Source organism: Phyllopteryx taeniolatus, chromosome 2 (assembly GCF_024500385.1).
Source record: "Phyllopteryx taeniolatus isolate TA_2022b chromosome 2, UOR_Ptae_1.2, whole genome shotgun sequence".
Lineage (NCBI taxonomy): Eukaryota > Metazoa > Chordata > Actinopteri > Syngnathiformes > Syngnathidae > Phyllopteryx > Phyllopteryx taeniolatus.
In genome coordinates, this window is record NC_084503.1 from 7,302,362 (window position 1) to 7,438,764 (window position 136,403).

Here is a 136,403-nt window from a genome sequence, read left to right on the forward strand (position 1 = left end):
CGACACGAGTGCGTCGACGACCTGCTGAAGAGGACCGACGTGGGAGGAGCATATCAAAGTGGTGCAAATGAAGCAAACGCACGTTCAGTGTGTATAAAGCCACAACTACACACACCGACACACACACACACACACACACACACACACCTATCGTTACACCTACTGGCTGACTTCAATATTGAGCCCACCTACACAGTTTCCTGATTCATTTGATATGCTGCTCCTGGAGAGCTGTGTTGAGAGCAGAGTGGGCTACAGAGGCAGTGTGAATGGTATGTTTAAGGGTTTGTGTATGTGTGTGTGTGTGTGTGTGTGCGTGTGTAAGTGGGTGGGTGTGTGTGTGTGTCTGAGAGATATACATCAGCTACACAAGTACATTTCATTGGAACAGTACTGCCACCCTATCGAAGTAGTCAGCAGTTACAGGTAAAGTAAGCAGTTACGGGGAAAAAAACAGTTCTTGTCATATATTCTACTGTATGTTAAAACTCTGCATGTCCAAACAGTAAAATATTTTTTAAATGATCTTTTGAAAACTCATCCCTTTCCGGCCTCATATAATGCCTCTAATTTCATTTTCATTATTAATTTAGAACGTCTCAGTGACTGAGAGAATTGTCCAATTAGACACCGTACAGAATGGAGGCGTGGCCCGGGAGTGTATAGGTCATTTTCGCGTGTCGGCGCATTTATGCCAGAAGGAAGATCTGGGAACAGTGGCGGACACGGAGGCTTTCGGTGGCAATCCCTTGCCAACAACTGGGTCTTCTAATACAAGGAAACACAGGCAGAGTGAAGAGACCAGAAAGGCTAAACAGAATCTGATAGAGAAAGAAACAAAACTAGGATACACATTGGACCTCGTATTCAAGGCATCAACTCAGACTCCCTGAGGAACTTGATGAACACAGGAGCAAAGTGGCTTTAATTCTGCTTGTCGGGTCAACTACTTCTACTTTTCTTTGTTTCTCTTTTTTTATACCTCTAACAGCCATCCATCCATCCATTTTCTTAGCCACTTCTCCTCACTAGGGTCGCGGGCGTGCTGGAGCCTATCCCAGCTATCTTTGGGCAGGAGGCGGGGTACACCCTGAACTGGTTGCCAGCCAATCGCAGGGCACATATAGTGCCTCATATAGAGGAAGGCGGATGTAACAGGACAGCATGCGGACGTAAAGGGGGAAGGGTGCGCATGAAGGAGGACGCTAGAGGCACGCCCCCAGTAGGTATATAGCGCCTGTATGTGCATTGTGCAAAAGAACATCGGTTTGGCTAAGGACCCCGAAAAATGGCACCTATGAAGAGACACGCTTACGAAGCACAGTTTAAACTGCAAGCTATCAGTTATGCGGAGGAACATGGGAATCGAGCAGCCGCGAGAGAATTCAAGATCAACGAATCCATGGTTCGCAAGTGGAGGAAGCAGGAAAACGAGCTTCGCCAAGTCAAGAAGACGAAGCTGAGTTTCCGCGGAAACAAGGCGAGGTGGCCCGAGTTAGAAGACCAACTCAAGCAATGGATTAATGAGCAAAGAACAGCCGGGAGAAGCGTCTCTACAGTCACCATTCGACTGAGTGCAATAACTCGGAGCTTGCCATCATTCCGGGAGGCTTGACGAACCGCTGGACATCGGTGTAAACAGGGCGTTCAAAGTGAAGTTGCGAGCGGCGTGGTAGCGGTGGATGACAGATGGCGAACACAGTTTTACTAAGACTAGGAGGCAGCACCGGGCGAGTTACGCCACAATTTGTGAATGGATTGTGGATGCTTGGGTTAACGTGTCCGCTTGCACTGTTGTTCGAGCTTTCGTAAAAGCCGGCATCATTTCTGAGGAGCCGAAGATGAGGATGGCTTTTGATGGATTTGTGGATGACGATTGATAAAAAAAATCACGTGAGTACATTGTTAAATACTTCAATAAAGTACAACCGAACTCGGTTTTGCTCCCGCTGCCTTTTTAAAAACATTGTTTTAGCGCGCAAGCATGCTACCGTATGTTTTAAGCTAGCGTATGTTTTAGCATGCCTGCGCCCAATAATACGGTGTGCCTTATGTGTGTGTTAAATACAGAAATAGACCCCGTAACTGAAACTGCACATTTTAATACGGTGCGCCTAATGGTTGTGAAAATACTGTAGTTCTATTTTTAATTGACTGCATTGCCCAAAAATATAACTTCGAACCAATAGCTTTAGTGTTATACAGCCGTGGTCTTGTGCGGCACGAAGTAGCCAAAATAGCATTGCTCGCTAAGAGTGTTGCCACAGTTACCTTGAAAAAGTAACTTACTTTACTGATTACTTCAGCTTAAAAATAACTTAGTTACTTTACTGATTACTTGATTTAAAAAGTAACAAAGATAAAAAAAAAGTAACCTTTTAGTTAGTGTCAGCAGCTGCCAAGTGGCAGGAATATCACTTATCCACAGTACAAAAAAAAAAGCATTAGCTTAACCGTACTCATTACATGGTAATATACGCCACACAAGTTACAGAATGATCTCATCAACATGAACCAATAACTTAAATATTAGTGTAGTTGAAGCCACATTAAATGAGCAACTTAGTGCAGACTTGACATGCCAACACAGTACAGTAAGTATCTAAACGTAAATAAGCACACCATTCTCAGTAGACTTCTCTAAGACTCTTAACTGATAGATAGATGGATGCCGATGGATACCGATTGTCCATGAAGGCAACTGTGTGTGTGTGTGTGCGTGCGTTTGTGCGTGCGTGCGTGTACATAAATGTGAAACTGAGTGACACACACACAAACACACACGCACACACGCACACACACGGTGGTGGAGAAGCACTTGCTACGTGACGTGCAGCGCGTTAAACCAGCTCACAGTCCGGACTCTAGACGAAGTTGAAAGTTCTCGCTTTTCCATCCATCCATCCATCCATCCATTTTCTGAGCCGCTTCTCCTCACTAGGGTTGCGGGCGTGCTGGAGCCTATCCCAGCTGTCATCGGGCAGGAGGCGGGGTACACCCTGAACTGGTTGCCAGCCAATCGCAGGGCACATAGGAACAAACAACCATTCGCACTCACAGTCATGCCTACGGGCAATTTAGAGTCTCCAATTCATGCATGTTTTTGGGATGTGGGAGGAAACCGGAGTACCCGGAGAAAACCCACGCAGGCACGGGGAGAACATGCAAACTCCACACAGGCGGGGCCGGGGATTGAACCCGGGTCCTCAGAACTGTGAGGCTGATGCTCTAACCAGTCGCCCACCGTGCCGCAGTTCTCGCTTTTCATTGTAAATATTAATTAAGCTATTGTAAGTCCTTCAGTGAGTCAGTCCTTACCTCCATGACAGATTTATGACTGCGCACTTCGGTATGAATAATTAACCCAGAATGCATTGCACGTTTAACACGCCAGTAAAACTGAATCAAATACACTTTTTACTAAGCAAAATAACAAGAATAGTGTGGCGACAGTGAAATCGTGCATTTCTTTGCACTTTTATGGTATTGCACCGTCACTGTGTATAGTGTAACAAACAATCGCTTTCTTCTATTTGTTGAAATACGTAAAGAGCGGTCTCAGTTAAGCAGTCAACTGGACTTCTCTTTGTCGAATCACCAGCCACAAATTTGTACTTGGTGAGAGATATTGATGATTCAAAAGTAACTATTTGTCATGGCCTGTCCCCTGCAGTTCCTCTTTTGGAACTTGGGTGGCGGGTTGTGCCTCCCCCCTCTCTCTCCAGCAATCAGCACCCACTCGCCTGTGCACCTGTTCCCAATAAGCACTCATCACTGCCTGCACACCTGTGCCCAATCAGCACTCATCACTTCCTGCATTTAAGCCTGCCAGATACAGGAAATCAGCGCCAGAGTATTGACGTTCATCCGTGGTACACACGCCAACTCTCGTGTAAGTTACTCGACTTCCCGCAATCATACCCCATTGTGTTCTTCACCGTCTCCGGTGCTCCTTCCATGTCTCCTGCCGCCAAGCTTTTCCACCTGCCCACGCCTCCGCTTCCTACACCTTCCCTGTTCCAACGGACCACCCTCGGATATCATACCTGCTGAGCAACTACTTAATAAACCATTCTCATCAACCTTCTCCACCTCCGCCTGTTTTTGGGTCCAGTCCTACATTATACGATTACCAGTCGTGACAGAATACTCTGGCCAACATGTACCCAGCAACCATGGAGGCGTTGGGGAAAGCGCTCGCCCTCCAAGGCTCCCACATTGACAGACAAGACGAAGCTTTCCATGGAATTATGAACTCCTTACACACCCTCTCCCAGAAAGTATCTCTCATATCCTCCCAGATGCACTGCAAAAGCCCTCCTGTGCATATTCCTTCCGAGCCCACAGACTCCAACCAACCCCTCTTCCCAATCAAAGAGCCTCAAGTCCCTCCTCCCGAACCCTACTCGGGGGACCTTGGTTCATGTGGCCAATTTCTTTTAAATTGCGCCCTTGTTTTTGATCTACAATCGTTGACTTATCCTTTAGATAAATCCAAAGTAGCATTCATTGCCAACCTCCTATGTGGAAGAGGTGTGAAATGGGCGACCGCTCTCTGGCATAATTCCTCCTCAGTACTTGCTTCTTTCGACTCCTTTTCGGCTGAACTTAAAAAAGAATTCGACCACCCCGTCAAGGGCAGGGAAGCCACTCGTCCTTGCTCTTACTCAGGGCTTTAGTTCCGTGGCTTCATATTCCATTGAATTTAGAAGTCGAGCGGGTGAGTGCGGGTGGGATGATACTGCGTGAAGAGGTATTTTTATTAAGGGACTGTCAAAACAGCTCAAAGACGAGCTCGCAGCCAGGGACGAGCCCACATCACTTGAAGAATTAATTTTGCTGTCTATTAGACTGGGCAATCGCCTACGGGAAAGAACAAGAGAAAGAGTGTTAGCGCCCTTGGCGGGCACAGAGCCGCTCGCGATTCAGCCGTATCCTGAACTCCCGGCTGCTTCCGCACCATCCCCTACTGCATTAGAGGAACCCATGCCACTCTGCAAGACCAAACTAGACCCTCATGAACGTCAGCGCCGTTTCAACCAATGTTTATGTATTTATTGTGGACACCCAGGTCATTTCATCACCACCTGCTCTATAAAACCAAAATACCGGGCTCACCACGACCCGAGACCGCCATGGTGAGCCAAACCAACACCTCTCCTATCTCTTCCTCTCGTATGACCGTTCCCTCGGCCGTGATCACAATACCCCTGTCACAAAATCAGAATCATCTTTATTTGCCAGGTATGTCAAAAAAACACAAGGAATAAGTCTCCGGTAGTTGGAACCCCTGTAGTACGACAACAGACAGTCAATTGACAGAGAGTACTTTTGAGACATAAAGACATAAAACACAGTCACTGAGCAATAAAAGGCTACCAGTAATGTGGTGATGCCGGTACAATTTTTTGACAATTATGCAAAAAGATGCCGAGTCCTCCAGCAATTAGAGCAGTTTGAAATGACTAATAGAACAATAGTCCGGTGCAATGACCATTGCGCAAAGGTTGCCGAGACGTCAAGAAATGTGTGACTAGTTTAAAGTGACGAGTAGTGCGAATATTGCAGCGTGGCGAGACTATTACAGTGAGTGCATGAGTAATGTATAATTGGCCCGACAGAGATGTGACAACAAACTCAAGACAAAATTGGCATCATGTTGCAATGGGGTTGTAAGTTTGTTGTCACAACATGTAACAATAAAGCATGTGAAGGTTGTATAAACTAATAGTAGTAACATTTTGGTATATATGAAACATACATTTCCCAACTCAATATATATAAATCTAAAGTACAAAAAACACTGTAGAAATTGTATTTGAAATCATGGCTAAAAAATTAGGAATTGTGAAAAAAAAAATGCGTACATGATGATAATTGTCCATCCATCCATCCATTTTCTACCGCTTATCTGAGGTCAGGTCGTGGGGGCAGTAGCTTTAGCAGGGACGCCCAGACTCTCCCCAGCCAATTCATCCAGCTCTTCCGGGGGGATCCCGAGGCATTCCCAGGCCAGCTGAAGGATGTAGTCTCTCCAGCGTGTCCTGGGTCGTCCCCGGGGTCTCCTCCCGGTGGGACGTGCCCGGAACATCTCACCAGGAAGGCGTCCGGGAGGCATCCGAATCAGATGCCCCAGCCACCTCTCGATGTGGAGGAACAGCGGCTCTACTCTGAGATCCTCCCGGATGACCGAGCTTCTCACCCTATCTCTAAGGGAGAGACACCCTGTGGAGGAAACTTATTTCGGCCGCTTGTATCCGGGACCTTGTTCTTTCGGTCATGACCCACAGCTCGTGACCATAGGTGAGGGTAGGAACGTAGATCGACCGGTAAATCGAGAGCTTTGCCTTTCGACTTAGCTCCTTCTTTACCACAATGGATCGATTCAAAGTCTGCATCACTGCAGACGCTGCACCAATCCGCCGTTCCATTCTTCCCTCACTCGTGAACAAGACCCCAAGATACTTGAACTCCTCCACTTGGGGCAGGATCTCATCCCCGACCTAGAGAGGGCACTCCACCCTTTTCCGACTGAGGACCATGGTCTCAAATTTGGAGGTGCTGATTTTCATCCCAGCCGCTTCACACTCAGCTGCGAACCGCTCCAGTGAGATCACGGCTTAATGAAACCAACAAAACCATATTGTCTGCAAAAGCAGAGATGCAATATTAAGGCCACCAAACCGGACCCCTCTACGCCTCGGCTGCGCCTTGAAATTCTGTCCATAAAAGTTATACACAGAATCGGTGACAAAGGGCAGTCTTGGCGGAGTTCAACCCTCTCTGGAAACGAGTCTGACTTACTCCCGGATATGCGGACCAAACTCTGACTACGGTCGTACAGGGACCGAACAAACCGTATCAGAGGGTTCGGTACCCCATACTCCTGAAGCACCCCCTACAGGACGCCCCAAGGGACACGGTCGAACGCCTTCTCCAAGTCCACAAAACACATGTAGACTGGTTGGGTGAACGCCCATGCACCCTCGAGGACCCTGCCGAGGATGAAGAGCTGGTCCACTGTTCCACGGCCAGGACAATAACCACACTGCTCCTCCTGAATCTGAGATTCGACTTCCTGACGGACCCTCCTCTCCAGTACCCCTGAATAGACCTTACCAGGGAGGCTGAGGAGTGTGATCCTCCTGTAGTTGGAACACACCACCACCCCAGTCTGCCAATCCAGAGGCACTGTCCCCGATGTCCACGCGATGTTGCAGAGGCGTGTCAACCAGGACAGCCCCACAACAATCAGAGCCTTTAGGAACTCTGGGCGAACCTCATCCACCCCCAGGGCCTTGCCACCGAGGAGCTTTTTAACCACCTCGGTGACCTCAACCCCAGAGATAGGAGAGCCCGCCTCAGAGAACCCAGACTCCGCTTCCTCATGGGAAGGCGTGTCGGTAGAATTGAGGAGTTCTTCGAAGTATTCTCCCCACCGAGTCACAATGTCCCGAGTTGACGTCAGCAGCGCCCCATCCCCACTATACACAGTGTTGATGGTGCACTGCTTCCCCCTCCTGAGACGCCGGATGGTGGACCAGAATTTCCTCGAAGCTGTACAGAAGTCTTTCTCCATGGCCTCACCGAACTCCTCCCATACTCGAGTTTGTGCTTCAGCGACCACCAAAGCTGCATTCCGCTTGGCTTCCATCAGCTGCCTCAGGAGTCCCACAGGCCAAAAAGGCCCGCTAGGACTCCTTCTTCAGCTTGACAGCATCCCTCACCGTTGGTGTCCACCAATGGGTTCAGGGATTGCCGCCACGACAGGCACCGACCGGTCGGCTGAACATGGTCCACTCAGACTCGATGTCCCCCACCTCCCCCGGAACATGAGCAAAGTTCTGTCGGAGGTGGGAGTTGAAACTCCTTCTGACGGGATTCTGCCAGACGTTCCCAGCAGACCCTCACAATACAGGTGACATTCCAGAGCCAGCTTCTGTTACCGGGGATCGGATCTCCAAGGTCCCTGCCTTTGGCCACCGCCCAGCTCGCACTGCACCCGACCCCTATGGCCCCTTCCACAGATGGTGAACCCATGGGAAGGGGGACCCACGTTACCCTTTCTGGCTGTGCCTGGCCGGGCCCCATGGGTGCAGGCCCGACCACCAGGCGCTCGCCTTCGAGCCCCACCTCCAAGCCTGGCTCCAGAGGGGGACCCCGGTGACCCGCGTCCGGTCAAGGGAAACCTAGATCCATTTATTGTTTTCATCATAGGGGTCTTTTAGCCGTGCTTTTTCTGGTCCCTCACCGAGGACCTGTTTGCCATGGGTGACCCTACCAGGGGCGTGAAGCCCCAGACAACTTTGCTCCTAGGATCATTGGGACACACAAACCCCTCCACCACGATAAGGTGATGGCTTCCAGGAGGGGATGATGAAAATTGTCTGGAATGCTAATCCCCAGCTAAAACTTCATACCAAATGGAAAATGTTTTCCATCCATCCATTGTCTGTACCGCTTTATCCTCACAAGGGTCGCGGGCGTGCTGGAGTGCAAAATTTTTTATTATAACATTTGTGTATGAACTGTAGTTTAGTCAACAACAACACATTTACATAAATGAACTATATTAAATGTATGTACCTGATTTTAGTACCCTAGCCACTGGCCACATGCTTAAAAAAAAATGGGGTGTTGGCTCAAATTTTAAAAAGAAAAGATGTAACTATTTCCACAGATATTTTGAAGGTATTTGATTTCAGCTACTGTTGAGTATATGCCACAGGACCTATCTAGCTCAGTAGAGATAAATATACAAATATCAGTGTAAATTGCCACTTAATTTTAAATTGAACAAACACCTCGTTTTACAGTGTGGGGAGTGAGACGCGGTTAGGTGACGGTGTGGAAATGTTTTTCTTTTTAAATGCTTTTACCTCACTTTTAACTCACATCGAGTTACCTTGTGTATGAAATGCGCTGTATACATTAATTTGCTTTGCTTTTCTTTGCTAAACCACATGAAATCCTTACTCGCATTCACTAAAAAAAGGGTTGCATTTTGTTCGCAGTCTCAAACCCCGGATTAAAGACAGCCGCCTTATTATCACCAGGTTACAATCTGTCTGCAAATTCATTTATTTTACATTAATAAGTCCATTAAATTACATTTTTGTACACGATATACCATTATAAATGAGAAAAAAACTCCATTTTTTAGTTGGAAAAGCAGTGTTTTCCTGTTGAAAATGTAATTTCAGCACGCGATTGAATTGTCAGGAAAACATTTGGCCTGGTGCCTGACTTAGTTGCCAACCCCAAGTTTAGGCATTGCCCTTTTCCTGTGGCTCATCCACTTCTCTAATTAGTTTTTTTTTGTGTGTTCTCTACGTATTTAGCTATATTAATGTCAACCATTTGTCGACATCGCTTTTTGTTGCTTGCTCATTATTGTATTTCACATGTGTCGTGCTCCCTTAGTTCAATTAAATTGTCTTTCTATTGAAAAACATTTTGCGTCTGTTTTAGGCTCCAAAATGCGGTATGTAACCGCAACAGTTTTGTGGCCCTCTTTTCAGCTGTCACAGTGTTCTTGTCATCTGCTGTTTTTTTCCCTCTTCTTTGTGTTTGTTGTTTGTTACTTAGTACACTAGTGGTACATTTCTTCTTCAGGGCAATCCAAATTGTTGATGATTTTCCATCTTCGCTCGACTCTACAATGGCTAGATTTTCTACTCATGGATAACTGTTGTTTTCAGGTTGGGTACACCTCTAACTAGTAGTCTTCACATAAAAACCCCAAATCTAAAACTGAGTTTTGACATTTGATATTCATTGTTTTCATAATTGATGTAAGTGGACACACCCAGGAAAGAAAAACAGTGAATATTTTTTTACTTTTCTCAGGTTCCAATAATTTTTCTTATGGGGAAAATGGGTGAGTTACAATCTGATCTTTTCTCTTATTCATGAATTGTTGTGTCAAAGCAGAAAAGCAAATGTATTTACAGTATATAGCGCATTTCATACACAAGGTAACTCAATGTGCTTTACATGATCAAAACCAAATGTCTATTACAAGGTATACCAGTGATTTCCTCAGAACATTCCAAATGGTTGTAATGGCTCTTGCCGATGTGTGCGCAATGGCTCTAATTGAGTTTGAATCTTTACTCACCTTTACAATAGTGTTTATTTTTCACCTATAAACTTGTAAATGTCAGCCCAAATCTGAAACAAGAGCGTAGATGTTCAGCACTATATTTACTGTATGAACAAGCAGACACTTGCGAAACAAAACATACCTGTCAGATACTTTTGCTCGCATGAAAAAATGTTAGGTTGAAACAAAAGGTACCTGTGTTTTGATCAAAGTGTAAATAAAGCTGTAATGTTGAGCTCTTGTCTCATGCTGTATTCGTCTACAAACATTGAGTTTAGCTTCCCCCCTCCATGTGAATTGTTGAAACCTTAACCGCAACCAGAATTCATCACACATAACAAGGGTGAAATTCAACAGACAGCGAACATAATAATGAAATGAATCATTCCCCGCAGAAGTAAAGTTGGACTTTTACTGTGTTTGTCTTAAGGACACATTTGTACTCATTGTAGGTTTTTGTAAAAGTGGAAATAAACATAAAATACACGGAATTACAATATGCAACTTGCGTAAGTTCTGTTATGTTTACATTGGCATTACCTAGTTATCATACTTGGCTAACACAGCACTTTAGCTAGCTAGTCTAAACTGTGAAAGAGCTAGTCGAAACTTTCAAATTTCCCCTACGTCCCCTCCTCTGCGGGGCGGTGAGTAGTGGGAGAACAATCCAACGCTTGGTGAAGTCTGTTTCACGATGATAATAAGATCCTACCTTGAATGATAGAAACAAAACCATGAACACATTGCCGCCGAAACATCACACTCCTTTGATGCGGCAGCTATATCGTGGTAGTTATGACAAGCTATTTTAACAGTTAGACTGGATAGGTTGGAGAATATCTGTAATTCAATTTTGGCTAGTCAAACAGAACATTGCAGATACCCCCAACTACATTTTTCTTATCCACAATTGTCAATTCAGATATCTGCAGCCTTATTTCGCATGGAACAAATGACATCACTTTTGTCACTCATGTGTATGGCTACAATTCAGTTGTAGATACAAGCCAGGTTTTGTCTACCCGCGTAGGTGTTCATTTGGTGCTGAGGAGTTGTGCTCTGGGGTTCTGTACTCATGTTCTGGCTCCTCTGTTATGAAGCCGACGCCATAAGGAATCCTGGTTTTCAGTGAAATGAGGCGGAAAGCTTGCTTTTCAACGGTCATGAACCACAGGTTGTAAAACGGGTTTTGAGAGAGTTGCAGGAAGACACCAGGCTATATAAAGTAATCCCAACAGCCTCAGTGGAAGAGTAAATTAAGGTGTTCCACATTTCAAAAAGAAAATGGGGCCATTATTGAGGAATGAGTTATCTGAAAGGAATCAAGCTGCACACACTGCATATAGTAGACACTAGGAGTGTTATAACTATATTGCTGAGATATTTTATGTGTATTATTGTATTTGTACTACAAAATGTGCTTAATTGTTTTGTGTCTCACTTTACAATGTAAAAAAACAAAATCTATCTGATCACATAGTAATTGAGGGCAGAGAAGAAATGCTATGCTGTGGATGGAGGAAGTGAGGTGGATCACCTTCATACATTAAAGCTTTTTCAATTGTGTTTCATTAAAAATATAATTCCCTACCCCAGCTGTCATCGGGCAGGAGGCGGGGTACACCCTGAACTGGTTGCCAGCCAATTGCAGGGCACGTACAAACAAACAACCATTCACACTCACAGTCACACCTACGGGCAATTTAGAGTCTCCAATTAATGCATGTTTTTGGGATGTGGGATCCTTTTGGGCACTTTTTTCAGTCCGAAGTTTTTTTTTTTTTTGGGGCCAACTCCGACAAATATTTTTGCCCCACACAGAGGACACGGACGGGCACTTAGCCTAAAATAGGAGCACTTCTCCTCCGCCCCTGTGTTCACTGATTAGTAAAAACAAAAACAAAAATTCTCATACTGGATATAACTGGCAAACTAACTCGTGACATTATAATTAGAAAGTTATTAGCATGAACGTGACATTTCATTCATTATTAGCCCCATTTAGCAATAAGTAGCTTTGATAAAAGCTATAACTATCAATACTCCACACTGTAGTATAGAGGCAATGTCCGGTGAATTTATATCCTTTGTTGTTCTGAGTTCCCAAGAGGAGAGCACGGCTATTGGTGACCCCGGCAGACTAAAAAACCCTGGCCGAATACATCTGTGGGTAGCAGACGAGGAGGTACGCAATACACTGTATCACAAGATTTGTACACGCATTTACACACAAACATTGACACACAAACATTGTCCTGGTTGACACGCCTCTGCAACATCGCGTGCACATAAGGGACAGTGCCTCTGGATTGGCAGACTGGGGTGGTGGTCCCCCTTTTTAAGAAGGCGTACCGGAGGGTGTGTTCTAACTACAAGGGGATCACACTCCTCAGCCTTCCTGGTAAGGTCTATTCAGGGGTGCTGGAGAGGAGGATCCGTCGGGAAGTCAAAGCTCAGATTCAGGAGGACCAGTGTGGTTTTCCTCCTGGCCGTGGAACAGTGGACCAGCTGTACACCCTTGCCAGGGCCCCTCGAGGGTGAGTGGGAGTTCGCTCAACCAGTCTACATGTATTTTGTGGACTTGGAGAAATTGATTGACCATGCCCCTCGGGGAGTCCTGGAGGGTGGGGGGGTTTCGTGCTTTGGGAGGAAGGGGTACCGAACCCCCTGATACGGGCTTTTCAGTCCCTGTACAACCAGTGTCAGAGTTTGTTCCGCATTGCTGGCAGTAAGTTGGACTCGTTTCCAGTGAGGGTTAGACTCCGTCAAGGCTGCCCTTTGTCACCGATTCTGTTCATAACTTTTATTGACAGAATTCTTAGGCGCAGCCGAGGCATAGAGGGGATCCGGTTTGGTGGCCTCAGTATTGCATCTCTGCTTTTTGCAGACAATGTGGTTCTGTTGGTTTCATTAAGCCGTGATCTCCAACTCTCACTGGAGCGGTTCGCAGCTGAGTGTGAAGCGGCTGGGATGAAAATCAGCACCTCCAAATTTGAGACCATGGTCCTCAGTCGGAAAAAGGTGGAGTGCCTTCTCCAGGTCGGGGATGAGATCCTGCCCCAAGTGGAGAAATTCAAGTATCTTGGGGTCTTGTTCATGAGTGAGTGAAGAATGAAACGGGAGATCGGCAGGCGGATCGTTGCAGCGTCACCCATGGTCACGGGCTGTGGGTTGTGACCGAAAGGACAAGATCCAGGATGCAAGCGGCCGAAATAAGTGTCCTCTGCATGGTGTCTGGGCTCTCCCTTAGAGATAGAATTTGCAGGTTCACTCCGTTTTTGCGTGGGTTTTCTCCGGGTACTCCCACATCCCAAAAACATGCATGGTAGGTTAAGTGAAGACTCTGAATTGCCCGTAGGTGTGAATGTGAGTGCGGTTGGTTGTTTGTTTATATGTGCCCTGCGATTGGCTGGCGACCAGTTCAGGGTGTACCCCACCTCTCGCCCAAAATTCGCCCCTGTGAACTTCCAGAGCTTCCACCTTCCCCCCTGTTTCTATTAACACTTCACAGAGATACATGCACCATACACGAGCACAACATGGCTACTGCTGAAGAGAGCAAACATTTCCTAAGAAAGGAATAGTATCGTCAGTGGTTTGGCACTGGTTTGGGTTTGCAGCAACAGACAAGAAACAAATGACTGCATGCTGCAAAGTTTGTCTAAAGCCTGTTGCAAAAAAAGTCATATGTGTATGTGTATATATATATACAGTGATCCTTCGTTTTTCGCGGTTAATGGGGACCAGAAACCCCAGCGAAAGGTGAAACCCCCCCAGGAATTTTCGTGAATATGTATGTGGGTCTACCTGTGTGCTTAGCATCATTGTCTTGTTGGAAGGTGAACCTCCAGCCCAGTCTGAGGTTCTGAGCACTCTGGAGAAGGTTTTTGTCCAAAATATACCTGTACCGCATTCATCTTTTCTTCGATTGCAACCAGTCTTTCTGTCCCTGCAGCTGAAAAACACCCCCACAGCATGATGCTGCCACCACCATGCTTCACTGATGGGACTGTATTGGACAGCTGATGAGCAGTGCCTGGTTTTCCCCACACATGCCACTTGCAGCTCTGGAGCTCAGGCACAGTGATCTTTGGGTTCTTCTTTACCTCTCTCACCAAGGATCTTCTCCCCCAATTGCTCAGTTTGGCCAGACGGCTAGCTCTAGGAAGGGTTCTGGTTGTCCCAAACATCTCCCATTTAGGGATTATGGAGGCCACAGTGCTCTTAGGAACCTTAAGTGCAGCAGAAACTTTTTGTAACCTTGGCCAGATCTGTGCCTTGCCGCAATTCTGTCTCTGAGCTCTTCAGGCAGTTTCTTTGACCTCATGATTCCCATTTGCTCTGACATGCACTGTGAGCTGTACGGTCTTATAGACAGGGGTGTGGCTTTCCTAATTAAGTCCAATCAGTATAATCAAACACAGCTGGTAGAACAGGTGTAGAACCATTTTAAGGATGATCAGAAGAAATGGACAGCACCCGAGTTAAATATATGAGTGTCACAGCAAAGGGTCTGAATACTTATGGTTGTGTGGTATTTCAGTTTTTCTTTTTTAATAAATCAGCAAAAATCTCAACATTTACGTTTTTTTTACCGTCAATATTGGGTGCTGTGTGGACATTTATGAGGAAAAAAATTAACTTAAATGATTTTAACAAATGGCTGCAATATAACAAAGAGTGAAAATTTTAAGGGGGTCTGAAAACTTTCCCTGCCGACCGTGTATATATATATATATATATATATATATATATATATTCAGCTTTACACAATCAGGATTTTTGTGGCCGATCACCGAGTTTAAAAAAACGATAGCAATCACAGATCCGATCACAAGATGGAGCAATGTGTCTATTTAAATGACTTGTTCATTTACTGTATATGCTTGCAAGCGCTTCGGCCACTGGCTCTTTTTCTTTTTTTCTTCAAACCAACCTGTCGGTACCCTTGCTCAGCCTACCTAAATTTTGTTCTACACAACGTGAGTACAACTTGCTGATTACAAAGTACAAATTGCTGTATAATTGGGCTTATACTAACGATCACTGAAATTCACGGAAGTGTGCTAACTTATCTCTTATAAGTGTGTCACTTATCTCAACAAAGAGGATGGATGTGGACTGTGGAAACGGTAATGGACCATCCAGCAGTTAACCCTGGAATTTACTGGGAGCAAAGCCCAAAGTTATGGGACAACATCTAAAAAGGAGGACACAACACCAGCAGATTATCGAACAATCCGGTTTGCTTGCCTTGCGGGCTGCTTCAACCACGAGTGAGCGGCCGTGGACGATCGCTACAGCGAAGGGCAAGAAAAAAAGGGCGCGAGTCAATGCAAAACATTGACAATAGATTTCAGCCACTTTTACAAGACCCTGGCCAAGAATGCTCATCCTCCACCACACCTGAACGGTATGAAACTAAATCATACAAGAACAAAATGGCACCATTGGTGATGGAGCTGTTAAGGATGTAAACGTTTTTGCAGTGAGAAGAACACCAAAGTACTGTGTTTTACCAATGACATGGTGTCTGATATCTCCCAAAAAAAATCCTGGAGATCACTAATCAGCACCCAACTGTGAAATCTGTCATTATACACACAGGGGCCCTGGATGTTGTCAAGCAGCAATCAGAGGTACTGAAGCGAGATTTCATTGATCTCCGAACAAAAGTGCAATGTTTGGATGCTGAGGTTTTTATTAGTGGACCTCTCCCACTTGTACGATTTGGATATTCACGTTTATCTAGGCTCAGTCAATTAAATAAGTGGCTCAAAGAAGTGTGTACTGGACAACCCGTGAGTTTCATTGACAATTTCTGCATTTTTTGGGGAGCGCAGACATCTTTACAAGGCAGATGGTTTCTGTCTAAATAGACAAGGGATTAAGTTATTGGCAGCCAACATTTTTTACTGTGTACGTCATTCAGCGGCCCAAAAAGAAAACACTGGCCTTGGTGACACAGCTGAAGGACAAAAATATGCAGTTGTTCCCAAACAATCGAAGGAACAGGAGATAAGGCGACTCAAGGTGCGGACGGATTCATCAGCATCACCCAAACAATCAGAGAAGCGCATGACAAATAAGATGAGCCAGCATGTTGAATCTCCCACTTTTGGATACTTTCACCTGTAAAATCTCAAATGTCATGAATGCTGTTGCTCCTATTAAAACTCAGACAATCTTGAGGCGACCTAGAACACTGTGGAGGAGCACAATAATGGTAAAGACCTCTAAATCGAAGTGTAGGAAAGCAGAACGTAAAGTGGAGAAAAACTAAACTCCAAATTGACTATGACCTCTACAGACAAAGTCTTTGTAATTTTAACCAAGAGTTAGTCAGGGCTAGACAGCAACACTTTTCTGAAATCATCAACTTCAACAATACTCGCACTTTGTTTGCTGTGGTTGACAAGCTCACAACCCCCCTAAATCTGATAGCTCCAGAACTCCTAACAGCTGATAAACGCAATGAATTTGCTTGTTATTTTAGTGAAAAAATACAATCCATCAGGTTAAATATTAGCACAAATCAGCAAAATTATAAAATGATACTACGTCTGAAGCCGCCCAGGAAAAACTCCATTACCATGTCAGAATTTGATACAGTTGACCAAAAAACTGTAGAGAAAAATGGTTCAGCAGCTGAAACCATCAATGAGCTGTCTTGATTTAATACCAGCTGACTTTTTCAAAGCTATTATGAAGTCTGTGCTAGCTGATTTGCAGCAAATAATCAATTACTCACTTCAGTCAGGCGAGTTTCCTCAAGCTCTTGAAGTAGCTGCCATTAAGCCTCTGCTAAAAAATAGAACACTGGACGCTTCCATGTTAGCAAGCTATAGACCCATCTCAAATGTCCCTTTCATAGCCAAGATTGTTGAGAAAGTTATTTTTAATCAACTCAGCAATATCTTGAACTTAAATGGACTTTCTGACAAATTTCAATCAGGTTTCAGAACTCATCACAGTACAGAATCTGCTCTTATCAAAGTGCTAAATGATATAAGGTTCAATACTGACTCAGGAAAGGTGTCAATTCTGGTCTTGTTGGACCTCAGTGTGGCTTTAGATACGGTAGATCATAATATACTGCTGAACAGGTTGGAAACGTGGGTAGAACTAAATGGAACAGTCCTTAAATGGTCCAGGTCCTACCTGGAGGAAAGGAGTTATTTTGTAACAATTGGAGCTGTTCAATCTCATCGAATGGCTATGACCTAAGGGGTACGGCCGTCAAGGCTCAGTTCTTGGACCCCTCCTGTTCAGCAAGTATATGCTACCCTTGGGTCAAATTCTTCAGAACTGTAATTTGGACTATCATAGTTATGCAGATGACACACAGTTATATCTAGCAGTGTCTCCAGATGACTACAGTGCAATTGCGGTGTTGTGTCACTGTCTAAAACAGATAAATAACTGGATGAGCCAAAATTTTCTTCAATTAAACCCCAATAAAACTGTGATAATTGTTTTTGGCAATAATGAGAAGAGGGCTGCTGTTCGTAAATACTTGGAGTCACTCTCTTTAAAAACAAAGACCATGTCGGAAACCTTGGTGTTCGGATAGATTCTGACCTGACTTTTCAACAATCATATCAAATTAATTGCTAAAACTGCCTTCTACCATCTGAAGAACATATCCAGAGTGAAGGCTTGCATGTGTCAAGCAGACCAGGAGAAGCTCATCCATGCTTTTTTCTGAAGTAGACTTGACTATTGTAATGGTCTTCTGACTGGACTCCCTAAAAAGAGCATTAAACAGCTGAAGCTCATTCAGAATGCTGCAGCTCGGTTGTCTGACCAGAACAAAGAGGTCAGCGCATATTACTCCAATTCTAAAATCTTTCCACTGGCTTCCAGTCAGCTTTAGAATAGATTTTAAAGTTCTGCTACTGGTCTATAAGTCACTAAACGGTTTAGGTCCTGAATACATGAATGAAATGCTAATGGAATATGAACCCAGTAGGGCTCTGAGATCGACAGACTCAGGTCAAATAGTGGAGCACAGAGTCCAAAGCAAACGTGGTGAAGCAGCATTTAGCTATTATGCTGCACACAAATGGAATAAGTTGCCAACAGAAGTGACGTCAACCCCAAATGTGCATGCTTTTAAGTCCAGGTTAAAAACTCTTCCTTTTCCCCATGCTTTTTAAAACATTTCCACTTTAAATTGTATTTCTTGCACTGTACGCTGTTTTAATTGTATTTTTTTCTCTTTATTTTAAATGTTTATAAGCTGTTTTCTTTTTTCTTTGTTTTTGAATGCTTTTCATCATGTAAAGCACATTGCGTTACCTTGTGTATGAAATGTGCTATATAAATACATTTGCTTTGCTGCTTTGCTTTTTGGATAGGTAATTCAGAGGATGAGCCTTTAGAGCATGCTAGTGATACAGTGAGATCAATAATATATGACATGCTCATGACGGCATCATTAATTGATCATTTGTGACGTTAGAGTTACATAACAAACATTAATAATACATGTGCCATATGACCATCAAACTGGTAGGCTTGGTATTCTTCCCCTTTGGACAGCTAAAAAAATAATAATAAAAAAAGCATCCACAGGAATGTAAGGAATTTTATTTAGCTCTTTTAAAATTTTACATATGAAAAAATATTCACCTTTCATTGTGCATTCTGCGCAGGGTATGGTTTTAGAATCATCAAATTAGGTTCTACAGACAACAGCTCATTGATTCAGGTTCAACCATCAATTGCCACAGACATCAGTAATAAAATCACTTTTCGCCATCTGCGATATAAAACACACCAAAAAACGAGCTGAAGCTTTTCTTCACTGTTCAGTAACGCATTTGGTCACCATAGGGGTCTCTTGTTGTTGATGACGGAACCTTCAAAAGGGACAAATTCTCGTTGATCCATCAGCTTCAAGTTATCGCTAATTAAGTTAGTCCAGACCTTCTGTCTTTTGTTTGTTGTATCCAGTGGGGGGCTAGATGGTTGAGCTAGTTTGGGCAGCCATTTTTCCTTTCAAGGAGGTTTTGGAGTTCTGTCCTTTTTTGGGAGTTGGTGATATTCATTACACCACGCTGCCTGCACCGAAGTCGGGCGATTATACCAGTACACCATCAGTGACTGAAGTATTATCCATGTAGTAAATTGTATTGTTGTAGGTTTGTCAAAGAAACTGGTAGTGAGCCGTGTGACCCTGCAAAGAGGTGAGTGTGGCTATTGTTTATGCCCTTCGGAGCCCATAGCACTGGGTTTAGTCGCTGAGGGAACCGAGCGCTAGTTGCGGTAGTCGCGGCGGGAGAAGTCCGGTAGGGTACTTACGCGAGAGGGCTCCCCTCACAGAGTTGGATGAGTCAAGTTGTTGGAGTATAGTCCACTGGTTATTGTTATTTGGCCTTCCAGTGTTGTCCTGTGAGTCTGGCGAGGCTGGCAGCTGTGAGAGCTAGCGGTAGGAGCTAGATTCCATAACAACGCAGTGTAACAATCCAAGAAAGGTAAGTTTCCTGTGCAAAATGTTTAAAAGGTAGCCAACTGGAGACCACATTGTGATGGAAATTATGCGGAAAAAGCAGATAAATAGGAAAATATGGATCAGATAAGAAAAGAAAAGATATGATAACAGATAGCAATATGACGGCACCAGCGAGACTGCTGTGATTCTCTACGAGCAGGGAAAATTGTTATTATGTATACATTTGTAACATTCAACATTGTTTCATTGTGTTCTGTTCTTCCTGACTACACAGAATGGACGATTAAAGCATTGACTTGCTTGCTTTTGTTTACTGACTTCTATCGAGTACGTTACACAACGGCTCACTCATAACGCATACGTCGTGTCACACACGTCACTTCCTATCGAGTGTTCCCTCACGCTAACCGGCAACAGAAATTCAGACTAACAATACTATTGTTACATCTTTTCTTTTTTCTTTTGAAGCTTTCTTGACATAGAGTTGTACTGTACACATAAGAATACAAACCTCACTGCAAACCAAAACTAATTTGATCAAAATCAATTTTCCTTGCGTAACTTGTAATGTAAACACAAATACTGCATCAAAATACAATCATTATTTTTCAACAATTCCAAACATCTACTTTCTTCTATCCAAATCAAATAGACATGGTATACAAAATCATCTTATCATCGTTTGGTTTTGAATCAAAATGCAATTACAGCTTCAGTAGATCACAGTACTGTATAGCTATATCTTTTACATACAAACAGAATATGCATTGACATAATTTTCCTTGTATTTCTTTATTTATTCCTTGAACAAGTTTCCAAATCCGCCTGTTCTCACTGTCTGTAATAGTTCAAATAGCTAGGCCGAAACACCCGATGACCTGATCTGGTGACGACTTTAGGTCGGTCCTCAGTGTGGCCATGCTGGGCTATGGCCGCACTTGGTGTGGTCCACTGAGTCCCTCTGCGAGACGGCGTGGCTGCTGCTAAATAATCTTTGCCATGGAATGGGACCAAGTCCGTTCCTACCTTTACTCAGGGTCCGTATTCTATGTCATGAAGATATAGTCTCCTTCTGTTGCCTGGAGTGCATTGATCTTTTTTTTTTTTTTTTGCTGATTCATCCCTGACCAATAGACACAGTCCCTTACTCGCCTTAGACATCCTTCTATATCGAGATGAGAAGAGTGCATGTGGCAGTGAATATCTTCTCGGAGTGCATCAGGAATCACTCCTGTCTATCTTCTGAAAACAATTCCATCCTGATGACTTAACTTTTCCTCACGAGTGGAAGTGTTTTATATCTGTCGGGATCTCTTTTGCGTTCTCTGGCCACCCTTTTTTGGATCACAGTTTTCAGCTGTTGTAACTTTGTGTCATCCTTCTCCAGGGTCATTCCTTCTCCTGTAATCAATACATCATCAGCAATGATGTATGCTCCAGGTAAGTATGAGTTTCCTTTGGAAGGGCTCTGGTGCTAGGCTTATTCACATTGGCATCCTGAGTCAATGGAAGCGTCCAACTGGGGTTGTGAATGGTTTTTAAATACCCCTTCTGCTTATTTTTTTAAATTATTTTAATTATTCTGATGTTTATTAAAAATGCAGCCAGACAGAAAATGGTTTTAATGGTTTTAAGGGACAGTGCGGACAAGGGGAAAATGGGTGTGAACCACAGCAGGCCAATAGACAGTCTAGATATTTCACAAGTAATGTTACAAAAGTCAAATTGTGTTCTTATTTGCGGATGGGGGAGGAACTACAACGAACCAATAGAACAAGAGAGAGGACAGAAAAAAAGGGGAGGACAGGACGGGATGTGGGTAATGAGCAAGGCAGTGCTACTGGTGAGTTGTGCGATGGGATGCTTTTTATAGTGTCTAAACACCTGAATGAACCTGTGAGTTGATATCTTAATATAACCTGTGTTATTATTAGTGGTCCCAGCAAAAGCAATTAAAGCCTATAATGTGTCTATGGGACTTATTACTGTACGGACACCATATCACATGCATGTTAGTTAACTGGTGTACAGAGTTGCTGAGCCGGCACATTAAGGAAGGGTGGGCCTGGGCCCGGCCCCCTCCACCTTCAAGGGTGGGCCAAGCCAGCGTGCCCATCCCATGGGGGACCCACCCAAGTGGACGCCACCCACTCCCTATGACCCAGGGCGGTCCCCTAGCCCAACCGATGCACCCCAACCAGTCCCAAAAGGAGGGGAATGGGTACCGGACCACCGCCCACAAAGAGGAGTGGCAGCCCCTCCAGCCGACTTGACTTCTCCTCTAGTTTATTTATTTATTAGTCGAAATCCGCGTTTCCTTGCAAGTTCTGGCAGGATGTCATCGATTGTTGGGAGTGGAAACTGGCTCCTTTTTCATGCACGATTTAATGGTTTAGGGTCTATGCAGATCCTCACATTCCCGGCAAGTTTTCTCAATGAAACCATACTACTAATCCAATCTGTACTCCATTCCACTGGCGCAATGATCTCTCTTCTTACTAGATCATTGAGTTCCTCCTTGAGAGGTGTCATCATTGCAACTGGCACTATGCGTTTTGGCAGTTTTACTGATGGTACACTATTGTCTATTTCAACCGTGTATTCTCCCTCCATACAGCTCACAAAACATCCTGAAATTATTATTATTATTTTTTTGTTATCATTACCTTAGTCATCTTTTTTCACAATGTTCCTCCTTTGTTACAGTTCTTTTGGTACATTGCTGTCCACAGTCATGATGATCTCATATTGTATTTTAATCAGCCTCATGTCTTCACTGGCCTTTCTTCCTCGGATTGGAATGCTACAATCCTGTCCACAACTTCAAACAACAGTCGGTACAATGTATTATTCCTGGGGTTCCTTATTGGCGGCACGGTTTTCTCCGAGCACAGTCTCATTTAATTTAGGATTACAATGTTTGCCAACTTTTTCATCATCTCCTTCACAGTAGTCGTCGCAGAGATGTTATCAATTAACAACGTGTTCAGCTGTTCGGGCCCTGTATGACCAGTGTCGGAGTTTGGTCCACATTGCTGGCAGTAAGTCGGATTTGTTTCCGGTGAGGGTTTGGACTCTGCCTCTGCCAAGGCTACCCTTTGTCACCGATTCTGTTCATAACTTTTAGGGATATAATTTCTAGGCGCAGCCAAGGCTTAGAGGGGGTCCGGTTTGGTGGCCTCAGTATTGCATCTCCGCTCCTTGCATATGATGTGGTTCGGTTAGCTTCATCAAGTCGTGATGTCCAACTCTCACTTGAGCGATTCGCAGCTGAGTGTGAAGCGGTTGAGATGAAAATCAGCACCTCCAAATCTGAGACCATCGTCCTCAGTTGTAAAAGGGTGGAGTGCACTATCCAGGTCATGGCTGAAATCCAGCCCCAAGTGGAGGAGTTCAAGTAGCTTCTTTTTCTTTTTCATGAGTGAGGGAATAATGGAATGGGGGATCAACAGGCAAATCAGTGCAGCGTCTGGAGTGATGCGGACCTTGTATCGGTCCGTTTTGGTGAAGGAGGAGCTAAGCCGAAAGGCCAAGCTCTCAATTTACCGGACGAACTACGTTCCTACCCTCACCTATGGTCACGAGCTGTGGGTCGTGACTGAAAGAACAAGATCCCGGATACAAGCGGCCGAAATGAGTTTCCTCCGCAGGGTGTCCGTGCTCTCCCTTAGAGATAGGGTGAGAAGCTCGGTCATCCGCGAGGGGCTCAGAGTAGAACCACTGCTCCTACACATTGAGAGGAGCCAGATGAGGTGGCTAGGGCATCTGATTAGGATGCCTCCTGGACGCCTGCCTGGCGAGGTGTTCCGGGTACGTCCCACCGGGAGGAGACCCAGGGACGACCCAGGACACGTTGGAAAGACTATGTCTCTCAGCTGGCCTGGGAACGCATCGGGATAACCCTGGAAGAGCTGAATGAAGTGGCTGGAGAAAGGGAAGTCCGGGCTTCCCTGCTAAAGTTACTGCCCCCGTGACCCGATCTCGGATAAGCGGAACAAAATGGATGGATGGATGGATGACCGATGACTAAACAAGGACCATCTCATTATTTATTTTATGGTTATGTCATGTTAAAGAAAAATAAAGTTGTGCTTCCCCTTTTCTGTTTGGCATTTTGACACAATAGTCTCAAACAATTTTACATATTTTAATTGAACAAATATTAACAACCGAACCCTTTTTGAGATTATGCTTGTTCAAAACCTTTGTTTTGTTTCATAATGGCATTTCACATACATTTGCAAATGTAATAATTGCTCCCAGTGGGAACTTCCCATTGGGAAGTACAAACAAAAATGACACTGATCGTTCCATTTTAAGCACCGTTTGTTCCCAATGTTTTCTTCCTTTATTGTTCATTTTCTGATCTTTCCCCATCTGTCAGCTTACATGCTGAGTCTCTTTCTCTCTCCCCTGCTACATTTGGACTCATCTCTGTCTGGGCTGTGCGTAATCAGTGATTACGGCCTGAGATGCAGATTTGATTGGCTGAAGGGGGTGGCTGAACTCACATATGATTGGTGGGTATGGTTCATCACTGTCGTGAAACCCGTAAAATGTTGCGGCGCCCCGTGTTCTTTTTTGGCTTTGGCGTGGGTTTGCTTCTGGGTCCGGACGTGGACCGCTGTCCGCCAGTTAGTGACCGCTGTGTCGCCACAATCGAGCAAGTCGGAGGGAGATCTTTAGCTCCTTAGTTGCTAGCGTGCTTAGTGCTAGCGTGCACGGGCTCGCGAACTTGATAAATAGTTCACTTTCCCTAAAGTGTTCCAGGTGTGCGCATCTATGGAGCCGAAGCCGTTCTGCCAGCGGCTCACTGCGCTGTGAGCGGTGTGCCGGGTGTCACCACAACAATGGCAAAAAAGTAATTCTAATTATTGTCTCCATTGTATTGATGGAATGATAGCCTGCCCTACTCTGCCTCTGATTGGCTCGCACCAAGACAGGACTCATACTTTTAGTTGATGATGATTCGCTGAAGCACTTCAGCAACACACACACATGCTAATGCTGTGCGTCTGTGGACGCAGATTCACCATGCTCATTTTAGTGCATCTTAGACGCGGCATGCACATCAAACGAGATCCCTGGTGAAGTCTTAAACAATTTTACATATTTTATTTTCACAAAACCTAACAACTGAATCGTTTTAGAGGTTATGTTTGTTCAAAACGTCTTTCATAATGGCGTTTTTTCTCTTGAACTCAACTTCCATGCCTTGTCTCTCTCATTTCCATGACTAGTACTACCAGCTAAGTCATGTCTTTTTTCCCCACTTCATCTGGATATGATTTAGTCAAAAATGGGGATGGAGTATGCTAACCTATACTGAGCCAAGAAATACTTTTCCTTTTCGCTTGACTCCCTTTGGCAAACAAGAGCCTTCTAGTTTTGTGGAGGAAAAATGAGTGAACTGAGCAATGAAGGATGGTGGAATTGAAAGTCACAATCTAAGACTCAAGGTTAAGGTGGAATTACTTTTTTTGTTTCAATTGCTTTTAGGGAGCAATGGCAATCTATACAGTAAATTGAGAGATGTGATGACATACAGGGTAAGAATGAAAATAGGGTAAAATGGTGGGAACAGGGAAAAAAATGGTTGGGACAGAAAACATCTGGTTGTGATTATCATGGAACTGTGTCTTGTATGCTTCTCTCCCACATTACAGGGCTTTGCTTTAATGGACTGAGAGAGCTACCGCAGGTAAGCGCTGCCAGGAAAAAGGATGATGATGGTAGCTGATTGCTTTGAACAAAGGTAGCCGGGCCAGCTGCAGAGGGTTTACTGTAGGAGGGTAACATACTTGTATAGGGCAACCTCAAAATAAACAGGAATGAGCGAGTGGACCTTCATCTAGAGCGTCGACTTGTTTCTATTGGTAGACATCATTACTCCTGTCCCTCTTTTGTGGCACACTGCAAGTGGTGCTAAATATGAACATTAACCTCACTCAAACAAAATGATCGCACAGCACATATAGGTAAAACCCATCCACAACAAACAATTACTACAGCTATTTACAAAATGCAGCTAAGCGTGCTGGGAAGTCCAATGTCAACTTCTTCCGACACGACGCACCTAAGCGTCCATGACACAGTCTTGCAAGCGATGGAGAATTGCCGGTGCCGTCAAGCCCGCTTCTGAGGCTTCCTGGCTGGGTCTGGCGATGCCTAATTGTCCCAGAGCTGGCCCTCCAGTGTGACCTCCCTTTTCCGGTGGTGTGAAGGGTCGATTTGGAGCTAACTGATCTCTGTGGAAGACCACCGCCCGGATCCTTCTCTGCAGCCACACTCTGTACACACACCATCTAAGAACTTTTTTCTACGATAGTGCAAGATCCTCTCCTCTGCAGCAGTCCCATGGGTTCTGTTGCCTGTCTCATTCTAAGTAGGTCACTGGGTCCAGTCCATTCAACAACAAAACAAGTGCCCTTACAGCAGTAAATGTGAGAAGATAGGTCCGCAATTATTAGCGGTGTCTCCCCAGAGAGCAGCTGAGTCTGTGCCAAATCCGCCCTCGAGTCACCAGATCCTCATAGCAATCAGGGCTGCTGTGGGCCAGACCATCAAACCGACAGTCGAAGTGATTGGTTAGGGGCTGATCTGGGGGGGGGTCCGCAGACATCACACCAGCGAACAAATACAATTTGGACACACGCGGGACTCTAGCTCATTTAACAGGTAACCAAAGGCCGGTAGGAGGCATCATACAGCGTCAAGAAGCGGCAAATACTAAAATGAAGTGCTTCATTTCACACAATGCTTGGGATATAAAAAGTCATCAACATGTTTTATGGTTAACTTTCATCCGGAGTAGCGTTTGGGCTCCGTTATCTAAAATGTTGGGCGTACGTTTTAGCATTGCTTTTGTATGCTATTGCTAAAGTACACAACACAAATTAAATAATGACATCTATGTCCAGCTAATAGATCTCTATTGTGACCCACCCATGCGGTATCAGTCTGGATGTGTTGTAGTGTTTACCAACATCCCTCTCTCTACAAGCAAGCACGGTGTTGCTGTTTCTAAATTGTGCACAAGATTTTTTTTTCGTCTGATAATACGTGCACGTATTATTAGAAGGCCGTAAGGCGTTTTCCCCCTCTTTGCATTATAAATACAAAGGTGATGCAAAGGTGAGGAAATAAAATGGGACTGTTAACAATCTTGCCATACAGTGTTCAGCACACAACGGCTGCCTGTTGACATGAGACATAAAATAAATACAAGAATATATCAGAAATAATATTAGGCTATATGACCACGAACACGGGTCCATACAGGAGGAGAAGGAATGTCCCGTTAGTCTGACAAAGGAGAAGGAATGTTTCACAACAGTGCCTCTCCTTGCATTACAGCACCTCCTAACGGTCTAACAATGAACAGCAGCAGAATAAATCATGACAAGGGCCTCGACTGATAGGGATTTCTTGACATTTCGTGTCATTCCAGGTGCCAATCAGATACTGATACATAAGTACAGATCTTTGATGATGGTTGACTTAATAAAATGCTTGTATCAATGTTAAGTCTACTGCACCCCCCCCTCAAAAAAACACTGTATATGTGGGGGATTTTACTTGAATTGCTGCTCTTTGCTACTATTCAGTTACACTCCATGGCTCTCTTTCAACATATAGTCTTTTTTGTTTCTTGATGGATCAGAAATTGGTTGTCGAAGCAGTGTTTTCCAACCTTTATTGAGCCAATCTTACATTCGACAAAAATCTCCCAAACAAAAATGTCCAAAAAAAAATAAAATAAAAACAGGTTCAACATGTGTTTTTCTGCCATCTTAGAGCATTTAATTGTTCTGCCTGTCACAACGTGCCGCAAGCATAGGAAGATGACCAAAGATGAACATAGCACAAAAATAAGGACATTTGTGTTTGGTAGATTATTTCTTTGTTGTAACAATGCTTCATGCCGATAAATCTTCTACTGTTGAAAAGCATGTTTATTACCCTTTTTAATGGTGCCACATTTGTAAGTAATATGCATTTGGGGGATGAGCTGCAAAGTGTGTGGGTTTCGCACCATGACAAATATGTCACATCGTCTCTACCAATTCCAAACATCTTATTTTGACTCTTGCTTGCGAATTGCTGGGTTGGATGATTGTTTAAATAAAACTATTGGAAATGTAACAATGTGTTCATTTACTTCATTTATGGTAGCACGGTGGACGGCTGGTTAGCACATCTGCCTCACAGTTCTGAGGCCCGTGGTTCGAATCTGGTCTCACCTGTGTGGATTTTGCATGTTGTCCCCGTGCCTGCACGAGTTTTCTCCAGGTACTCCAGTTTCCTCCCATATCCCAAAAACATGCACGGTAGGTTAATTGAGGACTCTAAATCGTCCGTAGGTGTGAATATGAGTGCGAATGGTTGTTTGTTTATATGTGCTCTGCGATTGGCTGGTGACCACTTCAGGGTGTACCCTGCCTTTCACCCAGAGATGGCTGGGATGGGCTCCGACACGCCCCCAACCCTAGTGAGGATACGCGGTACGGAAAATGGCTGGATGGATTTGTTACTTATTTATTTCCTGTCAGGCACCACACGTGCTTGACAGGAAGCAAGTCTTAGCCTCAAGTCAATAGCCAAAGCTAACGAAGGTAGATGCGACAGTGGAAACATGGAATGGCGGCGAAGAGCAAGGAGTGAAGCTTAATGGCCAGATTATTCTGTCCAATAGTTCGCCGACAACAGCTGTGTGCTAATGAGAGCTTGCACCAACACATGACACTTAACGGCATTGTGTCATTGTTGTTATGTCGTAACACTTCCCAGAATACGGCGTGTGACAAAAAATAGATATCGTATTTGTATACTATAACGTGTTTACTTATCTCTATGGTATAAATAACCAAAAATGTATTCACATGAAAACGGTCAGTGATGTGAAAAGGTTTTGGGACAGGTGCCTTTATAGAAAAAATATATTTATTTTATTTATGTATTTATTTATTTCAAGAAGCCCCTTGGGATCCATCATCTCATTTTCAAAGGTGTCCTTCAAACACGTGGTTGTAATCACCACTATACAAAATAATAATTAAAGGTAAATCAAAATCATAATAGACAACCAGGCAGCACGGGGGATGACTGGTTAGCGCAGCTGCCTCACAGTTCTGAGGTCCTGGATTAAAATCCGGCCTCCCTGTGTGGAGTTTGCATGTTCTCCCCGTCCCTGTGTGGGTTTTCTCCAGGTACTCCGGTTTCCTCCCACATTCCAAAAACATGCATGGTAGGTTAATTGAAGACTAAATTGTCCGTAGGTGTGAATGTGAGTGCGAATGGTTGCTCGTCCATGTTTTTATCTCATGGAGGCTTGACTATTGTAATGGTCTTCTAACTGGACTCCCCCAAAACAGCGTTAAACAGCTGCAGCTCTGACCAGAACAAAGAGATCGGAACATATTACTCCAGTTCTGAAGCCTCGATACAGGCTCCCGGTCAGCTTCAGAATAGCTTTCTGTTTTCAGAAAAGACAACCCCCTGAGAACCAGCCGTTCTGATGATTTTGACCAACTTTACAAGGCTATACAGAATATTGTGCTCTATGATTATAATCATACCAAATCTACCAAATTAAGGGATGAACTCTCTTATTTCAGCAGGGAGAAAAAGCTAGATCTTAACCTTTACCATTCTTATCAATGTACAGTAAAACAGAGGTTGGTTTTTTGTTTTTTGGTTGCATCGTATATTTTTTTGCTTTTTGTCACATCTCGGACATCTGCAAATCTTTTCATTGTATAACCTGCATAAAACAATATTTAGAACCCCGGTCCTCAGAACTGTTGTTAGGTCATTACATTATTATTTTTAACCTGTATGCGTGCATGTTTCTGTGTCCTTGTGGACAAATGGCAGGAGTAGTTGATTTTAATCCATTTAAATCACTTTAAATTTCATTTTTTGTATGGAAAGCACTGTATAAATACATTTTGAGTGGTTGATTTAAACAGCTCGTATGGGCCACACATCCGGTTGAACGAGACGCTATATACTGGACGTGGGAAGTGGAAAGAAAAGCAGTGGACTCCTTCAGAGGAACTAAGCCCAGTCACTGGTTCAGGTACTGTATGTTGATGACCCATGGGTTAAGATCAAAGCCTGTTAAGTAGATTTGTTTCGTTAACTGTTGACAGAAACATCTGTTTCAACACAATATACACAACCAACCACGGCACCATTTACGAAAATGTGATAAACCTAAGCAAAGTTGATCATTCAGTCCTATGGTGCGCCCAACGCCAAACCGCAGGACACGTAATATCATTTTCATTTTCCTTTATTAAATCGCACTGTCCATTATATTACCATAGTTTCAACTTTTTTTTTAATCCAGTAAACGTTTGACTTTTCATGTACTGTACTACTAGTATTTCTTTCAAGGAGAATTCAGTCCTATTTAACTTTGAAGTACAATACATCTGCATTTAATCTGTAAGAACTCTTTTGTTTTGAAACATTGAGGTCAATTTTTGTACTAACTTTTTACGTGCAGTGCATTGAAATTCAATATTTTGCTTCAGTGCTGTCTTGTATTTCCATACATTTAAACGCAGTGTTAATGTTAAAATAGCCTGCCAGAGGGCATCAGGACCACAGAGTCTGTTGATGCTTTTAAAAGGAGCCTCAATACTTTCTTATTTGATTTAGTTTTGAAATGATTTCGTAATTATTTTTGTAGTTTGTCTTCTTCTTCTTTTCCTTTGGGCTTGTCCCGTTCGGGATCGCGACAGCGCGCCATCCTTGTTCCATGTAAGCCTATCTCCTGCATCCACCGGCTGCTTTTCATGTCTTCCCTCAGGACATCCATCAGCCACTACAGTCTGCCATATTTTGTCGCTTCCACTGACTGCCATGTAGACTTATTGATTCACTGAAGTGATGCAAAATAAAATTATACCGAAATGAATGTGTATGTTTGAGGTAAAATGACCAATAGGCCCCTTTTTCCTCTTTACGGATTATTCTAAGTTGAGAGCACTAAAAGCCTGAAACACAATATAAAGTGGACCTCAAATTTATTTTCAATTGGATTGCTCTCTCACAGGGATTTGTGACAACCGATGCTGAACAAATACACAACTAGCAGCCTTCGACTGTAAAAACAGCAGCCTTTTACAATTTATTCTTTCAAAATATGTTTTTGTTGTAAGAGTATCAGAGTGTATATATAAGGCATACAAAATGACCTTTGACATGCATAAAATTGCATTTCGCACGAAATTCTATATCCATATCAGAGGGTAAAGGCACACTGGTCAAGTTTTGGCTTTATCTTGCAAATTACTTCCAGAAGGAGCGACGTCTGGCTTCTCCAAAGATTGAGTTGCTCGTTTTAAAGCTTTTCCATATAAGGCATGTGAGGGGACTTCCCTGATGAATCACTCCATTCACATTGGCAGCTTTTTATCTGAAATTTTACATCATCGCTGTGCTCGGCGTCAGAAGTGCTCCACTGAGTCCAGTCATCGAGTTGACAATTAAATAAAGGACATCTGTCCAGCCTCCACTGTCTCATTTTAGCTCCATAATCCTTCTGCCTCTCATGATTAAAACATTACTGGAGCAAAGTATCATAAAACGCATTACACCATTTGGGAAACTAAATTACCAAGAATACAGAAATAAGCAGTTGGACACTTCATCAAAAACTAATTAGGAGTTGTATAAAAATAAGATGCAAGTAAATAGAACATTCAGTTTCTATTCTAAATTATTTCACAATACATTACTAATTCTGCTGCAGTGCAAGAAGTGTTTACTTTTTTTTCTTCTCATATGGCTATTCAGGTAAAATACAAATTGCTCCCGATAAGATGCAGTACACCACTGCGCACTGTACAGAAAGTATAACACAATAAAACAATGTTACATGAAGTGAGAGTGGTCTAAATTGTTGTTTATGGCCATTTCAACTTGGCCTAAATGAAGTGTGATTAAAAGGAAACATACTGTTTGTGCACTTTTTATAAATTGTCCACAGCCCCTAAAACGCATAGCTGGACTTTCATTAGGGTAAAGTGAGGCACAGTTGGAGACTATTGTTTTGGGTTTGTTTTTAATTGTCATGGTCTAACAATTAATTTTCAGTCAAATTTGTCTTCGAGCGTGAATAGAAAAATTAAGTTTGTATAATTTTTTTTTCAGAGATACACATTTGCATATTTGAAAACTGGTATTTTGTACATTTATGTTCATTGCAAAAAAGTCTCCAGCGTCCTTCTCTCTTTTTAAGAAAATACTGCGCCTGAGGAAGAACAACCAATCAGACAGCAGGCGTGACTGACAAGATGTCAATCATTTGCCTTACACTCATGTTGCACAGTTGTAGCAGGTCACTGACACAGCTTTGCGCTGAACTTTTACCTTGGGCTTCAGGAGCTCTTTTGAAACAATGGTGGAATAACCACCGAGTGGAAATAAAACAAATCCCTATCTCTTGTTTGCTGACAACTGGGCATAAACTATTAGATGCAGGGACAATGCAAACTAGAACTAGTAGACATTCCAACAGCTTCTTCCCTCTTGCAATCAACTTCTTAAACAGCTAACTTATGAGTCCATTACAACAAGCTGGCAATTTTTTGACTTGAGTTGGTTGTCACATTCCTGTGGGGCCAATGATGTATTACTCGTGCACTCGCTGTAGTTGTCTCGCCGTGCTGCACTATTTGCATATACTGGCCACTCATGCCAGAGTAGCATCTGCTCCATTTGCACACTGATTGAGGAGTATCTGCAACATTTGCACAATCGACATTGTCCCAGATGATCGCACTACTCGTCACTTTAAACCGCATACACTCCTTGAAGTCTCGGTGCCCTTTGCGAAATGGTCATTGCACCGGACTATTGCGATATTAGCCATTCGAACTGCTCTAAGTGCTAGAGGACTCTGCATCTTTTTGCACAATTGTTGTTTGTTGTTGTTTTTTGTCAATGTCTTTATGTCTCCAAAGTGTTCTGTAAATTGACTGTCTGTTGTACTAGAGCGGCTCCAACTATGGGTTAGTCCTTGTGTGTTTTGGACATACTTGGCAAATAAAGATGATTCTGATTCTGACAAGGGACCTTGGCAGCTGAGGAGCCAGAATTGTGGAATGGAATGTTGAATTAGCGATATTTCTGCTCGACTGGTTAGTTTTTAAAAAAATTTTAATTGATTGTATATTCCAAAAAATAGAACTTTACACCGATAACATTTAGTGTTATGGTAACACTCTTCTATGACTAAGTCATGCTAACATCGTAGCAGCCGTGGCTAACGTCGGCTGGTTTCCAGTGCTAATGCTAGCTTAGTGTTGCTAGTGCTACTATTTTGTTGAAGCTGGACAGGATTCTCTGTGACTATTTATCACAATTCTGATTTTCAGAATCACATGCCTTTATGAATGGCCATTCCCCCTGAGAGCCATGCTCATGAACAATCAGGGAAGGGTGCGGATTTAGCCAGAGACTCAAGGGCTGGGAGTGATAAGTGAAGCGATGCTACATTAAAGTCTTGCTAAACTGCAAACTACCTCTTTAAGCATGTACAGGAAGATGGCTCCGTTAATCTATCATGTTTATCATGGACCAAAGAAAACACAAAATATTGCAATGAGTGAACCAATTGAAACCAGATTCCCCCCCCAAAAAAAAAAATGCTGTAAATACCTCAATTTGGTTTTGAAAAAATGGATTACCACACCCAGATTATTCATTTTGAAGCCAAATTCCTCTTGCATGCATACTCTACCATGACTGTTACTGAAAATGCAATATCATCTGACTCAGGGAAAAACAACAACAACACTAACAACAAACAACAACAGCCAAAAGCTTTGAGCTTAACTAATACTCGCACAACCCAAAGCAGAGTTGGGACTGGCCCTTTAAGTGTTCAGAATGTCACAGATTGGCCAGATGTTGAAATGCATTTAGGTTTTTCTGCTGGGGCGGGTTTGCTTTAGTGGAAGGTCCAGATCAGTAGCTTGACCACAGCCTCACACGCACACACACGCACGCACACACACGCACGCACACACACACACACACACACACACACACACACTCCGAGAAGAGACAACATGAGTACAGTTTCAGAATCTTTGGTTGGAAGTAGCAGATCCTTGTCTGTAGCCAAGAGACACAAGAGTGTCAGGAAGAATTCCAGGAGGATTTATTCAGCCTACCAGGATCATGATCACAGGTGAGCGAACACCTAATTGTCCGCCCACCGATGAGTACACAATTCCACATATAACTAATCTAGCCACGAAGAATACAAGTTGTTTCCTCTGAGCTAAATGTAATCATATACTGTAAACGATCCTGGCATGCTCTGTACTCTGTGGATTTATCTTCTTATTTGTGACCACTGTAATAGACTCCTTTAGTGTGCGATCTCTCCAAATAATAACTGAATTATAATAAGCAATAACTACAGTATAGCGCACATAAAATGGAAATATTACTCCACTGAATAATGATGAAAAAAAGTGGCATTCAGTTTAATATATAAAGAGCTATATTCGTAAATGAGATAAACGCAAAACAAGAAGTACACACTATTAAAGTGTGCAGGTATATACCCTATTTTGTTTTGCTTAAACATGTTCAGACTGAACCAGTTAATGGTTTTTAAATGGTCTTTTTTGAATCAGAATAATCAAAAGGGATTTTAACAACATGCTCTCTCATTCGTCTGGGAAATGTGAAAATATGTGAAATGAAAATCAAAATCAAAATCACTCAAACAAATAGCTCAAGCTACCGCCCACAAGTAACAATTATCTGTATATATATATATATATATATATATATATATATACACACACACACACACATAATACATACACACACATATTATATATATATATATATATATATATATATATATATAGTGTTAAACCATAAACGGAAATTATTCAAACATATGACACATGCAATCATGCTTGAATATATGGGTCAATTTCATGCAATTTGATCAATAACAGTAAAGGCATTGCCCACAGAATTTACTTTTGAAAATCAATGAATTTGACTGATATGAGCATTGGAATTATTGGCCGTTTTTATCATCAAAAAGTCATAATTGTTTCTCATAAAAGCATATTCTTAATTCATATTTTCAAACTTTTAAAAGCGAAACTGTCTTCACCGTTAGGTGTCCATCATGAAGTTTCATGATTTGCAACATGCTGAAGACGCTAATGACATATTTGGATATACAGGATTGGATTGTTCTCGCACTGCTCAATATGCCTTTTCCATGAAAGCTAATAACGCAAATGCATGTTAGCGTCTTCAGAGTGCCTTTTTGTTTCTTTGACAAATGGTCCTTCTTTGTCACTCAAGCTAGTATAGATAGTATCATCGTGTTGTTGCAATACACATGAGGGATCTTGGAGTAAAAGTGTCAGGATGAGGCAGCCATTTTCTATTCACACAATAGCATCCATCCATCCGTGTTCTGAGCCGCTTCTCCTCACGCGGGTCGCGGGCGTGCTGGAGTCGTCGGGCAGGAAGCGGGGTACACCCTGAACCGGTTGCCAGCCAATCGCAGGGCACATAGAAACAAACAACCATTCGCACTCACAGTCACACCTACGGGCAATTTAGAGTCTCCAATGAATGCATGTTTTTTTTGGGGGATGTGGGAGGAAACCGGAGTGGCCGGAGAAAACCCACGCAGGCACGGGGGGAACATGCAAACTCCACACAGGCGGGGCCGGGGATTGAACCCGGGTCCTCAGAACTGCGAGGCTGACGCTCTAACCGGTCGTGCGCCGTGCCGCCTCACACAATAGCACGCAACAAAATAAAAGGTGTTATTTCTGAGCTATGAATGAATATGTTTCAATTTGCGAATGTGTCGGATCTATTGCATGTCTTTACTGCTATTCTGATTGTATGAGACGAGAGTAAAATGGGTTTAATGAGTCGTTCGGATCATTTAAGCACAATTTTTATGAAGCTGTTTGTCTCTACCATAATGCTCTTTTGTCTTTACTGTTATGCAAGAAGTGTATTTCAGTGGGCCACCACCATTTGCTCTATCAATAAGGCTCGCATTTACCACGAATGGCAAAAAATTTTTAATCGTCAATAACTTTGAAAATATGACTTCAAGTGTGGTTGTTTCAGCATGGCAGACATCTACCCCATATACAAACAATTGAAAAAATGTTGTTGTTTTTTTAAACCATCATTGGTCAAATTGTATCAAAATGACCCGTAAAGTATATGCTCATTTTGGGTCCCAACCATAACTGAGGACCATACCCAAATTGTTTCAACAAGGTTTTGATTGGTCTAGATCTTCTAACTTTCTATCTAAAGGCCTTAATGTGATATTTTGGGTGGATTGTTAACAAATTATAAAGGAGGAAAACTATTGGGTATAACTCCACTTCATCTTATTCTGCAGTTCCTCTGATGAAGAAGACAAAGCAGATGAACGGGTGGACAGTGATGATCCAGAGGAGATGTTTCAGAACATTCAGTATCAGAAGGAGATCATTGCCAACATTCGGACAAGACCCTGGCCAATGAGACGCAAGCTCAAAGTCTTGAAGTATATCTTCTTTAATAAATGTTTGGGATTAAGCCCACCTCTCTTTTTTTACAGTTAACATCAGTATTTTTGAAGTACAGCTTGTTCTTCTTCTTCTTATCATTATTAATATTATTGGTTAATTTATAGATGTACTGTGTGTATATATATATATATATATATATATAGTTATTCATACAAAAAGATTAGCAGTAATACATAACATAATTCACTGTTGACTTTCTATTACAATGTTGCTCATGCTTTTTTTGTTTTTGAAGACGAAAATATTATTTACCAGTCTAAATCAAAATATGTCAGTAATTTGTATAGCACCACTACCTCAAAAGGCATCAATTGGCCTGGCCATTTGTATTCACTTTGTTGACAATGGAAATACTATTTGCATTTTGTCTCAAATTATAATTGTTGCTATTCAATTTATATTGAAAAGTCCACAATTTAACCGAAAGAACAATACAGTTTGTGTGCGATTTAGCACAACCAACTATTTGTGGCTGTCTGCCCTCTTTGAAAATGGATAAATGTCAAATAAGTGCCCTTCAAATGTATGTAGTAATTAAGTGATAAGGCTTAAGACACAAGTAAAAACTGTTACACTTAAGATAAGATAGAGAAGTTCTCAGATGTGCTGAGTATGTGCCATTGAGAGGAGGTTTTATATGGGCAGTTAGTTATGACTGCGGAAGTTTATTACCCCCATCAAGTATGGGAAGCAATTCTGCATTTTTACAACCCTTTAATCTCAGGCTGAATGTGTGGGATCACTCCCGCTGCAATAATAGCTCATATATTATTCCACAAGTCCCAGATTTAAGCCCCATTTAAGCCCCAGTGTTTTTGAAGCACATTGCCTTTAAGAAGCGCTCTTAACATTGCCGCACAGCCCTCATCATATGTCCCATAGTATATGATATAATATATATATATATATATATATATATATGATCAATATCTGGCTCAGAGCCAAGCCTATTGAATTGAAGTACAAATTGAAATGAATCAGTTCCAATTTTATACGGTACATGGCCAGTGATTTCAAATGATATGATTGAGGAAGACCTTACAAATGAATTTTGAATGTAACATAACAACATAACACCAGGTATGCTACTTACTAAAAAAAATGCCAGTTGCCAGAATGATGGGTAGTCGGTGTCATTTCTTTTTCTTTCTTTATACACACATTTCATCTGGCCCCTGTACAGATCATTCCGATGTCTGACACGGTGGGCATTTATTTGAATTCTTGCGAGAATTCGGATCTGCGGCGCACACAAGCCTATGGCAAAAAGTTTTTACATTGAACAACTAACTATGAATTGCAGATACTCTATGTGCTATGTGAATCACTGATATCTGCACCGGAATTGGAGAGATCTACAATTTGATTCAGACTATTTATAGTTTCAGCTGAAGATATCCTTAATTCACTTCGATTCAAGATATCATAACTCAGAGGTGTGGGGTGGGGGTGTGGGGTTATTGGGGACTGTCACTACTACGAAGAAATTGTTTTTATATGCTGTAGAGCTTTTCTAGCTCTGTAGAGGTGCAAATAAACTACAATTATACTTTCATGAGAGAGGGTTAATGAAGATAATTTCAAATCAAAATGGTTTCCTCCACACTCTGTGTGATTTGTGAACATATCACATTAATGATCCTCAAGTAACTGCTTTAAAAAGCTTACTGCAGATTGCTCTTGCTTTTGTTCGGAATGTGGAGCTGCGATTTGGCTGCTGTTCGGTGAAGGGGCACACATCTCGTGGGATACAAAAATCCTTAACTATTTGTCTTATCACCGTTGACAGAAAGCTTCTCAATAACTATAATATATAAAAACATATAATTGATTGATTTTAGCATGTTTGAATAAAGTTGAAGAATTCTTACATCCTTCGACTTTCAAGAACGTTTTGACAACCCCTGTCTTAAATAAGATTTAACTAGGAAAAAGGAGATAGATATCGCAAACTGAGCACCTGCTTTCTGTAAATACAATATCTAACTATCTGTGCACGTCTCTGCCAATGTGAAAAAGTGCAATTTACAGTGGCAGTGTATTGATTTGAGAATTATGTCTAATGTATCTTATTTGTATTCTACCTATGCGTAGGACATACCCAAAACGTAATGCACTGTTTCTCTCAGGGAACTTATATATGGTACATCATATTGACTATATACAATTACTGCCAAAAATATCTAGGTGCTGTGATGGCAAAATATAACATTTGCAGTATAAATGCATTTAATCACTTAATCATCCTACAGAAGGAACTTGAATTTACACTCTGAGAAAAAGTTTCATGATGGAAGGGATGCCACTTTGAAAACCATAACCACAGAACTAGCATATCATTGCTCAATCATATTGTATCATGTTTTATAGAAATACATGTGTAAGAACATAGAGCAGTTACACGTACAGGACCTCATAAATTATTCCTTCTATTGTTTTTTAAATACAGCATTTGAAGTTTACAAATGTTTCATGACCATTGTGTTGGATTTCCTAGGCATGCCAGAGAGATAGTACTGAAGTATGAGGGACGCCTGACAAGAACCAGAGGCTATCAAACAGCAGGGGCAGATGTATGTATACAACATTAAAATCACACTCGTACGATTGAATGTAGTGTATTAAAACCATGTCGTTTTTGATTTGGTATAATGAAAGACTGTAATTTAGGATTAAAAAAACAAAACAAAACATCCCTGAAAGTTGGACCCGATACTGTATATGGTAGAAAGGGGACCGATTGTTGGAATACGACTGAGATAGGGAACTCGGGAAGGGACACAGATGCTGTCAACTCGTTAATTGGAGGTTGTGTAAATCAGGGGTAGCGACGTCAACAAACTGTTTTCTGTTGGAAAAGTATAAGAGGATCCAGAAAAAGAGCTGAAGTGGCGAGACCGAGGTGTTCAGATAAGCGGTTGAGGATGGATGCTGGATGATGGTTTTGAAAGCAGCAGAGCTATCAAGAACAATGAAGATAATTACATCCGGAGGAGGTCGTTTGTGATTTGGATCAGGGCTGTATGTGCCTCGGTTAGATTTATAGCCAGGTTGAAAGGGTCTACCGTAGAACACACACGGGGGAAATTATATATTTTTCAAAAGGCAGCTTGGTAGCTGAAGCATTAACTACCCTTGCTTTATAAATACTGTAAGACCATTACTCCAAAGTCCAAGCCGCCACGATCTTGCTTCAAAGATGAAAAAAAAAAAGATGACGTTTACATGACAACAATGTTTTGGAGCGTGTTGATTTAAAAAAAAAAAAAATAATAATAATAATAAAATAAAATAAAATAAAATTGGGGGATAACAGTGTTAATTGTCAAATGTTTCTTCATGACACAGACCCTGGATATTTTTTTTCCCCTGTCTGTACTTCTGTACTCAATGAACCAACCGCTCGATGATATTTCCTTTAAGAAAAACAGGGGATTTTGTGGCTGATCCTGACACCAGTTATGTACATTATTTATGTTACCTTTATATTTCATTTCTAATGCTGTCACCATTCATCTCTGTTTAATCTAAATGTGTCTGGGAAGAGCAACTTAAGTAAACACCAGCCGAATATTTGCTGAGAGAGGCTTTTTCAATAATTACCACTCTGCTGCAATATAATCTGATGAGCGCAGCCATAATAATTAAAAAAGGAAGATTACCTCTGCCCGTTTCAGAATTTCTTGATCTACTTTAACTGTTTCTGTTTTATTCAGATACATTTGGGCATAAGGAAGCTATGTTGTGCAATGCAGTCAGAGTAGATTTAGTGCCTGTTGTTATTGCGCTGTTTAATTACAGTGTTAAGGCTGCTCAGGCACCATTAGAATAAATTGTCTTTACCATGCAGTCTGATGAGGAATAATTCATTTGCAGGTTGGCTTCTGGTTGATTGAAAACTCAGCATTGCCTGTGATGTCACCGTCAATCATAATTTCCAATTTAGGCAGTCATATGTACTGTAGATTACAGTCCAGCCAGGTCATCTTGAATAACGCTTCACAGTTGCGTTTTAACACAGCTGTCGAAAATTGAAATAAAAAGCAGCCATTGTTCACGCTAGTCATGTTTACCATCTTCTCATGTGGTTCCAGTGAGTGTAGTAACAAAAGGAGCAAGAGCACGCTACTACTAATAGTACTACTGTTGTGCTCAAGACCACACTATCTGAGACCAAGACTTGCTAGAGACCAGAACTCACAGAGACCAAGACAAGACCAATGCTGTGTTTCCATAATCAGTCACTTACGCCATTTTGTAGTGGTGTCCGAATGCTGAGTGATCAAATTCAGAACACTATATAGTGCACTAAAAATGTCCTACAAAGTATAGCAAAAAGTAGTGACCAACCGATGGACACTCATCGAGTTGTGGTAGACCATAATGGATTGCGTCTTTAGAGAAGAAGTTGAAGAATGGCGGGACTAGATGTGTCGCAGAGGGAGTGAATTTTTCATATACTGTGAACTTTTCAACAAAGCTTTGATTGTTGCCATTTTTATAGCAATATACAATAACAGTACATTTTAATAATGAGCAGCAATCTTTTTATTTATTTTTTTTTACCCACTGCAACAGCCAACATTTGCGACAGCTGTAACGTCATGAGCAGAGTGCTGCGGTGTCCGACAGCTGTGATGAAGGAGCTCCCGTATAGTCCATTATATAGTGCATCCCTATATAAAATGATGTGGCGGGCCAGATCTGGCCCCCGGGCCTTGAGTTTGACACCTGATGTAGATGGCCATATGACTAAAAGCTATTATAAGGAAGCAGTTGTTGTCTCTAACCCTATTTTGTCGTCCTGCAGATGCTGAAGAAAATGTCCCGAGTGTTTTATAACATTGTGGTTGTGTTTATTCCTTGGGAAGTGAGGATTAAGAAAATTGAAAGTAAGTCTTTTGTCACTTTTTGGTTTATATATATATATATATATATAGAGAGAGAGAGAGAGAGAGAGAGATTATCAAACAAATGTAACTATCAGACAAATATAAGTGAACTTAAAATGCAATTTTCAAATGAAGGTTTTTATTATTAAGGGAGAAAAAAAATCCAAACCTGTGTGAAAAAGTGATGGCCCCCAAAACCGAAGAGATGAAATCAAGCAATTTTCTATGACTGGCAATGAGTCCGCATATCAGGAAAAAAAAGATTCAGTTACCTGGTCTTGTGTGAAAAAGCAATGGCCCCCTAAACCTAATAACTGGTTGGGCCATCCTCAGCAGCAACAACTGAAATCAAACGTTTTGTAGAACTGGCAATGAGTCTTTCACATCTCCGTGGAGATATTTTGACCCACTCTTCCTTGCAGAATTGTTTGAATTCAGCAAAAATGGAGGGTTTTCTAGGGTGGACGGCCTTTTTAAGGTCATGCCACTGCATTTCAATCAGAATCAAGTCTGGAATTTGAGTAGCACACTCGATAAACTTCATTTTGTTTCTATAAGCCATTCAGAAGTTGACTTGCTAGTGTGTTTTGGATCGTTATCCTGCTGCAGAACCCAAATGCGCTTCAGCTTGAGGTCACAAACTGATGGCTGAACATTCTCCTTTAGGATTTTCTGTTAAAGAGCCAAATTCATGGTTCCATCAATAACAGCAAGGTGTCCAGGTCCTGAAGGAGAAAAGGCTCCCAAGACTATCACACTACCACCACCATGTTTGACAGTTGGTATGATGTTATTTTTCTGAAATGCAGATGTGACGAGACACACACCTTCCAAAAATCATCTCGTCAGTCCATATAATATGCTCCCAAATGTCTTGGAATCATTCAGCCTTTTTTTTGTGTGTGCAAAAGTAAGATGAGCCTTGATGTTCTTTTTGGTCAGCAGTGGTTTTGGCCTTGGAACTCTGCCATGGATGCCATTTTTGCCCAGTCTCTTCCTTATTGTTGTGTCATGAACACTGACCTTAACTGAAGCAAGAGAGGTCTGCAGTTCTTTGGAAGCTGTCCTGAGTTCCTTTGTGGCCTCCTGGATGAGTCTTTACTGTTCTCTCGGGGTAATATTTGTAGGCCAGCCACTCCTGGGAAGGTTCACCACAGTTCCATATTTTCTCCCTTTGAGGATAATGGCTCTTCCTGTGGTTCGCTGGAATCCTAAAGCTTCAGAAATGGCTTTTCTAACCCGTTCCAGACTGATCAATGTCAATTACTTTTTTTCTTGACTGGTTTTATATTTGTTTCGATGGTGTCATTTTGTTTCAGCTTTTTCATATTTTTTCTCTGACTTCATTTTGTCGGGACAGATTCTGTTTAAGTGATTTCTTGATCCCCTCCTTACCTTATCATGGTGGAGAGGTTTGTGTGTCTCAATTATCCTAGGTTGTCTGGGGCTTCATGCTCCTGATAGGGTCACCCATGGCAAACAGGTCCGAGGAGAGGGACCAGACAAAGCATGGCTCCAAAGACCCCTATGATGTTGAAAAATACTGGAAGACGTTTTCCCTTACCCGGACGCGAGTCACCGGGACCCCCCTCTGGAACCAGGCCTGGCGATGGGGCTCGATGGCGAGTGCCTGGTGGCCGGGCTTGCACCCATGGGGCCCGGCCGGGCACAGCCAGAAAGGGTAACGTGGGTCCCTCTTCCCATGGGATCACCACCTGTGGGAGGGGCCATTGGGGTAGGGTGCAGTGTGAGCTGGGCGGTGGCCGAAGGCAGGGACCTTGGCAATCCGATCCCCGGCTACAGAAGCTGGCTCTAGGGATGTAGAATGTTACGCTCTGGCAGGGAAGGAGACCGAGCTGATGTGTGAGGTCGAGAGGTTCTGACTAGATATAGTCGGGCTCGCCTCCACACACAGCTTGGGCTCTGGCACCAGTCCTCTTGAGAGGGGTTGGACTCTTTTCCACTCTGGCGGTGCCCACGGTGAGAGGCGCCGAGCAGGTGTGGGTATACTTGATGCCCCCCGGCTCAGCGCCTGTACATTGGGGTTCAACCCAGTGGACGAGAGGGTAGCTTTCTCCGCCTTCGGGTGGGGGGACGGGTCCTGACTGTTGTTTGTGCCCATACACCAAACAGCAGTTCAGAGTACCCACCCTTATTAGAGTCCTTAGAGGGGGTGCTGAAGAGCACTCCCGCTGGGGACTCCATCGTTCTGCTGGGGGTACTTCAATGCTCACATGGGCAATGACAGAGAGGCCTGGAAGGGCGTGATTGGGAGGAACGGCCACCCCCGATCACAACCCGAGCGGTGTTCTGTTATTGGACTTCTGTGCTCATCACGGATTGTCCATAACGACCACCATGTTCAAGCATAAGGGTGTCCACACATGCACTTAGCACTAGGACATCCTAGGTCGCAGTTCAATGATCGACTTTGTGGTCGTGCCATTGGACTTGCGACACTCGGGTGATAAGAGGGGCGGAGCTGTCAACTATCCCCATCTGGTGGTGAGTTGGCTCCGATGGTGGGGGAAGATGCTGGTCTGACCTGGCAAGCCCAGACGTATTGTGAGGGTCTGCTGGGAACGTCTGGCAGAATCCCCTGTCAGAAGGAGTTTCAACTCCCACCTCCGGCAGAACTTCACCCACGTTCCTTGGGAGGTGGAGGACATTAAGTTCGAGTGGACCATGTTCTGCGCCTCCATTGCTGAGATGCCTTACCGGAGCTGTGGCCGTAAGGAGGTCAGTGCCTGTCGTGGCGGCAACCCCTGAACCCGTTGGTGGACACCAGTGGTGAGGGATACCGTCAAGCTGAAGAAGGAGTCCTATTGGGCATTTTTGGCCTGCGGGACTGCAAAGGTAGGTGATGGGTACTCTCTGGCCAAGCGGAATGCAGGTTTGGTGGTTGCTGAGGCAAAAACCTGGCCGTGGGAGGAGTTCGGTGAGGCCATGGAGAGCCACTACTGGACGGCTTCGAGGAAATTCTGGTCCACCATCCGGTGTCTCAGGAGGAGTACACCATTCATACTGTGTAAAGTGGGGATAGGGCGCTGCTGACCTCGACTCGGGACGTTGTGAGTCGGTGGGAAGAATACGTCGAAGAGGTCACTGAGGTGGTCAAAAAGCTCCTCAGTGGGAATGCAGGGATGGAAGAGATTTGCCCAGAGTTCCGAAAGGCTCTGGATGTTGTAGGGCTGTTCCAACTACAGGGGGATCACACTCCTCATCCTCCCTGGTAATGTCTATTCAGGGGTGCTGGAGAGGAGGGTCCGTCGGGAAGTCGAATCTCAGATTCAGGAGGAGCAGTGTGGTTTTTGTCCTGGCCGTGGAACAGTGGACTAGCTCTAATCCTTCGGCAGGGTCCTCGGGGATGCATGGACGTTCGCCCAAGCAGTCTACATTTGCTTTGTGGACTTGGAGAAGGCGTTCAACCGTGTCCCTCGGGAAGTCCTATGGGGGTACTTCAGGAGCCTGGGGTACCGAACCCCCTTATATGGGCTGTTCGGTCCCTGTACGACCAGTGTCAGAGTTTGGTCCGCATTGCTGTCAAATTCCTTTCCAGTGAGGGTTGGACTCCGATTGTGTTCATATATAACTTTTATGGACAGAATTTCTAGGCGCAGCCGAGGAGGAGAGTATTACATCTCTGCTTTTTCCAGATGATGTGGTTCTGTTGGCTTCATCAAGCTGTGATCTCCATGTCTCGCTGGAGCGGCTCACGGCCGAGTGTGAAGCGGTCTGGATGAAAATCAGCACCTCCAAATCTGAGCCCATGGTCCTCATTTGGAAAAGGGAGAAGTGCCCTCTCCAGGTCGGGATGAGATCCTGCCCCAAGTGGAGGAGTTCAACTATCTTGGGTTCTTGTTCACGAGAACAGAACAAGGCGTTTGCAGTGATGTGGACTTTGTATCGGTCTGTTGTGGTGAAGAGGGAGCTAAGCCGAAAGGCGAAGCTCTCAATTTACCGGTTGATCTACATTCCTACCCTCACCTATGGTCACGACCCACAGCTCGCGACCAAAAGAACAAGATCTCGGGTACAAGCAGCCGTTTCCTCCGCAGGGTGTCCGGGCTCTCCCTTCGAGATAGGGTGAGAATCTCGGTCATCCAGGAGGTGCTCAGAGTAGAGCCGCTGCTCCTCTACATTGAGAGGAGCCAGCATAAATGAAATCGCCATTTTAAAACATCATTTTAAGTTCACTCGGGTTATGATAATTACATTTGCTGATGATCTTAAAACAAAGTGCAAAAATACAAGAATTTGAGAAGGGGGCCAATACATTTTCACGGCACTGTATACAGCGGCTGAAATAAGTATTTAACACGTCACCATTTTTCCCACTAAATAAATTCCCAAAGGTGCTATTTACATGAATATTTCACCAGATGTTGGGAACAACCCAAGTAATCCATACATAAAAAGAAAGTAGAACAAATAAGATTAGAATAATTAAGTTATGTGAAATGAAAGTATTGAACACGCCAACTGGTATTTATTTAATCAGAATCATCTTTATTTGTCAAGTAATGTCAAAAGCGCACGAGGAATTTGTCACCGGGTAGTTGGAGCCACTCTAGTACGACAACAGTTCATTGACAGATAATACTTTTGAGACATAAAGACATTGAAAAAACAGTCACTGAGCAATAAAAGGTTGCTAGTAATCTGGTAATGCCGGTCCAATTTATTTTGTGTTTTTTTGGTTTTTGTTTAGTTGTTTTGTTACAATTGTGCAAAAAGATGCAGAACCCTCTAGCAATTAGAGCAGTTTGAATGACTAATAGAGCAATAGTCCGGTGCAATGACCATTGTGCAAATGGTGCAGAGACTTCAAGAAATGTATGCATTTTAAATTGACTAGTAGTGCGATAATCTGGGACAATGTCGATTGTGCAAATGTTCTAGATACTACTCAGTCGATTGTGCAAATGGTGCAGATGCTACTCTGGCATGAGTGGCCAGTATTGGTCAACAACAGATATGCAAATAGTGCAGCGTGGCGAGACGAACTACAGTGAGTGCACGAGTAATGTATAATTGACCCGACAGAAATGTGACAACAAACTGAAGACCAAAAAATTGGCAGCATGTTGCAATGGAGTTGTAGGTTAGCTGTTTAAGAAGTTGATGTCAAGGGGGAAGAAGTTGTTGGAATGTCTGCTAGTTTTAGTTTGCATTGTTCGGTAGCAGCTACCTGTTCCCACTTCGATATGCATCCTCTTTTGCCTGACGAAGTTGCTTAAGTTTGGCAGTGAACCACGGTTTGTTGTTATTGAATGTGCAAAATGACTTTGCTGGTACACACACCTCTTCACAGAAACTGATATAGGATGTGACAGTGTCCGTATATTCATCCAGGCTGCAAGCTGAATTTTCAAAGACACGGCAGTCTTTGGAGTCTAGACAGCTTTGAAGTTCTATCTTTGGGCCACGTTTTCATTGTTTTGACCGTAGGCTGCGCGCATTTAAGTTCTTGCCTGGATGTTTTATGTATGTATGTAAGTGAATTAAGCAGTGATCAAACGAGCCCAGGGCTGCACGAGGTATGGCACTGTATGTGTTATTTAGCGTAGGACAGTCAATGTACTGCTTGTATTTATGGAGTTTGTGGTTGAGTTTAGCTTTGTTAAAGTCCCCGAGAACAATGAGGGGTGAGTCTGGGTGTTTTTTTTCAATTTCGTTTACTTGTTCAGTGAGTGTTATCAGTGCGGCATTCGTGTTAGCTTGAGGCGGAATGTAAAAAAGAAGCGAACTCACGAGGCAAGTAGAATGGCTCACTTAGTTTAATTGTTTTTTTTTAAATGCTTTTAATCGTGTAAAGTACATCGAGTTACCTTGTGTATGAAATGCGCTATATAAATAAATTTACTTTGCTTTGCTTTGCTTACGACTCTAAATGCGGGCTGCAGTGTGTGCTGAGCTCCGTGATGTCCGTACACCGTTTTTCATTGATATAGAAGCATATGCCGCCGCCTTTTGTTTTCCCCGATAATTCCATGATGCGGTCTGCCCAGTGAAGATGGAAGCATAACTGCGGCTTCGGGGACGCGTTCACAAAGGGAAGGCTCCGTAAAGCACAGCGCGCCGGAACGTCTGAAGTCATCACTGGTCTTTATCAGAAGATGAAGCTTTGCCATTTTGTTGGGTAGGGAGTGTAGATTCTCGAGGTGGATGGACGGAAACGCCAATCTGTATCCTCTCTTGTGGATGCTGGCTCGCTTCCCTCTGTGGCGTCCCCTCCGTCTCCATGCGCCATAGACCGCAGCCTCCCCCCGGTGAGTAACTCGGGGAAAAAATTTAGCGGATTTGCGAAAGTTGGCGAAAGAAAGTCGACTCCCTGAGGTTGAGCAAGTCTTCCCTTGTGTAAATGAGTCGTGTAATGTCACCAAAGACGAACGGAAAACACAAAAACATAGACAATACGAGAGAGCAAGTAACCAAGGCGTCCACACGGGTAGGCACCATCTCAATCATGGACTACACTTAATACTATATATATATATATATATATATATATATATATATATATATACACATACTAGTATATACTATATATACTATACTTAATACTTTGTACAAAAGCCTTTGTTTGCAATGACAGCTTCAAGATGCCTCCTGTATGGAAAAACTAGCCGCATGAATTGCTCTGGTGTGATTTTGGCCCATTCCTCCACACAAGCAGTCTTCAAATCTTGAAGGTTCCATGGGCTTCTTTTATGGACATTGAGTTTCAGTTCTTTCCATAGATTTTCGATTGGATTCAAGCCAGGTGATTGGCTGGGCCATTCTCGCAGCTTCATTTTCTTTTTTTTTTTTTAGGTTGAAACCAATTGCGAGTTTCCTTGGCAGTATGTTTTGGATCATTATCCTTTTTTTTTTTTGTCCTGTTCGGCTGTTAGGTCGAGCAGAATGGAAAATCTGTATCACTTTTATGCCGGAACAGTTTTACTGTGTCACAGTGGCGTTTTTATGCTTCCGCTGTGGTATTATAATTGAGATTTACTGAGAATCAGGCTTGATCAGTCGACCAGAACAAAGTTTATAGAAGGGAGAGAGCAACAAAGACAAAAGACAAAGCACAAATTGTAAACAGGATGAGAGAAGTAAATCATAACATTATCTACAACAATGAAACATTAAATATGAGTGTTGCATGGGGCTGTAGTCCTACACCCTGTGAGGGAAGGACAGGACAAGATAGAACAGGACAAGGACAGGAGAAGAAGCATGCAGGACAAGGGTTGTGAACCCGACTGTACAACTGAAGTGTGGTGGCATTAATTATGTGAATTATAAAAGTCTACAGGAGTATAAGTGCGGGGATACAGAAGCGATTTGCATATTCAGGAGTTATTTGTCGCAGTAAGTGCGTGACCCCACACCCAGTGAAACAGTCCTAGGGGTGTGTGTCTGCGGATACATGCAAGTGAATTGATACCGTTTTACATGCGCAAAGACTGACAGAAGTGTCCTGTAATTGCTGTGGCCGCACCGCGGCGGCTGAGCACCCCACCCAATCAATCGAAGGCCGGGATCAGGCACAGGGGTCCAGCCGAGAGCAGCCCGGCGTGCAGACATGCTGAAACCCGATCCGACACCCACACCCTCCCGATCCCATACCAGTCACCCAGGAACCCTTTGATATGTGTATGTGCCTAGATGTGTTTAGTGAGAAAAATATATACAGTGAATGGTGTGAGTGTGTGCTAAGTGAGTGATTAAGAGGCATGGCTCCTGCAGGTCAGGCCCATTAGGCCGGACAACCACTGACGAAGAAGGCCATCCCACCCAGACCCGCAGCACCAACCCCGGGCCCCCCTCCCCCACAACCCCGCCAGCACCCACTACCCGCCCCTGAGCGTGGGAGATGGTCCTCCCCCAAACCAGGCAGGGAAAAGAACCCCACAGCAGGCCCCACAACCCGCAGGGGACCGCCCGGCTCCCCCACGGGAAGAGGAAGAGGCAACCGCTACGGGACGCAAGGAACGGAGAGAAGAGGAGGAAGCAGGCCCAGGGAGCGACGGGTCCCCACCGCCCCCACCAGCAGCCGGAGCGGGGGACCCAGGCGGGTGCCAGCCGGCACCGCCCAGCACCCACGGAACGTGGGCGAGTCACAATCACACCACCATTACACCCCAGGAGGTCGCCACAGTGGTTCACCCCCACCCCCGAGATCAGTAAGGAGTGAAAAAAAAGTCCCGCCCCCAAAGATTCCGGAACAGCAAACACAGGGACAAGAGGAGAAGATCCCCACAGCATGCCTGTGTCTAAAATGTGTGAAAATAAAAAATAAAAAATAAAACGAAATAAATAGAATAATAATAAAACAACAACCTCGACAACAAAGAATATAGAATTCCATTGTTTACTTTCACACTTATGAAAATCGTCTTGCTATTGTCAAATGTCAAATGGCAACCTACTCAGGCAAAGGAATCAAGAGTCTAGATTTAGCATGTTGAGGAAAGGTGACCAGCTATCTACGTATATCTGTAATTAATTTTTTCGTTCTGCTGATATTTCTTCCAACACAATATATTCTATGATGAGATTTAGCCACTGATTGATGTTAATAGCTTGTTTGTTTTTCCAGTTTTTCCAATAGAATTGTTTTCTACGCGGTAGCTAACGCGACAAGTAATGATTGTGAATATTTATTAGGGAGGTCAATTATGCCTAAGTCGTCAATTATGCAGTTTAAAATATACGAGAGTTTTTGTATAACCCAAGACCAAAAGCATTGAATTGGTGTACATTCCCATATAGCATGAAAATAGGTGTCTGGGGTAATTTTGGTGCATTGCACGCATATATTAGATGGAGAGAAGCCCATTTTATGCATAGTGTACTGAGTAAAATCTGTTCTATGAAGCACTTTATATTGTGTAAGCTGTCGATTTGTGTTTTTTTGTCATTCTAATCGTATTGTTACAAATCTGTATCCAGTAGCTACGGTCAGCAGACATGGAGAGGTCTTCTTCCCATTTGGTGATTGGTAAGTGCATTGATTTAGTACATGAAATTAATTTATAAACTTTTGAGAGATTTCTTTTACTTTGCGGGAGAAGCTTCATTATTTGCTTGACAAACTCCGGCAGGTCGAGGGTGCTCTGGAGTGTTGGTATTCTTTTTTTTATTGCTGCTTTTAATTTATTGTATTGAAGAGAGTTTCCGGCCGTTATTTGGAATTCTTGGAACAGTTCATCACCTGTCCTAAAAACATTACTGTTAAATAGTGGTTGTAGGTGGTTAATTCCATGTTGTTCCCATGTACTAAAATGAAGGGGTATATTATTAATTTTGAAATCTGGATTATGCCAGATTGGGGAGATCACCTTCTTTTCCTTTCGGTTTGTCCCTTTAGTGGCCGCCACAGCGTGTCATCCTTCTCCTGCATCCTCCTCTCGAACAACAACTGCCCTCATGTCTTCCCTCACGAAATCCATCAACCTTCTCTTTGGTCTTCCTCTAGCTCTCTTGCCTGGCAGCTCCATCCTCATCATCCTTCTCCCAATATACTCACTCTCTCTCCTCTGGACGTGTCCAAACCATTGAAGTCTGCTCTCAATAACTTTGTCTCCAAAACATCGAACCTTGGCTGTCCCTCTGATGAGCTCATTTCTAATTTTATCCAACCTGGTCACTCCGAGAGCGAACCTCAACATCTTCATTTCCGCCACCTCCAGCTCTGCTTCCTGTTGTCTCTTCAGTGCCACTGTCTCTAATCCGTACATCGAGGCTGGCATCACCACAGTTTTATAAACTTTGCCTTTCATCCTAGCAGAGATTCTTCTGTCACATAACACACCTGACACCTTCCTCCACCCGTTCCAACCTGCTTGGACCCGTTTCTTCACTTCCTGACCACACTCAGCATTACTCTAGAGGGTTGACCCCAAGTATTTAAAGTCTTCCACCCTTGCTATCTCTTCTCCCTGTAGACTCACTCTTACCCCACCACCCCTCTCATTCATGCACATGCACATATATTCTGTTTTACTTCGGCTAATCTTCATTCCTCTGCTTTCCAGTGCATGCCTCCATCTTTCTAACTGTTCCTCCACCTGCTCCCTGCTTTCACTGCAGATGGCAATGTCATCTGCAAAGATTGGGGAGAGCATACTGGGAGCTAATTGAGATCCTGTCAATTCTAAACTTTGCCACCAAGCCGTTAAGGTGGATGCGATTATTGGATTCGTGAAACATTTATGGCGTTTAAAACTAGTAGAAATAGTTTTGGTAGTTTTATGTTGTTGCAGTCTGTTTGTTCCAATTCTAGCGAAGAATCACACTCCTCACTGTGGTGCAACCATTTGATGAGGTATTGTAATTGGTTAGCTAAATAATAGTGTTTAAAGTTGGGAGCATTTAGGCCTCCCTCCTGTTTACTTTTCTGAAGAGTGGATCGACTTATTCTATTTTTCTTATTTTTTGAATAAAAATTTATTACAGCAGAATCTAAGGTTTGAAACCATTTCAATGTGGGTTTAAATTGAATCATTGAAAATAAATAATTTATTTGAAGTAAGGTTTTCATTTTTATTGTAGCTATTCTTCTCAGTAATGATATAGGCAAGTTATTCCAGCGTCTTAAATCAGCTGAGATTTCTTCCAGAAGTGGTGTGCAATTTAGATTGGTTAGCTCTGTGAGTTTTGACGAAATATTGATACCTAAATACTTCATGTTTCCTATCGGAATAGGGTACTCTGGGATTTGATCTGCAGGAGTCCATGAGTTTGCTGTTATTGGGAGTATTGTTGCTTTTGTCCAGTTAATAGAGAAGTCCGATATTTGTGAAAATGTTTTAATGAGATTGAAGAGTGTCTGAAGAGAATACTTGGGTTCCTGTAAGTAAAGAAGAATATCATCAGCATATAGATTGATTTTGTGTTCTGTCACGAGTGAGCAGATACCTTTAATATTAGCATCCTGACGTATAGCGGCAGCAAGAGGTTCGATAAATATTGCAAATAGCATTGGTGAGAGTGGACATCCTTGTCTGGTTCCTCTTTGTAATGTAAAACTTTGTGAAGTGATCCTATTTGTGGTGACTGTCGCTTTCGGCGAATTGTGTAATGTCGCGAGCCAATGTCGAAATGAACTGCAAACAGCAAAGCCGAGTTAACTTTATCGAGAGCTTTTTCTGCGTCCAGTGACATGATAATTGCGTTTAGATTTTTACGCTGTGACATGCTTATTAAATTCAACAGACGTCTGACATTATTTGTGGAACTTCTACCTTTAATGAAGCCTGTCTGGTCATAGTGGGTTATCGACGGGAGTACCTTTTCAAGGCTCGCTGCGAGGGCTTTCGAGATAATCTTGATATCTACATTAATCAGTGATAAAGGCCGATAATTCGCCGGGAGAGTGGGGTCTTTACCTGGCTTTAGTAATTACTTAATTGAAGCTATGTTCATATGGCTACTAATTCTACCTTTGTCCTTTATCTCATTGACTGTTCTGGAAAATAGAGGCGCTGGTATTGGCCAAATATGTTTAATGAATTCAACAGGGATTCCGGCCGGGCCAGGCGCCCGTCCCGGTTGCATATTTTTTAATGCGTTAAGCAAATCTGTGATGGTTAAAGGAACATCAAGGCTGTCTTTAATTTGTGTATTTAATTGAGGGATGTTTAGATCTTTCTTTTTGATCCGAGTTGTTCGAAGAGGCGTATAAGCTGCTATAAAAATTTTACAAAATTTCATTTATTTCTAGTGGTGACTGTGTACAGCTGACGTTTGAATCTTGAATGGCTGTAATTAATGATTTTTCTTTATTGCGCTGAAGCACGGAATTTTCCCGATTTATTATTGTACTCAAAGTTAGTGTATCTTAACTGTTGTTGTAGAAAATCTGTTCTTTTTGATAAGATAACATCTAACTGATGTTTTGCCTATTGAAGTCGGTTTCTAAGCGTATCTATCGGATTCATTGCATCTTTCCCTGTGAGGTGTTTTATTTTTTCCTCAATTCCATTTTCCAATTTTTGTTCTTGTTTTTACTTATACGATGAATATGATATGATTCGACCTCTCAAAACAGCTTTCCCAGTTTCCCACAGCGGAGATGGGGTTATGGTTGGGGAGTGGTTAAATTTCAGAAACTCTTCCCATTCCTTCCTCACAAAAGAATCAAAAACTGGGTCCTTCAATAGGGATATGTTGGAGCGCCATGTTGGTGGGGTTCCCAAATTTGATTCAACTTTTAGATTGAGAGAAATCGGTGCATGATCGCTGATGATGATTCAACGTATTTTGGGAGTAATTCTTTGAGCTGCCGAATTGTTTGAAAGAAAGAAATCTATTCTTGAGAAAGAGCGGCGAACTGATGAGAAAAATGTGTATTCTCTTATTGTACGGTTTTTCAGCCTCCATATGTCAACGAGACCAAAGTCATTCATATACTGCTCTAGTATATTGGAGCATTGTGGCTGATAACTATTTTTGAGATTTGAGCGATCTATTAGGGGATTTAGCATTAGGTTAAAATCACCTCCCATAATAATTGTAGAAGTGCCTGACAAGTTTAACAAATGTGAAAAGAGCATGTGGAAAAAAGGCTGGATCGTCTTTATTTGGAGCGTAAACGTTGACAATTGTATAAAGCTTGTTAAATATTGTAGCCAGTATAATTATATATCGGCCTTCTGGATCTGCTTGAAGCGCAGTATTATCTAATCTTAGCTCACTCACTTGTTGTTGCGTGAAGTCCAAGCTCTTGCTGAGTTCGGTGATCTCCTGGTGAAGCAAATCAAGTGCAATTGACAATTACTTGTCGATTGAAAAGAGGACACTTGTCTAATCAAGCAAATCCTCAGTTGAGGTGGAAGAATCGCCTTTTTTCCGCTTCAGCGGTAGTTCGACGCATTGGCTCAGATCCTCCATGGCAAGACGAGCTGGTGTTGACGTAGCTGCAGGGATAGCAAGTGGCTCTCTGTAAGTTACCGCTGCTCGCAAAGCTGGCGAAGGAAAAAAGAAAACAATTATCTTGTATAGCTGTTTCTTTTTTTTTTTTTTTTCAAGACTGCAAAGGGCGCCGTCATGTTTTTCGTCTTCGGAAATCACGCAATCTCTCGCGTTGTCACAGCATGCTCCCGCCAAGCCGTGCCTTTCATTATCCTGATGAAATGTCCACCTACAAACAAACAACCATTCGCACTCAAATTCACACCTACCGGCAATTTAGAGTTGTCGATTAACCTACTATGCATGTTTTTGGGATGTGGGAGGAAACCGGAGTACCCGTAGAAAACACACGCAGGCACGGAGAGAACATGCAAACTCCACACAGGCGGGGCCTCGGATTGAACCCCGGGGATTGAACTGTGAGGCAGACGCTCTAACCAGTCGCCCACCGTGCCGTTTACCAGTACCATTTGCTGAAAAGCAGCCCAACACCATCATGTTCCCACTTCCGAACTTCACTGTTGGTATGGTGTTCTTAGGGTAATGTGCAGTGACATTTCTCCTCCAAACATGGTGTGCATTATGGCATCCAAACAGTTCAATTTTGCTTCAATGCGCGAAGCCTACGGTGAAAACATTGAAGTGGACCAATGAAGCAAAGACAGAACTGCACAGACAAGAGTGTCTTTGAAAATTAAACTGGCAGCCTGGATGAACATACGGACACTGTTACATCCCATGTCACTTTCTGTGAAGAGGTGTGTGTACCAACAAAGTCATGTTCCACGTTCAATAACAACAATCTTCAATAGATCTCTGGAACTGTGCGAAGTACCCTCCCGTTTCAAACGCTCCACCATCATCCCAGTCCCCAAGAAACCTGCAATATCAGGTCTGAATGACGACAAGCCTGTCGCCCTGAGATCTGTAGTCTTGAAGTCCTTTGAACGCCTCGTGCTGGACCATCTCAAGAGTGTCACAGGTCCCCTGCTGGACCCCTTGCAGTTTGCCTACCGAGTAAACAGGTCTGTGGATGACGCAGTCAACATGGGACTGCACTTCATCCTAGAACACCTCGACGGCGCTGGGACCTACGCGAGGATCCTGTTCCTGGACTTCAGCTCTGCGTTCAACACTATCATCCCCAAACTCCTTTCCTCCAAGCTTCTCCAGCTCAGCGTCTCGCCTGCCACCTGCCAGTGCTGCTCGTCTCTCTTCTGCTCCTCTCTCTCTACATGGACTGCACCTCAACACACCCGGCTGTCAAACTCCTGAAGTTTGCAGACGACGCCAAAGTCATCGGCCTCATCAAAGGCGATGAGTCTGTGTGTCGACAGGAAGTGGCGCAGCTCGAGCTGTGGTGCGGCCGACACAACCTGGAACTGAACACGCTCAAGACTGTAGAGATAATCATGGACTTCAGGAGGCATCCTTTGCCACAGCTGCCCTGTGTCAACCATCAAGACCTTCAAGTTCAAAACTGCTGAAAATATTGTCAGTTCCCCCCCTACCCACCCTTGAGAACTTGCATGCTGCCAGAACTAAGACAAGAGCATGGGCAACTCTTCTAATTATTCTTTGCACTGATCTGTCAGAAATCTTGCGAGGAGCACCTGATCGAGGCAAATCTACGGTGGTATGATTGGCTTTCCACTTAGGTATTATGGCCCCAACCGTGCTCACTGGAACATTCATAAGCTTAGATATGCACCTGTAACCAATGCCATCGTTATGTTTTGCAACAATTAGTTTGCGATGGTCTTGAGACAGCTCTCTGCTCTTACCCATCATGAGATGTGTCTTGACTCAGACCTTGGCAATGAGACCTTTTTGTAGGCCATCAATTAGGACTCAACCAGCTGATATTCATTTGCACTGGATTGCAAGGGGCTGGATTGCTTTTTGATTATTGATAGATTTTAGGTGTTGTCTTGGCTTTCCATGCCTTCATGTGTTCAATACTTTTACCCTGTGTCATTTCGTATTATTACATGCAACTTAATTTCTGATCTTATCTGTTCTACGTTCTTTGCATGTATGGATTACTTGGGTTTTCCCCAACATCTGGTGAAAATTTCATGTCAACAGCATCTTTAGAAAGTGATTTTGTGAGGAAAATGGTGACGTGTTAAATACTTATTTCAGCTGCTGTGTGTGTGTGTGTGTGTGTGTGTGTGTGTGTATATATAATGTTCAAGAAATTCACTCTTTATATCCTTTATATTTTTTGACGGTATGGATTTTGATGTTTGTTGCATAAAATTCTGATATAAATGTCTCCTCTGTGGTGAGGTCATTTTGGGTCGGGCGTCGCCTCCTACTTCATATTCCTTCGGTGGTTATTTGGGATCAACATTGTCCTCACCATTATGACTGGAGCATTCATAGTGTTACCAGAGGTCAGTATTATGTGCATATACATACATGAATACATTTCACAAATCTTTTTTTGATTCGCTACAATATTTGAGGCCATCAATGGTTATGGAGCGAATGCCACTTCCTCAGTATTTGTATGTTATTTTAACAGTACATACATGTCCAGGTACATTACCAACTCTATTAGCATATTTTCTACTCGATCTAATACTATACCTATACCAGGCCGCAACAAAGGAGTGAGATGCATGTGGGACCATTGCAAACTGAGATACATTCACAAAAATGATGAATACAACAGCAAGCCCTAAATTTGTTCCTCCAGCTGAAATGTAGTGTGTGTGTGCATACCCCAAACAAATCGGTCTTCATCAAACGTGTGGGCGCCTGTCACATGCGCAACGCTAATATGTGTTGATCAATCCCACCTGTTCTAAACTTGCACGCTCACGCACGCAAAGTGTCATTTCCATTAAGAAAGGCCTACAATTGACCATACTGTATATAGTAGCAACAATCCCTTTAAGGACACATCAATCCCAGTCATTGGTAAGACACATTTTTGAAATCATCCAGCATTTTCTCTAAACTGTAATTACAAAACCCAATATTCAAGCTACATTCGCAAAACCAAATGTTGTCAAATCAGACCCCGCGTCAATCAAAATGAAAAAGACCACTGAACAGTCATTACACATAACATTGAAAACAGGAAAACACAATGATTGGTAATGTTTATTGTTCACCATAGGAATGCATTTTGTAAAACAAAACAAAAATCATGTTTAGCAAAGAAAAGAAAAGAAAAAAGTACTAGGCCTACACATGTAATGGAGAAAGGGATGTATTGAAACATATTTTTCTGTACAGCACGGTATATAGTCATACTGTAAACATGTACATAATGAAAAAAGCAATTACCTGTTCTCTTGTCTGAATCTTAAGACTATGGTGAACACTGAATCTGCACTCGCTGCATTCCCGCTTTCCTCATCGTCAAACTGTGGAGAAGAACATGATGGTCTCCGACAGTTGTATTTCATCTGAAATACCTTCGGCAATTGTCAGTTGCCTTAGACCTCCTCCCCAGGGACGTGCACAGACATTTTGGGGGGCAGGGGCTCAAGTGAGAAAAAGGGCACACCTTGCAATTTATTCATAAATAAATAATAGGACATCTCTGACTTACTTATTCATTTCAGTACTCTTATGCTCACATAATTGTTGAATACTTCACAGATTTCTAATATATATATATATGGTGAAGTAATTGTTTTTAAATATAACATCAAATGGGTTTATATTTGTACAAAACAATTCATTATTGAATTAATTTCATTATTAAAATAAATGCTACTCTTAATGAAACCTAATCTTCATACAAAAATGAAAAATATTGTTCTCTCCATAGGTAAGTAGACAAACCTATATCCTCGAACAGCAATTAGGCCGATATATTGTTGTAGCAGTTAGATTATGAGGTACTGTTTGTAAATTGGCTCACGCTGAGAATAACACCATTTCGTCACATTTAGCGTCAAACAGTGTATAGAAAAACTAGTGTGAATTTTCGAGTTACTTTTCTGCACATTTAGAACAATATTTGTCAACTTGTACAGTTAACTCCAAATATTAAATGTTCATCCAAAATCTTAAATCTAAATGTTAAATACTGTATATCAAAATCTTAAATATACCCTAAATCCATCCATCCATTTTCAGAGCCGCTTCTCCTCACGAGGGTCGCGGGCGTGCTGGAGTCCATCCCAGTTATCGTCGAGCAGGAGGCGGGGTACACCCTGAACTGGTCGCCAGCCAATCGCAGGGCACCTACAAACAAACAACCATTCACACCTACGGGCAATTTAGAGTTGTCAATCAACCTACCATGCATGTTTTGGGGATGTGGGAGGAAACCGGAGTGCCCGGAGAAAACTGTACTGTAAATGTTGAATGTAAATTTGAATACTAAATCATCTTAAATATATATCTCAATATAAATCTTAAATATATATATATATATATAGACTTTAAATATAAATATTAAATGTAAATATAAATATTAATTTAAATGTTAAATATATACCTTAATATAAATATTAAATGCAAATGTTAAACATTATATCGAAGAACCAACCAGAGACAGGTGCTTCGTACTGGCCTGCCTGCCTGCCTGCCTCAGAGTGCTTGCTTGCTGGCCGCGAAAAAGCCGAAATCAACCCTGGAGATGGACTTGGATAAATAAGTAGCAAAGGAGATTCTTCCCTCCCTGCACTCTCGGCTTCAGCGACGGCCACACGAATGGCTGCTTCCTGCTTCTGTTGTCCAGTGCTAAAGGTGGACAACGATGGATGTCAGATGACCAGACCAGGGCTGTGTTAGCTAGCCAGCTTGTTTGTTCGTTTGCTTGTGAAAGGAGGCCGAGGTTCCACTCAACGAGGATTTACAGCACTGAGACGTCCAAACCAACACGGGTTATACCTTTGCCCACTGTACAGAATGGACCTTGCTTAAAGTGACCTTTTAAACTAAAAGAAAACTTTCCGGAGGGAGAAGCAGCAGCTTCCAGCTGCACTCAGTCATAAGCCATTGCAGGACAGTGCCGAGGCGGCACTTCGTAAAAGTGACACTAAACACACAAAGTACTCGTCAAATAATGTTTCCCTAACTGGTTTATTATTTCAGGTAGTGATCATCTATGTTCAAGGGTCCATTTCCCTGTGTAAGTTTTTTTTTTTTTTTTTTTAATAAAATTTTTTTTCCACTACAAAACACAGCTTTTTGGAGGGGTATTTCAGTTTCTTGGCAATGTGGATTTGCATATTAGCTAAATATTTAGATCAACCCAAAACATTTAGATTTGACTTTTAACATTTAGATTTAATATTTATATTTACATATATATTCTACATTTAGAGTTCAAATTTATATTTACTTTTAAGATTTATATTGAAATATTTATTTTGATTTAAGATTAATATTTAGATAAATATTGAACATGTAGATTTAGTATTTGTATTTAAATATACATTCAAGATTTAGATTTAGATATATAACGTATTTAGCATTTAAATTTGAGGTTTAGGTGTAACATTTAATATTTGGTGTTAACTATTTAAGTTAAATATAGTTCTAATTGTGCAGAAAAGTGACTAAAATTTTTTTTTTTTTAATTTGAAACACTGTTTGAAGCTAAAAGTAAAAAAACTGCTGTTATTTTCAGCGTGAGCCGCTTTACAAACCCCATATTCGGGTCAGTGCATTCCACTCTCCTGCTTATTTTGTAAATTTTCGTGGAAAAAAAAAAACTGACGAGACATTGAAAATCACTGCAAACAATTTGAGAAAATGCAACTTTTGCAAAGGTCTTGAACCTTTTTTTATTCATTTATTTTTACAAACTTTCTTTGTGTCACAATCGAGTTTTTTGGTAGTGTCGGAGACGAGGCAAAACGGGAAAGACCCAAGTGCAGGGAAGCAGGAAGGCAAGACAGGAGTGCAGGAGTCTGGAAAAAGACATTTTAATTTCCAAAACAAAAAGGTAAACAAGGATCATGGAGGGAAATGCTGAATTAACAAAGTCCAAAAATCCAACGACAAAGTAACAAAGGAACACTAGGGTACAGAACTCACCACGACAAGATGAGACCAGGAAACATGACGTGAGACAACAGACTACAATCGACAATGAACCAACAAGCACTGAAAAAAAAACGGAGCTAAAAACAAGCAAACTGACGAGACAACGAGGAACACCTGAACAAGACGAGTGCCTGGAAGGAGCTGATAGGTTGGCACAAGGTAGAGGAGGGCTGACGAGAACAGGGGGTGACCGCAACCAAATGAGCACAAGACATGACAAAACTAAATAACCTAAACAAAAACACAGACCAAAACAACAAAAACGTTTCCAAAACAGGGTGAGTGGAAGGGGGGCTGGAGGCAGGTTTGGGCTCCACCAATCAGGGCCAGTCTGGTGGCCGTCCAGGACACTAGATGTGCGGTGCTTGGCTGAGCCATTTAGGGGCTCGGCCAGGACGCCGACCACAAGGGCTTCTAACAGGCTGTTCAGGCGGCGGGCCATGATGCCGGACCCAAAAGCAAAGCAAGGGCCAGGCATGAGGTTTGGCTGGCAGGCGCTGGATGAACCCTGCCAGAGCAAGGACGGGTGCCGGCCACTGGACGTGTGGCGCCGGAGCAAACAGGTGGCGGTCACTGGACGAGCGCCACTGGACGAGCATTGCCAGAGCAAGTTTGGGTGGCGGCCGCACAATGTACGCCGCTGGAGCCTGCAGTTGCCGGGAAGCAAGAACGGGAACCTGCTGCAGCCGCCGGGGAGCAGGAACGGGTGCCTGCGGCTGCAACGCCGGAGCAAGGTTGGGTGACGGCCACACAGTGTATGCCGCTAGAGCCTGCAGCTGCCGGGACCAGGAACAGGTGCCTGCTGCAGCCGCCGGGGAACAGGCATAGGGTCTGCATTCGCTCTTTCAGCCTGCCGCCGTAGAGGTTTGGCAACACAGGAAACAAGAGGGGCAGAGTGCAAAGGAACTAGGGAAGGTGAACTAGGAAACACGAGTGGTACGAGAAGAGGTGATAAAATAGGCATGGAATGAGGTGACTTGGGGGCAGGTTTGGATGGATGTGACTTGGTCGGAGGCATGGAACGAGGTGTGGAAATGGGTGACAAATTACGTGGCTTAGAAACGGGAGCTTAATGACGAACCTTGACCTTTACTTGGGTGCCTCCGTTGGCCACCACACGGAGGTCCCTTATCGATGGCCAAACAGGTGCCCAAGTAAAGGGCAAGGTTCAGTGCGAACTGATTTGGGCTTGGACTAGCAGGGATCGGAAAAGGGAAAACGTGACAAAAATTGACTGGGACGCAAAAAACTAGTGAAAGAAATCTAAATTGGTGTCAGAGTCAGAACTGGAAAAGAGGTTAATTAAATCGGGTCCATCTTCACAATCCCAAAAATCAGAATCTAAAAAACATGGAGGTAAAAATGGTAGGACAGTGTCAATGACAAGGACTTGAAGAGACAGATGAAAACGACAGCGAGGGAAGAACGAAAGGGCTTACAGAAAAAAGGTAGGTCTGGTTGGCAGGCTGAGGGCGCTGGGAGGCAGACTGGCGGCGTCCAGGGCGATGCCGTGTGATTTTTGCTGGGTCCTTTTGTGGTTGGTTCATTCTGTCACAATCATTTTTTTTGGTGGTGTTGGAGACAAAACAAACACAAGGCAAACAAGGATCATGGAGGTCAGTAACCCAAAGTGCAACAATCTACAGTAAATACAAAGTAATAAAGGAACACTAGCCAACGAAGAACTCACCACTACAAGATTGGACAAAGAAACATGATGTGAGACAACAGACTACAAACGACATCGACAATGAACCAACATGCACTGAAAGAAACCAGGGAACTAAATACAAGGAAACTGACGAGACAACGAGGAACACCTGGACAACACACGAGTGGCTGGAGGGAGCTGGTAGGTTGACACAAGGTAGCGGGCTGATGAGAACAGGTGGAGACAATAACGAAACCAAACGAGCACACAAGACATGAACAACATGGGACACAGGAAAACATGAAACAAAACTAAGTATAATCTAAACTAAAACACCGACCATAACATTATGCTTTATAATTTTCTTTTTGTCTAAAATTTATATTAATAATAATACTAAAGATGAATATTTTCTTGTCTTCCCTTGTTGTCTTTCCTTTCTTCCTTACAGCAGCAACCTTCTGGGGGCCATGTCCCTGTTGATGTTTATCACTTCACTGTGATTTATTGGAATGTCTTTCTCAATAGCGAGAAGGAGATCAGAAAGCCTCTCTTCTGTGAATCGGCATTTCAGTGTGTTTTTCACCAGCAAGAGCTGAGAGAAGGACCACTCCACTATGGCTGTTGACACTTGGAAGTCCTCATCAACTCCACCCGTGTTGGAAAGATATCTTTTCCACTGTTGTCTCTCAATGTTTAGAACATATCCTTCATGGTGGACGTCTTTTGGAAAGAGGCATCAAAAAAGCTGAGGTCTGTTCTTCTGATCCTCTCCTCCATAGAAATCACACAGGGTGTGAATGGCCTCAAGAGAATCAGGCCCCATAGCATCTTTGCCTATCCAATTTTCAACCTTTGTCAAACTATGGAGCGTCCTCAGTATTTTACTGGACAGCGTCTTGCCATCTCCACGAAATTTCTTTTTGTAGTTACTGAGAAAGAGCGTATATGAATTAACAATACACCTTCACACTTTACTAGTCTTCAACAGACTGGAAGGAGTGGCTCTCTGTGGCTGCATTAGTACAGTGTAGATAATTTGCAGGTGCCCTCCTCTGCCTTTGATGTCCTGGAGGGACTGTGGGGATCCTGATTCCAGAAGGTTCTGCCTTTGCAGTGGCACTCAACAGTTTTTCAAATTGTTCTTCTGTCCCGAGCTTGATCAAGATGTCCATCACTCCTTCAACAACAGTATATTCTGTTGACAAATCAATGTTGCAGTTATGTAGCGCATCAGAGGCAAGTGCAGTGACCTCAAAAACTGGAGAGGCTACCTCAAGGCAAAAAAACCCAACTCAAACGCTATGGCTTTACGGTACATCCTGGCATCTCCAACAGCATTATCTGGTTGGGATGGTCATCTATCAACACATTTTCACATAACTGTCATTAAACTTGAGATCAAAAGCTTTGTGGTGGGCAGGATCTGTTGGGTATCTTAAGGAAGCAATTTTTGATAGGATGTCTTCTACACTATTCACATTTTCCTCAACCTCACCCTCTTCAATGAATTGCTTTTCACCTCCAGTGGCTTCTTCTTCCTCAACAATGACAGTATTTTCATAATCATCTTTGGTCTCTGTGCTAGCTGTTACCCGTGAAGCCTTCTCTTGGCCCTCATTTGTTGCTCTCTCAGTTTCTTTTAGATCTCGTATTACACAAGAGCTGCTGTGGTTTTGGAGTAGCCATGCATTGAGAGATTCGCTACTCTTTGCTACCTCCTGAGCCTCCTTCTTCTTCCTTTTCTGGATGTGTTCTTTTTCTTGGCATTGTGCTGCAGACAGGATAGAAATGAATTGTTTTCTTACTTTTGAGCTATTATAACTATGCAACAGAAAACACAGTTTTCTGAATATATCAATGATCCATTAATAAAATAATTAGCATTATTTTACAGCTCTCATTATTACCACTACAATTCTCTCTCCGCACCTTGGCATAGTCATTGACGGTGACATGAACTTTCAGTGTACCTTTCAGATTTGAAGGAGGGCTGTCTTTCTGTATCAGCTTTGATACATTTATATCAACAACATAATAGTAGAAGTAGAATAAATAGCTTTAAGTTGAGGAACCTACAATCAAAATGTTTCCACAGCTGATTAAGACATGACTCTTCAGGTAAAAATTGTGTTTTCATGTTCAAGTCATTTTGAGATTAAATATTATGGATCATGGATCCAGCCGTGCTGCGGTAGAAGGGAGAGGGGAGGGTGTGAGGATTCTGACCGAGCGCATTGGGCGGCATCTCCTGACGAGCAGTTTGGAGTTTTCTTTTTTTAATTTAGATTTATTTGGCCGGCACGGTGGACGACTGGTTAGCACATCTGCCTCACAGTTCTGGGGACCGGGGTTCAAATGCCTAAACCCCTTCCATCCATTGCTCCATATTTTGAACCGCTTATCCTCACTAGGCTCACGCTTGTGCTGGCGCCTATCCCAGCTGACTTTAGATGAGAGGCGAGGTACACCCTGAACTGGTTGCCAGCCAATCACAGAGCATAAATAGACAAACAATGATTCACACACACATTGACACCTACGGACAAATTTAGTCTTCAATTAACCTACCATGCATGTTTTGGGGATGTGGGAGGAAACTGGAGTACCTGGACAAAACCTACGCAGGCTCAGGGAGAACATGTAAACTCCACACAGGAACGGCAGATTTGAACCCGGGACCTCAGAACTGTGAGGCGGATGTGCTAACCAGTCACTACCGTGCCGCCCAATGCCCTGCCCTAAACACATCTATTTAAAAACTGTAAGTGACCTGACAATCAGAATCTGCACAAATTTAATTTACAACTCCAATTCCAATGAAGTTGGGACGTTGTGTTAAAGATAAATAAAAACAGAATAGAATGATTTGCACATCATGTTCAACCTATATTTCATTGAATACACTACAAAGAAAAGATATTGAATGTTCAAACTGATAAACTTTATTGTTTTTAGCAAATAATCATTAACTTAGAATTTTATGGCTGCAACACGTTCCAAAAAAGCTGGGACAGGTGTCAAAAAAGACTGAGACCTGTTTGGAACATCCCACAGGTGAACAGGCTAATTGGGAACAGGTGGGTGCCATGATTGGGTATAAAAGGAGCTTCCCTGAATTGTTCAGTCATTTATAAGCAAAGATGGGGCGAGGTTCACCTCTTTGTGAACAAGTGCGTGAGAAAATAGTCGAACAGTTTAAGGACAATGTTCCTCAATGTACAATTGCAAGGAATATAGGGATTTCATCATTTGCGGTCCATAATATCATCAAAAGGTTCAGAGAATCTGGAGAAATCACTTCAAGGCCGAAAACCAACATTGAACGCCCGTGACCTTCGATCCCTCAGCCGGCACTGCATCAAAAACCGACATCAATTTGTAAAGGATATCACCACATGGGCTCAGGAACACTTCAGAGAACCAATGTCAGTAAATACAGTTCGGCGCTACATCCGTAAGTGCAACTTGAAACTCTACTATGCAAAGCAAAAGCAATTTATCAACAACACCCAGAAACGCCGCCGGCTTCTCTGGGCCCGAGCTCATCTAAAATGGACTGACGCAAAGTGAAAAAGTGTTCTGTGGTCTGACGAGTCCACATTTCAAATTCTTTTGGAAATTGTGGACGTCGTGTGGCGCATTATCAGAATCAGAATCAGAATCATCTTTATTTGCCAAGTGAAGCGTAAAATATGACAACGGAGACCCCGGACTGTTGAACAGCTGAAGCTGTACATCAAGCAAGAATGGGAAAAAAAATCCACCTACAAAGCTTCACCAATTAGTGTCCTCAGTTGCCAAAGGTTTATTGAATTTTAAAAGAAAAGGTGATGTAACACAGTGGTAAACATGACCCTGTCCCAGCTTTTGTGGAACGTGTTGCAGCCATAAAATTCTAAGTTAATGATTATTTGGTAAAAAAAAAAAATAAAGTTTATCACTTTGAACATTAAATATCTTGAATATAGTGTATTCAATTAAATATAGGTTGAACATGATTTGCAAATCATTGAATTGTTTTTATTTGTTCAACACAACATCCCAACTTAATTGCAATTGGGGTTGTAGTTCCTTTTATGCTAATGACATGCTTTAATAAGAAAAGTACAAAGATGTGACCTCTGTTGAAGAACCAAGGGGGTCATTGTCACTTTCATTATTGCTGTCTCTGTATTTTGATGTGTTCTAAATCTTGACTGAAAATCTTTAAATAAATAACTGTTTTGTAGAACGTATTACAGTTGTCTGGCAACTGCTTTTTCGAGAGCCTTCAACAGAAATGGAAGCTAGATATTGATCAATAAGTGCCTAAGACGTCATTTATTTATTTTCATGATGAGGTTTGGCCTGTTATGAAGACGTATTGATCAAGTTAGATACAATAAGTGGCACAGTTCCAAGCAGCTGTAGACAGTTACTGTACTGTATGTGCACAGACATTATTGTGGGCAGGCGCTCAAGGCCAAAAAAAGGCACCCATCGCCAAAATTATTGATCCAATTGAGAATAGTAGTATATATTTAACATGTATTTATTTCTGATAGCACAACCAACACAGTCAATATTAAAATCAAAGGAGGTGACAAGAAGCTACAATGGATAAAAAAGTACTGTGTCCCTGTTAAATTGCCAAGTTTTTTTACATACAAAAATGACTCCAAGAGAAATCTTTTATCCTGTACAAGTAAATTGGGAAAGAAAATAATCTTTTAGAGAGGGAAACTAAAAACAAACAACTGAGATAATGTGGTTGCACAAGTGTGCACACCCTTTTATAACTGGGATATGGGACTGGATATGTATGTTTGAATCACATTCAAACTCGTTAAATGAGAGTCAGCAGACACCTGCCACCATTTAAAGTGCCTCTGCTTAACCCAAAATAAAGTCCAAATGTTCTAGTAGGCTTTTCATTTTTTGTAGTCACATCTTACAGCACAAGCCATGGTCTGCAGAGAGCTCCCCCAGGATCAGAGACCTCAATGTTCGAAGGTATCAGTCGGGAGAAGGATCAAAAGAATTTCCAAGTGTACCATGGAACACATTGAAGACAGTCACCATCATGGAGAAAATATGGCTCTACCAAGAACTGGAAGACTAAATTACTGAAAAGATGAGAAGTAAACTGGTCAGGGAGGCTGCCAAGTATGCAAGTACTGTCTGTTTAGTACATGCGACAACCATCTCCTGTCTTCTTCATATTTCTAGGCTATGGGGTAGGGTGGAAGCTTTATTCTACAAACTAAAACATCGAAGCCTACATTTTGCAAAACACACTTAAAATCTCTTGACACGTGGTTGAAAATGTGTTATTGTCCAAAAAAGTTTAATTGCAAAAGGTTTGGCGCAAACTAAAGGTTGAACCGATTAGTTGATGCATCGATTTTACCACTGCGCAATGGTGATTATAGCTATAGCTAATTCAATTACTCGCCAAGCACGTGTTCTCGCATTAACAACACGGACGCTTAGCATGCGGTGGGTCTGTGCAGCAAACAAGCACTGTGCCTCAAGCGCGTAGAAATATTTAACTAAAAATTAATTCACCAAACGCCCTCCTTGAGCAGAAAAAAGGCAGACAATATCCTGTAGCCTCTGCTTTGACGATAAAGTGAAGACGAGCGGTGGTCGAGCGATGTCTTCATCATGAACATTTTGGCAGTAACTACACGAAAAACAAAACATACAGCGAGTGTTTCACTCAAGCCTTCATCCTGCAGACACATTCCTGTACGCCCTTTCTCCTTCCAGTCTCCCCACCCCCACTCGCACTCCTCCAATCACAAATCACAATCAGACACCTTCACCTTCACTGCCTCACACAGTTGGCGCTTAGAGAACTATAGTAAGAATCCACATAAGATCAGAACACATTATTCCAGTTCTTAAGTCTCTTCACTGCCTCCCAATCACCTTTAAGGCTTGATTTGAAGAGCTCTTTTCCAAAACAAGATGAAAGACAAACTTTAAAAAGATACAGTGGGTGCGGAATGTCTTCAGACCTGGATTTGGGGATCATCTGCCATTCCTCCTTGCAGATCCTCTCCAGTTCTGTCAGGTTGGATGGTGAACGTTGGTGGGCAGCCATTTTCAGGTCTTTCCAGAGATGCTCAATTGGGTTTAAGTCAGGGCTCTGGCTAGGCCATTCAAAGAGTCACAGAGTTGTTCTGAAGCCACTCCTTCGGTATTTTACCTGTGTGCTTAGGATCATTGCCTTTTTTGAAGGTGAACCTTCGACCCAGTCTGAGGTTCTGAGCACTCTGGAGAAGGTTTTCGTCCAGGATATCCCTGTACTTGGCCGCATTTATCTTTACCTTTGATTGCAACCAGTCTCCCTGTCCCTGCAGCTGAAAAACACCACCATGCTTCACTGTTGGGACTGTATTGGACAGGTGATGAGCAGTGCCTGGTTTTCTCCACACATGCCACTTAGAATTAAGGCCAACAATTTCTATCTTGGTCTCATCAGACCAGAGAATCTTATTTCTCACCATGTTGGAGTCCTTCAGGTGTTTTTTTTTTTTTTTTAGCAAACTCCATGCAGGCTTTTATGTGTCTTGCACTGAGGAGAGGCTTCCGTCGCGCCACTCTGCCATAAAGCCCCGACTGGTGGAGGGCTGCAGTGATGTTTGACCTTCTAGAACTTTCTCCCATCTCCCGACTGCATCTCTGGAACTCAGCCTCAGTGATCTTTGGTCTTCTTTACCTCTCTCACCAAGGCTCTTCTCCCCCAATTTCTCAGTTTGGCCGGACGACCAGTTCTAGGAAGGGTTCTGATCATACCAAACGTATTCCATTTCAGGATTATGGAGGCCACTGTGCTCATAGGACCCTTAAGTGCAGCAGAATTTTTTTTAAAACCTTGGCCAGATCTGTGCCTTGCCACAATTCTGTCTCTGAGCTCTTCAGGCAGTTCCTTTGATCTCATGATTCTCATTTGCTCTGACATGCACTGTGAGCTGTAAGGTCTAGACAGGGGAGTGGCTTTCCTAATCAAGTCCAATCAGTATAATCAAACACAGCTGGACTCCAATGAAGGTGTACAACCATTTTAAGGAAGAAATGTACAGCACCCGGGTTAAATATATGAGTGTCACAGCAAAGGGTCTGAATACTTATGGCTGTGTGATATTTCAGTTTTTCTTTTTTAATAAATCAGCAGAAATTTCAACAATTACGTTTTTTTTCTGTCAATATGCGGTGCTGTGCGTACATTAATGAGGGGAAAATGAACTTAAATGATTTTAACAAATGGCTGCAATATAGCGGCACGGTGGCCGACTGGTTAGAGCGTCAGCCTCACAGTTCTGAGGTGCGGGGTTCAATCCCCGTCCCCGCCTGTGTGGAGTTTGCATGTTCTCCCCGTGCCTGTGTGGGTTTTCTCCGGGCAATCCGGTTTCCTCCCACATCCCAAAAACATGCATTAATTAATAACTCTAAATTGCCCGTAGGCATGACTGTGAGTGTGAATGGTTGTTTGTTTCAATGTGCCCTGCGATTGGCTGGCAACCAGTTCAGGGTTAACCCCGGCTCCTGCCCGATGACAGCTGGGATAGGCTCCAGCACGCCCGCGACCCTAGTGAGGAGAAGCGGCTCAGATAATGGATGGATGGATGGATGGCTGCAATATAAAAAAAAGTGAAAAATTTAAGGGGGTCTGAAAATCTTTCGTGCCCACTGTATCTCTTGCCGTGCCATTCATTGTACGACTCTTATTATTTTTTTGTCGAACAGACTGAGCCAATGGATTATTTGAGCAGGATGAACTTGTTTTGTAAAATTATCTGAACTAATACATGTATTTTTTCTCAAATAATAAAAACAGATTTAGAGCTTTTGGAAAATAGTTCTTCCTCTTGATGTTAATCTCATACACAGCTGCTTTTATCAACATATATCAGATAGATATCTAATATGTTTTGGATTCAATACTTAGTCGTATCTGTTTGAGGAAAGCATAATACCAATCTAGTGTTAGTAGATTACAATTTAGCCTACTGAATTAGAAACGTCTTCAGAGATAGCATAGAAAAACAAAGGGCAGCATGAATTTATGATCACTGACATACAGACACGAGCAATTTCCCCACACGAGTAATCCTCTCTGTGATTCCCCAGTGCCACACTTTTGCTGCTCTGTTGGTTGGGACAAAATGTCCTCTGCGTCCACACTCTTGTCCGAGCTCTGCATTGAGCATTAAACATCATGATTGCTCTGTCAGTTTATCAGTGTCTCTCCCTCTTTTCTGTAAATGATGCAGCCAAGGAGAGAAATGCAAGCTAAATGGTGGCCAACAGCTATGATTGCGACAAAATGCTGGTGTTAAATTATTGTTATTGAAATATTATAAGTTATGCACTGTTGGGGGCGGGGGGGGGGGGGGGGGGGGAATAAAATACTTGCTCTGATCGAGAATACCTGAAATCAATACTTAAAGTGGTGGTGATGCAACTGGGTGCTAACACAAACTTGTGAAAACATTTTTATTTTCATAATATAATCCTGGAGCCTATCCCAGCTGTCATCGGGCAGGAGGCGGGGTACACCCTGAACTGGTTGCCAGCCAATCGCAGGGCACATACAAACAAACAACCATTCGCACTCACAGTCACACCTACGGGCAATTTAGAGTCTCCAATTCATGCATGTTTTTGGGATGTGGGAGGAAACCGGAGTGGCCGGAGAAAACCCACGCAGGCACGGGGAGAACATGCAAACTCCACACAGGCAGGGCCAGGTCCTCAGAACTGTGAGGCTGACGCTCTAACCAGTCGGTCACCGTGCCGCTCATAATATAATTGCAAGTTAAACCCTTTTACACCACAGTTCATTCTACATTCTTGAGTTTATATTCAATGTTTTTATTTCTGGCATTATCCTGAAAATCTATTGACTGTTTTTATGTGTCTGTGCTAGCTGCTTGCTGGAGCCCCGTTTGGAACCACAAGGAGTAAAACTATTCCCAAAGAGCACCTGGCTTCTGCTCAGGACCTGGACACCATATGGTCCCTTGGGGCAAGATTTTTCTCTCTTTTGATTTTTAATCAATAGCTTAATAGCACATTACATATAGATAGAATGCACAATTAATAAAGCATTATTTAGTGTGTCCCTGACCTGTACATGAAGTCTAATTTAACCCACCCTTGTAATTCTATATGACAAATTGTTACTCTATCATATTATCTGTGTGTGTGCGTGTGTGTTTGTGTGTGTTTTTAATGCTCCGCAGGGTTATCTACAGTACTCGGTGTTATTTTATGGCTATTACGGGAGGGTAAGGAAAATCGGCAGTGCGGGATACCGGTTGCCCCTTGCCTACTTCTTGGTTGGGATGGCTGTCTTTGCCTACAGTTTCATCATTCTGTTAAGAAAGTAATTGTAATATTTCTTGTTATTATGTTGTTATGTTTTAATAGCATTTTGTAATCTGAATAAAAAAACTATGCTCTCAGTTGATGTAATTTAAAGTAGGTAAGCAAGTTAAACAAATAAAAACTGAATTGGCAATGTAAAAATTTATATAAACCATGCAATGTTGAAGTAGTTACAACGGAGCCTCCAAATTCAACCGTAATGTTCTAGAAAAATGGGATGTGGGAGGAAACCCGAGTGCCCGGAGAAAACCCACGCAGGCACGGGGAGAACATGCAAACTCCACACAGGCGGGGACGGGGATTGAACCCCAGTCCTCAGAACTGTGAGGTAAACGCTCTAACCAGTCGTCTACCGTTCTGCCTACATTCTAGCAATATTATATAAATATAAACCGTCACTCGGTTACAGCTCCTGCAAACACCTTGCTGTTTGCTCTCCATTACGAGTATGTCAGGTCTCTCAAACGATCAGTGTTATTGGTTTTATTTTAGTGTTTAATTTCTCTTTATACATGTATGACAGACTTAAATATTGTCTGTTCTCAACTCAATTTCCAGAGCACTTTTACAGCAAAAATACAATTGCAGCTGTATAAAGTGCTGTACGTAATAAAGATTGAACAAAAAACATAATAACAATCCATCCATCCATTGTCTTCCGCTTATCTGAGGTCGGGTCGCAGGGGAAGCAGCCTCAGCAGGGAAGCCCAGACTTCCCTCAGCCACTTCCTGTAGCTCTTCCGAGGGGATCCCGAGGCTTTCCCAGGCAAGCCGAGAGACATAGTCTCTCCAGCGTATCCTGGGTCTTCCCCGGGGTCTCCTCCCGGTGGGATGTGCCCGGAACACCTCACCAGGGAGGTGTCCTGGAGGCATCCTGAACAGATGCCCGAGCCACCTCATCTGGCTCCTCTCAATGCGGAGGAGTAGCGGCTCGACTCTGAGCGCCTCCCGGATGACCGAGGTTCTCGACTTATCTCTAAGGGAAAGCCTGGACACCCTGCGGAGGAAACTAATTTCGGCCGCTTGTATCAGGGATCTTGTTCTTTCAGTCACAGCCCACAGCTCGTGACCATAGGTGAGGTTAGGAGCGTAGATCGACCGGTAAATTCTTTACCACAACGGATCGATACAAAGTCCGCATCACTGCAGACGCTGCACCGATCCGCCGGTCGATCTCCCGTTCCATTCTTCCCTCACTCGTGAACAAGACCCCAAGATATTTGAACTCCTCCACTTGGGGAAGGATCTCATCCCTGACCGAGAGAGGGCACTCCACCCTTTTCCGACTAAGGACCATGGTCTCAGATTTAGAGGTGCTGATTCTCATACCAGCCGCTTCACACTCGGCTGCGAACCACTCCAGTGAGAGTCGGGGATCACGGCCTGATGAAGCCAACAGAACCATATCATCTGTAAAAAGCAGAGATGCAATACTGAGGCCACCAAACCGGACCCCCTCTACGCCTCGGCTGCGCCTAGAAATTCTGTCCATAAAACTAATGAACAGAATCGGTGACAAAGGGCAGCCTTGGCGGAGTCCAACCCTTACCGGAAACGTGTCTGACTTACTGCCGGCAATGCAGACCAAACTCTGACACCGGTCGTATAGGGATGAACAGTCCGTATCAAAGGGTTCGGTACCCCATAGTCCCGAAGCACCCCCCATAGGACTCCCCGAGGGACACGGTCGAACGCCTTCTTCAAGTCCACAAAACGCATGTAGACTGGTTGGGCGAACTCCCATGCACCCTCGAGGATCCTGGAGCTGGTCCACTGTTCCGCGGCAGGGAACCAGGATAGCCCTACAACATCGAGAGCCTTGAGGAACTGCGGGCGAAACTCATCCACCCACGGGGCCTTGCAATTGAGGAGCTTTTTAACCACCTCGGTGACCTCAACCCCAGAGATAGAAGAGCCCGCTTCATATACCCCAGACTCTGTTTCCTCATGGGAAGGCGTGTCGGCGGAATTGAGGTGGTCTTCGAAGTATTCTCCCCACTGATTCACAACGTCCCAAGTCTAGTTCAGCAGCGCCCCAACCCCACTATACATACGTTGATGGTGCACTGATTCCCCCTCCTGAGACGCCGGATGGTGGACCAGAATTTCCTCGAAGCTGTCCGGAAGCCATTCTCTATGGCCTCACCGAACTCCTCCCACGCCCGGGTTCGAGGATTGCCGCCATGACAGGCACCGACTACCTTACGGCCACAGCTCTGGTCGGCCGCCTCGGCAATAGAGGCGCGGAAAATGGTCCCAGGATGTGGGAGAAGTTCTGCCAGAGGTGGAAGTTGAAACTCCTTCTGAGAGCGGATTCTGTTAGACATTCCCAGCAGACCCTCATAATACGTTTGGGCCTCCCACGTCGGACCGACATCTTGCACAGAAGTCCAATAATAGAACACCACTCGGGTTTTGATCGGGGGGGCCGTTCCTCCCAATCATGACCTTCCAGGTCTCACTGTCATTGCCCACATGAGCATTGAAGTCCCCCAGCAGAACGACGGAGTCCCCAGTGGGAGCGCTCTCCAGCACCCCCTCTAAGGACTCCAAAAAGGGTGGGTACTCTGAACTGCTGTTTAGTGCATAGGCACAGATAACAGTCAGGACCCGTCCCCCCACCCGAAGGCGGAGGGAGGCTACTCTCTCGTCCACCGGGGTGAACCCCAACGTACAGGCGCCGAGCCGGTGAGCAATAAGTATACCCACACCTGCTCGCCGCCTCTCACCGTGGGCAACTCCAGAGTGGAAAAGAGTCCAACCCCTCTCAAGAGGCCTGGTACCAAAGCCCAAGCCGTGTGTAGAGGCGAGCCCAACTATATCTAGTCTGAACTTCTCAACCTCACACACCAGCTCGGGCTCCTTCTCTGCCGGAGAGGTGAAATTCCAAGTCCCTTGAGCCAGCTTCTGGAGCCGGGGATCAGATCGCCAAGGTCCCTGCCTTCAGCCACCACCCAGCTCACACTGCACCCGACCCCTATGGCCCCTCCCACAGGTGGTGAGCCCATGGGAAGGGGGACCCATGTTACCCTTTCGGGCTGTGGCCGGCCGGGCCCCATGGGTGCAGGCCAAGCCACCAGGCGCTCGCCTTCGAGCCACACCTCCAGGCCTGGCTCCAGAGACCCCGGTGACCCGCGCCCGGGCAAGGGAAACCTGGATCCATATATTTTGTTCGTCATAGGAGTTTTGGGAGCCGTGCTTTGTCTGATCCCTCACCTTGGACCTGTTTGCCATGGGTGACCCTACCAGGGACGTGAAGCCGCAGACAACTTAGCTCCTTGGATCATTGGGACACACAAACCCCTCCACCACGATAAGGTGACGGTTCAAGGAGAGGAACAACAACAACAACATTATGAAATATTCTTTTTTAATTATAATATACTAATTGAAAAACTCCTGCAGCACCTCTGCTGTGTATTCAACCAAACTGTCACAGTCCAAGTTGTATTCAGTCAGTTGTGGTTCGACTCCCCAAAGGTGGGGAAAGAAGAGCTCCCTTCACATTGGCATTTTGGCATACAGAAGATCCAAAATTTTAATTGCTCTCATTTCACCGTCTAACACGAGTGAAGTTGTTAGGAGATGAGAGAAACGAACATGATTGAAGTCTTCCGTGACCAGTATGAGGGCACTGGGTTGCTGAAATTGTAATCTCGTGACGACAGCGTGCATGACATCACTCGCGTTGGCTGCACTGCCAGGAACTGAAGATTGAGCGTAAAGAAACATAGTTTCTTATAGTTTCCTAACAACTGTTAGTTCATTAATGTACAGTTAATGTCGCAATTTGCTCCTACAGTGAATTAATTACATTTACAATATTTCCTCAGGAAAAATTGTTTTGGAACTAGAACAATTTGGAAGTCTACCTGTGTCACAGAATCATAATGTGGTTTTGCAATATGGCTGTGCAAAGAATACTTTGGGTTGTAGAATAAATCATGTTTAACTTTGGAGGTTCTGTTGTATCCTTGAGCAAACGCCTTTTTATATCTAACACCAGCTACAGTTCTTTGTCGTCATCCCATCAGATGTACAGTATTTTTTAACCTGATGGTGATGGGAAAGAGAAAATCAACTGATAATTCACCGTATGTTACCATTATTTATATGTGATCCTTTTAACTGTCATAATATTTATTCAGAATGGCCAAGAATTCCCGACTAAGTCTAGCCAGTGCCTCAGATGAAAACTTCACATTCTGCTGGAGGGTATTTTGTGCCTGGGATTACTTGATTGGAAATCCAGAGGCTGCGGAGAGCAAAGGAGCAGCCATCGTCAACAACATCAGGGTCAGATTATTCAATAATTGCTGTCAATACATACAGTATAGCGACATACAGCCTGCAATCATACAGTAACTACTGGACTATAATATAAGTAGGGGTGCACATAAGTGGTGCGCAGGTGTGCATGCACACTGAAAATATTAAAAGCGGGTTGTGGTTGTTCAAGTGTGTCACTGTACATTTGCGTACCAAGCATTTGGCATTTGGAGTGGAGCCGTAGACAGTGCTCGAGTAGTGTTGTAGTGTAGTGTCGTTTCTGTACGACTCGTTCAAACACAAATCTTTTGAGTGAACAAACTGAACGGAATCACTTTTTGCACTGATCCATTCCTTTCTCAGTTCAATTGAGCTCAGCCGTCAGCGTATCACACGAGAAACTCCCCCTGCAAACGACGGCGCTTTTGCCATTTTGTCAAACCGGTCTGTGGTGCAAAATAGATTGGGGACCGCTGCGAAAGAGAACTACGCAAAATCAGCTGATCGCACTGTCCCATACTTCAAGCAGTGGTGGTTTTAGCGTGAATGGTGCCATGTGTGAGACCCCTTATGATATTGAGGTCAGGAAAAAAAATAGCACCAAGCAACAACCCCTAGTGCTCCTTTGAGAACCAGACCAAAATTGTTATGTGTACCCCTGAATATACGATTATGTTGCATTTTATATTGAAACATTCACCTTCAGTGTTTTCTTTACAGGAAGCTATTGTTGAAGAACAGGAAAAGAAGAAAGATACCAGTCTGTAGGTATCGTGGTTCTACACGTTGGGTCATCAATAAATGGATAAGCAGTCATATTTCATCTGTCTTAAATTAGTTCATCCACCTTGCTCGTTCCGATACATTTTGATACGACATTGGATATATAGAAATAATATACAGTCGATACAGTACAGTAATTATATACTTATGATTGTACCTCACAAGCCATGTTTAGAATTGTAGTTCCCTCAGTACCAAAGTGTTATACAAAACTATATGTTTCTTTGTATTTCTTCAGGGCCGTTCTGATCAGTTTGCGTTTATTAGCCAATATCCTGGTGCTGATGTCTCTGGCTGGCAGCATCTACATCATCTACTTTGTGGTGGACCGTTCTCAGAAATTGGAGCAAGAGAAACCAGAGCTGACGCTGTGGGAGAAGAATGAGGTACAGAAGAGAAGAGCAGACATCATCATCATTATATTAGATTATCCAGTATACAATGCCGTTCCAAACAATCAGTGAAAGTGGAGACCTGCCACTGATCCAACGGATGAAGCATCTGACAGTGACAGCTAGCTGGTTATCATAATACAATATAATACAATTCCCACATGAATAAATAGTAGCACTGACGTGTTGTTACTGTTTACTAAAAGCACTAATATGATTCTTGATTGTTAATTAAGTGGACATATGTACAGTGAACCCCATTTAGTGCGGGAGATATGTTCCAGACTCACCCGTGATATAGAGGGACCATCTAATTGTTTCTCTTGTGGTTTACTCCTTCCATAGGCTTTAAACACATTTAAACTGTTTAAAACGCATTTTAAAGTATTTCTTAGTGCCTGTTTTTACTCTCTTGCCAGCACAGTTCTCTGTAAAACTTACACATTAAATAAACAAATGAGAATTAAACACCACCAAAAATCACCAAATGTTCAAAGAAACCAATTAATTTCCATCCATCCATCCATCCATTTTCTGAGCCGCTTCTCCTCACTAGGGTCGCGGGCGTGCTGGAGCCTATCACGGCTGTCATCGGGCAGGAGGCGGGGTACACCCTGAACTGGTTGCCAGCCAATCGCAGGGCACATACAAACAAAACAACCATTCGCACTCACAGTCACACCTACGGGCAATTTAGAGCCTCCAATTAATGCATGCTTTTGGGATGTGGGAGGAAACCGGAGTGCCCGGAGAAAACCCACACAGGCACGGGGAGAACATGCGAACTCCACACAGGTGGGGCCGGGTATTGAACCCGGGTCCTCAGAACTGTGAGGCTGACGCTCTAACCAGTCGGCCAGCGTGCCGCCCCAAATAATTTCATCGAACATAATGTGAAATGGCGGCACGGTGGACGACTGGTTAGAGCGTCAGCCTCACAGTTCTGAGGACCCGGGTTCAATCCCCGGGCCCGCCTGTGTGGAGTTTGCATGTTCTCCCCGTGCCTGCGTGGGTTTTCTCCGGGCACTCCGGTTTCCTCCCACATCCCAAAAACATGCATTAATTGGAGACTCTAAATTGCCCGTTGGCATGACTGTGAGTGCGAATGGTTGTTTGTTCCTATGTGCCCTGCAATTGGCTGGCAACCAGTTCAGGGTGTACCCCGCCTCCTGCCCGATGACAGCTGGGATAGGCTCCAGCACGCCCGCGACCCTAGTGAGGAGAAGCGGCTCAGAAAATGGATGGATGGATGGATAATGTGAAATGCTATAGATGGACAAGTGGAAATTAGCATAGGTATTAACTGTAATTATAAAACTTCAAACAAATGCTACTTTAACACACACAAAGCGGCAACATGGACAACAGAGCACACAACAATACTCACAGGTACAGTTTATATTCTCTGCTGTGGGAACTATAAATAATAAAAGAGCAAAATGTGGTACTGTCTGACACTGAGGGCTCTTCTTGCTTTTAATTACACGTGACAATGGTATCTTTTACAGTTAACTTCAAAGCTTCCAGCATATTTCGGCACAATATGGTACGACACTGAAGGCGCGCAACTCTAACTTTTGTCTTGCCTGTACACTGCAAAAAAGAAAAACATTTAAAAACGATCGCTTAAACATCTTAGCTATAGTGCGGGAATGAATGAGGAACCGAAGGGATTCAATGTATTGTATTTGATCTGACCAACAATGTCCAACTCTGTGGATGACGCAGTCTACATCATCCTTCATCCTGGAACACCTCGACGGCACAGGGACCTACGTGAGGATCCTGTTTGTGAACTTCAGCTCTGCGTTCAACACCATCATCATCAAACTCCTCTCCTCCAAGCTTCTCTAGCTCAAAGTCTTTCATGCCATCTGCCAGTGGATTTAGAGCTTCCTGACGGGCAGGACACAGCGGTTGAGGCTGGGAAACACCACTTCATCCACACGCACCATCCGCACCGGGGCCACCCTAGGATGTGTCCGCTGCTCTTCTCTCTCAACATAGACGACCACACCTAAACGCATCCAGCTGTCAAAATCCTGATGTTTGTAAATGACACCACAGTCATCGGCCTCATCAAAGATGGTGACGAGTCTGCAAATGACAGGAAGTGGAGTGGCAACCTGGAGCTGAACACGCTCAAGACGGTAGAGATGACCATGTACTTCAGGAAACATCCTTCGCAATAGCTGCCCCTCACACTGTCCAACTGCCGTGTCAACTGTTGAGACCTTCAAGTTCCTGGGAATTATTGTCTCTCAGGACCTGACGTGGGAGACCAACATCAACTCTATACTCAAAAAGCCCCAGCAGAGGATGTTGAGGAAGTTTTACACAGCAGTCATTCTGTGTTCATCCATCACAATCTGGTTTGTTGCTCCCACAAAGAAGGACAAAATCAGACTCCAACGGACAGTCAAGGCTGCCGAAACAATTATTGGGACCAACCTACCCACTCTTGAGGACTTGCGCCCTGCCAGGACTAAGAAAAGGGCATGCCAAATCCTCTTGGACCCTCCACATCCTGATCACCACCTATTCCAGCTCCTTCCCTCAGGTAGGCGCGATCGAACAATGCAAACAAGAACCAGCAGACATTCCAACAGCTTCTTGCCATTAACTTCTTAAACAATTGACTTCCAGCTGCCATTTTGCACATCTCTGTCAGGACACTTCTCCATTATTCGTGCACTCACTGTTTTATTACGCAACACTATTTGGATACTGTTGTTGATTACTACTGCTCCCTTATGCATGTGTTTGAGAACTCTTTGCACCATTTGCGCAATCATCACTGTACCAGATCATTGCAGTACTCACTTTAAATTGCTCTAAATTGCCTGAGGGCTTCTCCTCCTGGAGCCGTCACCTTATCATGGTGGAGGGGTTTGTGTCTCCCAATGATCCTAGGAGCTAAGTTGCCTGGGGCTTCACGCCCCTGGTAGGGCAAATCAGGTAAACAGGTACTAGGTGAGGGACCAGACAAAGCATAGCAAAAAAGACCCCTATGATGAATATTATAAATGGATTTAGGTTTCACTCGCCCGGTCACCGGGGCCCCCCTCTGGAGCCAGGCCTAGAGGTGGGGCTCGAAGGCAAGCGCTTGGTGGCCAGGCCTGCACCCATGGGACTCGGCCGGGCACAGCCCGAAAGGGTAACGTGGGTCTGCCCTCCCATAGGCTCACGATCTGTGGGAGAGGCCAGAGGGGTCGGTTACAGTGTGAGCTGGGCGGTGGCCGAAGGCAGGGACCTTGGCGATCCGATCCCCGGCTACAGAAGCTGGCTCTCGGGACGTGAAATGTCAACTCTATGGCAGGGAAGCAGAACGAGCTGGTGTGTGAGGTCGAGAGGTTCCGACTGCATATAGTTGGGCTCGCCTCCACACACGGCTTGGGCTTTGGTACCCGTCCTTTTGAGCAGGGTTGGACTGTCTTCCACTCTGGAGTTTCTGGACGTGAGAGGCGTCGAGCAGGTGGACGGGAGGGTAGGGGGGACTGTTCCTGACTGTTGTTTGTGAGATTCTCTCTCGCTCTCGTACAGTGCAGACACTTTTTTGCTCGCTCTGCTGGCTTCGCCTGTGTTTACATTTTTTTCTTGCTGATAAGTTTGTTTTTCTTCTAAAAAAATTAGAAGCAGCGACTCCTGGATCTTTTTAAACCTGTGGGACTGTACTTTTTTGTAGCTACAGTCTGTTCTTGCCATATTCCAATATTTTCTGATACCCTCTCACCATTACGTGAGCATGACCTGCTAATTAGCACAAACCTGCTATTAGCAACACGTCCAGCAATCAAGATGCCTCTGTTTTCCACTGAGGACTATCACGGACTGCTGCAGAGGATGTCAATCCTGGAAACGAAAATCCACCGTCTTGAAGTGTAAATGGACAGTCGGGAAACCAGTCTTTCGATGTCTCAAAATGGTGAGCAAAAGTGTGCTAACAGACAGCCACTTAGCCCAACAAAGAGGACGGATGTGGACTGTGGAAACGGTCATGGATCATCCAGCAGTTCTCCCTGGAATTTACTGGGAGCAAAGCCCAAATATATAGGACAACATCTAAAAGAGAGGACACAACACCAGCAGATTACCGAGGAATCTGTCTGGCTTGCTTCAACCCCGAGTGAGCGGGGACGGTCGCTACAGCGAAGGGCAAGAAAAAAGAATCAGAGTCAATGCAAAACATTGACATCAGACTTATAAATAGATTTGATCCACTTTTACAAGACCATGGCCAAGAATGCTCATCCCCCACCACTACTGAAAGGTATGAAACTAAATCATACAAGAAAAAAATTGCACCCCAAATGTTAATAGTTGGTGATGGAGCTGTCAAGGATGTGAACCGTTTTTGCAGTGAGAAGAACACCAAAGTAGTGTTTTACCAATGACATGGTGTCTGATAGCTCTTTAAAAAAAAAAAAAACCTGGTGATCACTAATCCGCACCCAACTGTGAAATATGTCATTATACACACAGGGGCCTTGGACGTTATCAAGCAGCAATCAGAGGTAGTGAAGTGAGATTTCATTGTTCTCCAAACAAAAGTGCAATGTTTGGATGCTGAGGTTTTCATAAGTGGACCTCTCTCAACAGTACGAATTGGAGATGAACATTTCAGTAGGCTCAGTCAATTAGGTAAGTGGCTCAAAGAAGTGTGTAGTGCACTATCCAAATTTCATTGACAATTTTCACTTTTTTGGGGAGCGCAGACAGGGCAAATGGTTTCTGTTTAAATAGACAAGGGATTAATTTGTTGGCTGCCAACATTTTTTACTGTGTACGTCATTCTGCGGCCCGAAAGGGAAACACTGGCTTTGTGGCTGAAGGACAAAAAGATGCAGTTGTTCCCAAATAATCAGAGGAACAAGAGATAAGGCGACACGAGGCGCAGCTGGATTTCTCAGCATCACCCAACCAATCAGAGGACTGAAATGAGATGAGGCAGCACTTTCAATCTCCCACACCCCTCCCTGCCCCATTGGAGCAAAGCCCAACGCAAAACTCACTCTGTACTAGCCTAAATGCCATGTTAGGTCTGACTGACAAGGTGAAGGCTATTGTCAATATTGGAGCCAAGCCCACACCATGCCAAGACCTTCCTCCCATCCCCCCCTTGCCTGAAACCACCGTCCACTAAGATGCGAAGGGCCCCTCCCATGAAGAACCTTTTCTGTGAATCTGATTGATATCTGTGGGGTCTTTACCAGAATAAGTCAGACCCCTATGGACATCAGACATTTTTCATCCCTGTAATTACAAGGGACAGAAAGTTGGTCAAAGAAATCCATCCATTTTCTCAGTCGCTTCTCCTCTCTAGGGTCGCGGGCACGCTGGAGCCTATCCCAGCTATCATCGGGCAGGAGGCAAGGTACACCCTGTACTGGTTGCCAGCCAATTACAGAGCACATACAAACAAACAACCATTCACACTCAGATTCACACCTACGGGCAATTTAGAGTTGTCAATTAACCTACCATGCATGTTTTTGGGATGTGGGAGGAAACCGGAGTGCCCGGAGAAAACCCACACAGGCACGGGGAGAACATGCAAACTCCACACAGGCGGGGCTGGGGATTGAACCCCGGTCCTCAGAATTGTGAGGCAGAAACTCTAACCAGTCGCCCACCGTACCGCTGGTGTTCCAACTACGGGGGCATCACACTCCTCAGCCTCCCTGGTAAAGTCTATTCAGGGGTGCTGGAGAGGAGGGTCCACCGGGAAGTCAAATCTCAGATTCTGGAGGAGCAGCGTGGTTGTGTCTGGCCGTGGAACCGTGGAGCAGCTCTACACCCTCGGCAGGGTCCTCGAGGGTCCATAGGAGTTCACCCAACCAGTCTACATGTGTTTTGTGGACTTGGAGAAGGCATTCGACCGTGTCCCTCGGGGAGTCCTATGGGGGGTGCTTCGGGAGTATGGGGTACTGAACCCCTTGATATGGACTGTTCAGTCCGTGTACGACCGGTGTCAGAGTTTGGTCTGCAGTAAGTCGGACTCGTTTCCGATAAGGGTTGGACCCTTTGTCACCGATTCTGTTCATTAGTTGGGTGAATAGCTTGCCCTCTCCAGGTCGGGGATGAGATTCTACCCCAAGTGGAGGAGTTCTACTTGAACTTGGGGTCTTGTTTTTGAGTGAGGGAAGAATGGAACGAGAGATTGAAGTAGTGAAGAAGGCCAAAAGGCAAAGCTCTCAATTTACCGGTTGATCTACGTTCCTACCCTCACCTATGGTCATGAGCTGTGGGTTGTGACCGAAAGAACAAGATCCCGGATAAAGCGGCCAAAATGAGAGTAGAGCCGCTGCTCCTCTGCATCGAGGAGCCAGATGAGGTGGCTCGGGCATCTGATCAGGATGCCTCCTGGGCACCGCACTGGTGAGGTGTTCCGGCCACGTCCTACCGGGAGGAGACCCCGGGGGACAACCCAGGACACGCTGGAGAGAATATGTCTCCCGGCTGGCCTCAGAACGCCTCAGGATACCCCCGGAAGAGCTGGATGAAGTGGCTGGGGAGAGGGAAGTCTGGGCGTCCCTGCTAAAGCTACTGCCCCTATGACCCGACCTCGGATAAGCAGAAGAAAATGGATGGATGGATGGATGGATGGATGGATGCCTGAGGACTCTGCATCATTTGCACAATTGCCATTATATAAACATCACCACCCTAGCAGTACACTTTCATTGCTCAATAACTCTCCATTCTCGTGTTTGTATGTCCTAAATGAATATTTTGTCATAGTTTGTTGTCAAACTACAGTGGCTACTCTAGTGCCAACTACCTGAGACAAATTCGTTGTGTGTCTTTTAACATACTTGGCCAATAAAGCTGATTCTGATGATTTCTTAGAAAAGCAACTTTATTTTCTTAGAACAGTTAAAAATTGTGACTTGTGGTAGACTGCAAATAAAATTACTGTTTTGAACGTTGTCCCTTCGTTAACTTTGCTTGCATCTATATGAGAAAGAACAAAGATGACACGGCAATATTAATTAATCGCTTGGTTCCATTATTCAAAGAGTTCTTGCAGACATATGATAGCTGAAGATGAATGAGTTTGAAGAAGACTTGATTAAGAATTATACCTGGTAGTGTATTGACACAAAATCTTTCTTAATCTTTCTTTTTACTATGAACCAGTGCCAAATTGCTCTGTTTCACCAATGTTGGTCGACACACCTCCCATTCTTAGAAAACCATGTCTAACATGTACCCTTTTCCTTTATTGAGGTAAGTGTGGTGGTTTCTCTAATCACCATGATTGCGCCATCTGCCTTTGAGCTTGTAGCTCAGTTAGAGATGTATCATCCAAGAACATCACTGCGTTTCCAGCTGGCCAGGTATTTCTCCTGATTAGTTTAGCAACAATATTATTTGTCTCTTGTCATGAACTATATGATGTGTTCACAGAGTGCTTGTTTTATATCTTGGGAATCTCTACAGTCTCATTATTGCCCTCCTTGATAAGGTCAACAGTATGAGCTCTGCAGTAAGTATCTAAACCATATGAAACATTTATAATATTTATTTGTATTACCTTATTTGAATTATTTAGTTTTTTTTTACACTGGTACTGTATATATTTGCATAAAATAGAAGCACTCCTGACTTGATGTGGAAGAGCAGGTGCTCAGAACCCCACTCGCATGATAAAGCTCCTACCCTATCCTATTTCACTGCTTAATCTCTCAAGAATGAGCCCAGACACTCAGGGGAGGAAACTAATTTCAGTTCCTTCAATCAGCGGCAACATGTCGAAAATCGCCTGTATAGGGCCCCTGACCAGCTGTTGCTGGCTGGTGTCTGGTCAGGGCCCCAGAGAGACAGCTGATAGTGGTCCATATCCACGACACAACTGGAACCCCCGTCGACACTGCAATTACATTACCTTTTAGCAGACTTGTTGATTGTAAGCAGGCTTTGTTTATGTCAAGACTTTACGAAAATATATCTTTGCTTATCTGTCGGACTCATTCCCGGTGAGGGTTGGACTCCGCCAAGGCTCCCCCTTTGTCACCGATTCTGTTCATAACTTTTATGGACAGAATTTCAAGGCGCAGCCGAGGCGTAGAGGGGGTCCGGTTTGGTGGCCTCAGTATTGCATCTCTGCTTTTTGCCGGTGATGTCGGTCTGTTGGCTTCATCAAGCCGTGATCGCCAACTATCACTGGAGCAGTTTGCAGCCGAGTATGAAGAGGCTGGGATGAGAATCAGCACCTCCAAATCTGAGACCAAGGTCCTCAGGGGGAAAAGGGTGGCGTGCCCTCTCCAGGTCGGGATGAGATCCTGGCCCAAGTGGAGGAGTTCAAGTATCTTGGGGTCTTGTTCACGAGTGAGGGAAGAATGGAACAGGAGATCGACAGGCGGATCTGCAGTGTCTGCAGTGATGCAGAATTCGTATCGGTCTGTTCTGGTGAAGAAGGCCGAAAAGCTAAGCTCTCAATTTACCGGTCGATCTACGTTCGTACCCTCACCTATGGTCACGAGCTGTGCGTCGTGACCGAAAGAACAAGATCCCGGATACAAGCGGCCGAAATGAGTTTCCTCTGCAGGGTCTCCGGGCTCTCCCTTAAAGATACGGTGAGAAGCTCGGTCATCCGGGAGGCTCTCAGAGTAGAGTTGCTGCTCCTCCACATTGAGAGGAGCCAGATGAGGTGGCTAGGGCATCTGATTTGGTTGCCTCCCGGACGCCTCCCTGGTGAGGTGAGGAGACCCGGGGGACGACCCAGGACACGCTGGAGAGACTATGTCTTTCGGCTGGCCTGGGAACGCCTCGGGATCCCCCTGGAAGAGCTGGATGAAGTGGCTGGGGAGAGGGAAGTCTGGGCGTCCCTGCTAAAGCTACTGCCCCCACAACCCGACCTCGGACAAGCGGTAGAAAATGGATGGATGGATGGATCTTTGCTTATCCATCATGCTGTTATTTTGTTAAGTTGGGGGGGGGGGGGGCTCCATGGTCTTTATCTTGCCTGTGCCCCCTAGGGAGTCCTGAAATGGCCCTGTCTTCACCACGACATAACGCTAATGCGACTGCACTCATCTGTACTACACCAAACTTAACGATCTTTCCTTTTGGTTTTCAGGTCAGCAAACTGGACTCCTTCCATGCCTTATTCTAATATAAAATAATGAACTGAACTAAGAAACATGGAAAACCTGCCATGAAAAAATCTATACGCTCTGGGGTCTAGACGCCATAACCTCGTTAATGTTTTTTTTTCTTTGTTTTTAATTACCTCAGTAACCTAAGATACTCTACCAGTGAAAGACGTAGAAACAGTGCATGTTGTGTCCGCTGACTGTGCCTGCACTATGGAAGTACCGGTATTCCTTACACTTCACAACATACAGTATACCTCTTGAACAGCATTCGACGGATGTCTGTTCATACTGGATATAATATGATCAGGGCAATGCTTATTTTGAGAGCCTCACTTACAGTATTGACTTATTTTTTCTTCAAATGACATTCATCACCAGAGGAATGAATGAATGATGTTTACATAATTTCAGATATAAACATTAAAGCACACATTATTTTATTTTAGAACATATTACAACCAAGGTCACTGTTAGTGTAGTGGCTCACTCGGCTGACTTCCGTGCAAGGGCACTCTCGGCGAAAATTACACTGAGTAGCTTGACAAGTCCAGGGTGTAGACTGCTTTTTGCCCAGGGTCAGCTGGAATAGGGTCCAGCTTCCTGATACCCTTAACAGGATTAGTACAATAGAAAATTAATGGATGATTGTATTAAAATCTTCTGTCACAGTCACTTGGTTGCTGTTTGCAAAAAAAAACTAAACTTGTGGCAAGTCTGCTTATGTAAGTAACAAAATACATTAATTTATTTAAAAAGTAATTGTAGGAGATGTGACTGATTTAAAAATCTGACAGATTGAGGTGATAACGAATGTATCTGGATGTTGTTTCAGATTCCAGTGAGTCCAGCAAACTGGTCTAACACCAGCTCCTATTTGGCCACTATTGCACAGCCTGGTGCATCCAGCCTGTCTACCCTGGTGTCTGAAATCTCCCATCGCAACAGCACCATAGCCACCATTGCCACGATGCTAGATGTGACCAACAGAAGCAGGGGCAGCTCTGAGACCTTCTCCAACGAGACAGCTCAGTTTGAAAAGAACACTCGCTCTCAGCAGGACCAGTGCTGGGAAACCTACGTTGGGCAGGTTATGTTTGTGACTTTCTTTATTACAGTAATTCAATGACAAATTTATAAATCTAATATAGCGCAGTTGTCAATACCTGTGGTTGGCTGTGATCTCTTCTGTACCACACCTCTCAGCCTAAGTCAGGTGGAATAGGCTGCAGCTACCTTGTGACCCTAAAAAGGATAGGATAAGTGGTATAGAAAATGTATGAATTTATAATGTGATATGGCTGCAATATATTATAGTCTATTCATAATTGTAATGAATTGTATTATTTGCTATAACTGAAAATTGAAATATGGATCTGATTGACAGATTGCCATTGGCAATGTATATTCATATGATATTAACGCTAGAAAATATTCTAGTCTGAAATGGTCTGTCCTTCAGAGACTCACATTTAGTACGTAAGTATTCACGTTGTGGTTTTCCTCCAGTCCAGTGTTCGAAGGTTCAAATCCCGGTCCTGACTGTCCACTGTTGAAGTGTCGTTATAAGACGCTGAACCCTAAATAACTCCCAGTGGGCCTGGCAGTGCCTTGTATGGTAGCAGCTGTCCATTGGTGTATGTGTGGGTGAATGTGTGAGCATCTTTAAAGCGCTTTGGGCAACGTGATGGTACAGTTAAAGCACTATATAAGTGCACTCTATTTACCATTTTATTAGTTCCATCCATCCATCCATTTTCTGAGCCTCACTCGGGTCGCGGGCGTGCTGGAGCCTATCCCAGCTATCTTCGGGCAGGAGGCGGGGTACACCCTGAACTGGTTGCCAGCCAATCGCAGGGCACACACAAACAAAACCATTCGCACTCATATTTCACACCTACGGGCAATTTAGAGTCATCAATTAACCTACCATGCATGTTTTTAGGATGTGGGAGGAAACCGGAGTGCCCGGAGAAAACCCACGCACGCACGGGGAGAACATGCAAACTCCACACGGGCGGTGCCGGGGATTGAACCCCAGTCCTCAGAACTGTGAGGCAGACGCTCTAACCAGTCATCCACCGTGCCGGCACCATTTTATTAGTTTTATATCCAAAAAACATGCACTAATTGGACACTCTGAAATTGCCCGTAGGTGTGAATGGTTGTTTGTTAATATGTACCCTGCGATTGGCTGGCAGCCAGTTCAGGGTGTACCCTGCCTTCTGCCCGAAGATAGCTGGGATAGGCTCCAGCACGCCCGCGACCCCAGTGAGGAGAAGCGGCTCAGAAAATGAATGGATGGATGGAAATGTCATTTGCATTGTGATTCTTTCTTTTAAACCATAAATTGCTGCTAAATGTGCATTATGGGCAATCTGGATAAAATTTACTACAACCTACATACGCAAAACAGTTTGTTGCATACAGACACATAAACACACAATCCACAATGATGAAAAAATATGTACCGTAGCTGAATTAAGTATTTAACACATCACCATTTTTCTCATTAAATATATTTCGAAAGGCACTATTGACATGAAAGGTTCACTTGATGTTGGGAACAAGCCAAGTAATCCATACATACAAAGAAAGTAGAACAAATACGTTTAGCAATGAAGTTGTGTGTAATAATATTCCCTGTGAAATGACACAGGGAAAAAGTATTGAACATGCAACTGGTATTTATTTAATACTTTGTACAAAAGCCTTTCGTTGCAATGACAGCTTCAAGATGCCTCCTGTATAGAGAAAATAGTCGCATGCATTGCTTTGATGTGATTTTGGACCATTCCTCCACACAAGCAGTCTTCAAAACTTGAAGGTTCCGGGGGCTTCTTTTATGGATCTTGAGTTTCAGTTCTTTCCATACATTTTCGATTGAATTGAAGTCAGGTGATTGGCTGGGCCCTTCTAGCAGCTTTATTTTTTTCTTTGAAACCAATTGTTTTGGATTATCCTGCTGAATTGTCCACCCTTGTTTCATTTCATCATCCTCATAAATGGCAGCAGATTTTTGTCAAGAATGTCTCGGTACATTTGCCCATTCATCCTTCATTCAATAATGTGAAGTTTACCAGTACCATTTGCTGAAAAGCAGCCCAACACCATCATGTTCCCACTTCCAAACTTCACTGTTGGTATGGTGTTCTTAGTGTGATGTGCAGTGCCATTTCTCCTCCAAACAGTTCAATTTTGCTCTCATCAGACCGGACTATATTATATCATATATAATCATAGCACTATAGTGCTATGATTGGCTTTCCACTTACGTATTATGGCCGCAACTATGCTCACTGGAACATTCATAAGCTTAGATATGCGCGAGTTACAATTAAATGCCATCGTTTTGTTTTGCACCAGTTAGTTTGCGATGGTCTTGAGGCAGCTCTTTGCTCTGACCCATCATGAGATGTGTTTTGAATCACACCTTGGCATTTAGGCCATCAATTAGGACTCAACCAGCTGATATTCATTTGCACCGGCAAGGGCTGATTTTATTTGTTCTACTGTCTTTGCATGTATGAATTAGATCGGTTGTTGCCAACATCTGGTAAAAAATTCATGTCAATAGCACCTTTGGAAATATATTTATTTATTTTATTTGGATATCTGTTGTTGACCAATGCTGGCCACTCATGCCAGAGTAGCATCTGCTCCATTTGCACACTGATTGAGGAGTATCTGCAACATTTGCACAATCAACATTGTCCCAGATTATCGCACGACTCGTCACTTGAAACCGCATACACTCCTTGAAGTCTCGGCGCCCTTTGCACAATGGTCATTGCACCGGACTATTGTAATATTAGTCATTCGAACTGCTATAAGTGCTAGAGGACTCTGCATCTTTTTGCACAATTGTAAAAAAAATAAATAAATATATATATATATATATATATATATATATATATATATATATATGTACCGGCATTACCAGATAACTAGCAACTATTGCTCAGTGAATGTTTTTTTTTGTCAATGTCTATATGTCTCAAAAGTCTTCTCTGTCAATTGACTGTCTGTTGTCGTACTAGAGCGGCTCCAACTACCGGAGACAAATTCCTTGTGTGTTTTTTGGACATACTTGGCAAATAAAGAGGATTCTGATTCTGATATTTAGTGAAAAAAAAGGTGACGTCTTAAATACTTATTTCAGCCGCTGTATGACCTCCTTGGCAGACATTATGTACTGTATGGATGAGATGTATTTAAAATTGTAATTTATCCCCCATAAGACCCTCCCCAAAGAGGCTGTTCTTTCAGATAGGATGTGTTTATGTTAAGTGGTCTCCTATAGCTAATACAACCCTAATTTCAATGAAGTTGGGACGTTGTGTTAAACATAAATAAAAACAGAATACAATGATATTCAAATCATTGTATTCTGTTTTTATTTATGTTTAACACAACGTCCCAACTTCATTGGAACTGGGGTTGTAGATTGATGAATGGAAGACAAACGAAACATTTTAAAGACACTAGTTATAAATGAACCCATTATTATTTTTTTAGCTAATATTTCTATCATTATGTTTGAACCATATGCTGTACCTCCAGGAGATGCTGAAATTGTCCATCATCGACATGATCTTTACAGTGGCCAGCATCTTGCTCATTGATTTCATCAGAGGTTTGGTTGTGCGCTACCTCAGTGACTGCTGCTGTTGGGATTTGGAGAGCAAGTTTGTAAGTTGAACACACGTCACCTCATTTCCTTATTATTTATTTATCTTACTGTGAATGATGGGTAGAAGATATGTTTTTTAGTCATGCTAAAAGGTTTCACTCGTTAAATCGGCTGGCCTGAAAGGACAGCGAACACAGTTGTTAAAAACATAACATTAACTTCTAATTTTGGCTTTATTTAACAAGGATGTTACTTTTTTTTAAAATGAAGTCTCTCATGTTTAGCTGCATTGTTTCCAAAAATGATGAAAACATGCATCCACTATTTAGAAATATCTGCTACAATGCAATATTTGTAAATGCATTTTCTCTCCCGAGTCTCTTTTTTCCAGCGAGCGTGATTCCCTGCTTATTATATACTGTGTAAATAATTTCACGTTGTTTTAATTGATTATTACGCTGAGAAATGTAATGTTAGTGTGACAAGTAGAGTTAAAAGTGGTTAGCTGGGGAATGTTTAAGCCCAATACACACCAAATAAAACTGGGTTATTTCATCTACCCAAATGCTGGGTTATGAAATGTTTTCCCCATTGTGGGTTGTCTTTGTGCTGGGTCAAATCTCTCAATCCAAGATGGGTTATTTTATCTACTCAGCCGCTGGGTTCGGGAATGTTAGTTTAAAACATTAAAATAACGTCCCATTCTGGGTTAATGTTTTGACTTGAGACCAGAACGTTGAGAGCAGAACTTTTCATATCACGTGACCAACATCGTGAACATCAGGCTCCCTATTGGTCCGTTTCCACCTTCCACCTCACCGATAAAAAAAATTTTGTCCGCCATATTGGAAAGTGAGGACGGCGGACATCCTTGGCTTCACGAAAACTCAAACGAGGTAAGAATTGAAGGTTTTGAATGTTGATACAGTCTAAGGTGTGTTTTACGATACTTGGATATGTATGCTTTAGAGGTTGGACAATGGACAACAAATTTAACCGACTACTATAATTCTGCCTGTAGCTAATCCAGGATAGCATGAATTTATCTTTCGCAAGACTATGCTTTCCTTGACGTTTTTTTTCTTTACAAATGTAACATATATATATATATGGTATTGTTGCTGACACTATTTTGCTGTCATGTAGCGCATGTTAGTACTATAAGGCTCGTTTTTCAGTCATGCTTGATAATGGACACCGCTCTTCAGGCAAATTTAAGATGGGGCGTGCGCGCGCACTGAGCTGGCGCTTGTGTACACTTTTTATCTACTGGAATACACCTTCCCCTAAGTGTGATAAACGAAGGATGCACCAACATAGCGCCAGTGTGATTCATATCCACATCACGGAGCCTTCGCTGGGCTCGATGTCCACCGCCGTTCGGCAGCGAATAGTCCACACAGAAGAAAAGAAACGGAGAATGCTTTAGGAAGAGTCCCGGACGTGTTTCCAACCGTAATTTGGGAGTAAACTTTTAAACGGTCGGAATGCGAAGGAAATCTGGCATCGCAAGTTGAAATGTTGACGTGAAGATTGAAATGAAATGAACTCCAATAGTATGGAAATTACAGCATGGATGGTTAATTTGCTTGTTTTTACAAAGTTAGGAAAGCTTGAAATGATTCGCTCTGTCTAATTAAATGCAGCAGCACGCTCATCCCACGCCCGGGTTTTTGCCTCAGCGACCACCAAAGCTGCATTCCGCTTGGCCAGCTGGTACCCATCAGCTACCTCAGGAGTCCTACAGGCCAAAAAGGCCTGATGGCACTCCTCCTTCAGCTTGACGGCATCCCTCACCGCTGGCGTCCACCATCGGGTTCGGGGATTGCCTTACGGCCACAGCTCTGGTCGGACTCAATATCAGGTAATTAATGGCCCTACGAGAATTGCAAACTCCACCCGAACTCAGATTGATCTAGCTTTTACGAATAGGCCAGAAAGGATCTTGAAGCCATACAATATGCTCACAGGATTGTCTGATCACAATCTTATAATGGTCACAAGAAAATTAAATAAAAAGCGCTTCAAACCCTTGGCCACCACTGAATCCAATAGGATACCAAAATATGAACAACAAAATTTCCAAGATTCTATTCAAGAAGTAAACTGGGATGTATTACTCGCTGGTAAAAATTTAGATGAGGATTGTTCTAAATTTGCCAACAAAATACAAGAAATTATTATACAATTTACACGGATAATTCAACTAAAAGCTAGAAAGAATGGCCTTCCTTGGTTAAACACATTTATTCTGAAACTGATGCAAGAACGCGATCATTCCTTGAAGTTGTCGGTCAAATCAGAATACAATAGACACCACTTTATTTCACTGAGAAATAGGGTAGTGAAAGAAATAAGAAAATCTAAAGCTGACTTTTTCATTACTGCTTTGAATAGTGCGAAGGGAAATGCAAAAATAACCTGGAATAATATTCAAAAACTATTGGGTGATACACAAAATAACAAAACAAAACTAATGCAAATTCAATTAAATGGAAACATCCTGACGGAACCTCAAGTGATGGCTGAAACTTTTAACAAATACTTCATTGAATCTGTGTCAGAAATCTCGTCTAAGTTTGCAGTAAAACAAAGGAAGGAATACCCTGCATTGTCTGCAACGCAGTTCTTTACTATTACAAATATTACTGAGACCAGAGTTATCGATTGAATTCATTCACTCAAACCATCTAAGGCAAAGGATGTTTTTGGAATGGACACGAACATGCTCAAAGATCTTGGTTCAACTCTTGCTTCTCCTGTTGCCTCAATCATTAATCTTTCAATTTCATCTGGTCACTTTCCAAAGGCCTGGAAATCTGCTATTGTTACCCCTGTCTTTAAATCCGGTGACTCAACTTCTCTGAATAACTACCGACCTATAAGCATTCTTCCGGCCGTTTCCAAAGTTGCAGAAAAATGGGTGTCAGAGCAGCTTGTCCGTTATTTAATCAGCAGCTCCCCCTCTCTCCACGCCATGCAGTTTGGTTTCAGATCCAAGCATTCCACTGAAATGGCTACATGCCTCTTCATTGAGAAAATAAAATATTCTCTCGACAATGGTGGAGTTGTAGGGGCGGTGTTCTTGGACCTCAGGAAAGCTTTCGATACAGTAAATCACTCTGTTCTTCTTACCACGCTCTCAAAATTTAACTTCTCTCGCAAAGCTGTGAGCTGGATTGAATCATATCTGCATGACCGAACACAATCTGTATCAGTTAACAACTGCAGATCAGAGTTTCTTATTCTAACCTCTGGAGTCCCTCAGGGATCAATATTAGGCCCCCTTTTATTTAGTCTTTATATCAACGATTTGCCCACTGTTTGTTCTGAAGCAGAGTGCGTAATGTATGCAGACGACACGGTTTTCTTTGTTCATGGTCGCTCCAAAGATACTGTTGCTGCTAAACTCACTAATACGATGTCCTGTGTCACAACTTGGTTGCAGGAGTGCTGTCTACAGCTAAACGTTTCTAAAACTGTAGGCATGTTTTTCACTAAAACAAATAGAGCATCACCTGACCCCGACATACTTGTTAATGGAGAAAAAATGCAAATTGTCAGCCAATACAAATATCTTGGGTTAATAATAGATTCACAGCTTTCCTTTAAAGCCCATATTGACAAATTGTGTAAAAATATCAAATTAAACCTCGCAAATTTTCGTGCAATTCCAAATGAAATGTCAACTGAAGCCGCAAAAATTTACTTGCATTCAATGATTCTTAGTCACTTTAACTATTGCATAACCAGTTGGTCCCAGGCTGGTCAGAATGCAAAAAAAAAAAACATTGGAAGTTTTGTACAAACAAGTAATTAAAGTGATGGATAAAAAAACCAAGGCACTATCATCACTGTGCAATTTAAAAAAAATACAGTCTTTTAAACTGGGACAGTCTTCACATATTAGCAGATTTAAATTTGATTTATAAAGTACTGCATGATTTGGCCCCAGCTCCTCTGGCTGAGTTCATCAGCCAAACAAACAGCTCTGAGCGTGTCACTCGAGGCTCTGTCAGAGGTGACTGTCTCATTCCTCTGCGCAGGAGCACTTTCAGTAAGTCAGCCTGGTCAGTGAGGAGCGCTGGTGAGTGGAACTCAGTACCTGAGGAGGTTAAACTGCTTACAACATACAAGGCCTTCACAAAAAAAACTGAAAATGTGGCTAGTTAACACCTATAGCTGCCAACACTAAAAGACAAGTATGTTATGATGTTTTTTTTTTTCGTTATGATCAAATGATTTGTGGTTTTATTCTCTCTTAATAGTATAGTAAGTATTTGATTATGTATCCTGTATTATATTGTCTTGTAGATGTATTTTACTGCTTTTTTACATCATGGCCAGGGGACTACAGATGAAAACTAGCCTTCTGGCTAATTCTGGCTTTTTTAACCATGTGTATTTCATGTGTTTTATGAAATTTCATTGTCCCCTTTCAAATAAACTGATTAAAAATAATAATAATAAATATCCTCCACCTCCTCCAGGACGTGGGAGAAGTTCTGCCGGAGGTGGGAGTTGAAACTCCTTCTGACAGGGGATTCTGCCAGACGTTCACAGCAGACCCTCACAATACGTTTGGGCCTGCCAGGTCAGACCGGCATCTTCCCCCACCATCGGAGCCAACTCAGCACCAGGTGGTGATCAGTTGCCAGCTCCGCCCCTCTCTTCACCAGAGTGTCCAAGACATGCATCCGCAAGTCCAATGATACGACCACAAAGTCAATAATCGAACTGCGGCCTTGGGTGTCCTGGTGCCAGGTGGACATGTGGACACCCTTTGGTCTGAACATGGTGTTCGTGATGGACAATCCGTGTTGTGCACAGAAGTCCAATAACAGAACACCACTCGGGTTTTGATTGGGGGGGCCGTTCTGCCCAATCACGCCCTTCCAGGTCTCACTGTCATTACCCACGTGAGCATTGAAGTCCCCCAGCAGAACGATGGAATCCCCAGCGGGAGCGCTCTCCAGTACCCCCTTCAAGGACTCCAAAAAGGGTGGGTACTCTGAACTGCTGTTTGGTGCATAGGCACAAACAACAGTCAGGACCCGTCACCCCACCCAAAGGCGGAGGGAGGCTACCCGCTTGTCCACCAGGGTGAACCCCAACGTACAGGCGCCAAGCTGGGGGGCAATAAGTATACCCAAACCTGCTCGGCGCCTCTCACCATGGGCAACTCCAGAGTTGAAAAGAGCCTAACCCCACTCAAGAGGACTGGTACCAGAGCCCAAGCCGTGTGTGGAGGCGAGCGCGACTACATCTAGTCGGAACTTATCTACCTCACACATCAGCTTGGGCTCCTTCCCTCCCAGAAAGGTGACATTCCACGTCCCGAGAGCCAGTTTCTGTAGCAGGGGATCGGAACGCCAAGGTCCCCGCCTTAAGCCACCGCCCAGCTCACACTGCACCCGACACCTATGGCCCCTCCCACAGGTGGTGAGTTCATGGGAAGGGGGACCCACGTTACACTTTCGGGCTGTGCCTTCGAGCCCACCTCCAGGCCTGGCTCCAGAGGGGGGTCCTGGTGACCTGCGTCCGGGCAAGGGAAACCTAGATCCATTTAATTTATTCTTCATAGGGGTTTTTGGAGCCGTGCTTTGTCTGGTTCCTCACCTATGACCTATTTGCCATGGGTGACCCTACCAGGGACGTGAAGCCCCAGACAACTTAGCTCCTAGGATCATTGGTACACACAAACCCCTCCACCACAATAAGGTGACTGCTCAAGGAGAGGTCAACATGTACTGTACCTGACATTCCAACTGGAGAGTCCATAGACTATTTGGAAGATGAGCTATTGTCACTTTTAAGGGAAGTGAAGATATTAAACTGTTGTGCAGTGATAAAGGACAAAATGGACAAGACATTCGCTGCCAAGACGGGACCTTGTGGGAATGGAAACTAAGTAGACGAGTTGAAAGAGAGATGGCCTGCATTGTTCACAATGGATGATGTAAGCAACTGTTATTCATCAATAGCAAAATGTCACTTGTGGCCTGTGTAGTAGCCAAATGACAGTTTTTCTCATCTTCATTGTGATGGCCCCGATGTTAAAGAAGATCTCATCACACAGTTGTAATATAATCATAATGCGTGTTCCATTTTGTTTTTAAAGGTCAATGGTGAATTGAGAATTCCAAGTGTTCCACTTGCACCGTTATTCCTGGCTTCCTGGCGGACAAGCAGCACAGCAAGCTAATTGCGGTCATCAAAAACAAGAGAGGAACTGTGCAAGAGAAGACTCAAAATAATGTACACTGAAAGTTCTTGATCAAGTATGTACTTGCCCATGTCATCAAAATTGACCCTATCAGTTACAGTTGTAACAAGTAATTTGGGGCTGCATGATACAATGTTTGATCACTGGCATCGTGATGTGCGCATGTGCAATAATTACATTGCTAGGTCATGCAATGCAGGGAGCAAAAGAACTCTGGTACCGAACATGTACTGCCGCCATCATTCCACCAGTCACAATTGTACTGTCAATAGTTTAAGGCTACGTTCACACTGCAGGGCATGATGCCCAATTCTAGTTTTTTGCGATCTTTTTATGTAGTCGTTCACATTACTAAAACAAATACAGCTTCTACTGTGGACGGAACATGTCCATGACATCACACGCGCACAAAATAGGACGTCACATTGCGCATGCACACAAACACGAGGCGTCGTGTTTAAGTATCATACTTGCGTAGGTCTTATCAGGAGGAATTTGTAGAAATTTATTGATCAATTATTTCTTATTTAACAATTTCCAGGGGATCCCCCCAGACCCACCCTACAATGTTGTTTTTTTTTTGTCACCTTTTTCCTGCCTTTGGTGTTTGCATGTCAGTTTCTTATATTTATCAGTTCTCAATTATCTTCTTTTCACCACTGTTTTCTGCTCCTTTGTCTGCCGTCCCAAAAATCAAACATGCGAGACTTTTCATTTTGGCGTCATAGGGTCAAATCGTTGGTCGTATGTTTAAAATAACATTGATTAAAAACAAATGGAAAGTGTTAATAATGCGCTAATGACTCTAAAGTATAACTGGCATGAAAATAAATGACTGTTACCTGCTCAGTACTATGCATTTAATTAGAGGTAGACTTCACACAAATTACTGCGTATACTTCGATGCGCTGTTGAACATAATTTATTTTCAGTTTATAATTAGACTTTACACCGATTTTATCGGCCTGATTGGTATCGGCCGATAATTAGCATTGTATGCTGATCCTCTTTAATGTCATAATTCGCCGATCTGATCAATGACGTCATTGATCGGCTCTGCAAAAGACATTTACTCCGCGTCGCCATCGTGCACAGTATATTTGAATCCAAAAGCTAGTTTATTTTTAGCCTTGTCGCGTGTCTTTTGACGTAGTACTGTAAATATCTGACGGCCAATAAAGGTATTAAAAAAATAAATAAATGTCGGCGGTGTAGGACAGACAACATGTAATGCCCGGATCAGACTACAAGACAAATTTGCTCCTTCACGATCGCACTACGTCAGACTACTGCAATAAACTTTGTATTCCGATACCACCGCATCCCGTTTTTTACGATCATTGGGCTTTATCTTGTCAACTGCGACTGGATGCACTCGTTACTGTGGCGATGACAACGAGGGTGGATTATAATTGTATTATAAGGACAAAATGGGGAAAAATGTGTGTTGGTGGTCAGCGGTGCTCAGGACATGAGAGAACGTTCGTTTAAGGCTTGCTTGAGGTATGTTCACATACTTTTAATACGATACGGCTCGCAAGCAGGCAACGAAACGTTATGTAGCCTGGCAAGCTAGTGCTAGCACTAACGATTGTACGTAAACATGCCGTCGTTCTGTCAAATCATGCTCTAAAGTTTCGCTGTGGGTGAAGTAATTTAATTACAACAAAGTAATTTAATTACAGTAAGTTATCACCCATTATTTCTGTCATGTTGTAATGTTGGTTTGACCTGACTGATTAGAATACACAATCTGACTAGAGCAGTGATTTCCAACCTTTATGGAGCCAAGGAACATATTTTGCAATTGAAAAACTCACGGCACACCAACAGACAAAATGTCACAAAAAGTGGACACATTAATTACTGTATGTACTTCCTGCCATCTAATGGAAGACTATTATCTTACGGTCTGTCACTATGCCTCAGTGGGATAAATAGATGAACAAAGATACATATTTATTGTAAATATAATTTTTGGAGCAATTAAGCACACAAGTATATACAGTAAATGAACAGGTCATTTAAATAGACACATTGCTCCATGTTGTGATCGGTTATTGTTTTTTTTAAATCGGCCCCAAAAATCCTGATCGTGTAAAGCCTATTTATAATGGTTGTTGTCATGACAAACTGTCCCAAGAATACACAGAGGGAATAAGAAAAACGTGTGATGGTTTTCACGTCACGAGTATGCTGTCATCTGTATTTTTTCAAATCGCAGTTTACTATACCGCAGGGTTACAAAACAATCGCAGTGTAATTTTTTTTTCCCAATGTTGTGCAGCCTTAACGTATGTAGAAGCAACAGTGGTAATTTTGTCAACACAAATGTGTCATGGTAAATGGACTTGGTTTTAATACATGCTACTCTAGTCTTCAGACCACTCAAAGTTCTTTACAGTACTCATCACATTCATATGTTCACAGTTTCACACAAATTCATACATTGATAGGAAAGAGCTAACCTGCCCATCAGGAGCTGTTAACTCTGTTAACCCATTCACAGACCCTCTACCCTTCAGGTCAGTTAGCGGTTATGTGTCTTACCCATGGACACTACGGCATGTAAACAGGAGGCGTTAACAGGCGTTATCACAGTTTCTTAAAAAGCAGAGTAAGAGTATTTGGTAAGTAGTTTAGCACTGATCACTTAAGCTTTAGAAAATGTGTCTTTGAATATTTAATATTCAAGTTCATAAATGGTCTAAGATTCTCAAGAAATACTCGGGTTTGTTGTAAATTTGGTGTCATGAGATTGGACAGTAGTCAAATGACACACTGGTGGAGGACACTACTGCTGGTAAATGATATTCTCAACGAGTTTAGTGGTATAAATCTACATAGTTTATCATGGTAAATCCAAATAATAATGGATAATTAATTTGATCCATTTAAATTGAAGCTACAATGCAACAAAATAGGGTAAAAACCAAAAGGGTCTGAAGACACTCTGAAGCCGCATTATACTATTTAAAAAAAATTAACTATTAATAATAATAATAATACATAAAATAACTAATTAAATGTACTATTATAAATCATTAAATGGTTTGGATCCTGAATAAATGAAAGAAAGAAATGGAATATAAACCCAGTAGGGCCCTAAGATCTACCGGTCAAATAGTGGAACATAGAGTCCAAAGCAAACATGGTGAAGCAGCATTTAGCTGTTATGCTGCACACAAATGGAATAAGTTGCCAACAGAAGTGACGTCAGCCCCAAGTGTGATTGTTTTTAAGTCCAGGTGTTCTTTTTTCTCATGCTTTTTAGAGCATTTCCACTTTTAAATGATATTTCTTGCACTGTATGCTCTTTTAATTGTATTTTTATTTTCCTTTGTTTTAAACGTTTATAAGCTGTTTTTTTTCTTTGCTTGTAAATGCTTTTAATCATTTAAAGCATGTTGAGTTACCTTGTGTATGAAATGCGCTATATAAACAAATTTGCTTTGCTGTATTAATTTTTTAGTCGCAGCAGATGTTTACGTCTTGGAATACTTGTACAAATACTTATCTTGTAGCCATCAAATGTTTGCTATGACAAAAATATTTGAAAAAGTTGACCATCAACTGGACTTTGCACATTAAATTTTTACATTTTCGTTTTTTTGTAATTTAGATCTAACTGAGAGTTGTTTGTGTAGATATATTTTTTTATTTTGGTACATTAGACACTGCTTTTATCTGAAGAACTTTCTAATAAATTTATTGTCTTTTATCAGTTTGGTCAGGAGTAATGTGGAACAGGATATTGCCAGGTGGACCATGGCAGTGTGTCATCAGGGATGGCGGGGTGAACCTCTTCAAACACCATGTGACATTTGGCATCATTATTGGAGGTGTGAAAGTTCTATGTGAGTTGCCATTACACGCACATGGATGCGCCATGGTGTTTGGCCTTATCTCTGTGCAAGACTTGTCCAACCCAAGTATGTGAAAGCACACTTTTGATGCTCTACAGAAAATATTCATGGAGATATAGGATCAAAGAAAATGACGCAAAGAGTGTCAAGTTCTAAATATTGGATGCTTAAAGAGAGGCATTTGGATAGAGCATGATGTTTGTTTTTCTAGGTTGTATTCAGATTTGTGTTGTACATATACTGTGACACTGCACTTAAAATGTCAACATTGAATAGGAGAATTGATGTTTTTTTGCTTTTATCATGTTCAAGAATTTATTGAACTGTATTTTTTTCCCTTGATAGATGTTTTTGACCTTGATTTGCAATGGTACAAATTGTCAACTTTTACGCTTATTGGCAATTATTAGGTTGCATAAGGTTTGAACAATACACAATCATCACAATAAAGGTCTTTTGAAGAGAATTATCCTGTTTTTATTTTATATCATCATAAGTTGTTCGACTTTAAATATGTTTTGATTGCAAATGTAACTTTTCTCCATTGTAAAAGTTTTTGTTGTGCATGCATATTATAGTGACCTACATTAAGTAACGTTTTGGCTTGTGACCAAAGAAAATCTATTGATTAAGGTGTAATTAAAAATAGTAGTTTATAATGAATCAGAAGTTCAACTTGAGGTTAGTCAGTAGTTAGAGCTCTCAATGCCATGAGGTACATTAGGCCACAATTGCAGTTTCAGCAATCCAGTTTTTTTTTTACAGGAGCAGGTAATTGGCCCACTGCCCAACCCCAGCACCTGTTATTCCTAGGTGGTTTCCCATCCAAGTACTAACCAGAAACGACCCTGCTTAGCTTCTGAGACTGGACAACATCGGGCAGCATGTGGGGATTGGGTTACCTCAACTTGTGATAGAGTAGCGTAATTGACTGTAACAAAATTACAGCAATTTTTTCCAAAGTAAAAAAATGTACTTGGATGTAATTCTTTTTTTTTTGCCGCAATAAATGTCTTAACAAACATGGCTGCTGAAAAAATCCAGCATTGTAGTTGACTTGGCCCAGCGTCTGAGAAGAGTGTGTGACAAGCAATGGGGTTGAAACAACTGAGCATTGTAGTTAATTTGACCCAGCATATGGGGACAACATATAACACACATGGGATTGAAACAACCCAGCATTGTAGTTGATTCGATACAGCATTTGGGTGAAATATTTAACTCATCTGTTGGGTTAAAATCGACCAACCCATTCTACTGGGTCAAATTAACAACTGTTTGCTTGGTGCTATAATTACCCAGTGGCTGAGTTAAAAAAACCAAAAACAATTGAGTTATTTTTGACCCACCTGTTTTTAGAGTGTGCTTTTATTGATATACGGTAAACATTTAGCCAGATCGATGAGAACACCAGTCATTTGATCATATAATTTATGAGTTCAAGTTTTGTGGCAGGGAAATTACAAATTTTGTTTAAAACTACATGGTTATGTGTGTATTTTCAGCCTGAATACGGGGAATTCAAAATAGCAGAGAATGTCTTGCACTTGATTTATAACCAAGGGATGATCTGGTAAGTTGAAACATTTGTAAAATCTTTAGCTTGCTTGACTGCAATAGAAGATCAGCTAACAGTCTGTCCGGTGCTGCTCAGTATCCATGACCCTGTTGCAAAAGACCTCTATGTCTCAATTCCACCTCTGTGCCCAGCCCCGTCAGATTTTGTCATCTAATTTCAGAACTGTCACCATGCAACAATAAACTCAATGGATGTCTTTTACTGATGTCACCCACAAGGTTTGAAAATAACTCTTTCTCTCTCACAGGATGGGAGCGTTTTTCTCCCCTTGTCTTCCTGCCTTTAATGTGTTGAAGCTGATTGGTCTAATGTATCTCAGGAGCTGGGCAGTCCTCACCTGTAATGTTCCCCATCAGCAGGTCTTCAAAGCGTCCAGGTCAGGCCTTTGCTTCTTTAGTACTAGTGTCATCCATTGTTTTCTAAAAGAAAAAGAGTGTACTCTTAAATGGATAGTACCTGGTTCCTGGACTGACACAAAACATTAAAGGGGATACATTATGGAATGGCGGCACGGTGGACGACTGGTTAGAGCGTCTGCCTCACAGTTCTGAGGACCGGGGTTCAATCCGGAGTTTGCATGTTCTCCCTGTGCATGCGTGGGTTTTCTCCGGGCACTCCAGTTTCCTCCCACATCCCCAAAACATGCATGCGAGGTTAATTGAAGACTCTAAATTGCCCGTAGGTGTGAATGTGAGTGCGAATTGTTGTTTGTTTCTATGCGCCCTGCGATTGGCTGGCAACCGGTTCAGGGTATACCCCGCCTCCTGCCCGATGATAGCTGGGATAGGCTCCAGCACTCCTGCGACCCTTGTGAGGAAAAGCGACTCAGAAAATGGATGGATGGATGGATTATGGAATATTGACATTTTCATTTACTTACAAATAGTTGGGTCTCTGGAGTGGCTGCCCACCCATCCAGTGTGACATGCACATGTCCACGTGCACAGCTCATACAAATTGTAAATCAGAGTAAGTGTAATTCAGTACTGTGTGATCAAAGTTTTACCTCCACAAGTGAAAAAGGAATTGATCTTCGAATCCTTAAGGTGACTTTTTTTTCTTCACTCTCTGGGTCCCTTCATGGCAACCCGGTAGCTCTGCCTCCAGTTGTCATGGTAACCAATGCCATAATCACCTTTGGTTCAGTAATATAGATGGGGTGTGGGGTGAGCAGTGGCTCATTTGAATGAGGCAGAACTGCCCCTCCAAAACGGAGTGATTACAACCATGGTGTTAAAAGTTGAGTGTGCTGTAATTTTGTATTTGTATTCTTTGTGTATTTTGACTGAAAAAATGTCAGACCTTTGACCTAGACACCTGAATATTATATATATATATATATAGATAGATATATAGATAGATATATAGATATATATATAGATATAGATAGATAGATAGATAGATAGATCTATATAGATATATATATATATATATATATATATAATCCAGCCCTATGGGGGGCACAAGTCAGTGCAAACTGTAGGCCGGTCCCAAGCCCGGATAAATGCAGAGGGTTGCGTCAGGAAGGGCATCCGGCTTAAAACCTTGCCAAACAAATATGAGCGTTCATCCAAAGAATTCCATACCGGATCGGTCGTGGCCCGGGTTAACAACGTCCGCCACCGGCGCCGTCAACCTGCAGGGCGCTGTTGGAAATTCAGCTACTGTGGGTCGAAGTCGAAGTCAAAGAAGAAGAAGAAGAAGAGGTGGAAAGCGGGTTCTTCGGCAGAAAGAGAAGAGGAAAGCACAGAGCCTAGAACTGAATGTGGGGACTTTGAATGTTGGGACTATGACAGGAAAATCTCGGGAGTTGGTTGACATGATGATTAGGAGAAAGGTTGATATATTGTGTGTCCAGGAGACCAGGTGCAAAGGCAGTAAGGCTAGAAGTTTAGGGGCAGGGTTTAAATTATTTTACCATGGTGTAGATGGGAAGAGAAATGGAGTCGGGGTTATTTTAAAAGAAGAGTTGGCTAAGAATGTCCTGGAGGTGAAAAGAGTATCAGATCGAGTGATGAGGCTGAAATTTGAAATTGAGGGTGTTATGTGTAATGTGATTAGTGGCTATGCCCCACAGGTAGGATGTGACCTAGAGGTGAAAGAGAAATTCTGGAAGGAGCTAGATGATGTAGTTCTGAGCATCCCAGACAGAGAGAGAGTCGTAATTGGTGCAGATTGTAATGGACATGTTGGTGAAGGTAATAAGGGTGATGAAGAAGTGATGGGTAAGTACGGTATCCAGGAAAGGAACTTGGAGGGACAGATGGTGGTAGACTTTGCAACAAGGATGCAAATGGCTGTAGTGAACACTTTTTTCCAGAAGAGGCACGAACATAGGGTGACCTACAAGAGCGGAGGTAGAAGCACACAGGTGGATTACATCTTGTGCAGACGATGTAATCTGAAGGAGGTTACCAGACTGTAAGGTAGTGGTAGGGGAGAGTGTGGCTAGACAGCATAGGATGGTGCTGTGTAAGATGACTCTGGTGGTGGGGAGGAAAATTAGGAAGACAAAGGCAGAGAAGAGAACCATGTGGTGGAAGCTGAGACAGGACGAGTGTTGTGCAGCTTTTCGGGAAGAGGTGATACAGGCTCTCGGTGGACGGGAAGAGCTTCCAGAAGACTGGACCACTGCAGCCAAGGTGATCAGAGAAGCAGGCAGGAGAGTACTTGGTGTATCTTCTGGCAGGAAAGGAGAGAAGGAGACTTGGTGGTGGAACCTCACAGTACAGGAAATCATACAAGGAAAACGGTTAGCTAAGAAGAAGTGGGACACTGAGAGGACCGAGGAGAGGCGAAAGGAATACATTGAGATGCGACACAGGGCAAAGGTAGAGGTGGCAATGGCAAAACAAGAGGCATATGATGACATGTATGGCAGGTTGGACACTAAAGAAGGAGAAAAGGATCTATACAGGCTGGCCAGACAGAGGGATAGAGATGGGAAGGATGTGCAGCAGGTTAGGGTGATTAAGGATAGAGATGGAAATATGTTGACTGGTGCCAGCAGTGTGCTAGGTAGATGGAAAGAATACTTCGAGGAGTTGATGAATGAGGAAAATGATAGAGAAGGGAGAGTAGAAGAGGCAAGTGTGGTGGACCAGGAAGAGGCAATGATTAGTAAGGGGGAAGTTAGAAAGGCATTAAAGAGAATGAAAAATGGAAAGGCAGTTGGTCCTGATGACATTCCTGTGGAGGTATGGAAGCATCTAGGAGAGGTGGCTGTGGAGTTTTTGACCAGCTTGTTCAATAGAATTCTAGTGCGTGAGAAGATGCCTGAGGAATGGAGGAAAAGTGTACTGGTGCCCATTTTTAAGAACAAAGGTGATGTGCAGAGCTGTGGCAACTATAGAGGAATAAAGTTGATGAGCCACACAATGAAGTTATGGGAAAGAGTAGTGGAGGCTAGACTCAGGACAGAAGTGAGTATTTGCGAGCAACAGTATGGTTTCCTGCCTAGAAAGAGTACCACAGATGCATTATTTGCCTTGAGGATGTTGATGGAAAAGTACAGAGAAGGTCAGAAGGAGCTACATTGTGTCTTTGTAGATCTAGAGAAAGCCTATGACAGAGTACCCAGAGAGGAACTGTGGTACTGCATGCGGAAGTCTGGAGTGGCAGAGAAGTATGTGAGAATAATACAGGACATGTACGAGGGCAGCAGAACACCGGTGAGGTGTGCTGTCGGTGTGACAGAAGAATTTACGGTGGACGTGGGAATGCATCAGGGATCAGCCCTGAGCCCCTTCCTTTTTGCAGTGGTGATGGATAGGCTGACCGATGAGGTTAGACTGGAATCCCCGTGGACCGTGATGTTTGCAGATGACATTGTGATCTGCAGTGAAAGCAGGGAGCAGCTGGAGGAACAGTTAGAAAGATGGAGGCATGCACTGGAAAGAAGAGGAATGAAGATTAGCCGAAGTAAAACAGAATATATGTGCATGAATGAGAGGTGGGGTGGGGGAAGAATGAGGCTACAGGGAGAAGAGATGGCAAGGGTAGAGGACTTGAAATACTTGGGGTCAACCGTCCAGAGCAATGGTGAGTGTGGTCAGGAAGTGAAGAAACGGGTCCAAGCAGGTTGGAACGGGTGGAGGAAGGTGTCAGGTGTGTTATGTGACAGAAGAGTCTCTGCTAGGATGAAGGGCAAAGTTTATAAAACAGTGGTGAGGCCAGCCATGATGTACGGATTAGAGACAGTGGCACCGAAGAGAAAACAGGAAGCAGAGCTGGAGGTGGCGGAAATGAAGATGTTGAGGTTCGCTCTCGGAGTGACCAGGTTGGATAAAATTCGAAATGAGCTCATCAGAGGGACAGCCAAGGTTCGATGTTTTGGAGACAAAGTTAGAGAGAGCAGACTTCAATGGTTTGGACACGTCCAGAGGAGAGAGAGTGAGTATATTGGTAGAAGGATGATGAGGATGGAGCTGCCAGGCAAGAGAGCTAGAGGAAGACCAAAGAGAAGGTTGATGGATGTCGTGAGGGAAGACATGATGGCAGTTGGTGTTCGAGAGGAGGATGCAGGAGATAGGCTCTCATGGAAAAGGATGACGCGCTGTGGCGACCCCTAACGGGACAAGCCGAAAGGAAAAGAAGAAGAAGAAGATATATAGATATATATAGATATATATAGATCTATAGATATATATAGATATATAGATATATATATATAGATATATAGATCTATATATAGATAGATATATATATAGGTATATAGATATATATATCTATATATATAGATATATAGATATATATCTATATATACATATATAAATATATATCTATATATAGATGTGTATATATATATATATCTATCTATCGATAGATAGATATATAGATATATATAGATATATCTAGATATATCTATATATATATCTAGATATATATATCTAGATATATCTATATATATATATCTATAGATATATATATAGATATATATATATATCTATATATATATCTATATATAATATTCAGGTGTCTAGGTCAAAGGTCTGACATTTTTCAGTCAAAATACACAGATATATATATATATATATACACACATACACACACACACACACACACACACACACACACACAGTATATGAACTGTACAGAGTGGTTCTGGATCACCTACCTTCATTAGTAATATAAGCCATAACGTTTTCATATGTAACAGAGTTTGAGGTCCTGCCAGTGGAATTGTCTTACGTCTTGGGATGTCTGTTGTATCATGCCATGGATACCACCAAGTTTATTCATGGGGATGTATATATCACCATAATCTGGGATTTGGCATTACTTTAATAATCAAATTTTATTTTTAATGAAGTATTTCTTTCTCTTCTTTGAGACAGAATGATTTTTATGTTTTTAAGGCCTGTTTTTAAATCAATTTAATGACCAAGATATCTTGTTGCGCTCTCTGTTGCAGATCAAATAATTTCTACTTGGCGATGCTGCTCTTTATGCTATTTCTGTGTATGTTGCCCACAATATTTGCCATTGTAAGATACCGGCCATCACAGCACTGTGGACCATTTAGGTAAGAAGAACCCTCTTCACTGTCATTAATTTTATTACAAAATTCAGCCATTGCATTTAAACCCGTCATTATAGTGACACAACATGGGCACCAGAGCCAACTGGTATACCTACAGAGGCAGGAGGTGGCATGGACCACGTAGCCACAGCTGCCAAAAAATCATTTTACATTGGGGATACAGTAAATTGGTAAATACTGTGGATGAGCATGTGTTTCTCACCAATTCTTAAGTACTGTAGGTATCTTGGTATCTTTTTACCACTCTTAATCAGTGAAATTAATTTCATAATGTGAATCCCAAATCATTCAGTTTTTGCCATGTCTCGTTAGAGCAGGGGCTTTCTTAAGTGTGATAACGCTCTAGATTGTTTCACTGTGAGATAATCCAAGTATGAAACTGTACATTGCAGCGGTCAAGAGAAAATCTATGACATCATATCTGAAACAGTGGCCAGCGACTTTCCCCAGTGGTTCAGTAAAGTGATGAGTTATGTCACCAGCCCTGTAGTAGTGTTACCAGCACTACTGCTTCTGTTGTAAGACCACACACACACACAAACACACACACACACACGTACACAAACAGACACACACACGCACAATGGAACTAGTACTTTGATTTTGATTTTTTTGTTTGTGTTTTAGCATGCTGATATACTATCTCCAGGCCATTGCCAGGTCTCTAACATTCACCAACAACCAGCTGATGATCCAGCTCCAGACAGTGAGTCTTTAACCAACTGACAGATTGAAAATATACCGTACATTTAAAGTTGTTAATCCTGAATTTAAAGTCACTTGCAAAGACATTTTGCTTGGTTTTACTTTTGGGTTTGGCTCTTGATTGGGTGGCCAATTTTATTTGGGTGTATTTAAACTGTAACATAATATATGGCCATACCACAAACACTGGTCTGTTGTGGTTAGACATGTTATTCGACACCAAAATGCTTTATTAATATTCTCATTACTTTTTCGGGGTTAAAAGACATTTTACATTTCTCAGCCGATTCAAATCATTCAACATACCAAAGATTCCCAAAATTATTTTCCACATGCAAAACATTTCCAGTTTTAACACAAACAAATTAAACTTATTCAAGTGAAGGAGGCATTCAACAACAACAACAACAAAAACACATCATTCTTTTATGAATTCAAAATATTCAGTTCATTCAAAATACCTTGGGAACTCGATTCACCTCGCAAATCTATGCTCTCTACTCAACAAAATGGACGAGCTTCATCTCCTCACAAAGACCACCAGTGAGACTGCATGTTCTGCCGCCCTCTGCTTCAGAGACGTATCCCTGACGGCGGCGTACTGCTGCCCAGCTTCCAACTATACAGAGCAGACTGCGACACGGAGCTATTGGGGAACACAAAAGGTGGTGGAATATGTTTCTACATCAACGAAAAATTGTGTACTGATGTTACGGAACTCAGCACACTATGCAGCCTGGACTTAGAGTCGCTGTTTGTGAACTATAAGTCATTCGACTCACTGCGTGAGTTTGCGTCATTCATACTCGCCGGGTCTTCTCTCTACACGAATGACTCCACCTCAACGCACCCGGCTTTCAAGCCCTTGAAGTTTGCAGATGACACCACGGTCATTGGCCTCATCAAAGACGGTGACGAGTCTGCATATCGACAGGAAGTGGAGTGGCTGGAGCTTTGGTGCTGACAATACTGAACACACTCAAGACTGTAGAGATGATCGTGGACTCCAGGAAACATCGTTCGCCACAGCTGCCCCTCACAACTTTAGAAAATTATTTCCAGGTTTATATATTTTTCTGAAATCTTATTTCAACATTGGTCGCAGTTGTTGTTTGCGTCGCTGGGTAGTGACGTCAAAAGGGGCGGTATGCCCACTTTTGCCTATGTATTTAGGATTAGCTATAGTAGCTGCCGCGGCAGCGATGAACGCTGTTCAGCTTTTTCAGTTCAAGCCAGCGTGTGATTAAATACATGGAGAGAGAGGACTTAACCAGCAATGAAAATGGAGATGAGAATGAAGATGACAGGCGTGAAAACTTTCTGTTGCTTCTGAGGAAGTCATCAGTCATAAAAAAATAAAATAAAATAAAAATAAACATTTCACAAATTCTGCCAGGGTATGTAAACTTATGAGCACAACTGTTCATATATGCAGTCATACGTACCCCTGTCATATTGGAATGAAAGTGTAGTCTACACCTTTTTTATAACCACTAGGTGACGGTGGCATTTTGGAATGAAATTGTACGGCTTTTTCATAACCACTAGATGGCGGCAAAATGTTATAAAATGTGCATGTTTTTTTCCATTTGCCTCTATACCCATGTATAATGCGCACTATTGACTTTTAATTGTCAAAAGGGGGGTAAAATGCGCATTATACACGAGAAATTACGGTACATTACCATCATTTTCTAAAGGTTGGGAGGTTTGGACTGTGGGACCCAACTAGAACCGAGATGGAAGGATGTAATAACCACATTTCTTATCTTAGTAAAATGAAAATATTACTACTACTATTATTTTTGGGAAATATTTGGCTACAGCAGCAAAGGATATTATGTGTTTGCAAGTTGCTTTTACAATGTTTACTTAATCATCTGTATATTCTATCTCCACAGGCGTGGGCCCTGGTCAATGTATGACCACTGTTGTACGACACATACAGCATAATACAATATTATCATTAATACAGCTAATTAAATAGTATCAAGTAGCAGTGAATGGGCCATAACTGCTTTATTCCTGTCGGAGGCAGATAAAAAGTTGAAAGGTCTGATAAACGAAAGTACAGGTATACATGTCGCACACATGGACACAAATAAATCCAGAGGTGCAGGGTTTTTCTGAGAAGTGATCTTCTTTACAACACTGCAATACACAGCACATCAGCAAGTGTAACATATGACGATGATAGTTGGACTTTGGCTACTGAATTCGAGGCATGAAACTTCACGTTCCTCCATCACTTCATATAAAAGCACCTGTTGCTTAATGTACTAACTCAAAATATGTTTGCCATATGCAATTGCTGTACAATCATAATATACAGTATATTAATGGTCAATTGTTACATAAATAGCTACAGTAGTCATTTGCTAATTACTACACGACTTGAACTTATACATGTGTGCTCAAAACGCATTATATTCACATTACTGCTGGACACACAGACTCCTCTACTAACAATATTGCAAGTTATAATTTTGTCACTCTTACCCACCTGCAACACACAACGCATCAGCAACAATTACAGCCACATGTGACGACGATAGCTGGACAGTGTGTACTGAATATAACAGGACCCTTTTTCTGGGTTTGAACGACCCCATAGCCGTCTCAAGTGCCTTGATGAACTTCAACAACTCATGTTATGATTACCCACTAGTAAATTACTGCAGTCACTGCACATAAACATTGTATTGTAACAAAATTAACAAATATATAAATACATATACATGGTTGGAAGCATTTATGTAATTCCACTTAGGAACCCAATATTGTACAACAACATTACTACCATGGGTCCCACATACAGAGAGTGAAGAAATTTGGAGCATCAGGAGCAAACTGACTCATAAACTCAAATTAATCACATCGACTATCTCCCACTGTAAACTAATCGAACATTCAATAACGTAGTCCATTAGAGTAATAATAAATTACAAATGTATTTTATTGGTGTTTTAGGAGTAGCTATTATGACTAAATATAGTTCTCTTCCCAACGGCATGAACCCAACTAAGCCCAACTGTCTTTAAAGCCACGGAGTGAAATATGGACAATCACATACGACAGCACATTTGAAAGAGGTTCAGGAAATGTAGAAAAGAGATGACAGCATCTGTTTAATCCTTTTAGGAGCGCACTGATGATAAAAAGAAAGTCGTCCAGATCACTGCAGGTGTGCTATCTTGCATTATAGTTTTTTATTTATTTATTTGCATGTTTTTTGTGGGGGGCACTCTCACTTATCGGCACTGTAATATTTAACCTTTCCTCAGCACGACTTCAGGCTCCAGGAGAGGAAGTGGGGGATCCAAAGCCAGATGAACAGGAGAGTGACATCACTAGCCAGGATCCGTCCATCCAAACTCCCTCCCCACAACGGAACGGCAGCATCACAAACTTCCATACTCCTCGGCAGCCCAGTAACAGCATTCGCACAATTACTCAGTCTGCATCCCGGGGAGAGCTGAACAGACCTGTGGCTGGATCCTCCAGAAGTCCTGCCGCACACACCAAACATAGGTTGGAGCGCGTACCTAACACGTGTCAGAGAGAGAGATATGTTGATGAAAAAACAAACAATATAACTGGGTTTTGTCAAGAGAATGGATTTGAACACATTTTGACTGTATTGTGGAGTACAGTCTGGCCGCAATACAATATCATGGTTCACCTACTGTGGCCCCACAACATCGCAGATTTTTGGGTGTAACCTTTCTACTTGTCTATTGAGGAAATCGAAACCTTTTCACCTCTAGCGAGTGGGTCTGGAATGTATGGCAATGGGGGTTCACTCAGTGTTATTATTAGTATATACAGTACACAACCCACTTTGAGTTAAAACAAATGATTGCTAGCTAGATATAGATATTTAGAGAGAGAGCAAGAGACAGACAGAAATATACTGTGAGGGAGGCGGCACGGTGGACGACTGGTTAGAGCGTCAGCCTCATAGTTCTGAGGACCCGGGTTCAATCCCCGCCCCCACCTGTGTGGAGTTTGCATGTTCTCCCCGTGCCTGTGTGGGTTTTCTCCGGGCATTCCGGTTTCCTCCCACATCCCAAAAACATGCATTAATTGGAGACTCTAAATTGCCCGTAGGTGTGAATGTGAGTGCGCCTGGTTGTTTGTTTGTCTGTATGTGCCCTGCGATTGGCTGGCAACCAGTTGAGGGTGTACCCCGCCTCCTGCCCGATGACAGCTGGGATTGGCTCCAGCACGGCCGCGACCCTAGTGAGGAGAAGCGGCACCGAAAATAAATAAATACAAGATAAAAAGACTTACTGTATACAACTTCTGCCGCACCTTTTCCTCTGATTGGTTGCCTCCGTGTAGAAGACCCACTTATGAGGGCACACTTGTTTGCTATGTTGACAGTGGAGAGGTACTGTCGGTGGAGAGGTTCGCTAGTGATGTAGATAAGCTCGAAAAATTTGAAAGACCTGATTTCAGGCCTCAGGAATGCGAGGACAATTTTAATTCATATTTCACATGTTAACTGAGCCACCTTAGAACCAATATTACATCCCAAATATGAGAAAAAGTTGCTTTGGTAAAATATGGCACCTTTATTTGTTTCTGAGTACACATTTAGCAGGTCAAATTGACACATGAACATTTGTGGTTCACTTGTTTGTGGAAACAAATAGAGTTAAATGTGGTACAGTACTGTCCAAAGGCCTTGGGCCACCAGCTTTATTTTCACGACCTTTTTCCAAGTTACATGATTTTCTGAATTCTGCTAACAATAACATCTACGATAATTACAGTATATAGTCTGTTTCTGATATGTTGTCCTTCTTCATACCAGGCACACACCGTTTCTTGGAGGCCAGAGTGGTTCCTGTCACTCCAAGTCTTACTACCATAAGGCGTACAATCACCCACCCAGATCTTCTGACAACATCCACTCAGACCCCCTGTACAGGAAGACTCTACATGCTATACATCCTGTTGAACCGGCTGGGATCATTACTGCACACAACTATGGGGTTCGCCGTGGTCATGCCACCCGCTACGTGATTGTCAATGAACATGAACCTAGGAAGAAGCTGCTTCGCTCTGCCACACGTATCCCGCGCCATTACTTAATGGAGGAAGAGCCAGGAGAGATTCTGGAGCTCTACCCATGCAACATCAAGCGCTACACTCCTCGTACCCCACACCACCAAGCACACCCACATAGATCTCACCTGTCCCAACAAAATCTGAATGGAGAGGAGGAGAGAGAGGGGAAACGCAGAAGAAGAATATTGTTGGAGAAGGCTCATCGACCCTTTTCTCTATCTGACCTTCACCAGCCAGCACGCTTCTACATTGGTGACAGAGTCAAGAGCAACAGAGGGATGTACAGAGCCCAGGAAGAGGATGATGAAGAGGAAGGTGATATCAGATGGAGAAGTTTAAAGTCACGGTCTCAAGACAGTATAAGAGGAGCAGAGTCTCTACTGGTCAGAACCAGGCACCCCATGAATTCTCCAGGAAGACATGGCCAGTCCCCAACCAGCAGTAGGCATATGGAGCCATGTGTGAAATCAAAGACAAGACCAAAGTTGGAGCACGCTCTGACTGAGTCTGACTCCGCCTCCCTGGCCTCAAGCAGTGATCAGCAGAACAGTGGTACAGACCAGTACATTCAAGTCATCCACAACAAGGAGCGTGATCTCAAGTCTGACACCAGGCAAGGAAAGTTATCCAAAGAGAGGTTGAAACTAACCTTGGATTCCCTTGAATCAAATGACCTGGTTTGTTCCAATGTATGATATTTTGGAACAGCTACCGTGGTAATATTATGAGCAAATGTGCGAATTTATAGTTTAAGCCAATAGAAATGTAATTTTATTTTCTTGCTCATGTAGTCTTCTTGTATTGTTAATGCATTATTGTAACAATATGTAAAGATAAAAGCTAATTGTGTTTCAATCAGTTAGTGTGAAGCGTTCCATCAAAAATAATAATTAGTCTGAATGCACATACAATAACAATCATCATGTCGCCTTCATTTGACACAGTCCGTAAATTTTAAAACATCAGTAAACCCAATAAATAACAATGAACTTAAACATTCTCTGTGAATTCTCCTGGTACAGCAGGTTGTCAAACTAATTTTAACCGCAGGCTTCATCTGAGTTATGGTTGCCATCAGAGAACCAATCATAACAGTGAAACCATGCATATAATTTTACAGTGCTCAATTTAAATGAGCATATTCCCAATGAGTAAGCTTTTTATCCATTTCTCTGTGATCAGAAAAGCATTTTTTTTAAATCACAATTAGACTCAACTGCAGTTGAATTCAAACCATTCATATCTAAAATTTAGCTTTTCTAGACTTTATTGGAGTGCAATTTTCATTTATTGCAAAATGAAATTCATTTGTTGGAAAAAGTGTGGGCACATTGACACATTTAATTTGCAATCAATGGCCCACATTCATGAGAGTATATTGTAGTTTCAGGAATGCTGAATGCCGCCCCATCGATTCATGTATGCTCTCTACCCAATAAAATGGACGAGCTTCATCTTCTCACAAAGACCAGTAAAGAGTTCGGACGTTCTGCTGCCCTGTGCTTCACGGAGACATGGCTTTGTGAACGCCTCCCCAATGGCGCCGTAATGCCTCCGGGCTTCTAACTACACCGAGCGGACCGCGTCATGGAGCCATCGGGGAAAACGAAAGGTGGCGGAATATGCTTCTGTATCAACGAAAAATGGTGTACTGACGTCTCGGAGCTCAACACACTGCAGCCCGGAATCGCTGTTTTTGAACTGTAAGCCATTCTACTCGCCATGCGAGTTCGCCTCTTTCATCCTCATGGGTCTCTACATTCCTCCCCAGGCTGACACAAACGCTGCACTGCTAATGCTTGCTGAACAAGGAAACGAACTTAAAAAAAAAAAAACACCCAGATTCACCCCTCATTATTCTTGGGGACTTTAGCAAAGCTAAACTGAAACACAAACTCCCTAAATAGAAGGAGCACATTGACTGTCCTACCAGGGAAAACAACATTTTAGACCACTGCTATGCTACACGAAATGACACATACCGTGCTATCCTCCGTGCAGCTCTGGGTTCGTCTGATCACTGCTTAGTTCACTTAATACCAACATCCAGGCACAAACTTAAATGTGCGAAGCCGATGGTGAAAACAGTGACGAAGGGGACCAATGCAAAGATAGAACTTCAAAGCTATTTAGATGTCTTTGAAACTTCAACTGGCAGCCTGGATGAATATATAGTGTGTCACATCCTACATCACTTTTTGTGAAGGTCTGTGTACCAAGAAAGACATTTTGGACATTCAGTAACAACAAGCCGTGGTTCACTGCCAAACTAAAGCAACTTCCCCAGGCTAAAAAGGACACCTACTGGAGTGTGGAAAGAGCCCTGTACAATCGCACTAGAAATCAGATAACAAAAAAAATTGACATCGCAAAGAGAAATTGTGCAGCAAAGATGGAAAAACAATTTAAATCAACGACTCTAAATCAGTATGGCTAGGATTAAAATTGCTAGCCAACTACAAGCGACCATCCTCCCAAGCGGCAAACAAAAGAGGATTAGCTGACGACTTCTACTGCAGATTTGAAATGGACAGTTTCAAACCCCACATCCATCCTGTTGTACCACCAACCACCATGGCACCTCTGACTTCTGCGTTGACTATTCATGAACAGGATATGAGATGCATCTTCAAACTACAAAAGATCAACAAAGCGGCGGGTCCAGATCTTGCGTCCCCATCCTGCCACGAAGTCTGCGCGGACCAGCTCGTTCCAGTCTTCACACAGCTCTTCAATAGATCTCTGGAACTGTGTGAAGTACCATCCTGTTTTAAACGCTCAACCATCATCCCAGTCCCTAAGAAACCTGCAATTCCGGGTCTGAATGACTACAAGCCTGTCGCCCTGACATCTGTGGTCATGAAGTCATTTCAACGCATCGTGCTGGATCACCTCAAGTGTATCACAGGACCCCTGCTGGATCCCCTCCTGCTGGACCGAGCAAACAGGTCTGTGGATGATGCATTAACATGGGACTGCACTTCATCTTAGAACACCTCGAGGATGCGGAACTTACGCTAGGATCCTGTTCGTGGACTTCAGCTCTGCGTTCAACACCATCATCCGCAAATTCCTTTCCTCCAAGCTTCTCCAGCTCAGCGTCTCGCCTGCTATCTGGATTTACAGCTTCCTGACGGGCAGGACACAGCAGGTGAGGCTGGGGGACACCAACTCATCCACACGCGAGTGCCCCAAGGATGTTTCCTCTCTCTGCTGCTCCTCTCTCTCTACACCGACTGCACCTCAACGCACCTGGCCGTCACACTCCTGAAGTTTGCAGATGACACCACTGTCATTGGCATCATCAAAGACAGTGATGAGTCTGCGTATAAACAGGAAGTGGAGCGGCTGGAGCTGAACACCCTCAAGACTGTAAGAGATGATCGTGGACTTGAGGAAACATCCTTCACCACAGCTGCTCCTCAGGCTGTCCAACTGCCCTGTGTCAACTGTCGAGACCTTCAAGTTCCTGGGAATTCCAGTTTCTCAGGACTTGAAGTGGGAGACCGTCAACTCCATCCTCAAAAAGGCCCAGCAAAGGATGTACTTCCTGCGGCTTCTGAGGAAGCAGGGCCTGCCACTGGAGCTGTTGAGGCAGTTCTACACAGCGGTCATCAAATCAGTCCTGTGTTCATCCATCAGTTTGGTTTGGTGCTGCCACAAAAAAAGGACAAACTCTGACTGCAACAGACAAGTAGGACTGCCGGAAAAATCATCGGTACCCCCCTACTCACCCTTGAGGACATGCACACTGCCAGAACTAAAATCCTCTTGAACCCTCCACATCATTGTCAACACCTCTTCCAGCTCCTCCCCTCAGGTAGGCACTGTCGAATAATGCTAACTAAAATCAGCAGACATTCCAACAGCTTCTCCCCTCTTGCCATTAAATTGCTAGAGGCTAAGTGACTCGCCGTAGTGTGTTTTTATGTCTCAAAGTATTGAATGTCAAAATGGCTGTCTGTTGTCGTACTAGAGCGGCTCTAACTACCGGAGACAAATTTGTTGTGTGCTTTTGACATACTTGGCAATAAAGAGGGTTGTGATTCTGATTCTGAAACTCAAGGGTTTCTTCAAACAAAAACAGCATTTGGGTGCAGTCATTGAATACATGTTGAATACTATTCATCATGCAATTACACAAATGGATGGTTAAATAGTGTTATGTCATTCATCAGACGACATGCGCCAACATCACACTTCGCTTTACAACACTGATGTCAGTGTCGAAAAATTTGTGGCAGAACAGCATGTGGTCCTATGATACATTTAGCGCCTCCTTTTTGTAACCCGGGCAATCACCCCAAAGAGCAGCAAACACATTCAAAAAAGGGCCAGAACAGAGTCCCAATTCCCAGCTTAGTAAACTGAGTAGACTGGCAGTGTAACTGCTTAGCCTTGTGGGTTATTTTGCCACGTAACAGGCTAAGCGCTAGCATTAGCTCAAGTGCTTATGTAAAAAAAACAAAAACGTTTAACTCAATAATCATTGTTATAAAGGGGTCAATGGCCAGCCCGAGTTGACCCAAATTCCATGTGCACAGCTGGCTCCGCTGGTTCTTGCAGATGCACAACCAGTGTTCCAGGTCATGTATCAAGAAAATCTCAGTCCCTGTCCAGGTGGTCGAGATTGGCTGCAGCCCTTCTGTCCAAGGGTGGTGGTAATGTTACTCTCCTGAGGCGGCTGACATATGCCAACGCAATCTGTTGGACAGACGAAAAGTGGCTGGTCCTAGTTGAGCAGCAGTTAAAACCCAAACAGCTGCTCTGGGAGGCAATTCTGACATCCTGTAAACAAAATTCAAGCATAAACTTTCCAAAAAGTCCCAGTCCAATGCATGCGAGACTTATGAAGCTGCTATCAAATAAGGGGTCCTATGTACTGTAACTCGGCGAGTTAAGATGATTTTTTTTCGATCGATATAGCTTTTGATTTAAGTCAATATGATCTCCATATGCTGCAAGTTACTATTTGCAGTTCTTTACAGCCTATAAAATGTCTTGAAACGCTGTTGTGCATAATAATTTGGAACACTGCATGTGATTCTTTTTATTAAAAAAAAAAAACAAAAAAACTATCATTTGGTTTGTTTACAGAACACATCCACAACGGTTGATAACTTGAAAATTATGCTGTCATTTGCATCGTATATATAAGAAAATCTGTGAAAAAAATCATCATTTGCATAATCGGAATACAAAGTATGCTCCAAGTTTGATATTTCATTGTTATAGCTAGGTGTTGGGAAGACTACTTTCAAAATGTAGACAGTCACAATTACAAGTTATACTGTTGAAAATATACATGCAGCCCTATGGGGGGCACAAGCCAGTGCAAACTGTAGGCCGGTCCCAAGCCCGGATAAATGCAGAGGGTTGCGTCAAGAAGGGCATCCGGCTTCAAACTTTGCCAAACAAATATGAGCGTTCATCCAAAGAATTCCATACCGGATCGGTCGTGGCCCGGGTTAACAACGTCACCGGCGCCGTCAACCTGCAGGGCGCTGTTGGAAATTCAGCTACTGTGGGTCGAAGTCGAAGTCAAAGAAGAAGAAGAAGAAGAAGAGGTGGAAAGCGGGTTCTTCGGCAGAAAGAGAAGAGGAAAACACAGAGCCTCGAACTGAATGTGGGGACTTTGAATGTTGGGACTATGACGGGAAAATCTCGGGAGTTGGTTGACATGATGATTAGGAGAAAGGTTGATATATTGTGTGTCCAGGAGACCAGGTGGAAAGGCAGTAAGGCTAGAAGTTTAGGGGCAGGGTTTAAATTATTTTACCATGGTGTAGATGGGAAGAGAAATGGAGTCGGGGTTATTTTAAAAGAAGAGTTGGCTAAGAATGTCTTGGAGGTGAAAAGAGTATCAGATCGAGTGATGAGGCTGAAATTTGAAATTGAGGGTGTTATGTGTAATGTGATTAGTGGCTATGCCCCACAGGTAGGATGTGACCTAGAGGTGAAAGAGAAATTCTGGAAGGAGCTAGATGATGTCGTTCTGAGCATCCCAGACAGAGAGAGAGTCGTAATTGGTGCAGATTGTAATGGACATGTTGGTGAAGGTAATAAGGGTGATGAAGAAGTGATGGGTAAGTACGGTATCCAGGAAAGGAACTTGGAGGGACAGATGGTGGTAGACTTTGCAACAAGGATGCAAATGGCTGTAGTGAACACTTTTTTCCAGAAGAGGCACGAACATAGGGTGACCTACAAGAGCGGAGGTAGAAGCACGCAGGTGGATTACATCTTGTGCAGACGATGTAATCTGAAGGAGGTTACCGACTGTAAGGTAGTGGTAGTGGAGAGTGTGGCTAGACCGCATAGGATGGTGGTGTGTAAGATGACTCTGGTGGTGGGGAGGAAAATTAGGAAGACAAAGGCAGAGAAGAGAACCATGTGGTGGAAGCTGAGACAGGACGAGTGTTGTGCAGCTTTTCGGGAAGAGGTGATACAGGCTCTCGGTGGACGGGAAGAGCTTCCAGAAGACTGGACCACTGCAGCCAAGGTGATCAGAGAAGCAGGCAGGAGAGTACTTGGTGTATCTTCTGGCAGGAAAGGAGAGAAGGAGACTTGGTGGTGGAACCTCACAGTACAGGAAATCATACAAGGAAAAAGGTTAGCTAAGAAGAAGTGGGACACTGAGAGGACCGAGGAGAGGCGAAAGGAATACATTGAGATGCGACACAGGGCAAAGGTAGAGGTGGCAAAGGCCAAACAAGAGGCATATGATGACATGTATGGAAGGTTGGACACTAAAGAAGGAGAAAAGGATCTATACAGGCTGGCCAGACAGAGGGATAGAGATGGGAAGGATGTGCAGCAGGTTAGGGTGATTAAGGATAGAGATGGAAATATGTTGACTGGTGCCAGCAGTGTGCTAGGTAGATGGAAAGAATACTTCGAGGAGTTGATGAATGAGGAAAATGATAGAGAAGGGAGAGTAGAAGAGGCAAGTGTGGTGGACCAGGAAGTGGCAATGATTAGTAAGGGGGAAGTTAGAAAGGCATTAAAGAGAATGAAAAATGGAAAGGCAGTTGGTCCTGATGACATTCCTGTGGAGGTATGGAAGCATCTAGGAGAGGTGGCTGTGGAGTTTTTGACCAGCTTGTTCAATAGAATTCTAGTGCGTGAGAAGATGCCTGAGGAATGGAGGAAAAGTGTACTGGTGCCCATTTTTAAGAACAAAGGTGATGTGCAGAGCTGTGGCAACTATAGAGGAATAAAGTTGATGAGCCACACAATGAAGTTATGGGAAAGAGTAGTGGAGGCTAGACTCAGGACAGAAGTGAGTATTTGCGAGCAACAGTATGGTTTCATGCCTAGAAAGAGTACCACAGATGCATTATTTGCCTTGAGGATGTTGATGGAAAAGTACAGAGAAGGTCAGAAGGAGCTACATTGTGTCTTTGTAGATCTAGAGAAAGCCTATGACAGAGTACCCAGAGAGGAACTGTGGTACTGCATGCGGAAGTCTGGAGTGGCAGAGAAGTATGTTAGAATAATACAGGACATGTACGAGGGCAGCAGAACAGCGGTGAGGTGTGCTGTCGGGGTGACAGAAGAATTTAAGGTGGATGTGGGACTGCATCAGGGATCAGCCCTGAGCCCCTTCCTTTTTGCAGTGGTGATGGATAGGCTGACAGATGAGGTTAGACTGGAATCCCCGTGGACCATGATGTTTGCAGATGACATTGTGATCTGCAGTGAAAGCAGGGAGCAGCTGGAGGAACAGTTAGAAAGATGGAGGCATGCACTGGAAAGAAGAGGAATGAAGATTAGCCGAAGTAAAACAGAATATATGTGCATGAATGAGAGGGGTGGTGGGGGAAGAATGAGGCTACAGGGAGAAGAGATGGCAAGGGTAGAGGACTTTAAATACTTGGGGTCAACTGTCCAGAGCAATGGTGAGTGTGGTCAGGAAGTGAAGAAACGGGTCCAAACAGGTTGGAACGGGTGGAGGAAGGTGTCAGGTGTGTTATGTGACAGAAGAGTCTCTGCTAGGATGAAGGGCAAAGTTTATAAAACAGTGGTGAGGCCAGCCATGATGTACGGATTAGAGACAGTGGCACCGAAGAGAAAACAGGAAGCAGAGCTGGAGGTGGCGGAAATGAAGATGTTGAGGTTCGCTCTCGGAGTGACCAGGTTGGATAAAATTAGAAATGAGCTCATCAGAGGGACAGCCAAGGTTCGATGTTTTGGAGACAAAGTTAGAGAGAGCAGACTTCAATGGTTTGGACACGTCCAGAGGAGAGAGAGTGAGTATATTGGTAGAAGGATGATGAGGATGGAGCTGCCAGGCAAGAGAGCTAGAGGAAGACCAAAGAGAAGGTTGATGGATGTCGTGAGGGAAGACATGATGGCAGTTGGTGTTCGAGAGGAGGATGCAGGAGATAGGCTCTCATGGAAAAGGATGACGCGCTGTGGCGACCCCTAACGGGACAAGCCGAAAGGAAAAGAAAAAGAAGAAGACTGTTGAAAATATACATGGAGTGTAACTATTTCAATTACTTTGTCAGTGTAGTATAACTAATTACATTTGATTACATTTCCATTGCTTTTCTTAATTTGAATGAATGCATCAACAGGACCCTTGGATGTGTTTTTGTGGTGGGTTTATGCTTTACAGTAAACAAAAACTGACAACAAAACATGATGAAATGTTTAAAAAAAAGTTTGTTGCATTTTATATATATATATATATATAGAGAGAGAGAGAGAGTGTTTCCAGCAGGTGGAAAGCATGATACCCTGTTGACCTAAACACATATCGATTCATGACAACCCAGATAAGTGAATGTTCCATAAAAAGTCCAAAATTAGGAAGATGAAACTGTTCAAAAGTCAATGTTCTTTTATGTGTATAAATAAGTCTAACTATACATCTAACCCATGGGCGTTGCCAGTCCCCTTTTACTGGAGCACGTGCCCCAGTGTAAATGAGCTGTGAACTGGCCATTGGGAGTGCCGAGAGTTTTCCCGGGTGGGCCGGAATGAAAAAAAGAAAATTCTTCCTGCGCAGTCGTTGGTGCGTCGCATCCACCACAGTTTTTCCCCCGTTCATTCTAATGTTATATCATTTGCGAACGTTTCATCCAAAAGAATGAATCTTGTTAGTGGGCGTACTGAACTGAATCAGTTTATGAAATGAGGGACTGAACTGAATAGGGAGTCAACTCAATTGCATGTACTGTCAGCCATGAGTGATTCGTTCATTGAACATCAAAGTTCGCGATTCGCTAAAGGGAGACATACAAGTACATATGCAGTGAACTGTTCTGCCACGAGTGACTCGTGTAAATTGACTGCGAACTACGTAGTACGGTGAGGGAGTCGAACACGGAACGATGTACTACGCGTGAGTGAACGTGCTCATGAGTGATTTTAACTGTTCGTCCTCACGGGATAGCTTTCACTAGCATCCGTTTCTTCAAGCTAATATGTACACAGATCCTAAAATAATAAATGTATATACACTGGGGACGGAAAGTTTTCAGGCCCCCTTAAATTTTTCACTCTGTTACATTGCAGCCATTTGTTCAAATCATTTAAGTTCATTTTTTTTTTCCTCATTAATGTTCACATAGCACCCCATATTGACAGAAATTTTTGATGATTTATTAAGTAGAAAAACCTGAAATATCACACAGCCATAAGTATTCAGACCCTTTGCTGTGACACTCATATATTTAACTCGGGTGCTGTCCATTTCTTCTGATCGTCCTTAAGATCTTTAGTTCTACACGTTCATTGGAGTCCAGCTGTGTTTGATCATACCGGTTGGACTTCGTAGTAAAAGAGTGCGGGTACTAGACTGGCCTGCCTGCAGTCCAGACCTGTTTCCCATTGAAAATGTGTGGCGCATTATGAAGCGTAAAATACGACAACGGAGACCCCGAACTGTTGGAACAGCTGAAGCTGTACGTCAAGCAAGAATGGGAAAGAATTCCACCTACAAAGCTTCAACAGTTAGTGTCCTCAGTTCCCAAACGTTTATTGAATTTTGTTAAAAGAGGCGTGGAGGCTTTTGGCGGCTGTCCCATGTTTGCCAACAACTCGGTCTTCTCATTCAAGGAAACACAAGCAGAGCGAAGAAACCAGAAAGGATAAATGAAGGGAATCTGATAGAGAAAGAAACAAAACTAGGACATATTGGACCTTATATTCCAGAGGTGCCGTCAACTCGGACTCCCTGAGGAACTTGATGGATTCAAGAGCGACGTGGCTTAATTTCTGCTCGACAGGTAAGTCTATCGCATTCTTTCATATTTAATTGATTGTGCATTCCCAAAAATATAACTTTAAATCGATAGCAATGGTGTTATAGCACTCTGCGATGACTGCTGCATCCACAAGTTAAAATGCTTTCATTGTCTCTAAGCTAATGGCATTCGCTTGTTTTCCCACTTTGGACTCTGCTTCTGCGAGAAGCAAGCAGCGAACATTTACCACCAAACGATGTGAGAGAGGTCACAGGCAAAATCTGGCAGGAACACACTACCATTGGCCCAACAATATATGGAGCACATATCCAACATTACTAAGATGGTTTCCGTTTAGGGTGGAAGTAAAAGATACAAGTTGGGATACACAATTCCATGCAGGTTTTATAATAGTCTAAAGTTGACTCAGTGTCCTCACTCGTGTTATTAGGTTCTCTGAACCCAATCTGTTACTTCAAGGCAGACCTGTAGTTTGAGTTCAATCTCCGCACGTTACATGACTAGCAGCAATTAGACTTCAAAAAAGCCATTGCATCAGTTGTGACTTTAGTTTTGTCAGTCACTTCATCAATTTCACGTGACTTAATTTCTGGCCACCACACATTGTACCATTCACAAGAAAATAATGTTGTCTGTGTCATTTGTTCATTGTGGGATTTTTGTATTAAATATACATTACCTCAAGCATATGGCTACATACAGTCAAGCCTGAAATTATTCGTACCCCTGGCAAATTTTGACTTAAAGTTACTTTTATTCAACCACCAATTTGTTTTTCTGGTTTGGAAAAAACACAGGCATCTCCCAGAAGAGATGCAAAGAATGCCCCTCCATCCATTATCCGTACCGCTTATCCTCACTAGGGTCGCGGGCTAAGTACATTTACTGAATGTAATATGATTTCTCAATGTAAATAATTCCCTGGTCTCTGAACAGTAAAATAACTACAATTGCAGGCTATGTTGGTTAAGAAAAACAGGACAAAACTGTATGTATGTATTTTTTTTTTAATTCAGAAGTGTTTGACGTTGATAATAAAGTAAACTTTATGAAAGGGGGTAAGAAATTAGCAAGTTATGATTTATTTTCGTTTTAACATGCATTGCCTTTGATGGGAACGTTGTCCCTACCAAGGTGGCCTCCAAGGAGGCACGTCATTAAAACAGGAGTGCCGCAGCGCGCTGGTGTATCTACTTTTCTATTCTTTCTCTGGTTCTGAACATAGATGTCACTTGTACATAGATAAACGCCTTCTGCGCCAATTGTATGTCGATGCCGCCGCCATTGGAAAGTGGGGCGATCGGTGACGATTGCTTTATCATTTGCTGTTTGGAGCTCATGTATCAACCGTTTTACAAATAAAGCCAGATCTCATGGGATTAAGACTGAACAAAAATCATTGCATTTTGCCAGTACCACTGTACATTTTTACTTTCTTTTCAAAAACGTTCAACGGAAGTAGTATTTTCCAGCCATCATGTGTCGACGACTCGACACCTTTTTTGTCTTTTTTTTTTAGTGTAGTACACGGAACGTGTTTTCTTAACGTGAAAATTGGAAATTTGAGATTTATAGTTATTGGTAGCTGACCGTTGAGCTTGCAACGTGTTTTATATTTCGATTTTCCTGCTAGGTCAATGATGCACAGCACATTTCATTCATTATGGCTAACGCTAGCTTCGAGCTGAGCAAACTTGGTGCTAACGTATGTTACGTTTTTGCTGGTATACACGAAACAGCGACATGTACTGTTACTTTTCGTTTTTATTTTCAGACAACACAGATTGCTCGTAATGAAAGTTAGTTAACTACGGCAACTATTTATGGTATGGTTCTTTCAAACTACCATGGATTATGAACATAAAGCGAATGTGGTGGCTGAATGTTTGCAGGGCTACAGGAACGATGAATCCAGTTGGAAGGTCTGCAAAAAATCGGTAAGTTTGTCCTCCTAAAATGATCATTTCTTTGAAAGACATGTCCCTTGACACTTTATTGATAAACTAGAAACCCAAAGATTATTATTAGTATTTTTAGTAAGAACGAAATAAAATTAAAAATCATATAAATACAGAGGTTTTTCGTGCACGAAAAGGTGATGTTGATCATGTTAAAGTGCTGTCAAAAGCAGAATATTCAACTTTTTAGTCTTTTGTTCTTCGTTTGGTTCCAGCGACGTTTCCATAACGCAGCTACATATTTGGGACACTTGATCTGGCTCAATTCAGACTTTTATTAATGGTGTCATGAATGATTTAATTAAGGAATTCAGAGCGGTGTATGGATAGATAAAATGAAAGGTCCTGTGTGTTACTATTTGACCTTTTATAGATGGAGCGCATCTTATGCTTTTCACAATACCGTCGTATGATTTCAAGTTAAAAACCATCCTTTTGAAGAATTTTGAACCTTTAAACTGCAGTTTACCAAACATAGTCTTTGTATTGTGTTCATACAAAACGGGAGTATTTCTGGAGAGGCTAACTAATAGCTCATATCTTATGTTGAATTTAAAATACTTGAAATTTGTTATTTGGCAACGTTAATCAATTTAACGCAGACTTGTTTATGGGATGTGGAGTGTGTGTATAATATGATTCTACCTTTCAACTTTGGTAAATAGGACTATAATATTGTCCATATGACCTGAATTCCATTCAGAAAACGCACCTCTCAAAACTGATGTTGACGTAACACAGTTGACACATACTGTACACACATATGAATCAGCATCGTTGTGCAAGCACCACTTGGGTGTTGGTCTGCAAACTCATGAAACAGGCCTGGCCAAAAATGTTGGCGCCCTTAATATTTTGCCGCACAACCCTGCAATCAAACGATTTGTCACGTTCAATTAGCACCTCTCAGCACCTCTCAGCAGTGTTATTCCACAGTATGAAAATATTGTTCTGAACAGCAGTTTCATGTTGTTTCTTTTTCTGTCCTTTTTTTTAAATGAATAAAACGGTCTCAAACAGTTAACTACTAACCATTACACCAATATAAATTATAACTTAATATATATATATATATATTTTTTTTTTTTTACATTATTGAAAAATGCTTGTGCTCCTCTTTGTTCAATAGTCAAGGTTTTTATTATCTTGCGCATAAAATGTAGTAAAGTTTTATCCACATCTGGATTTTATTATTTGGTGGTGGTGAATGGGATCTTGTGTGCTTGTCATTCTCTTTGAAACCAGCCCTTAAGTTTCTTTCTTTGTTTTTATTCATAAAAATCACAAGTTCAACACTAACACACAAAAATACATACGATTACTATAGAATACTTTTTATTGATGATGTGTTTTGCAAGGGTAAAAAAAAAATTTGTCGCAATCCTATAAGACGTTAGACGGGTGTTGAATTACTGCAGGATGGCCGAGCTGGAAATGGAAAATTCAAATCAGTACTGGCAACAGATGTTACATTGTAATGTGAACTAGTGGGACTAAGTTATGTTTTTATGTAACAAGGATTGAAGGCACGTGTTTGCTCGCTAAATGTGGCTAACGCGAGCTGTAAACAAGTTACCTTCGTCTCCATTATCATCCGGAGGAAGCTCGGGATGAAGCTCTGCTGCTTCCAGGCGATTCAGAGGGAGTTCGCTTATCACGAGTCCAGATCCCATTTACTCAAATTCTGGTCGGCAGATGATCACCTGGCAAGCGGCCGAGAGCATCTTGCCATATGGCCCAGCATTTTTGGTGATAGCTGTGCAACAAAGGTATCGGCTCAGAGCGTCATCATCCTTTATTACCCCACATGATCTAAGGCGTCATTCCTGTCGGTCACAGGAATAAATTTCTTGCCTTGGCGCAATCAATTTCAAGTACAGAAAGTGTTTTTTTTCAGAATTTAAGCTCGCTACTGAATGACGTCTTTGGACGGCATTGGCAGGGAATGAGTTAATAATGGGTCTTCCCTTTTTTTTCACTATTATACTTAACTCATTCACTGCCAGCTGTTTCCTGAGGAGGGAACCAGTAGACTGCTAGGTATTTTTGAGAAATTTCACTGATTTTTCAAGCCCCACAGAATATTGTGTACTATGACGATGTAAACACCAAAACCACCAAAAGAACGATCACACTCACTTCTTTCATCAGAAAAAAAGGTTTGTCTCTAGGTTATACCGTTCTTTAGTAATCCGCAGTCAAATATAGTCTACTTTCAGCCAAATCTGTTTCTGGAGGAAAAAAAACTGAGAAAACAGCCTTTTTTTGTGAAAGCAGACACAGCAAGCAGAACAATGATTTTGACACCAATATTTCTTTTCTTGAGTGAAAATCTCAAACATCTGAACATAAAACAACACTGAGAAATCACTTTGGACAGAAAAATAATTGATTTAGAAGTATAATTATGTACAGAATTTACATGAGACAAAAATGAATGAACAAATAGCGCTCCCACATTTGCACTTTTTTTCCTTCAAATTCTCCTCCTCTACTGTTGGCTCAATAGTCCAGGTTTTTATTACCTTGTGCATAAAATCTAGCAAAGTTTTATCCACATCTGGATTTGATTCTTTGGTGGCAGTGAATGGGATCTTGTGTGGTTGTCATTCTCTTTGCAACCAGTCCCAACTTCTGCTCGAAGCACAACCTGTTTAGTTTAGAAATATAACTATTACTATATATTTTATATTCATGAGTTATTTGTTTCAATAAGTGCGTGGCCCCAGCCCCCAGTGAAAGAGTCCCAGGGGTGTGGGCCTGTGGACACATGTAAGTGAATTGAGGGGTACACCCGAGAGCGGCCCGGTGGACGGGACACGTCCCACACCGAGGGACCAGGGCGGTCCGACGGCTCCACCGAGGCGCCCCGACACCTGGCCACCCAGTGGGGGCCGCAGGGACCCCCCTGCCCAACCCCCAATTTGTTCAAGTCCTGGTCGGCAGACGATCAGCTGACAAGCGGCCGAGAGCATCTCGCCATATTTATGGGCTGGCATTTTGGGTGATTGTTTAGCAACCAAGTAATCGGAGCGTCATCTTTTATTCCCCCACATGATCTAAGGCGTCATTCCTGTCGGTCGCAGGAATATTTTTCTTTCCTTGGCGCAATAAATTTCTAGTACTGAAAGCTTTTATTTATTTATTTATTTTTTTAGATTATTATTTTTTAAATTTTAATTAATTCTCTCTTTTCCGCCATTATGTTTGCACTATACATTGTCTCTGCTTCTTCCTCTGAGAGAGTGACGTTGACCTCAAGGCATTGTTGCCCTCTACAGGGTGCCATTCCTCATTGCAGTTATCCAGAGGCGTGACGATCACACCACACAAACTGCACAAGACCCTCCCACACCCATCCCCGTTAAAAAACGGCATTGACGTCTTTGGACGGCTTTGGCAGGGAATGCGTTAATAACTATAACACTTTGTATTATGATCTTTAAAACAGGAGAAATGCTTTCATTTACATTTGAAATGTTGCACTAAACCATAACTCCTTACCCGAGGGACATGCCAAATTCATGGCAGTAGCCACGCTCGTCACGCAATATTTAAAAAATGCGGATGGTTATTTATGGTTAGATAACAAGAACACACTTTCGTTACCACAAAACATCTATATTTTGTGTCATTGCCCTACACTTTTGTGCATTTTTCCCGGTGAATAATGCAGGGAAAAGAAAGCCACCATTTTTGTAGACACGACCCAGCAGGTATTTTGACCAACTCTTCAACGAACAAACTGCTCCAGTTGTCTCAGGTTTGAAGGGTGCTTTCTCCAGCTGGGACGTTTCAGGTCCTTCCACAGATGTTCAATAGGATTTAGATTTAGGGACGTCTCGATCCGATCTTTGAGATCGGAATTCGGTCCGATGTCAGCAAAAAAATCGAGTATCAGATTAGATCAGACTGGATCTAAAATCTCTGATTTGACCACTCTTATACAAGCATTCCATTCCATTCTCCGCTCCAGCACTTCCATCCAGCACCGCCTCAACGGCATGCAGCAACTTAGGGTATGTTTGGAAACATGTCTTCCTGCCTCAATCTCCGGCTGCTCTGTCTCACCCCCTTTATTTTCCTGCTCTCCGGGAGTGTGCTCCGGCACCTCGAGAGTGTGGTGCTCTGAATAACCCAATGGGACACTCCAACAACGCTCTGAGTTTCCGAACGTTTCAAGAGTGTAAAGAGCGTGCTTGGAGTGAATTGCCAAATGTACCCTTAGTTTCTGTCTTTGTTTTTATTCATAAAAATCACTCTGTCATGTATTTTTTTAACCTGTGAAAACTAGTTATATTAACAAAATTCGATCGGGACTTTCTTTGTTACTGCCAGTGTGTATCTCAAGACGTTCACAACAAGGCACACACAGACAGCTAAGCACCTTGAGCCTCAGTATATGATTCCTATCCGTCCCGACGTTGTCAATAAAACTAAACCCCAGTTGCTTCAAGAAGTTCAGACGCTGCACGTGGAGAAAGCAAATGCTGTTCCCACTATACAGTATTCAGTAAAAAATAACTGAATGAAACTTTATTTTGCACTTCAAAAATATAATTTGTAGGTATTTTTTTGTTATTTTTCAATATTTTTCAGCTACTGCCCCCGCAACCCGACCTCGGATAAGCGGTAGAAAATGGATCGATGGATGCGGCACGGTGGACGACTGGTTACAGTGTCTGCCTCACAGTTCTGAGGACCGGGGTTCAATCCCCGGCCCCGCCTGTGTGGAGTTTGCATGTTCTCCCCGTACCTGGGTGGGCTTTCTCCGGGCACTCCGGTTTCCTCCCACATCCCAAAAACATGCATGGTAGGTTAATTGACAACTCTAAATTACCCGTAGGTGTGAATGTGAATGGTTTTTTTGTTTTTATGCGCCCTGCGATTGGCTGGCAACCAGTTCAGGGTGTACCCCGCCTCCTGCCCGATGATAGCTGGGATAGGCTCCAGCACGTCCGCGACCCTAGTGAGGAGAAGCGGCTCAGAAAATGGATGGATGGGTGTTATTTTTCATGGTTTTGTCATTTCTTTATTTCATCTATTCAAATGTAAAATATGCTTATGTTTAAGTCAAGCAGTGGCTATGTTGCAGTTTAAATATATTTTTATTTGTTTTATTGAAGTTATTTTTCAGGATTTTCTTATATAATTTTTACTTTATTCAATTATTGTTTAATTTTTAAAGTTAATTAATATAACCCATTGGTTAATAATTAATGGGTCTGTTTTTATCACCCCTACTGTTGCTGATTATTGTTCTCTGTAACCCCTGCTAGTAGACAATGTGAAGAGGTTAGCTCGCAGGCCAACACCCAGCTAGCTGCTAATTTGCCACGTTTGCTGCTAATTTGCCATGTCAGCTATATGAGTGAGAGGTCCGGTGTAGGGTTGGGCATCGTTTGAATTTGAGCTATTCCGGTCCCAATTCTGATTCCTCATTTCGATTCCGGTTCCAAACGATTCTCGATACCGATTCTTTTAGGGGGCTTGGTCAAAAATGTTTGCATGGTTTAAATAAATGGTGTCCAAATTATGAACATCCATTTTCTGAGCAGCCCGCAGCATAGACTAAAATGAACATTTGACTTGGGGTTCTTTATAACCGGTATCAATATCAACTAAAAGGCAATGTGCGTGGAACTAACCCAATTGACTAAATATTAATTAATTAATGTTTTAGCGAAAAGTTAAACATAGCATTATTAAAATGGTTATTTGGGACTGTTCCATCACGTCAAATGGTACGCACTGGAACTCAGCATTATAGGTCGGAGAGTAACTTTTGAAAACGAAAGTAATGGAACCGAATGCTATAAAACGTTGATTCCATTACCTACCCATCGATGAGGCACAAGGTTAGTGTTTGTGATACTGTGAGACAACGTTAATGTGAATTTTGTCCCAATTCATTTCGATGTAAAGTTGCTAGTTAGACCTTTGGTGAAGTTTTAGGTCAAAATACCTCCTGTAGAAATGTTTTAAGACATTGAATATTACAAAATTTGAGTCAAAAGCTTCATTTAAAAAGAGGTTGGTTTGTTGCAACCTTTTTTTCTTTTTTTTTTTTTGATGCACTGCCCAATTTTTATGTATACATTTTCAAAGGATGCGTAACTGGATGGTGCACGCATAATAATACTGTTGAAATAATTTTTGTTTAAAAATTTCAGACTGCTCATTATTTGCAACAAAATTTGCAACAAGATAATAATCAGAATCAGAATAATCTTTATTTGCCAAGTATGTACAAAAAACACACAAGGAATTTGTCTCTGGTAGTTGCAGCCACTCTAGTACGACAACAGACAGTCAATTGACAGAGAACACTTTTGAGACATAAGACATTGAGGAAAACAGTCACTGAGCAATAAAGGGTTGGTAGTTATCTGGTAATGCCGGTAAAAAAATAATTTTTTTATAATTTTTTTTTTGGTGACAATTGTGCAAAAAGATGCAGTGTCCTCGAGTACCTAGAGCAGTTTGAATGACTAATATAGCAATAGTCCGGTGCAATGACCATTGTGCAAAGGGCGCCGAGTCTTCAAGGAGTGTATGCGGTTTAAAGTGACGAGTAGCGCGATAATCTGGGACAATGTTGATTGTGAAAATGTTGCAGATACTCCTCAGTCAGTGTGCAAGTGGGGCAGATGCTACTCTGGCATGAGTGGCCAGAGGGAAGAAACTGTTGGAATGTCTGCTGGTTTTAGTTTGCATAGGGCCTACATGAGGAAAGGAGCTGGAAGAGCTGGTGACCGGGATTTGGAGGGTCCAAGAGGATTTTGCACGCTCTTGTCTTAGTTCTGGCAGCATGCAAGTCCTCGAGGGTTGGGAGGGGGGTACTGACAATTTTTTCAGACGTTTTGATTGTCCATTGCAGTCCGAGTTTGTCCTTTTTTTGTAGTAGCACCAAACCAGACTGTGATGGAAGAACACAGGACGGATTCTATGACTGCTGTGTAGAACTGCCTCAGCAGCTCCAGTGGCAGGCCGTGCAGGATACGCAGACTCGTCACCGTTTTTGATGAGGCCGATGACAGTGGTGTCATCTGCAAAATTCAGGAGTTTGACAGCCGGGTGCGTTGAGGTGCAGTCGTTCGTGTAGAGAGACAAGAGCAGCGGGGAGAGGACACAACCTAGGGGTGCCCCAGTGGTGATGCTGCATGTGGATAAGGTGGTCTCCCCCAGCCTCACCTGCTCTGTCCTGCTCATCAGAAAGCTGTAAATCCACCGGCAGATGGCAGGCGAGAGGCTGAGCTGGAGAAGCTTGGAGGAAAGGAGTTCAGGGATGATGGTGTTGAACGCTGAGCTGAACAGGATCCTTGCATAGGTCCCTGCACTGTCGAGGTGTTCTAGGATGTCCAGTCCCATGTTGACTGCATCATCTGCAGACCTGTTCGTTCGGTAGGCAAACTGCAGGGGGTCCAGCAGGGGACCTGTGACGCTCTTGAGGTGGTCCAGAACGAGGCGTTCAAAGATCTTCATGACCACAGATGTCAAGGCAACAGGCCTGTAATCATTCAGACCCGAGATTGCAGGTTTCTTGGGGACTGGAATGATGGTGGAGCGTTTGAAACAGGATGGTATTTCGCACAGTTCCAGAGATCTATTGAAGATCTGTGTAAAGACTGGAGCGAGCTGGTCAGGATGGGGACACATGGTCTGGGCCTGCCACTTTGTTAATCTTTTGTTGTTTGAAGATGCGTCTCACATCCTGCTCATGGATGGTTAACGCAGAAGTCGGAGGTGTAATTGTGGTCGGTGGTGTGGCTGGGTGGGTGTGGGGTGTGAAAGTGTCCTTTTCAAATCTGCAGTAGAAGGTATTCAAGTCGTTGGCTGGTGTGCTATTGCGATTGGAATGCATGCCAGACTGATTTAGAGTCGTTAGCGCTAAACTGTTTTTCCAACTTTGCTGCATAGTTCCTCTTTGCAATGTTGATTTCTTTAGTCAGCTGGTTTCTAGCGCGATTATACACGGCCCTATCCCCGCTCTGATATGTGCCTTCCTTAGCTTGGCAAAGTTGCATAAGTTTGGCAATGAACCACGGCTTGTTGTTATTGAATGTGCGCAATGACTTTGTTGGTACACAAACCTCTTCACAGAAACTGATATAGGACGTGACCGTGTCCGTATATTCATCCAGGTTGCCAGCTGTATTTTCAAAGACACTCCGGTCTGTGCAGTCTAAACGGCTTTGAAGTTCTATCTTTACTTCATTGGTCCACTTTTTCACTGTTTTCACTGTAGGCTTCACGCATTTAAATTATTGCCTCTATGTTGGTATTAAGTGAATTAAGCAGTGATCAGACGAGCCCAGGGCTGCACGAGGTATGGCACGGTATGTGTTATTTAGCGTTGATCGGTTATCGGTTTTTTAAACTCTGTGATCAGCCCCAAAAATCCTGATTGTGTAAAGCCTAGTGTAGATTCACCTTTAAAATCACTGGCTCGTTACTGTACGTTCACAACACTTACAAATGCCACCACTATTTGATATCACACTAATGTTTGGAATTCCTAGCGAGACCCGGGAGTTGCCCAGCCAGCCTTGCAAGGAAAAAGTCCTTGATGGAATTCCTACTTCCCGGTTCTTTTGTTTGGTTTTGATCTTGTTTTCAAATAAGAATCCTGGCACACAAAACGTGTCTTTTGAGTGTTTAATACAAGAAAATCAGTTATACAGATTTACAAAGCTTGGTCGGGTGAAAGCAGACAGCGCGCACTGATCTCTCTTCCTTCTCTTGTAGGGTCCGGACGCCGAGTCCCTCTCCTTTTCAGATAACAGTCCATTCCTTCAGCAGCTCCTCATCAAACCAGTTCTCACCTGTTCTTAGCCTGAGTGTTATTAAAATATCTGTGTGGTGTGTGTGTGTGCATCTGCATTCATAACATAGTGTGGTCAGTTTTAACAAACAAAAGCTCGTGTGTGTGTGTGTGTCCTAGTGTCCTGTAAGCAGCAACATAGATATATATCTAAGACTATATTTCTTGTCTTCCACAGAATGACGTGGTTGTGTCATGGCGACCTTCGTCAGAGTTCCCAGGGAATGTGTGAGAAACCTTAACCTCATAATATTGTTGCTGTTAAAAGAATGAAACACTTTTCCACCTTATAGTGAAAGAGCAGGGTGTAATGAAGTCCCGTTGCAGAAGTTAAAAAGGAAGGTGAATCAATGTATTAGCCCTTTTTGAGAGTCTCCAGATGCATTGCTGCAGCCGATATTCCAGCTCAGAAAGACGGCAGTGGAAATTTCTCCAGAACAAACACACATCCAGATGTTTTTTGGTAGTTTTGACTCTGCATTCACACACACACACACGCACGCACACACGCAGCAACATCAGAATTTGCACATTCACATTTTATTTTGTATTATTATTTTTTTTTCATTGATTTTGATGCTGTGGGAAAAAATATCTGAAGTTACTCACTATTTACTCAGTATTTGAGTAATAATTTCACTGTGTACTTTTTACTCTTACTCAAGCAATTTTTTGGAGGACTACTTTTTACTTGAGTCACATTATTGTCAAGTAACTCGTCTTACTTTACAATGTTTGGCTACTCTACCTACCACCCTCGATTGTCCAACATCCAACATTTTTGCTCATCAGTCAGTGTCGTATTTGTTGCACTGGTCTTTAGTATTTTCGCTTGAGGTGCTGCGGGTCGTGACCCTATTTGCGGTCCCAGCGGAACCGCGAAGCACACGTAACATCGGCGACAAGAGCTGATCCACCGGTACATCTTGTATTAATTAGGAAACGCGCCTACAATTATCTAATTTGTTTACGGATGTTAATGCTAAATGTATTAAGCGACAGCGATGTTAATGATTATGTCACAACACAGAATGAACTAACTTCAAATTCAGAAATGGCCAATAAAAACCAAAAAATATTGTACTTAATGTCTTTGAAGTTGGTAATAGTGACAAATGAAGTGAACGAGACAATGATTTTAGTCAATTCTTTTCCAGAATGAGAGCGCTTAAAGAGGAGGATGCTATTCATGTGGCACAGCTTGAAGCAGGCGTCAGGTGCAGGTGGAGATGGGACTGGCTCAAGTTGGAGGCCTAAACAAAAGGGCAAAAAAAAAAATGAGGCAAATTTAATTATGATCTTAAATTTGTACATTAATATGTACTTCACCGGTGTAAATAAATGTTTTTCTGCGTGAAGAAAATTGTTTTATTTTGCCTGATTGTACTCTTCAGTCTTCCAGATTGCTTAATTTATGTTTAAAAAAAAAATAATCCCCCCAGACCCTCTACAATTTTGTATTTATTTTTTTGGGACCTTTTTTCTGCCTTTGGTGTTTGCATGCCTGAAATAAGAAGCTGTCTCCTGTCCTAATCTGTGTTTTGTGATTTGACTTCCTCTGCAGTTATAAAGGTGAGGGAGTCGTAAATGGCAGCCTGAAGAAAGTATGGGAGTGTCTGAAACCGATACCAAAAGGGCTCAGAGTCAAGTGGGACAATAATGTGAAAAAGTTTGAACTTTTGGAGCAAATCACAGAGGTGTGTATTTTATTTCAGCTTTACAAGCAGTTTCCCTGGTTATTAGGAAATTCTTGAACCTTGCCATAGATGTCACTTTAGAGCTGCACTTTTTGTATCGGTGGCTTTACAAAGCTTTTAACCAGGGGTGTTCAAACTATGGCCCGAGTGCTTTTGTGGCCCACCATCTGTTTTTTTTTTAGCTGCCAACGGCATATACTATATTCAACAATTGACACAGCCTGTGTTGTTTGCCTGAGTTGTCGACTTACTTTCTACACTGGGTGGCAAGGCAGGAGATGAGAAGAAATTCATTCTAATTTCTCACATCCTTGTTTTCCACAATTCACACATCATTCGGTAATACATGATTCGGAATTGAAATTGTTTACTCCAGTTTTGGCTATGTGTCAACTTACAGTAGGTCGGTGTTGGATTTATCTTAACCAACATTATAAAAAATAGACACAAAAGGAATGAAGACGCTGGTTTCTTTTTCTCATGAGGAGGGCGTATGGGAGATTGTTCAGATCACAGCCTCTCAG

General features: G+C 42.9%; 2 protein-coding genes and 1 long non-coding RNA gene across 6 annotated transcripts in view; 2 read left to right on the forward strand and 1 right to left on the reverse strand.

Annotated features, from left to right (window-relative positions):
• The first annotated feature begins 33,548 nt into the window (after positions 1-33,548).
• Positions 33,549-116,206, forward strand: LOC133470084 (transmembrane channel-like protein 3). Its single transcript, XM_061757993.1, has 22 exons — positions 33,549-33,771; positions 35,992-36,138; positions 38,661-38,736; positions 40,974-41,055; positions 56,254-56,360; positions 70,554-70,652; positions 70,870-71,012; positions 75,163-75,310; positions 76,004-76,047; positions 76,305-76,452; positions 83,689-83,798; positions 83,869-83,947; positions 86,392-86,646; positions 90,120-90,248; positions 101,787-101,854; positions 102,108-102,236; positions 107,274-107,384; positions 107,795-107,920; positions 108,030-108,108; positions 111,249-111,291; positions 111,392-111,638; positions 112,927-116,206. Exons 1-22 carry the CDS (start codon positions 33,650-33,652, stop codon positions 113,876-113,878), a joined length of 3,444 nt encoding a protein of 1,147 aa, XP_061613977.1. The 5' UTR covers positions 33,549-33,649; the 3' UTR covers positions 113,879-116,206.
• Positions 60,572-61,742, reverse strand: LOC133470092 (uncharacterized). Its single transcript, XR_009785849.1, has 3 exons — positions 61,673-61,742; positions 61,422-61,530; positions 60,572-61,323 (listed from the first exon to the last, which is right to left on the reverse strand). It is a non-coding gene; the product is annotated as an uncharacterized LOC133470092 (long non-coding RNA).
• An 8,463-nt stretch (positions 116,207-124,669) lies between the features above and the next one.
• Positions 124,670-136,403, forward strand: part of stard5 (StAR related lipid transfer domain containing 5) — a 14,964-nt gene continuing 3,230 nt past the window's right edge. The window contains exons 1-4 of one of the 4 annotated variants that reach the window (XM_061757981.1): positions 124,671-125,337; positions 134,361-134,410; positions 135,340-135,464; positions 135,747-135,879. In XM_061757981.1, the coding sequence (XP_061613965.1) occupies positions 135,412-135,464; positions 135,747-135,879 (186 nt within the window). In that variant the 5' untranslated portion in view covers positions 124,671-125,337; positions 134,361-134,410; positions 135,340-135,411. Of the gene's footprint in view, positions 125,338-134,360; positions 134,411-135,339; positions 135,465-135,746; positions 135,880-136,403 lie in introns of all 4 variants that reach the window. The other 3 variants (XM_061757954.1, XM_061757963.1, XM_061757972.1) reach the window with 3 other exon arrangements.

Coding starts and splice junctions, on each gene's coding strand:
- LOC133470084 (XM_061757993.1), top strand. CDS start 33,650: ATGAGTACAGTTTCAGAATCTTTGGTTGGAAGTAGCAGATCCTTGTCT. Junction 71,013..75,162: donor TTCATCATTCTGTTAAGAAA/GTAATTGTAATA, acceptor ATATTTATTCAG/AATGGCCAAGAATTCCCGAC. Junction 86,647..90,119: donor GGGAAACCTACGTTGGGCAG/GTTATGTTTGTG, acceptor CTGTACCTCCAG/GAGATGCTGAAATTGTCCAT.